The 142,226-nt window shown below is 50.1% G+C and overlaps 2 protein-coding genes across 3 annotated transcripts; one reads left to right on the forward strand and one right to left on the reverse strand.

Annotated features, from left to right (window-relative positions):
- Positions 1–4,656: 4,656 nt before the first annotated feature.
- On the forward strand, positions 4,657–48,735 carry KIAA0930 (KIAA0930 ortholog). Of its 2 annotated transcripts, XM_061124349.1 has the most exons (10): positions 4,657–4,779; positions 33,254–33,405; positions 35,952–36,077; positions 36,181–36,258; positions 36,530–36,631; positions 37,883–38,023; positions 38,505–38,699; positions 41,316–41,478; positions 42,426–42,584; positions 42,989–48,735. In XM_061124349.1, the coding sequence occupies exons 1-10, from the start codon at positions 4,716–4,718 to the stop codon at positions 43,027–43,029; spliced, it is 1,221 nt and encodes a 406-aa protein (XP_060980332.1). In that variant the 5' UTR covers positions 4,657–4,715; the 3' UTR covers positions 43,030–48,735. The 2 variants fall into 2 exon arrangements, with proteins under 2 accessions (XP_060980332.1, XP_060980333.1); XM_061124350.1 differs by lacking the exons at positions 4,657–4,779; positions 33,254–33,405 and adding an exon at positions 33,619–33,705.
- A 1,615-nt stretch (positions 48,736–50,350) lies between these two features.
- On the reverse strand, positions 50,351–70,051 carry NUP50 (nucleoporin 50). Its single transcript, XM_061124348.1, has 8 exons — positions 69,743–70,051; positions 65,936–66,014; positions 64,125–64,208; positions 61,099–61,285; positions 59,416–60,069; positions 56,285–56,366; positions 54,733–54,851; positions 50,351–53,872 (listed from the first exon to the last, which is right to left on the reverse strand). Exons 2-8 carry the CDS (start codon positions 66,002–66,004, stop codon positions 53,670–53,672), a joined length of 1,398 nt encoding a protein of 465 aa, XP_060980331.1. The 5' UTR covers positions 66,005–66,014; positions 69,743–70,051; the 3' UTR covers positions 50,351–53,669.
- Between the last annotated feature and the right edge of the window lie 72,175 nt (positions 70,052–142,226).

Consider the following 142,226-nt stretch of genomic DNA (forward strand, 5'->3'; position numbering starts at 1 on the left):
TTCCCAACACTGACAGGCTCTTTGAATAAGATCAGCCCCAAATATTGAGAGAGCAAAACATGAACCACCAATGCTATTGTCCCTTGTATACACAAGGATGGTGTTCAGGTCTGCGGGGCACAGATGTCAGGGAACGAAGCAACTGACCTGTGAAAGCAGACCGCCTGTGGTTGATTTTCCTCTGCACTTTGCCTGATTGCTGCTCTAATGTTTGCAAAATAAACCTTGGGGAAAGAAGGGCTTGAGCCTTCATCTCAGGTTTGCCCACTGCATTGGTTTTCTGTGGCTAACAACAAACTGCAGGTTAGAAATAAGACTGGGGGCGGTGGGGAGGAGACGGGTTAAAATCAAGGTGCAGGGAAGGCTGTGCTCTTTTCTGGAGTCTCTGGCAGAGAACCTGTCTCCTGGCCTTTTCCAGCTTTTAGAAGCTGCCTGCATCTGTTGACTCATGGTCCCTTCCTTAACCTTCAAGATCAGCAGCACCGCATTCATCTGATCACTTTCCTGTTGTCACCTCTGTGACTACAGCCAGGAAACCTCCAATTTTAAGAACATTTGTGGGGACTTCTCTGGTGGTCCAGTGGCTAAGACTCTTAATGCAGGAGACCTGGGCTCAATCCCTGATCAGGGAACTAGAGAGATCTCGCTGCAACTAAGAGTTCAATTGCCACAACTAAAAGGTCCCATCTGCCACAACTAAGACCCAGCACAGCCAAATAAATGAACAAGAATATATATATATATATATATAAAAGAATGTGTGTGATTGCATTGGGTAAACATGGGTAATTCAGGATACTTTCTCCATCTCAAGATCCTTAACCTAATCATATTTGGGAAGGGTCTCTTACCATGTAGGGCTTCCTTATAGCTCAGTTGGTAAAGAATCTGCCTGCAATGCAGGAGACCCCAGTTCGATTCCTGGGTCGGGAAGATCCGATGGAGAGGGGATAAGCTACTCACTCCAGTATTCTTCGGCTTCCCTTGTGGCTCAGCTGGTAAAGAATCCGCCTGCAATGCAGGAGACCTGGGTTTGATCCCTGGGTTGGGAAGATCCCCCGGAGAAGGGAAAGGCTACCCACTCCAGTATTCTGGCCTGGAGAATTCCATGGACTAGTCCATGGGGTCGCAAAGAGTTGGACACAACTGAGCAACTTTCACTTCACTCCACTTTTACAATGTAAGGTAATATATATTCACAAATTCCAGGGATTGGGGTTGGGCATCTTTGGGGACCACTGTTCTGCCTACATATTCTTTTTCCCCTTCAGTGGTCTCTCTAAAAATACATTCAATTCTTTGCAGGAAAGAACATTTTCATTGTCATGGGAAATACGGGTACACCAGAATTCTTTCAAGGACTTTAAATCTTTCTATCTTTAATTCTATTTTACATTCTGCACATATACAGAAAAGTGCATAACTCATCAAGTTACAGTCTGAGTTTTATAAACAGACCGCACCAACGTAACCAGCATCCACACCAAGAAGCAGGACACGCCCTGGGACCCCAGAAACCCGGTTCATGCCTGCTGCAAGTCCAGGGTATTAGTCAACATTTGTTGACATTAAAAAATTTCCTATGTGGGCAATACTTGGAGTATGATTGAATAAAAAGGAAAGAACCCAAGGGCTGTTCATTTCTTCACTCGATGAATATTTTCTGGCACCTCTCCTGGGCTGGATGCCAGGGAAAATGGGATGAGCTCATTGGACGAGGGTCGTATGGCACAGAAGCAATAGAGGCAATTGTATGTGTGTGTGTGGTGGGGGGTGAGGGGGTGGGAAGGGAGTTTGAGAAAGAGATAAAAATACAAACGCATTGGCCGGGCCTAAACAGAAGCCTTCCCATAGAATGTAGGCCCTGAAGGTGATCACACAGAGGAGAAGAAAGGATTTCCAGCAAAGGGGTGTCAGCGGGGCAGGTGGGGTCAGGTGGAGTTAGGGGAAACAAAGAAAGAGATGACCATTGGACTTGCCAGTCTGTGAGCCCTTGCTCAGTCATTCCCGTGTCCCATTTCATTTTCTTTTTTAAAAATTTTCTCATAAACATTTTATTTATTATTTTGGCTGCATGGGGTCTTGGTTGTGGTGCTCAGGGGGCTTCTCTTGTTGCAGAACACGGGCCCTAGAACATGGGATCAGTATTTGAGACACGTGGGCGTAGTTGCCCTGTGGCATGTGAGATCTTAGGCCCCCCATTTCCCATTTTACCAGCCCCAAATCCCAGCAGTCTGGACTCAGAACCAGAACCATAGCCCTCAGGCCAGTGTCGTCCTTTCAAAGATGGGGAAGCAGCCCCAGGGGAGAAGATACACACACACACACACACACACACACACACACACACACACACACACACACACAGAGCAGATCACTGGCTTCATCAATTCTCTTCCTCCACACGCCTCTACAGAGCCTCCCGAACCCCACCCTCCTCATGCCTGGCGTGGGCACACAGGGGTCAGACCCCCACCCTGCCACGGGGTGCTCAGGGTGGCACAAACCAGCCTTGAGGCCTGAAGCAGGATCCAGACCATCCACTTCCTCCAGTGCTGTTCCCGCACCCCGAGGTCCCTCACTGCCTCCTCCACCCGCGGCTTCCCAGCAAGCCTCTCAGTCATTCTTCATGTGCTCAGTTCACGGGGCATCTACTTCGTGGTGGGCCGCGTTCCAGGCACAGGGATACAATGGTGCAGAAGACAGGCCCCTCCCTCAGCGGGGACATCAGACAATAAACAGAACACAGAGCCTCTATAAGGTAGTGTCAGCAGAGGTAAGTGATGTGTGTGAAGAAAAATAAAGACCATCTTGGTGGTCTAGTGGCTGAGACTCTCAGCTCCCAATGCAGGGGACCTGGGTTCGATCCCTGGTCAGGGAACTAGATCCCACATGCCGCAAAGAAAGAGTTCAAATGCCCCAACGAAAGATACTGCAAGCTGCAACAAAGACTGAAGGTCCCACGTGCCGCAGCTAAGACCTGGGGGAGCCAAATAAATAAATAAGAAAAAATCCAAACAGGATAAAGGGCTTGAGGGGAGGGAAGGTGGTCTTTGAAGTTAGGTGGTTGGGGAGGCTCTTTGAGGAGGTGACACTGGGACCCAAATAAGATGAAGAAGCTTGAGTTGCAAGGGTAGGGGAGAACCTTGATGGGTGTGTGGACAGAGGCTGGTGTGATGGCAGGGGGACGTCCTCGGAGATTTAGTGAGTGGGATTTAGTGAGTGAGTTTCTCCCTCTCCATGTCCATCTCCCTGCTCCGCAGAAATGGGTCACCAGGGGTGAGGTCAAGGAAGGGCCTCTAGCTGCTTCCCTCCCAGATCTTCCTCTCTCAGTGTAGGCCAGCATAGGGATGGATGCCCACTGGACCTTGGCCTTTATCAGGATCACATGTCCAGCTGATCTCAACTCCCTGCCCCACCCAACTCCCTCAGTTCAGTTCAGTTCGGTTGCTCACTCGTGTCCGACTCTTTGCGACCCCATGGACTGCAGCACGCCAGGCCTCCCTATCCTTCACCAACTCCTGGAGTTCCCCCAAACTCATGTCCATTGAGTCGGTGATGCCATCCAGCCATCTCATCCTCTGTCCTCCCCTCTCCTCCGGCCCTCCATCTTTCCCAGCATCAGGGTCTTTTCCAACGAGTCAGCTCTCCCCGTCAGGTGGCCAAAGTACTGGAGCTTCAGCTTCAGCATCGGTCCTTCCAGTGAACGCCCAGGACTGGTCTCTTCTAGGATGGACTGGGTGGATCCCCTTGCAGTCCAAGGGACCCTCAAGTCTTCTCCAGCCCCCTTGTACCTAGTTAACACCCAGAGGGAGACCCCATCGCACCGCTGAGGAAGCAGGCGCGGAGCCTCTCAGCAGCCGGCACTGTGGCGGGCGGAGGCTGCGGCGGCGGCAGGAAGGGCTTTTCCACCGTCCCCCCCACCCCTCCCCGTGAGGCCTGTTTCTGGGGGAGGGGTGACCTCTTTCTGGGTTCTGAAGAGGAAGTTCCTAGCGGAAACCGGTCCTGAAAACAACTTGACTGAGGAGAGAAGGGTGACAACGGGGAGGGCAAGTGACAAACTCAGTCCCTCACGGGGCAGCGCGTAGTGGGTGGAGCCGGCCGGGTAGGTCCCCCGCAGCAGGTCACAGGCGGGTGATCCGGGGCGTGGCCTGAGGCGGGGGGCGTGATCTGGGCGAGTCAGGGGTGGGGCCTGGGCTCCAGGGGCGGGGCCTCGGTGTCAGGGGGCGGGGCCTGGAGGATGGTGGCAGGATCTGGGTGGCTGGGGTGTGGCCTGAGGGCGGGCAGGGGCGGTGCTGGGGGAGGGACTCGGGCGGCCTGGGGGCGGGGCCGGGCGGGGCCGGGCGTGGCCGGCGGCGGCCTGGAGGCGCGCAGGCGGTGTGTCAGCGACGCGGAGGTGCGCTGGTCTCGTCGGGCTCGGCGGGCGGCGACGGCGGCGGCGACGCGCACAAAGGCGGATTGTGGCTTCTCTGGTGCTGGCGGCGGGCGGCGCCGGGGCGGGGTCGGCGGGGCGCGCCCGGGGCCCCCGCGGGCACCGCGGCGCGGGCGATGAGTCGGGGCCCGGCATGGCCTCCGCGCGGCCGCCGGGCCGGGCCTGCGCCGCGGTGCCCGCGCCCGCGGGGCTCCGGGCCGGGCCGCCCGCCCTCCCCGCCGCCGTCGCCGTTTCCCCCGAGCCTGCGGGCGGCGCGGAGGCCGAGGAGCGCTCGTTGCAGCACATGCTGCGCGCAATAGCCGAGGAGCGCGGCCGCGTCAGCCTGCGCCGCGAGGTCTGCGGCCTCGGTGAGTGGGGCCGGGCGGGGGCGAGGCCGGGGCCGCGGCGGCGCCGGAGTGTCCGCGCGCGTCTCCGTCTCTGCGCTTGTCTCTGAGTCTCTGCGCGTCTGTCCCCGCGTGCGTCTCGGGGGGGCCCCCTGCGTGTCGTCCCCAGGTCCTCGCGTCCTGGTCGTTCCCGCGCCCCCGCGTCTCCGTCTCTGATTCTGGCCCACGGAGCGGTCCGGCACGCTCGCGTGCCTGCGTGTCTGACCCCCTCTGGCCGCCCATCCGGGGGTCGGCCCGTCTTTTCCCTCCCTCTCCTCTCCGTGGCTCCGCCGGACCTCTTCCGTCTCCGAGAAGCCGTCTCCGGGGCCTCCGTGCCGCAGCCAGCAGTGTAGACAGGGCAGGTCTCCGGCGCCCGAAGCCCTCCCCGGGGCCTCCGAGCGGCGGCCGGCAGTGTAGACAGGGCAGGTCCCCGGCGCCCAAGCCCTTCCCGGGGCTTCCGTGCCGCGGCCGGCAGTGTGGACAGGGAAGGTCCCGGGCGCCAGAAGCCCACCCCAGGGCCTCCGTGCGGCGGCCGACAGTGTAGACAGGGCAGGTTCCCGGCGCCCGAAGCCCTTCCCGGGGCCTCCGTGCGGCGGCCGGCAGTGTAGACAGGGCAGGTCCCCGGCGCCCAAAGCCCTTCCCGGGGCCTCCGTGCAGCGGCCGGCGGTGTGGACAGGGCAGGTACCCAGCGCCCGAAACCCTCCCCGGAGCTTCCATGCCGCGGCCGGCAGTGTGGACAGGGCAGGTCCCCGGCGCCCGAAGCCTTTGTCTCCCCGCGCGGCTCTGCGCCTTCGCTCTGACTGGGGACCTGTTGGACCGTGGGTCCCGAACCCACCCCTGGGCAGAGGGAGGGTGCGGTCGCCCCTCGGGCTGTGACTGTTCTCTGCGGAGGCCCCGAGTCCTAGATCGGCCGGTGAGTGGGGGCAGGGGTGTCCCGTATTGTCTACAGGGAGCCGGGGGTGGGGGGCTGCAGGCAGGGGTGGGGTCTCCCGGCGCGGCTGGGTGTGAGGTAATGGCTCCTGGTGGATCGTGTTCGGACTGAAGCGCGAGGAGCCCCCCACCCCCACCCCACCCCACCCCGTAGGGTGGGTTTTGCGGTTTTCTCTCAGCGAAGACCCCTCCCTTCCTCCTGCGGGAATGACTTCATTACCACGTTGTCACCCACCCCCACTCCCCAGTCTGGGCTGGGGATTTCTGAGGGGGCCACGGCAGCTTTTGGAGAAGGGGCTGTCCACCTTGGAGATTCTACGGCCCCGCCTTCATTCACCGTTGGGGAAACTGGGGCCCAAAGAACCGATGTATCCCCCACCCCCAACCCACCTGAGGTCTTAAGGCTTCCAGACCCCCTCAGCAGGCCACGCCCTGGAGGCCGGGATGAGGGCGGGGATCAATTTGCATCCTCCTTTTTGTGGGAGGCAGGCTGCCCTGGAATGAAGCTTTGCTCACAGGTGGGGGTGAGGGTAGTGGGGGTGAGGGTGAGGGTATCTACCACGCAGAGCTGGATGAAGACATAGGTTTCTGTGGTCTCTTCTGAAAAGGTGTCACTAGTGAGTTCTGAGTAGAAACGGAAGGATCCTCATTCCTCCATTCAGCAAACATTCGTTGAGCACCTACTCTGTGCCCGGCTGCATGCCCGCCCGGCAGGCTGCCTGTCACCTGGCACAGAGTGAAATGGAAGGGGTCTGAGTGCCCATCTGCTCCAGGCCCCTCCGCCCTGTTTGCTCAGCCGCTCCTGCACCCCTCCCCACTCCCCTGCCCACCCGTTCCTACGTCCTCTGAGCGTCCTCTGCCCTGTTAGACGGTCCCTGCCCCGAAGGGCCTGCAGCGCCGCCCCATAAGAACAGTAATCGTTTGCCCTGGCACCTAGTGTTCACTGAGCACTCAGTATGTGCCAGGCGCTTTGTGTAGGTGCCCTCCATCTGATCCTGACTCCCCTAGAGGAGTGTGATCTCTGTTTGACCGACGAGGAGCCTGAGGTCCAGAGAGGCAAGGGACGAGCCCAGGGACAGCCTGCGAGGAAGTCATACAGCTGGGGTTGACCGTGGTCAGGGCGACCCTGGCCCCTGCCCCCGCCCCCCGATAATCCCAACCGGGCCTCGTTGCACCTGCCGTTGTGCTGCATCTGGGGAGGAGGACCGCGTGTGCGAGGCCAGGGGCACTGGCTGATGGTCACACTTCTCACCTCTAGTTCCCCTTTACACACAAGGTCTCCCCATCCTACCACCCGCAGCCCCTCAGAACTCAGTCCCTGTGCTCCGGTGCTCTGCGCTTTTATCCCTGCTGTTTTCTGCTCCCGGGGCCACCTGCCCCGCACACTCACCAGCCCTATAGACAGCTGCAGGTCTGGCTTTGGTCCTCAGCGCTGATGCTGCCACCCAGGGGCCCTTCCTCCGCCCCTGTCCTGCTGCCTGGACGCTCCTTGTACCAGGCTCATGTCCAGTGGGTCATTGGACTGCTGTGGCTCTGTGATGCTGTCTCCTCAGTTAGCAGGCGACTCCTCCAGGGCCTTGCCCACATCTGGGTCCCCCCCCACCCCCAGTGCCCAGCATGTGGAGAGCAGGTGCCCGGTGCTCGTTCAGCAAATGAAGGAAAGGATTACTTTCTGGACTGGGGAGTGAAGGGCGTGGGTGGCAAGGAAGTTAGGATCTTCAACTTGTAGAAGGGCTCATGTTGCCCATCTGTTGCAGTTTTCAGATGAGAGGTGTGATGTTCAGAGAGGGGCAAGCTAAACAGTGACTTCATGCCCAAGCAGAGCTAGGACGGAACGACTGGCCTGAGCACCTTGGCGTGAGCCCCGAACGCCCTCCCCAAAGCACTTTGTTCATCCGGTTGCTCGCATCATCCTCTCATTTCCACTTGCAGCTGGGACAACCTGTTACAGTTATGAATTAACTTAAATCTCCCAGATTGTTGTTGACTCAACGCTTAGGCTGTTCAGAACCATGCCATGCCCTCTGAGGTTGTTTTGAAGGTATGCAGAGCCTCTGGGGGAGACCCTTGAACTTGGATGAGGTATTATTGTTTCTGAGTCAGTGTCTGTTTATGAGATGGGAGAAATTGACTACCCTCCCCACCCCCAGCCCCGCCCTGGTCACTCTTCACATCATTGCTTGGCTGCTATGATGAAAGGCACCTTGGAGACCCAAACCTGATTTCTGAATCTTGTCCACTGTATCCTCTGCAGCGGAAGCATTTTTCTGAACACTCGCTCTGTGCCAGATGGGGGGATCAGCTTGGATCCCTCCCACATGGGGCAAGGGACAGGTGAGTGGGGAAAGAGAGCCAGGTACTCAGGTGAACTCTGTGGAATCAGCCAGGCCTCTGGTCACTCTGAGCGGGGCTCTGGTCTTTTATCTGCAGGGAACTGCCGGTGCTTCCAGGGGACAGGTGAGCCAAGCTGGCGGTCAGGGTAGCTTGTGCAGGGACCAAGAATCTGAGCTGGGAAGAGTGAGGTGGTCCAGTGTGCAGGGACCAAGAATCTCTGAGCTGGGAAGAGTGAGGTGGTCCAGTGCCCAGATGTTGTGTGATGCTGACATCTGGACCAACGGTGGAGATAGCCTGATGCTTCCTCTCGGGGCTTGGGCCTTCTAATGGGCCCTGGATGTCAGCCCACGCACGCTGTGTGGACAGGCTCCCTTTAACATGGGCATCATGCCACTGGCATGTGGTCAAGTCATACGGACACAACCTGGGTGTGAGTTGTGGAGGGGTGCTGTGAGGGGAGGGGCCTCCTCACACTGCTTTTTTTTGGTGCCCTGCCTAGGCTGAGCATTATGTATTTTTTTAATCTATTTTATTTTATTGGCTTCTTTTTTTTTTTTTTAATGGCCGAAGCCAGCCTGTGGGATCTTAATTCCCCAGCCAGGAGTTGAACCCGCACCCTCGGCAGTGAAAGTGCAGAGTCCTAACCCCTGGACCATGAGGAAGTTCCCAGGGCTGAGCATTTTGGAGCTGCTTGTTCCTGGGCTCTCAGCACCGTTTTGGTGGCCTAGGGAGGTTTTATCTTTCTCTGGAGTGCTGCGCGACCAAACGGAGTCTTTCCCTTTCACCATGTCCTTTTATCCTCAAAATAATTCTCTTAAGGTTCAGGTAAGGTTCAGTTCAGTTCAGTTGCTCAGTCGTGTCCGACTCTTTGCGACCCCATGAATCTCAGCACGCCAGGCCTCCCTGTCCATCACAAACTCCCGGAGTTTACTCAAACTCATGCCCATCGAGTTGGTGATGCCATCCAGCCATCTCATCCTCTGTCGTCCCCTTCTCCTCCTGCCCCCAATCCCTCCCAGCATCAGGGTCTTTTCCAACGAGTCAACTCTTCGCGTGAGGTGGCCAAAGTATTGGAGTTTCAGCTTCAGCATCAGTCCTTGCAGTGAACACCCAGGACTTATGTCCTTTAGGATGGACTGATTGGATCTCCTTGCAGTCCAAGGGACTCTCAAGAGTCTTCTCCAACACCATAGTTCAAAAGCATCAATTCTTTGGCACTCAGCTTTCTTCACAGTCCAACTCTCACATCCATACATGACCACTGGAAAGACCATAGCCTTGACTAGACGGACCTTTGTTGGCAAAGTAATGTCTCTGCTTTGTAATATGCTGTCTAGGTTGGTCATAACTTTCCTTCCAAGGAGTACGCGTCTTTTAACTTCATGGTTGCAGTCACCATCTGCAGTGGGGATTATCAAACTCCTCTTTGTCCTGGTGGAGAAACACAGGTGCAGAGGTGAAGTAACGTGCCCCAGTCCCGTGATCAGTAAGCGGCAGAAGAATCTGCCTGAACCCCAGCTCTTAGCGGAGGTGAAGGCCCACACCTGTCCTTAGGTGCATGTGACCCGAGGTAGGCGTGCATAGCTGCCTGCCGCCTGGTGGCCTAGGGGCGGGCCCAGGTCGATGTGGGAGAGGTGGTGAGGGTCACAAAGAAGGTACCCCCCTCCGCTGATGGGGGCGGGGCGGGGCAGGGCCTCTGAGAGGGGGCCTGAGGCGGGCAGGACTTGCCAGGCCGGAGTGGGAATGCTTGAAGGGCGGCCGCGGGAGTTGAGGCCAGAGCTGCGTTTGGGGATCCGGATGCCTGGCTGGGACTCGGGTGTTCCTGGGGCTGGCCTCAGGCCACTCTGTGGGTGTTTGACTTGAGGACCAGCCGGCACTTAGAGAAGCTGTTAGTCCTGGGGGTGGGGACTCAGCCCGTCTGCCGTGTGCCAGCCCCGCTGGGCCTTCACTTCTGTCTCCTGTGGAGGCAGCTTCTGCTGTTACCCCACTTGACAGAGGAGGAAATCAGGCTTCAGAGAGGAAAGTGACTCCCCCAGGGTCACGCAGCTGGGAGCTAGCAGAGCTGGGGTTCTCGGGGTTCTAGCCAAGCCCAGTCAGGCGCCAGGAGCCATCCTGCAGAGAGTTGGTGGCATGGGGCTGTCAGAGGGCCCAGGGGGCAGTTGCCTTCCCGCGGGCCTCGCCTCTGCGCCAGACACCTGCACCCACCACCGCCCCGTCGGGAGGGTCCATGCACGCTCCGCTGGGTCTCTGTCTGGCTGGTGCTGTCGTGTCAGGCAGGGGATGTCCGTGGGAGGTGTGGCTGGAGGGGAAGACGGTGGGGCCTGTGCCTGCCACCCCTTGGGGCCTCTGTGTCCTCATCCGTGAAGTGGGGCCGGCAGGGTCTGGAGGGTCGAGGGAATCGTCTGGGAAAGGACGGGTGGCGTGGGGCCCCTAGGAGCTGCGGCAGGACCGGGCCCCACGCCGCCCCGGCACAGGCTGGCCCTCAGTGGCACAGACCTCTGGCTGTGGAGTTGGGACGGGACCTGAGCTCCGCAGTTGATGGCTTTGCCGTGGCCGTGGCTGGTTTCCCCGGGGGTCCCTGGGCGTCCCCCCACCAGCGCCAGGGTTGGCTGAGTGCGCGGGGAGGAAGTGTGGCCGTTGGAATGGGAGGGGGCCTCTCTCGGTTCCTGTGCCTATTTTTAAGGCCTGTGGGTTCCGGCCTCCACCGTTTCTGGAGCTGGAGTGGCCCCGGGCGGCTGCCGGTGGGTCCTCTGTCAAGGTCAGGACGCTGCATCCTTTCAGAGAACCCCGAAGATGCGGGCCTTCACTCTCTAAGGAGACTGAGGCTCAGGGCTGCAGAGATTCTTGGCAGAGCCAGAGGGCGGTCAGCTGTGTTGGCACCCACCGCTCTCCCCTGCCCGGGGCGGGAGTGCCTGCTCTGCCCCTGCCCCGAGGCCTCTCACGCAGTGCACCCCCTCCTTGAGGCACTGACTCCTTATTTACATCTGCCTCGATACCAGCCAAGCCACCAAGCCGCTGAAGAGAAGCCCCGGGTGGGACACTTGTTAAAAAAAAAAAAGCAAAAAACAGCCTCAGAAACCCCCAAACAAAAATTTTTTTTCCAATTAAAAAACATTACATGCACAATATAGAAACTGGGAAATATAAGAGAATGGAAAAAAAAAATCACTCATAGTTCCAGTTACACAGAGACATGTGGCATCACCGGCTCAGTGGACGTGAGTGTGAGCAAGCTCCGGGAGCTGGTGGTGGACAGGGCGGCCTGGCGTGCTGCAGGCCATGGGGTGGCAAAGAGTCGGACCCGACTGAGCGACTGAACTGAACTGGACTGACACTATTAACTGCAAAGTCTCCATTTTCAAGCTTTTTAAAGCCCCTTAACGGATGCTTGACATTCTACACATAAAGTTTCTTCATCATGCTTTCTCACTTAGAATTCCTAAAACCTGTTCCATGTTGTTCAGACTCGAAGCATTATTTAAATGACTGCAGGGTAGTTGAGTGGATGTGCCATAATTTACTTAATTGGTCTTGTCTTGTGGGAAACTTAGTTTGGATCCAGTTTTTCACTTCTATAAACAGCTTGCCAAAGCCTCTTCATCTGTGTGGAGCTTTCTGCAAGCGGAGGATTTCTTTATGCCTCCAACACGGGAGGCCGTTTCTTAGAGGTTGCTGCCTGACCCCCGAGGGCCGGCCTGAGGACATGCGTGGATAGGCAGGTAGCAGACAGACGTTTACCAAACTCACGGAGGACTTTCTGAATTGCTGGGGCCTAGCGCTTCTGGGGCAGATGGTAGTGGCAGGTGGGCAGAGGGTGACAGTTTGTGCTGTCCCTGCGTCCCGTCCAGCCCCTTCCCAGACCAGCCCAGACCCTCGCTGGGTCCCCAGCCCCCAGTGCCAACTGTCCTTGGCCATCTGACATGGTCTCCCCACCAGGGACCTGCCACTCAGCCTGGCCAGGCGTGGGCGGGGGTCAGCCCTTCCCCGCCCCCGCCCCGGGTCCCGGCTGGGCTGCACTGCATCCCAGTGGCTGCCACCCCTGACCACGTCTGCCGCTCACGCCCTGAAAGACTCCTCGAGGCAGCCAAGTCAGAGTGCAAGACCCTTTGTGACCTGGGCCCGCTTGCAGCTGCACCCCTGGCCGTGTGAGTCTCCTGGGGGCAGGGGGCTCCTCATGGGGAGCCTCACCTCTCACTTCCCGCCCTTTCCCGACCTCTCAGGGGTCGGCTGCCCCCTCCCCACCCTGTTCTTGGCACCGGTAGGGATGTCCGCCCCCAGGCCTGTGATGCAGTCTTCTGTGTGGCCTCCTCCCTCACCTCCCCTGCAGGGCCACTGGGCTGGCTCCAGGGCCCCTGTGCCAGCTCATGGCAGAGCAGGCTCAGGGCAGGGGGCTGGGGGCAGTGAGGGGGCGGGGTCGGCGGGGGGAGGGGTGTGCATGTATCTAGTGTATCTCGCAGTGGGGGAGGGGTCGGTGGCTTGGTGTCTGTTGAGTGAAGACAGCAGTCCTTCTTAGGAGGCAGCCCTTGTGTAGGGCAGTCAAGGTGTGGGGCGTCCTCCCCGGGCAGAGACAGAGCAGAGAAGGTTGAAGGGTTGAATGCTGTGTCAGTTTGGGGAGGTCCCCGCTGTTCTCCGATCCCCCGGAGGAGTAGGACTGCTTACTGCCCTGCGCCCACCTCAGGCAGACGTCGGCCTGCAGACCTGGAGCGCAGAGAGGGTCACTGAGGCCTCTCGGGGCAGGTTTCGGCCCCGGGTCAAGTCCAGGGGGCCCCGTGGGACTTGCTGCGGGAGGGCCCTTCCCCCGCCCAGCCCTCGGTTTCCTCTTGGGTAAAACAGGGAGGGGAGGTGGACTGGACCACTGTTGACAGCCCGTGGTTCTGGGACACTTGGTCACCAGTGCACAGGCCTCTAAAACTGAGCCACTGGCGGAAGCAGGCTGGTCCCCCCGTGCTTTGGGGCGCAGCGTGCCATTGTGGTTCAGGACGAGGGAAATGAGATTGGGAGAAGCAGTCGCAGGAGGAGCCATGCAGCCCACCCCAAGCTGGACGTAAGAACCGGGCTGCCCCACCACCCAGGGCTGCCGCTCCGAGCCCCCGAGCTCGGCCTGCAGGTCCGTCCTTCTGATCCCCGGCATGTGGAGGCTGGCGCTTCCTCGGGTGGTCCCCAAGGCTGTGCCCCTTCCCGGAGGTGGGGCCCTGGGTTTCAGGCTCCCCCCTGACCTGTGGAGGAGGGAGCTGCCCCCCGAGAGGGGCTGGTCAGCTCCTGGGAGTCCGAGGAGTCAGGGGGTCAGCCTTGATGACCGGAGAGGCTGTGCAGGGAGCGGGGGTCGTCCCAGCGGGGCTCTGTGTCAGGAGCCCCTCTCCAAGTCTGGGGAGGCCGCTTCCCTTCCCAGAGCAGCCACTGCTCCGTCACTGCAAGCCCAGCTCTGGGTCGTCCCCATAGCAGACCCCTGGTGAAGGGGGTGTCACCCCTGCTGGTGGACGAAGGTGGTGGGGCTCAGAGAGGCCCTTGGTCAGGGTCCCAAGTAGTCTATGCGGGTTCTGCACCCAGGCCTCCTGGAGGCTGTGTCTGTGCCTGTCACACGTGGACATCCGTTTTTCCGAAGGCATTTGTGCCTTTTCTTCCCCGTGGCCCCACCCTGGTCTAGTATATGAAGAAGAACCCTGGCCGCTGCTTTTCACAGCGAAGGACCTCTTAGAAGAAGTGAGAGTGAAGGAGGGAAATGAAAGAGGAGGACGGCCTGGGAGGGGGCATTCCTGGGGAGGAAGCCGGGGCTGAGGGCTGGCTGGAATTGCACAAGGCCGCCCATCCCCCGGACCCTGGGAAGGAGGAGAAATGAGAGGAGCCGCCCCTGGGGGAGGGGGAGGGGGAGGTGTGTTTGGGGGGGACTCTGTGGGCGACATTGAAGGTAGAACATCTGAAGCGCCCGTGTCTGTTGACTCTGCCCAGGGCCTGGAAGGGGGAGGCGGGCAGGCCTCCAGTCCTAGCTTCCCCCAGTGGGTCATCAGCTTTGCATCCTGACACGTTGGAAGCGCTTAGTCAACCTCAGCCTGCACCCTGAAGCCTGCAGGAGCGGCTGCTGGGGCGTGGCCGTGAGCAGGGCAGGCCTTCTGCTGGGCTCCCTGGGTGGGCTGGCCCAGCTGAGCCGGGTCCCCAGCCCCGAGCCTGGTTTGTGGGCGGGGGTGGGCTCCCACGTGGCCTGGGGTTGCTGGGTGGCACCACTGCTGGGTGGCACAGGTGTGAGCCTCTTGCAGGGCTGGCCTGGGCTTCTGGGATCCCGCCATGTGCCTCGTGCTGTGTGATGCGGCGGGACGGGGGCGGGAGGAGGCAGGATGGTGACCAGGGCAGGTCCCAGGTGACCTCCAGCCGGGCGGGCGGGCGGGAGCTGGGGTGTGCCGGGCCACAGCCCATGTCTGGGCTGGGCACCGTGCGTGGGTGTCCACGGAAGGTCACTCAAGAGAACGGCCCCTCCTTGTCCTGGAGGCCAGTTCATGTGCTGGACAAAGCAGTGAGTCGGGAGTTGGCTTAAGGCCACCTCGGTGCTGGTGACGTGGGGTTTGAACGGGGAGCTACAGTTTTGGCCCGATGAGCGCGCAGGCAGGCTCGAAGCCATTTGGGAGCGGTTAGTGGGGAGCGAGCTGGCCGCAGTCCCCTGACGGTGGCTGCAGGACTGCGGGGTTTGCACGCACTGCTGTTTGGGAGAATCCAGAGGAGTGCTTTTGGGAACTGTGGGGGCCGTGGGAACTCGAGTCCCCCCCGTGAAAGTGACCTTGAGGTCAGGCCTGGGTTTCTCCTCACTGCACCCGGGCCTCAGGCGATGCCCAGCACGGGGCAGGTCCGGGTGGGGGCCGAACCCGACCTGGAGCTGGCCAGTGGGGATCGGGGCCTCCCTGGGGGAGGCCCGGGGGTGTAGGAGCCCTTGGAGGATTTCTCAGCACTGCACACCCTGTGGGAAGGGACGGTGGCCTTGGGCTGGGTTTCAAAGCCGACGTGGTGGTGTCGTGGTGTCCGAGTGAGCCAGAAGCCGGAGTGTGTCACAGCCACACGGCCGCTGGCTCAGCGTGGCTGACTCCCTGTCCGGGCCCTGCCCTGTGCTGGGGGCTCAGCCACTCTGCCAGCGAGCTGCCTGCTCGCGGTGCGGGGACACACACGGGTGTCAGTGTGACGCGGTCCTACCCAGGGCCGAGCGCACGGCTGAGCGCTGGGCTGTGGTGGCCCTGCGCCTGCCAGCAGGGTGACCTCAGACAGGGGAGTCACACCCGCAGCCTCCACCTCCTCCTCAGCGGAGTGAAGACACCAACAGGGGCTTTAACTGAGTGTTAGTAGCTGAACCGGCCAAGACACATACGCTCTGAGCTTCTGATGACTTTCCAACGCCTCCAGTGTACACGCATATGTAGGATGCTCCCGTCACCTGCCTGGTGAAAACCTGATACTGAAGCCGCAGCTGAGCCCAGAGCCAGCACTTGCTGCTGGCGGCTGCCCGTCTCTCCTCACCGTCTCCTTTTGCACAACATCTGGGTAGAAATCCGGCTCTGACTTCCGCTCCTCGTCTTCTGGGGTCCATTCCTCAGCATGCTAAGTTTTCCCCCTTGTTTTGTTTGTATTTTTTTTTCATTGGTGTGGGGGCATTTGTTATATCTTTCTTTTGTATGTGATTTGCAATGATGTGCTTGCCCAGCTAAGCCTTGAATTGCACTTTAAAAATAAATACTTGTAACAGTGAAAACATTTTTTGATCTTTTGAAGATCACGTGCAGTAAAATGGCTTATGTGGGTCAGGGGAGGTACATGGTGGGGGATGCAGATGGTAGGGACAGGCCCCCCGGAGGTGATGGCGAGCTGACCTGCATAAGCCAGGTTGGACTGGGCTCCAGAAGACACTCCATGGTGAGGGGAGCGGTGGCCTGGGCATGCGTAGGGTGTTCAGTCAGGGAAGAAGGTGCGGGGGGCGGCTGGAGCATGGGGGACCACACCACCCTCTGGAAGGGGTTCTCTGGACGGCCTGGCTCCTCTCGGGAGGGCGGCTGGACTTTCCCTGGGGAAGCGAGGAGCCAGGCAGGGGATGGCTCTCCTAGTAAGGCCCCTGAGCATCGCTGAAACCCCGAGCTTCCCTCGGGCTGCAGCAGAGGACCGGCCGGCCCGTGGGGTGGCTCACGTGGGGCCCGTCTGACCAGCTCTCCATCCAAGTGCCTCATCGGGGCAGCCCCGGCCTCCCAGCCCCGGGCCTCCCGGGGCAGCTGCTTTGTCTTCTCTGCCCCGGGGGAGGGAGCACGGAGAGCCATGCGTTGATGAAAGGCCTATTGAGGGGCCACAGAAGCCTATTCATGCTGCCCTGGCTGCCGGGGGCAGACGCAGCCCAGGGCTGCCCTGGACTCTCCCCAAAGAGGCCAGTTGACCCCCCAGCCTTTGGGAGGGGCCGGGCTGAGCTGGGGCCGCCCCCGAGCCAGGCAGCTCTCAGGAGGCCTCATGCGGGGCCCTTGGGCAGGCTGGACCCCCGGCATCCACAGGCGCGGGTCACACCTCCGCCCCTTCCTCCTCTCCACAACAGGGAGGCTCCATCTCAGACCCTTCGGGGCCCCCAGTCCTCTGAGGATCAGCACAGAGCCCCACCCTGCCAGCGGTCGTGTGAGGTCACGTCCTCCCCAGCCCTGGCTCCCACCGGCCTCCCGGCCCTTGGCCCCTTCCCCTGTCCCATCCTCTCTCCAGGAGGGCCTTGAATGCTGTTCCCCACCCCTGAACCTCCCCTCCTCAGGGCGCGCTCCCTGACGCCCTGGCCGGGTGCAGCTCTGCGGTGCAGGCTCGGGGAGCTCAGCCTGCCCTCCCCACCCTCCCGACACCGCTGTCCTGAAAGCGACGGGCGTCCCTTCACGGGAGCGCCGAGGAGCTCCAGGGCCGTGGTCCTGTGTCTCAGTGCGGAGGAGAATTCAGAGTGCAGAGTGGCTGATAAGAACGGGTTTACTGGGATAGGACACTTGTGAGGCTTGCGAGCGGGTGGGTGAGAAATGCCAGACCCTGAGAACGCAGTGGGCTACACCTGCCTGTGAAGTGTCAGTCCCTCAGTCTGTCCGACTCTCTGCGACCCCCTGGACTGTAACCCGCCAGGCTCCTCTGTCCATGGGATCCTCCAGGCAGGAACACTGGAGTGGACTGCCATTCCCTTCTCCGGGGGATCTTCCTGACCCAGGGACTGAACCCAGGTCTCCCGCATTGCAGGCGGATTCTTTACCATCTGAACCACTAGGGAAGCCCCACAGTTCTGTCATCAAAGGAGAAAGTGGGGAGGGGGAGAAGACCTTCTATGTCTTTCTTGCGTAAACGTCATGCTTCCATTACCAGCTCCTCCTCCAGGCTGAGCAGGGGAGTTTCCTTGTCCCTACATGGTCAAGCCAGGTCCACAAATGGTCGTTTTTCACGTGTGCGGAGAGCATGTCCTTGGGATCCTTAACTCACTGAGCTCATCGGACAGGATGTAGGTCTCGCGCCACCTCTGTTTCATTGTTCTGGGTCTTGTCGCGTGCTTCTGCCGCGTGGTTTGGTTGCTAGGCAAGCCTGCTTGGTTCTGTGGTTAAGCGAGCGTGCTTTCTCAAGTAATGATTAACTTCCAGAGGTCTCCCATATTTTTTCTACTTACAGTCAGTCCCGTACTGGGACTGACTGTTTAATCACCTATTTTGTCCCTTCATTCTGTCCCTATGATTGCCCCCTCCGGGTGTTTTATCCTTTATGCTTAAAAGGGGGTGAGGGTGACGGTCCTTCAGTCATTAGCTACTTCCTGCTGAGATGGGACAGAGGCCTGCCTGGGGAAGGAGCAAACAGCTGACTTGCTGTCCCGTCTCTGCTGGGAGAACTGCTGGTCGGCGTCATTCTGGTTAGCATCATCCTTCTCGCTCTCTCAGAAGTTAAGCATTGGAGAATGAGCCTACAAAAAGATGTATATAAGAAGAAATACAGCAATAAACATCAGAAAAGTCATTAAAAAATATTATAATCATGATTTTGAAGATCCAAACCATTTTTTAACCCCGATAGTTTCCAAATCTGGAAGGGGGTCACTTAAGGCCTCAATTTGTTTTTACTTAGGCCCAGAATCTCAGTGTTTTATATTTCAGAGTCTGTTGAGTGTTTTATTTCAGTTATAGGCTTAATCTGTTCCTTTTTTTTTTTTTCTCCTGTTAATAACATTTGGTGATGAGGGTAGCTTTCTTGCCCCTTGAGAGCGTGACCCCTAATTTAGTAAACAAGTAAGTTCCTTTTGTTGAAGAAATAGGACAATCAGGCACACACAGAAAGCAGTGTAGAAACAACCGGCATTGCTGTTACAGAAAAGGGGTCCCAGGAAAGTGTGCCCTGTCTCTCCTCAGACTCCCGTTTCATGTTTCCTACAGCTGTTCAGGTTTTCTCTCATTTGGGTTGAAACCGAGGAGGCTGTGCCAGTGTGTATGAGAAATTCTGTCAAGTGGCCCCCATTTCTGTGACCACCGAGGCTCAGCCTCCGTTACACAGATGTGATCTCTGGGTGGAGCCACTTCTGGCTTTGGGCCCCGTCCGTCTTCTGACTGTGAAACTGCCGATGACCGAGGCATTCCCTCTGTCAATGCCCTGCCGACCCCTGGTCAGGGAACTAGGTCCCCTGAGCCGCAACTAAAGATGCCATTGCCACAGCGAGGACCGGAGACCCCGCGGGCTGCAGCTGAGACCTGCCACAGCCACATAAATAAATATGTTTTTAAAAAGCCACTTATATCTCCCTTTGCCTTTCCATTCTGTTTGATTTTATTCTGCATCATATGAAACTTACTTGTTAAGAAAATTAACCCTCATTTACGAGCTCCGGTGATTTTTCCAGCGTGGTGTTTGTCTTGCCTTTATTTATGGTGTGTAGGACTTTTTGTTTTCTATAGAAATTTTTTATGTAGTTTGACTTGTCTATCATTTTTTAAAATTCTTCTTTTTTTTTTTACTATCATCCTTTTCTTTGGCAGCCTTTGTGTTCTACTTACAAGGGCTTTTCTCTTTCCAAGAGAATCAAAAAGACTCATGCATGGTTTATTTCATTTTCTTATGATTTCACTTTTAGCATCAGAAGTGTTTCTATTTCCAAAATTGGTTTTTGCCTGAGCAGGGGCCCAGCCTCATTCTCTTTCCTCAGCTGGCCAGTCTTTCCAAGGCCATCTGTTGAAGAACCAGCTTTATCCTACTGACTAAAAGGACAAATCTTTATGTGAACTAAATTACCGTGTGTTTTCATTCCGGTTTTGTGCTTTCTCTTCTGTTCTGTTGATCATTCTAATTGTGCACCAGCACCACCTTGCTTTCCTTAATCACTCAGTTCATCTCCTTCATTTAATTAGCCAATATTTATTGCTTCCTACAAGTCAAATACTGTTCTAGGAGCTGAGTGTACAGCAGTGAACAAAACAAGGAGGGGAGGTGCTCCGTTAAGACCAGATCGGTCCTAGTAAGGCAGGTGCTGGCACTCGAGGGCCCCAGGCCAGCTCCGGCCTGCTGCCCGTTGTTGTGAGGGAACTTCTTGGCACGTCGCCGTGCCCATTTCTTTATGTAGTGCCGTGGGTGATCTTGTAGTTGAGACAGGACCATATGGTGTGCAGAGCCTAAACTATTTTCTGTCTGGACCTTAATAGAAAAAGGTTACTGGGCTGCTGTGCTTGGGAAGGACTGAAAGCAAAGGAAACAGGTAAAATAGATATGATGCTATACAGTAGGAGTACAGGTGGTTCGGGAAGGCCTCCCTGAGAAGGTAGGCGTTTGAGTAAAGAGCTAAGGGAGGGACTTCCTTGCTGGTCCAGTGGCTAAGACTCCACGCTCCCAATGCCCTCCCTGGTCAGGGAACTAGATCCCACACGCCACAACTGAGTTAGCCTGCTGAGATTAAAAGGTCATTTGAAAAGACCCTGATGCTGGGAAAGACTGAAGGCGGGAGGAGAAGGGGACAACAGAGGATGAGATGGTTGGGTGGCATCACCGACTCAATGGACATGAGTTTGGGTAAACTCCGGGAGTTGGTGATGGACAGGGAGGCCTGGTGTGCTGCAGTCCATGGGGTCGCAAAGGGTTGGACACGACTGAGCGACTGAACTGAACTGAACTGACAAGCCTCGAAGATCCTGCATGCTGCAAGTAAGAACCGGGGAGGCGAGGAAGGAAGCCTCGAGGAGGATTTTGAGCAGGAAAGTGACAAGAACTGTTTCAAGTCTGGGGACCATTTAGGAAGCTGGGACAGCCACACAGGCAGGAGACGGTGGTGCTTGGCCCTGGCTGGAAGAGTGGTTTGTGGGAAGCAGTTGGATTCCGGATACATTTAAAGATAGGATCAGTGAAATGATGCAGAGATGAAGTCAGAGAGTTCTGGAGGAAAACAAAAGACAAACCCACCAAACAATGGTAGAATTGAACAACTCTGTCAGTTAACATGTCTGTCCCAGTAAGAGAGGACTGAAAAGTTTCTGTTGGAATCAGCGTCTGGTGAGACAATAGCTAGAGCTGTTTGGGGGTTAAGAGAGGGTTCGGGGTTTTTCTTTAACTTGGGTAATTCTTGAGTATTTTTTGGGGGGGTTATCTTTTGGTTAGAAGTGAAGAAACTTATCCATGGTAGCTTAGAAAGGGAAAATAAATCTGAAAAAGAATATATTATGTATAGGTATTGGAGAAGGAAAAGGCAACCCACTCCAGTACTCCTGCCTGGAAAATTCCATGGATGAAGGAACCTGGCAGGCTATAGTCCATGGGGTCGCAAAGAGTCAGACACGACTGAATGACTTCATTGTCTTTCTTTCTATAGTTCCTTTTGGAGAAGGAAATGGCAACCCACTCCAGTGTTCTTGTCTGGAGAATCCCATGGACAGAGAGGCCTGGTGGGCTACAGTCTATGGGGTCGCAAAGAGTCGGACACGACTAAGCAACTAACGCACACAAACGTATATGGGTATCTGAATTACATGTATTTATATAACTGAGTCACTTTACTGTGGACCTGAAATGCTATGTTATAAATCAGCTATCTTCAGTAGGGACTTCCCTGGTGGTCCAGTGACTGAGACTCTGCCCTCCCGATGCAGGGGGCCCCGGGTTCCATGCCTGGTCAGAGAACTAGATCCCAGGTGTCCCGACTAAAAGTTCACATGCCACAACTAAGATCCCATGCAACCAAATAAGGGCTGGCGCTAGTGGTAAAGAACCTGCCTGCCAGTGCAGGAGACATAGAGATGCTAGTTTGATCCCTGAGTCAGGAAGGTGCCCTGGAGGAGGGCATGGCAACCCACTCCAGTATTCTTCCCTAGAGAATCCCACTGACAGAGGAGCCAGGCGGGCTACAGTCCATAGGGTTGCAAAGAGTTGGACATGACTCAAGTGATTTAGCATGCATGCACACAGCCAGATAAATATTAAAAATAAAAGAACACTATACTTCAATTTAAGAAAGTAAAAATAGAAATTTATTGGCTAACAATCTGTAGAATATTGAATTCTAAGCCTCTGGAAGACTAGGAAAGCCCAACACTAAGAACTTGAGTGGATCTCCTCTCTCTCTCTCTGCGATCCCTCGTCTCTGGCTGTTTCCTCTCTCTCAAGTCCGCCTTCTCCATGTGGCAGGACAGCATTGTATGATTTGGGTTGATGGTGACATAAAGGTTTAGTTCTCCTAGTATGTTTCCATATCTGATAGGATTCATGGCTCCACGTCACTTTTTCTGCATTTTCCTGGCTGTTCTTATTTTGAAACATTCTTCTTGGCATTTTCTCTTGGGTCATGTTAAATTAATAGATCAAACTAGGTAGAATTGCTGCCTCTGTGATTTGAATATTCTATTGTGATTATGTTTGTTCTGGTGGCCTATGATCAGTGATCTTCCATGTTAACACTGTAAAAAGATTGTGACTTACTGCAGACTCAGATGACGGTTAGCATTTATCTGAAATAAAGGATTTTTAAATGGAGGTATGTTTTCGCTTTCTCAGACATAATGCTATTGTGCACTTGCTAGCCTACAGAATAGTATACATGTAACTTTTAATTCACTGGGAAACCAAACAGTGTGTGATTCGCTTTATTGTGATATTTGCTTTTATTGCCTTGGTCTGGAACCAAACTCCCAACATCTCAAAGGTCTATCTGTAATAGTGTGTTGTGATGATACTGGACAGTTAGAACTGGAAATGGAACAACAGACTGGTTCTAATAGGAAAAGGAGTATGTCAAGGCTGTATATTGTCACCCTGCTTATTTAACTTATATGCAGAGTACATGAGAAACCCTGGGCTGGAGGAAGCACAAGCTGGAATCAAGATTGCCGGGAGAAATATCAATAACCTCAGATATGCAGATGACACCACCCTTATGGCAGAAAGTGAAGAGGAACTAAAGAGCCTCTTGATGAAAGTGAAAGAGGAGAGTGAAAAACCTGGCTTAAACCTCAACATTCAGAAAACTAAGATCATGGCATCTGGTCCCATCACTTCACGGGAAACAGATGGGGAAACAGTGGAAACAGTGGCTGACTTTATTTTTTTGGGCTCCAAAATCACTGCAGATTGTGACTGCAGCCATGAAATTAAAAGATGCTTACTCCTTGGAAGGAAAGTTATGACCAACCTAGACAGCATATTACAAAGCAGAGACATTATTTTGCCAACAAAGGTCCATCTAGTCAAGGCTATGGTTTTTCCAGTAGTCATGTATGTATGTGAGAGTTGGACTGTGAAGAAAGCTGAGCGCCGAAGAACTGATGCTTTTGAACTGTGGTGTTGGAGAAGACTCTTAAGAGTCCCCTGGACTGCAAGGAGATCTAACCATTCCATCCTAAAGGAGATCAGTCCTGGGTGTTCATTGGAAGGACTGACGCTGAAGCTGAAACTGCAATACTTTGGCCACCTGATGTGAAGAGTTGACTCATTGGAAAAGACCCTGATGCTGGGAAAGATTGAGGGCAGGAGGAGAGGGGAAGACAGAGGATGAGATGGTTGGATGGCATCACCGACTCAGTGGACATGAGTTTGAGTGAGCTCCAGGAGTTGGTGATGGACAGGGAGGCCTGGCGTGCTGTGGTTCATGGGGTCGCAAAGAGTCAGACACGACTGAGCAACTGAACTGTACTGATGTTACTTAGTCTGTCTCTAACTTTTTCTTTTTTAAATATTTATATATTGTCTGTACAGGGTCTTAGTTGCAGCACATGGGATCTTTGCTCTTCGTTTCAGCCTGCGGCATCTGCAGTTGTAGCGTGTGGAGTCTGCTAGTGCTCCCCTGACCAGGGATTGAACCTGGGCCTCCTGCATTGGGAGCTTGGAGTCTTAGCCACCGGACCACCAGGGAAATCCCCGTTTCTAGTTTTTTCTCGTTGAGATACATATCATGTTTAAGGAAGTATTTATTTATTCCTATTTTATAGGAATTTTTAAAAAATCAAGAATGGGTATTTAATCTTATTGAATGTTCTCCCAGTATCTGTGGATACGATCATGTGTTATTTCTCATTTGAACTATAACTTTATCATGAATATATAAATAGATTTCCTAATATTAGACCATTCTTGTATTTCTAAGTTAAATTCTTCTTGGCATACTTTTAACAGATGGCTGGATTCTGTTAAATATTTAAGATTTTTATGTTTATGTGGTGAGTTCAGTTAGCCCATAATTTTCTCTCTGTGTTGTTTTTTTGAGGGGGGGGGGGTCAAGGCTGTGCCTCCTTGTTAAAAAGAATTTGCAAGTTTCTCAGGCTCTGAAACCTTGTACGTAGCATTTGAGCTGTCTTTTCTTGAAGATCTGGTAGTGAGTGAGTGATAGTTGCTCAGTCATGCCCAACTCTTTGCAACCCCATGGACTGTCTCCTGCCAGGCTCCTCTGTCCATGGAATTCTCCAGTCAAGATTACTGGAGTGGGTTGCCATTTCCTTCTCCAGGGGATCTTCCCCACCCAGGGACCCTGCATTGCAGGAGAGTCTACCATCTGAGCCACCAGGAAAGCCTGTTTTAAGAGACATTTGTAAGTATGAAGACAGGTCAACTGAAAAAGTATCAGCGGGTACATGCTTGGCTTTATCTTATAATCTATAGACAATACATTAGAATATGTAGTGAATGCATACAACTTTTCCAAAGGAATACCCAAGACAGAAGTAGAAGATCTGGTAACATCTTTTCAAAAACGTCTCTTGACTCCAGCGCGCTTGTTTAGGGAGTAGCTCTGGGGCAGTTTTCCTTATTGTAATACATGCCCATGATTTCTTTCTTTTTTGGGCTTGCCGTGCAGCTTGCAGGATCTTAGTTCCCCGACCAGGGATTGAACCTGTGCTTCCCTGCAGTGGAAGCGAGGAGTCCCAACCACTGGACCACCATGACCATCATTTTTAATGGCTGTAAACTGTTTTAAGTACGAAGTTACCATAGCTTGCTTCACCTATGTGGTTTACTGGTCTGGAGAAGGATTGGGGTTGTTTTCAAGGAATGCCTCCTAAAATCCAGTTCATGAATATTCCAAAGCTCTAGTTAGTGAGAGATAGTTCCAAGTTGTTAACAGTAGCAACAGCATGTTCATCCATTGAGTGTTGAGGAGGCGCCTGTTACCATTCTGAGCACGTGGGATTAGCTCCGATCTCCAGGGAGACTGTAGGACACAGCTCCTGGGGGCTCAGATGTGCAGTGGGAGGGTTTGGAAGCCTGAGTTGATTTCTTGGTTGCTCACCAGCGACCCTTCAGTGTCCTCATTATATAGTGGCTGGAAGACCCTAGGACCAGGGTCTTAAAGAGTAGGAGAGGCTGGGTTTGAGCCTCAGAAGCTCTTGAGCTACTGGATTCCCAGGCTTCTGTGGCCTTATCTTTAAACTGAAGCCTGAGGACTTTTTAAGCTCAGGTTATCCCACCTTATCAGTTAGAAGCAACAGTTAGAACTGGACATGGAACAACAGACTGGTACCAGATAGGAAAAGGAGTATGTCAAGGCTGTTTATTGTCACTCTGATTATTTAACTTGTATGCAGAGTACATCATGAGAAATGCTGGGCTGGATGAAGCACAAGCTGGAATCAAGATTTCCGGAAGAAATATCAATAACCTCAGATATGCAGATGACACCACCCTGGTGGCAAAAAGTGAAGAAAAATTAAAGAGCCTCTTGATGAAAGTGAAAGGGGGAAGAAAAAAAAAAAGAAAGTGAAAGGGGAGAGTGAAGAAGTTGGCTTAAAGCTCAGCATTCAGAAAATTAAGATCATGGCATCCAGCCCCACTACTTCATGGCAGATAGATGGGGAAACAGTGACAGACTTTATCTTTGGGGACTGCAAAATCACTGCAGATGGTGACTGCAGCCATGAAATTAAAAGACGCTTACTCTTTGGAAGGAAAATTATGACCGACCTAGACAGCATATTACAAAGCAGAGACATTATTTTGCCAACAAAGGTCCATCTAGTCAAGGCTATGATTTTTCCAGTAGTCATGTATAGATATGAGAGTTGGACTATAAAGAAAGCTGAGCACCGAAGAACTGATGCTTTTGAACTGTGGTGTTGGAGAAGACTCTTGAGAGTCCCTTGGACTGCAAGGCGATCCAACCAGTCCATCCTTAAGGAGATCAGTCTTGAATATTCGTTGGAAGGACTGATGTTGAAGCTGAAACTCCAATACTTTGACCACTTGATACGAAGAGCTGACTCATTGGAAAAGACCCTGATGCTGGGAAAGATTGAAGGTGGGAGGAAGGGGATGACAGAAGATGAGATGGTTGGATGGCATCACCGACTCAATGGACACAAGTTTGAGTAAACTATGGGAGTTGGTGATGGACAGGGAGGCCTGGTGTGCTGCAGCCCATGGGGTCACAAAGAGTCGGACACGACTGAGTGACTGAACTGAACTGATCCCACCTTATCAAGTTGCCATGGCGATCTGGAGAGGTCACAGGTGAAAGGACTTTATAAACTATAGTGTGTGCTAAGTCCCTTCAGTCGTTCCCAACTCTTTGCGACCCCATGGAGCCCGCCAGGCTCCTCTGTCCATGGCATTCTCCAGGCAGGAGTATTGGAGTGGTTTGCCATTCCCTCCTCCAGGGGATTTTCCTGACCCAGGGATCGAACCCTCATCTGTTACGTCTCCCGTGTTGGCAGGCGGGTTCTTTACCACTAGTGCCACCTGGAAGCCCCATAAACTGTAGAGCCCCATAAAGTGCAGGGCAAGCATGAGCCGTCGTCACTGTCAGTACTGTTGAGCTGTTGGCATGGTTACGTACCCCATTCAGTGTCCTGCAGAATGAAGTGGACAATCTGTGGCCAGGCGGCGGGAGAGCATGGAGCTGGGCCTGGGCAGCTCAGGTTCAGTCCTTGCACAGCGGCGTGCCCTCTTCCACGCGTCCCCAAAGCCACTAGCCTATAAAGGACTCTCCAGACCTGAAGTTCAAAGACGGTGACTTATGAAAGCAGGTCAGTTACTGCAGGCAGCGGGGGAGGCTGGATCCCATAGTCCCATTTGGAGCTGGCAGATTCCAGACTTTGTGATATGGCTCTTCCTCCTTATTCTCTGATTCTGTATTTATGGATTTAGCCACTCACCTAAATTTCCATCACCACACAGTCAGTACCGTGGGTGCCTTGTGGTTAACTGCAGATGTGTGCAAAGCCGTGGGAAACCCTGAGTCACCCAGGGTGCATGGTCACAGCTGAGGCTGAACAAGGCGACGCCTGCCTCCTTGTCTCAGCTCATCCTTTCTGCGGTCTCTTTGGTTGTTGTTCAGCCTCTCAGTCGTGGCTGCTTCTTTGCGACCCCGTGGATGCAGCATGCCAGGCTTCCCCGTCCTCCACTGTCTCCCGGAGTTTGCTCACACTCACGTCCATTGAGTTGGTGATGCCATCCGATCGTCTCATCCTCTGGGTCTATTTAGTGCCACGTACTTGCATGTTGTGCTTTTCGGTGGTGATTTTGCTATTTGAACTGGCCGTGGAACATGACGCTGAAGTATCTAGTCCTGAGCAAAAGAAAGCTGTGAAGGGCCTTATGGAGAACATACATGTTAGATAAGCTTCATCCAGGCACGAGTTAGCGTGCTGGTGGCCTGGAGATCAGTGTTAATGACCCAACTTATGGTGTTTTTAAACAGAAACACACATACCACAAGATAATGTATAGATCATTTGATGAAAACGCAACCAGAGGCTTGCAGGAGCCCAACCCCGTATTTCTGAAGGAGCAGCAGCTCCGTGTTTGCCAAGTCAGCGTCTGTGGCCACCTGATAGACGAGAGCTACCACCACGGTCACCGTGGATTAGGAGAGCAGGCGGGAGGACCCCAGCCCCGCGTGGGAGGCGCCTGAGGGCACGGAGCTGTCCGTGGTGCTGCTCCGCATCTGGGGCTGAGCGGATTCAGGGGCCGGACAGAGCCCTGGAGTTGAGGGAGCTCTGCTGCCCTGGTGGCTCCCGGGGCCTCTAACCTAGGGCATGTCTCGGTGGACAAGCCTTAGGACAGGATGCAGCGAGAAGGGGGCTCACCCGTGAGAGAAAGAGCCAGCGCTGATTCCACAGGCCACACGGGGGGCCAGCCACCCTGTGTCTGTCCTCATGGTTAGCACAGCGTGGGGTTCAGGGACACTGGCCAGTTGGGGAGTCGTCACCTTATCCGAGCAAGCCACGCTCTGGACAGATACGCAGGGCTGCAGTGCGGAGGCCCCACAGATTCACACGTGGCCAGAACTTTACAGCGTGCAGAGGACTTTCCGTATTGGCCCCCTCCCCACCCCCGACCTCACCACTGGTTCCGGGACAGTGGCAGGTTAGACCCCTCTGACAGAGGGACTCCCTGGGGTCCCCAGGGGTTCCAAGAACCGGCCACCTGGATGGGGAGGAGCAGAGAGCCAGGACCTGAGCTCAGGTCGTCTGGCTGCAAAGCCTAACACTGTACTGCGCCTCCCGAAGTCTGAGCCCTCACCCTGACCTTGACCTTCCTAGCTCCGGACTTGGACTGTCTCCCCTCCGTCCCTCTTCTCCCTCTGAAGACGGGGAGCCCCTTCTCCACCCCCTTCTCTCTCTCTAATGCACTCTGTGACACTAATCAGAAGTCATACATTCCTGGGCAAAAGTGGTGTCACCTTACTATTAAAAATATTAAAAGTGAAAAAAGTAAGAAGCAAGCGTATGTCCTGTGAGGCTCAGCAGCTCCTGCCGCTCAGGCGCACGTGTCTCCATCAGGCGTGTGTGTCCAGGGCCCCATGTGCAGGTGTGGTCGGTGTGTGTGTGGCCTGAATTTCTGCTCTTTCACCAGACGTTGTGTTACATGCCTGTCCACGTGTCTACTCGTCTTCACAGGCATCCTTTTAAAAGCGTGACGGCGATTTGGTTTAGTACATACAGCACAGTCTACCTAGATTAAATGTGAGTGATTACCGAATATTAGTTTCTTCTTTTTACTGTTATGCTGCTGCTATGTTATTTGCTATCATCAGTACATATGGAATGTCTTTGTGCATTATTTCCATTTTTTTCTTTTCCACAAGATAGAGTCACAGAAGAGGGAAGATGGTCGTTTGCCTTCCACAAAGGACACCGTGATTTTTGTTCTCTCACGACACACGAGAGCTCCCAGTTCAGTGTGATCTTGCCAGCTTTGGCTGTCATAGGTTTTTACCAACTCTACCGGAGTGTGGTGTATGTCAAATAAACTGTCCACGTCAAGTAAGCAGGTGGATGAGTCCTGACGGCTGTGAAGGCACCAGCATCAACACGCGGAACGTTTGGGGCGACCACCAGTCTGCTTTCTGTGCCTTTTCTGGAGCATCCTGTGAATGTGGTCTTTCAGGATGTAGCTTTTTTTTTTCTTGTATCTGACTTCTCTCGCTCAGTGTGATGGTTCTGAGATTCACCCTCCGCGCTGTGTCGGTCAGTAGCTTGTTCTCATTGCCGCTAATAGGCCGCTGAGTGGCTGTGTCACATTTCGGATGTGTCTTCCCCTGGTTTCCAGTTTGGGTTTATTCAGGAACAAAGCGTCTGTGACCGTGTGTGCACCAGTATCTGTGCAGACATGCGCTTTGTGTCTCTTGGGCAAGTACCTGAAAGTGGCTGAATCACTGGTAAACACATATTTAGCTTTACCAAATCTGCCGGTTTTCCTAAGTGATTGTTTTTTCTTTTCTTTCTTTCTGTTTTTGGCCGCGTTGGGTCTTCGTTGCCATGTGAGAGCTTCCCCTGGTGCGCCGGGCAGGGTTCCTCAGTCGTTGCAGGCGCAGGTTTCTCCTTGCAGAGCACGGGCTGCGGCTCGCGGGCTTGGCGGGGTCTTAGTTCCCGGGCCGGGACTGACCACGTGTCTCCTGCATTCACAGGCGGAATTTTAACCACTGGACCACCAGGGAAGTCCCCTGGTATTTTTATAAAAAGCAAATTTGCCTTCTTAGAAATGACAACTTGTTCTCTCAGTGTGATTTTTTTTTTCAATTGCTAGTGAGATTAATATTTACCCACATCTTGCCAAGGGGGTATGTTTCTTTTTTGGTAGTGACCTGTTTGGATATTTTACCCATTTATCTATTGGGGTCTTACACGCATTTTCTTTCTTGACTTGTTATGCTGTGAATTCTTTATATACAGACACTTATTTACTGTGACTTGCCCTGCCCTGGTGTTCATGTTCCCTTTGATTTCAGCTGTGCCTCTCTTGCGCACAAGGGGAATTTTGAGTGTTCAGGGTGGTGGGTGGGTCTTGACTTATGCGATTTCTCTTCTTGCTTTATACCGAGTGTTCCTGGTCTGGCCTCTGCCTGACTGTCCCACTGTCTGTCCTGCCTGCGTCTGGGTGTGGCGCCCACGGCCACTCTTGACAATGGTTCTGGCGTCTCACCAGTGAGAGGCGGGGTACGAGGGGCCCCCCGACAGAGTAGTTTTCTTCCTCCTGAGTTTGTCATCGGTCCTGAAATAGTTACACCGGTGATAACATCTGTGTGATGTCCCAGCCCGTTGCTCCTTTTGGAGGTTAGCACTGGGTCTCCCCACCCGCACCTGCGGGGCAGGCAGGGGCTGCAGGTGCACGGGCAGACAGGTGGGGAGGGGAGGGCCCTGTCTGGGTGCCCAGGTGCCTTCTCAGCAGGCCTGGCTGGTGCACCCGCCCGTGGAGTCACCGCTTTGAGCCCTGGGCGAGCTGAGCCAGGGGAGCCTCGGCCCTTGTGTTGTGTGTGGTGGTGGGGCCTCTTGGAAGGTTTTTCTAGGGTCAGGGCCCTGTGACTGAAAGAAAAGGACATGTTCCCACCCTGTGTCCTGCGTGGGGCACCCAGGCCTCGGGTGGACGGCGGCTGGGCCGCATCCGTGCTGTGGGCACCTGGGCAAGGCACCCACCTCCTGGAGCTCGTCTCCTGTTGGGACAATCCATTTATTCATGCAGCATTTATTGAGTGCCTGTTGTGTGACCTAGATGGTCATCCGGGCAGGTCCCTCCTTTTGGGAGGCGTTTGTGCGGTGGGGGACAGTCGTGAAACCCCAGATGTACTGATGGCAGTAAAACACGGTGAGGAGGAAGGGGAGCGCCTCCAGCACGTGTAATGTGGGGCCTGGAGTGGCTCCCTGAAGACGGGAGAGCCATCTGAGTCGCAGCAGGAATGGCAGGAAGGAGCTGCCTGTGCAAAGGCCCCGGGGCAGAGGGGCGGCATCCCCTGGAGGCCAGCAGGGCTGGTGAGCGGCAAGGGGAGGGGCTGTCACGGGGAGTTTTCTCAGAACTTTGGCTTTCATTCTGAATTCCACGGGAAGATTTTAAGGGGGATAGGAGACGACTTTAAATACAGACCCTGTAGCTGTGGTGTGGGGGGCGGACAGGGGGTGGGAGTGGACGGGGCAGTGGACGCATCCAGGGGAGCTGCCCCTGTCCCCCACCCTGGGAGGGGAAGAACCTGGGTGTGGTGCCCGTCAGGCTCTCTGAAGGCCGTGTGGCTGCCGGGAGTTGCCGGGAGAAGCATCCTGGCGGCGGGCCGGTGGTTCGGGAGCGGCCCGTCAAGGATGGGGGCACCGGCAGAGGGTGACCTTCGGGCTGGACCCCAGGAGCCCCTGTGTCAGGAGGGAACACGGGCAGGCAGTGTGCTGCTGCCTCCTTCAGTAACAGGGCCGGGTGGGCTGTGAAGAAAGCGATCTCTCGGCGTTTACAGCAGTGAAGTGGGACCCCTTGTGCGGACCTGCTGGGCCAGGTCTGGCGGCACCTGGAACCCTGGAGACCACGTTGGCACGTATCTTGTGCCGCTTCCAGCACTCCACTCCTGCACGCAGCCCCCCATCCCCCCACCCCCAAACCCAAGGACCCCTCCCTCGTCAGATCCCGGGGCTGTCAGCTGCCTGCTGAGCGCTTTGCATTCATTATCGGGGTCCATCACATTGTATTTTCTGAGAGCCTGAGTGTGTGTACGTGCGCGCGCGCGCGCGCGTGTGTGTGTGTGTGTGTGTGTGTGCATGGTCTGACAGGTCTGAGGACTCAGCAGTTTCTAGCTCTGGGATCTTGGGCCCCTTTTTTGACTCCTGAGAATCAGTTTCTTTTCTTGTGAAACCAGGCAGCGGCAGTAACAGGCTGTGGGCAAAGTTCAGTGAGACGGTCTGCAGGGCTCTGCCTGGGGCTCAATGTGGCAAATGCAGGAAGAACCGTGGCCGCCCACCTGGTACCGTGGGCACCACCAGGCTCCTTCTGCTTGCAGAGTAAAGAGATCGCCCCGGGGGTATAGCGCTTGAGCCTGACGCGGATGGTGAACTTGACTCACTGCGGCAGGTGGTGGGGTTTGGAGCCCAGACCCACTGCGTGTGGAGACCACAGCGGCTGCCGTAGGCCCCCCGAGGGACCAGGAAGCGGTGGGCGCAGGCAGTCTTGGAGCATTGAGTCTAGAAGGACTTCTGCTGGGCTGGGGGCTCAGAAGGAGCTGAGAGTCAACTGCCCCGGGAGCGTTCTTGTTTTCTTAGGAAGAACGTGGCCCCCGGCGTGATTTTGTGCAAGGGGGCTGTGGGGGGCTGTGGGCTGTGAGGGGCCGCTGCCTGTTGTCACCGTGGCAGGAAGTCTGTCAGTCCGGGGGCCTCTCCTGGCCTTTGCCCCTGAAGCTGACCAGTGACCTTTGTCTTGATCAGGCTCGCCGGCCTGGGCCCCTTGACTCATCAGACCCCGCTCTGTTTTCCTTCCGTGGGAACCAGCCAGGGTGTGGGCCTGGGTGGGCTGTGGACCGCGTGGGCGCAGAGGGCGGGAGCCTGTGTCGGAGAACTGATGTAAACAGGCCCAGGGTGTCCAGTCCTCCAGGGCCTGAGCGCTGAGCACCGCCCACCCCCCGGAGGAGCGGGTGTGGGTGCAGGCCAGGGGATCTGACCACCTGTGAGGACACGGGCAGCCCCGTATCCACCCCGAGGGTCCCGTCTCACGCGTTCCAGAAGACAAGTGTGAGGACTTGGTCACGGTGATGAAGTCGCTTTGGGAGAAGAGGGAAAGAAACCAGCAACAGTTTAGTATCTCGGGTTTCTAAGCAATAGCTCTGCAGCACATCTTGTGGCTTCATCAGGTCTGTCCAGACGCCCACCTTTTTTAGGTCCCGCGGGCCAGCCACGTCCGCGCTGTCAGTGTGCGTTCACCCCCAGGAAGCTGGGGATCTGAGAGGTCCCCGGGCTGGCCCGCTGTCATACAGCCAAGTGCAGAGCTGGAGTGGAAACCCTCAGCCTTCCTACCAGAGCCTGTGGGCTTTTTTCCTCCTTGCGTGAGAAAGAGGACCATAACGATCTAGGTATCAGGAAGAAATATTATCCGTAGTAAGAAGCAGAGTCAGCTCAGCGTGCTGGAAGGCTGCCTGCCTCCTGCCTGCAGCTGAGCCTGGCTGGCAGAGGGGCAGCTGGCCCTTTAAGTCGGGTTCCCGGGGTGGGGGTGGGGAGGGAGGTGCTGGCTGGATGGATCTCCCCTCCTGAGCCCTCGGGGCTCCCCGCCAGACTGTCTGCCCGCGCCTTCCCTCCGAGCTGGGCTTCCCTTCCCCACGAGATGCTGCTGATTCATCCTCGGGCTGGAGTCCCCAGTGGTGCGGGGCTCCAGGCCGCGCCGCTGGGTGGAGGGCTCGGGACCTCCGCGGGTGCCCCGTGGGGGCTGGGGCGTTAGGGGAAGGGGGCTCCGCACGTCGCAGAGGTCTGCAGGGGGCAGGGAAGGGGGGCCAGGGCTCGACCCAGGCCCCTCACAGGTGCACCCCCCCTCTGGCTTCCCTGCGCAGGGTGTTTCAAGGACGACCGCATCGTCTTCTGGACCTGGATGTTCTCCACCTACTTCATGGAGAAGTGGGCCCCGCGCCAGGACGACATGCTCTTCTACGTGCGCCGGAAGCTGGCGTTCGCGGGCAGCGAGGGCGCCCTGGACGGGCGGAAGGTGAGCGCCCCGCGGGCCACCCCCTCCCTGGGGTCTGCAGGCTTGTGGGGGGGCCTGCAGCCCCCCTCGTGCATGCTGAGAGGGGAATGCGGTGTTCATTCAGCGCCCGCCGGGTGTCAGGAGCTGGGTGGGGGCAGTCACTCAGGTGTCCGGTGCTGGGGGTGCTGGGATGCGCGGGCCTCATGTGGATATTATTACCGAGCTTCCCCACGACCCCGGAAGGCAGCGATGAGTCTCGCTACAGTGCCTTGGAGGAGACATGTCCAGAGGCTGGGTGGTCTGGCTGGCATCTCATCCTTAGTAAGTAAATGGTAGAGCGAAGACGTTGACCCCGGAGGCTGGGTCCAGCCTGGCCGTGGGCAGGTGACCCGGCTTGGTGATGGTGGTAATGGTGGTGATGCCTGCCAACCCCCGAGCCCTCACCTCACCCACGACACGGGGCTCAGCCTCTTGCCTCTCCATCTCCCATGTCTTCCCAGCAACTGGACAGGGCAGGGGTTATCATCGCCTTTTTACAGAAGAGACGGAAGGCTCACAGGTGACATGAGTCACCTCCGGTGTTTAACCCACTAAGTTTCAGTGTCAACAAGTTAATAGAACAAGCTTTGCATGTCTTTCAGAAGCTTTATTGTTTTGTAAAATGTTGAAACTACCTGTATGCCAAACATGCAAAGGTGTTGTTTTCATTTAAACACAAAAACGCTGCGGGCAGTGGAGACAGGTCTTTGTAGCGTACCTGCCCCAGCGCTTGTGACCCCGGGCTGGGGCTTGGTGGCCGGGGCTTGTGACTTCCCTGCCCTGTACCTGCTCTTTGAGTCTGATCGTACAGGATGGGTTTTCTGCAAACAGACAGGCCTGGTGCCTGCTGCAAAGGAGACATAGTGACCTGCGTGCCTGCAGCCAAATGGCTGGTCCGGTCGGGCTGTGTGACAGGCGGGAAGACCCGGGGGTGGGCCAGGGTGCTCTGTGACCATCTGGAGTGTGCAGCGGCTGGCCATGTGACCGGGTTGTCACTGGGGCCGGTGGACGCTGGGACCCAGAAGTGCATCATGTGGAGCCAACACGGTGTGGGTCACTATTGTGACCAGAGGGAGGGGCGTGGTCAGCGGAGGCCACCGGAGTGAGGCGGGCCTGGAAGGAAGGGAAGGGATGGTCCCGGTGGAGGGGCCAGTGGCCGAGCGGTGGGCCTGATCGTCTGCTGAGGTTTACGTTGCAGATGCCATGTGTTCGTGTGTGTGTGTGCAAAATCTTGGTGGTGGTTTGCAGGCAGTGTGTTGAGACCAGAGGACTGAGTCCACGTGAGATGCGGTCGTGCCTTGAATGTTGGTGCCTGGAGGGGCCCCGGTTCTGGTCAGGGAGGGTTTTCTTAGCCGATCTGGCCTTGACTGCGCCAGTGGGCAGGCGGGGCTGAGAAGGGGTCAGCTCTGCAGGTTCCCCGAGCCGCCAGGCAGGGAGGTGAAAGGAAGCGGCAAGTGCTGGCTCGCTCTCGGGGAGAGAACCCTGGACTCGGGCTTGAGCGGTTTCAGAGCTGGAGGCCTGAGGCTGTGTGTGAGGGCCTCTGAAGGCTGGGGGGGTGGGCAGCGGTGAGGTCAGTGAGGGGAGCCTGAGTTTGGGAGCGTGTGGCCGTCTAGCTGTGTGCGTGCTGGAACGTTCCATTGCACCCCTGCCCTGAGCCCTCTGCAGGCCCTTCTCTCCCGGCACTGGGAGCACGAGATGACTCAGCCTTGGCCGGGTCCTCAGGGAGCACGCGGCCACCCCGCTGCCCCCTGGCCCCGCATAGCCAGTGGCACGTGGAGCGGTTGGTGCTGTGATGGTGGGAGGAATGGGGTGCTGGGGGCCCACAGAGGCAGCGGCGCCTGGCCGCAATGTCCGTCAGAGCGAGGAGATGACGGTGGACAGAGGACATTTGCGGGGAGGGGCCAGCCAGCACACGCACGACAGGCCCCGCCGGGGTGGGTCTGCGGTGTCTGGAAGGCAGCAGGCGGGCCGCGCGCAGGGCAGACCCCACGGGTCTGGAGGTGCGAGGTGGCCGGGGCGGGGGAGGAGGGAGACCACACAGGGGTTTCCGGGCGGCCTCCCTGCCCGCCTCTGCTCGGAAGAGCGGAAAGGAAAGCCCCTGGCCGGCGTGCCGTGGGCGCTGTTGCAGGGCCTGCGCACTGCGGGCTCGCTGCGGCAAGCCCGGCCGCCTCCCGCCCCCTCCTCATCCGGGCCACGGAGCTGGCACCCGGTTGCCGTGGCAACCCGAGGGCCTCTTGAGCGCTCAGCCGGTGCAGAGGGTGGCTGGCTGGACGGGTGGACGGGTCGCCTGTGGGCTGGGCCAGGATGCTGGGATCTCCCCGCCCTGCTGCGGGGCCCAAGGGACGAACTCGGTGGGAGGCTGGCTTCTTGATGAACCCAGGGTGTGGGGGGGTCGGGTGGCCAGAGAACCCAGGAGGGAGATTGGAGCCCACGCCTGCGTGGGAGGGGCCAGGGAGGAGACGATGCCCCCACTCGGGGGCGGGGAGGGCAGTGAGGGCCGGGACTCACCTCTGCCTTGGGCCTCGCAGCTGGTGGAGGCCGAGCCGGAGGTAGAGGTGGAGGTGTACCGGCGGGACTCCAAGAAGCTCCCGGGCCTCGGAGACCCCGACATCGACTGGGAGGAGAGCGTCTGCCTGAACCTCATCCTGCAGAAGGTACGGGGCGCCCAGGGCAGGGCTGCCGGCGGTGGGGGCGGGGTGCTCGAAAGGCCCCGGGGAACAGCGAACCCCCGCACTCCCTGTCCCGCGTCCCTTCCAGCTGGACTACATGGTGACCTGTGCTGTGTGCACGCGGGCCGACGGCGGCGACATCCACATCCACAGGAAGAGGTCCCAGGTGAGCCCTCGGGGGCCCAGGGCTCATGGGGGCGAGTACCCCTCCCGCTGCCCGGCCCGAGGGGAGGCTGACTCCAGAATTTCCCTGCAGCCCCAGGGGCCTGTGGAGCCCCCCAAACCAGGTCCTCCCTCCCAACGGCTCCTTCCCCAGCAGCTCCTGTGACCCTGTGACCCGTGCCTTACAACACACCCCACCCCAGTGCATGGCTCCAGGCCCGGGTGTGGGGCACGGTGGGGTCTCACTTGGCCCCCTCCAATCTGCTTTCTTCCAGCAAGTGTTTGCGTCCCCCAGTAAGCACCCCATGGACAGCAAAGGGGAGGAATCCAAGATCAGCTACCCCAACATCTTCTTCATGATCGACAGCTTCGAGGAGGTGGGGGCCCTGTCTCGGTCTGGCTGCCTGAATCAGGGGATGTGATACCCCCAGCCCCTGGCCCCACCCCCCAGGCCTCACACACCTTCAGGAAGGAGGCGGGGGCAGGGCTGGGCTCCCACTCTCCCTGTTTCCTTGACTCAGGGCAAATGAGTTCACCAGGCTCCAGCCTCAGTGTTCTCATCTGTAAAATGGGCGTCCGGGTTGAAAGATCAGAGAGCTCACGCGTGGGAGGAGGCGTCATCAAGTCCTGCAGAGTACCGCCCGGGCAGGAGGGACGGTTATTACCACCCTTGAACCCTAAATAAGGCCTCCACACCTTGGGGTCCTAGGATGTCCACGATGGGTGGGGCTCCAAAAGTTACAAAACTGGGGCCCCGGGCAGCTCACTCGACTGGGAAATGCACGGTGCTGAGAAGCCAGCTGCGCCCCCTGGCGACCCTGCCAGCTCCTGTCCAGCCACCCTCCTGTTGAGGTCTGGGCCGAGGAGCTGTTCTCCCCATCACCCGCAGCGAGGGCCCGGGGTGGGGGGGGGGCGGTGCCCTGGAGGACTCAGGAAGGATGGGGCGTGGGTTGCAGGTCACTTCGCTTCTCGGTTTGGTTGGCGTCTTGAGCATCTCAGGTGAGGGGGCTGAGCGCCCTCTTCAGGCTCACACTGCTGGTCCGCCGCAGAGCTGAGATTGAAGCCGGAGTCCGGGCGACCTCAGAGCTCAGCCTGCACAGGACCCCCACCCCCGCCCCGTGCGCAGTGACTCTCGGGGGCGGCTGTCCAGTCCCCCGCAGGCCATCGCCCCCCGCAGGCAGGCAGTCTGTCCGTGCGGCTTCTGAGCTGGTGCCCACACACAGGCCGTGACGGCGGGGGCAGGGCTGGGGCGGGGGCGCTGCGCACCCGTAGCCGGCAGCCCCCGTGAACTGTGCGACTTCCTGGCGTCCCTCCAGTGGACGCTGGGGTGGGGCGCACCCTCTTCCGGTCCCGGAGTCACTTTAGATCTCAGCCCCTTGTAGACGCTGCCCCTGCCCGCGGGTGGGCTGCCCCGTTGCTGTGAGGGCCCCATTGAGTGGTGGCAGGCCTGGGGGCCTTGGGCGAAAACCTTTCCATCTGTGGCTCAGCGTTCTCACCTGTAAAGGGGGAGTTTCCAAGCAGCCCTCCCCGAGTCAAGGAGTGGGGCGGGGGCCTGGGAGCCGGCCGTGCTGGGGTGGGGGCAGCCGACCGATGCCATCCCCGCGTCCGCCTCGCGCCCCCCGCCCCAGGTGTTCAGTGACATGACCGTGGGGGAAGGGGAGATGGTCTGCGTGGAGCTGGTGGCCAGTGACAAGACCAACACGTTCCAGGGGGTCATCTTCCAGGGCTCCATCCGCTACGAGGCGCTCAAAAAGGTGTACGACAACCGCGTGAGTGCGGGGTGGGCCGGGCCCAGGGGTCGAGCACCCCACAACCCCCCTCTGTTCTCGCCCAGCTCCTGCAGCGCCCCCAACGCCCCTTCTAGGCGGCTGGGGCCTGGGTCACGTGGTGATCGTTCCAGGGAAACCCTCCTGGGATTGGTCAGGGCCTGACCGATGGGCCGAGGGGAGGGGAGTCCAGGTGGACGGGCGCCCTCCTGCCGCTGAGCACCGCCCCAGGTGTCCTCTCTCTGGACCCTGGGGCAAGGGACGGGGCGTGGTCTTCGGGCTGAGAGGGCATCAGACAGGGAAGCAAGGGTCCCGGCACCGCCCCGCCTTGTGGGCGAGCCCGGGTCAGCTGGGGCTGGGTCTCTCCGGAGGGGGGCCGTTGGCCCTCGGGCTTCTTGAGGGAGGGTCCCCCTGGCTGCTGGAGCCCCCGGGAGTGGGCACCCCCGCCTGCCTGACTCCGCATCCCCCACCCGCCTGCCCCCAGGTGAGCGTGGCAGCCCGCATGGCCCAGAAGATGTCGTTCGGCTTCTACAAGTACAGCAACATGGAGTTTGTGCGCATGAAGGGGCCCCAGGGCAAGGGCCACGCCGAGATGGCGGTCAGCCGTGTGTCCACTGGTGACACGTCCCCCTGTGGGACGGAAGAGGACTCTAGCCCGGCCTCGCCCATGCATGAGCGGGTAAGGCTACACTGCTCGGGGAGGGCCTCGCCCCTCCCTGAGGCCCGCCTCCCCATCCTTCCCGCCCCCGCCCCCGGGCGAGGTAGGTGTCATGGTCCCCACCCCTCTGGGGAGCAGGCCGAGGTTCAGAGAGGGCAGGTGACTGGCCCGGGGTCACACAGCAGGTTAGTACCTGGGGCCCGAGCGGCGGGGTCCCACCGCCCACCTTGGTGGCCCTGCTGGGCGAGGGTGAGCACCCGAGCAGCTTTCCCCGGGGGCAAGATGGGGATGACGACCAGCCAGCCGCCCATCCTGCTCCAGGAGGGTCGGCTGGGGCCCCCGGCTCATCTCTGCCGGGGCCGCTTGCCAACCAGGCTCTGGGCACCGGAACTGCTGACGGCCACCGCAGCTGTGGACGCGTTTGGGCCTTCCTGTCTGCAGACCTGGGCAGCGCCAGGCCTGCCGGGTTCCTTGTGCTGCCCTCTGCCGTGTGGCTCACGTGACAGCACTGGGCCTCTGAGCCCTTTCTAGGCCGCTGTCCTTCCCCGGGGCCGGGAAGCTGAGCTCAGTGGCAGCCTTATTCCCAGAGCCTCTGGGGTTGTGGGTGGGCGGCAGGGCTCAGGCAGGAGAAAATACCCAGCCCATCGGCTGCTTTGCCCCCATTGGGGGCTCCAGAGGAGACCGGGGGTCTTGAAGGAGGAGCGCGCCCTGCCAGGCGTCTCCAGGAGGGGCTGCGGGGTGAGCCGCGGTCCCGGCGCTGCTGTCCGCGTGAGCTGGGGCAGGTCTCTCCTCTCTGAGCCTCAGTTTGCTTGCCCAGAAATGGGGTGAACACACCCGCCTCCTGAGGTATTGGGGACTCAGGAGCCAGGGCATCAGGGGCCCTGCCGGGGGTGGGGCCGGCCGGGGCATCTGCCTGGAGAAGCGGCCCCGAGCGTGTCGGTCCCGCGTCCCCGCTGGTGCGCCCGAGGTCAGGGATCTGTAGGATCACCCTCAGCACACACAGCTCCAGGGAGTCAGGTGGTGGTTTTCTTTCTCTTGTTATGTTTTTCTTTTTTTTCCACTTTGAGTTTCCTGCAGTGAATGTGTTTTGTAAGCAGAGCAGAAACAACAAACACTCTCTTTCTGTGATGATGGGTGAGAATTCTGGGCAGAGGCCTCTGTTGTCTTGGGGACAGAGGTGGCTCATCTCTGCGATAAGGAGCCTGACTCCCCCTCGGTCCTCAGGTGCCCACTGAGGCTAACGACCGTGTGCGTGACAGTCCTCGTGAAGATGTGGCCTGGGCCTGGGCCTGGGCTGGACAAACCTGGGTGCCACTTCTGGCCGCGTGTTTGCCCAGTGACCACAGAGGGGTTACTGGACCAGCCCGGGCCTTCATCTTTCCGTCTGTCAAAGGGGGTGCTGGTCTTTCTCTCCAGGGTGGCCGTGGGGGGTGAAAGAGACAGTGCCTGGGAAAGCCCCTGGCCCGCAGCAGCAGGGGGAGCCTAGGGTCAAGGGGAAGGGCCTGCCAGGGTCACGCGGCTGTCAGCGGCAAAAGCCCTGACCTCCCGGGTCTGCCCGGGGCCCCCCGCCTCTGTGCTCGCCCCCCCTTTCCCAGAGGGGTCGTTTGTAACCAGCGCGTGACAAATGCAGACTCTGTGTGTATTGTGGTTTCTGGTGTTTTGTTTTTTTATCTTCTAAAAACCTTCCCCGGCTTGTGGGAGGACCGTCTGGAGCCCAGCGGCCGCCGGGACTGGTGGACGTCGGAGCCGTGACGAGGAGGCTGACGGGGCTCCCGAAGTCTCAGTCCCAGCTCGCCTGGTTCCTCAGATTCTTGTTTGCGTGGGGAGGAGGGAGGAGATGGGCCACGTTCCCTCTGCCTGGAACGCCCTTCCCCCCCTTCTTCACCTAGCTAACTCCTACTCGTCCTTCAAGACCCAGCTCAAGCGGCGTCTCCTCCGGGAAGCCTTTCGTGATTTCCCAGGCTGTTGATTCCTTTTGCCTCTGTGCTCCCCTGTATCCTCTGCTTCCTTTTTTTTTTTTTTTTTTTTCCTGTCTTTAATAACCAACATTTGGTCTGTGGTTGTCAACTTTTGGGTCTCTCGCCCCACCCTGGCAGACTGTGAGCTCCTTGAGGGCAGGGACCCAGGTCATGTGCTTCCCTGAGTGGGTGTGAAGAATGGTTGGTGATGGGCAGTGTGGTTAGAAGAGGAGAGGAGGAGATGGAGGGGTGGACCGCTTGACCACTGCACTTCTGTGGAAGGACGCTGGGGGAGAGGGGACAGGAGAAGAAATTAGAGGGAGAAGACCTGGGGTGCAGCCCTAGCATGGCCACCGTCCGCTGGGTGACCCTGGCCCTGCCAGGGTGACTGTCCCGCCCCAGCCGGCTCTCACGTCGAGGGTGATCGGGACTATTCGGTGGATTCGGTGCCTGGAGGGTGCTCGACCCGTGTCAGCAGCCAGGCTTGCTCTGTGCCCCAATGACCCCTGCCCGGCGGTTGAGGCCCCAGGAGGGCAGCAGGGTTCTTCCCGGGGCGGAGCTGGTGGCCAGCGCCCGCTGAGCCCCAGGCCGGCAGCGCTCTGCAGGCGGGAGATGGGTGGGCACCGGGCCCCCCTACCAGGTTGGCGGACCACCCTGGTGACACGCTTCTTGTTCCCAGGTGACCTCCTTCAGCACACCCCCCACCCCCGAGCGGAACAACCGGCCTGCCTTCTTCTCCCCATCCCTCAAGAGGAAGGGGCCCCGGAACCGGATCGCGGAGATGAAGAAGTCTCACTCGGCCAACGACAGCGAGGAGTTCTTCCGGGAGGACGACGGGGGAGGTGACCCTGCTCCCCAATTCCCCCCACCCCCGCGGAGCCTCCTCACTCCCTTCTGCACATTCAGAGAGCCAGGGGGCCGTGTGCCAGCCCGTCCTGGGCGGGGGTGGAGCTCTGGACAGACAGACAGCAGACGGCCACCGAGGGGAGCCCCCAGCCGTGGGCGCAGTGTGGCGGGCAGTTGGCACCTGATTTCAGGGGCTCAGAGGGGAGGGCTCTGGTGCATGCACGCATGTGCTGCGTCCCCTTCTTCTGCGAGGTGCCCTGCGGCCCTGCCGCCCCCAGCGGGGTGTCCCTCGGGGCTCGCCTGCCCTCCGCCCCGAGCCCGGGGGCCCGTCTGTCCGGTGGCCTCCGGGTGTCTCCGCGGTCCTTGATCTCACCCACTCAGTCCTCAGGGCCTCCCTGCTCCCCTCTCCGCTCCACGTGGGCCCCACCGTGGGAGCGGTACCACGGGAGGGCGGGGCCATGTTTATCAGAGGAGCAGCGGGAAGTTGTTCGAGGAGCTTAGAGGGTCCTGATTGGCAGGACCGAGGCAGAGGGCCTGCTGGATGAGACCCTGGCCAGGGCCGGAGACCCTAGCCCCAGCCTTGACCTGCTCTCAAGTGGGCTTGGGCAGTGCTGCCCTCCTGGGCTCTCCAGACCAGCGGGAAGGCGTCCACAGCGCCCACCTGCCTCCCCGGGCAGCCCACTGGCTGGGTGATGGTGCTGGGTCATTCCAGCTGTACCCCCGCGCCCCTCCAGGGAGAGGACCGGAGCGGGGCAGCCACAGGGCCTGGCACAGCGACGGGCCAGGGCCCCCAGGGGAGGCGCTCCAGGACTGGGGTGGGATCAGGCGGGACGGCAGAAGGGGGCTGGGCGTCATGGGCCAGGGAGGGGTCACCTGGGTGGGCGGTGTCCTCCCCGCGTCCCCCGCATCGTGGCCCGGGCCTGACCTGCCTTCTCCGCTGCAGCCGACCTGCACAATGCCACCAACCTGAGGTCTCGCTCCCTGTCGGGCACGGGGCGCTCCCTGGTCGGGTCCTGGCTGAAGCTGAACAGAGCAGACGGGAACTTCCTTCTCTATGCACACCTAACCTACGTCACTTTGCCGCTGCATCGGATTTTAACAGGTGACTCTGACTTTGGGGTGGGACCCCTGGGGGAACCACGGGCCCCTAAACAGTGCTCCTGTGGGCAGTGCTTGGGCGCCCACGTCGCCCCTCGGGGAGGGCTTCAGACCCTCGGCACGCGCCTGCTGCTCGAGGGGCAGGCGGAGTTCGTGCTGACGGGCCCGCGGGGCCGTGACTCCAGAGTCAGCCTGCCCGCGTGAGCCCCAAGCCCCGAGCCCTTGCCCGCGTTGCCCCGTTCCTGTCCGGAGGGAGGGTGAGCCCAGCACCGCAGGTCCCCCAGGGCTGGAAGAGCGCCTTGGGGGCGTCCCTCACAAACGGAGCACCGGGAAGGTCCCCGTGCTCCCTCTGCGAGCCCACAGGGTCACCCCTCCCTGTCTCCTCCACGCCCCCTCCTGCCGCCCTAGACATCCTGGAAGTTCGGCAGAAGCCCATCCTGATGACCTAGCCGAGTGCGGAGCCCGCGCGGAGCCCCCCAGCCCTGCCCAGTCCTGGGAGTGCTGCCAAGTGCCTACCTGCCCACCGCCACTGGGGTCTTCCGGGACCACCCAGCGCCGGAGCCGGAGCCAGGCGGGGCCGCCCGACTCCCGGGGCCAGGGCCGACTCCAGGAACACCAGCCCAAACTGAAGTGCCTCTTCCTCGTCCCTGCTGGCCCTGCTCCGGCCCCCGCGCCCGCCCACCCACCACCCTCAGCCTGTCTCTGGGGGAACCCTCTGCACCCCGAGGAGCAGACTCGCCAGGAGGCCGTAGGAGTGAGGGAGCAGCCGGTGGCCAGCCCGCGGACCCGCCCTCACCTCACAGCAGACAGCAGGGAGACCGCCTGGCTGGAGCCACGCCACGTGTCTAGTGCTCAAGGAAAACCGGTTTAAGATGTGGTGACCCTGACCGGATGAGCCGGATGAGTTAGTCCTTATCGTCTGTCCTCCCTAGCTTGCCCCGCGGTCGTCTTTAGATGGGTTTCCACAGGGAGCATGGCCGTCTGCTGGCTCTGCCCTGGGCTGGGAATACCTCACCCCGCACCCGGCTCCAGACCGGCCCTTGTCCCGCCAGAATGGCCTTTGCTTCCAGCCAAAGAGCATCACCCACATACACACACCTCCAACCTGGAGACGGCCCGTATGCACCTCGGCTGCCGTGACCGGCAGGATTGGGGTCCTGAGGGCAGGAGGGGAGGGGTCGTACCGACAGGAGAAGGGTGGGGTCTCCTGCCGGAAGGGTGGATGGTGCGCCGTGGGGTCGACGTCCTCCCAGGAAGGTTCCAGGCCGAGCCTCCGTCCTCTGGGGCCAGGGCAGGGGCTGGGGCGGCTTGTCTTCCCTGCTTCCCTGGAGCTCGTGTTTCCTTTGACTGGGTGTGCGGGTCCCACCTCTCAGGCCAGTCACTGAGGCAAAGAGGCACTGGCTTTCCAGCTGGTCAGGCCTCCTTCCAGCTCGGACGGAAGGTTTCCACCTGCGGGGATGCGCCGTGCTCCTCTCAGAACCACGAGCCTCCCCGGGAGCGGAAACACCGCTCCTGCCGTTCCCCACGGGGTGAGCCGTCAGCGGGGTCTCTGCTGCTCTCTGCGCGTCCTCAGGGGTATCTGAAGGGTCCCTGGGGTGCGGGTGGCGATCCCCCTGGGGGAGGAGGGGGGAAGGAGGAGGGGTTCGCGCTCCAAGGGTTTGCTTCGAGCTCCGGGAAACAGGGGGACTCCTTTGGGGCTTCTCTAGATTTTGTATGCTGTTATTAAAAGCGAGCTACTGCATTTCATTCTGCCTCAGTTTGCCCACCTGTGAATGGGGCTGATACCACCTACCTCACTGAAGTCTCCAGGGTTCCAGCGCACGACCAGGTCAGGGTGAGATGGCCAGTCATTCCGCATAGCTCAGCTCAGGTGTCGGGTCATAGGAATGCTTTTCTGCCCCCCTGCCCCCGCCCACCCCAACCCCATCACCTAGGCCAAGACGGGGAGCAGAGGGGTCAGGGCGAACATTCTCGCCTTCTCTGACAGTGCCCGGCTCACCCACATTTGGCCGCATCTCAGCTCCTTGCATGATTTGACGATCTGACGTCCCAAAGCTGCGTCTTCCAGCCCCAGAGCGCTGGAGTAGAGCTTCAGGGAGCCGGGAGCCGGGCCCAGGGTCCTGAGACGGGGGTTGAGTGTTCCTGGGCGCCTCTCCTTCCTGGTCTTCTGGGGTCTGAAGGCTCTCGGCCCAGACCTTGGGAGAAATGCAGTCCTGACGCATCTCCCGGGGAAGGATGAGGTCGTTCAGCACATGTGCAAGTGCAGGGCCCTCTCCGTTGTCAACAGCGAGGACCCCGAGGAGGGGCCTCCCGCTGGGGCCAGGAGCCATGCCTCGTAGGGTAACTGAGGGCCAACTGCAGGAAGGTTGTGTGCGTGCTGGAGTTAGCGATCACACCTCACTCGTAAAGCACATGAACAGACGCACAGCATGGTTTGGCTGTTTCATATCCAGCGTTGAGATAGTCCCTGGCATACGCAGGCACTGTGCTAGACATGTAGATACCATCATCACCCCCACCTTAGAGATGAGGAGGCAGCCACAGAGAGGTTAGGTGAACTGCCCGAGACCGAACAGCGAGAAGACGAGCACAGCCCAGGCGCCCGGCCCCCGTGGACACTGAGCCGCGACCCCCTGCCGCCCCAGGACGGACACAGGAGCCGAGCTTTCTCAGTCTTAAACCCTCCCCGGGGTACTTCTGACACTTGATCCAAACACGCGTAGAGGCGTTTGGTCACTAGGCAGTAAGCCGTTACTCTGAGTTTTGCTTTTTTCAGTCCCAAAGGACATCAGTAACAGAGTCACAGAAAGGCCCGTGACAGCTGGAACCGGCCGCCAACATCCCCGGGCGTCTCGGTGTTGCCACACCTCACTTCCTATAAGGTCATCTTTCATTTTCCAGGAACATGCCTGACTTACGTAACATGGAGGCGGCCAGAGCATGTGGACATCTCTTAAATGGGAACTGGAATTCAAGTCCGGGGTTCCCTTGAAGAAACCTGTAACCTCTAGGCTTTCTAAGGACGTTATGTCTTGGTCCTGCAGTCAGACCAGGCCGCTGTCTCTGCATCTCCCAGCACCTGAGGGTTCAGGCAGCGTTTAGTCTCCATTCTAATGTCTGACAGAAGGAATTTTCAGTTGTCTGCGAAAACAGCTGAGGCTTCTTACTTCAAACGGATATTATTTAAAACAAATATCATTTAAAACACTAGGTAACAGAGAAGTTGTCCAAGAGAAGCAAAGTATTCTATAGCCAGTCAACTTGGAGATAGCATGGGTTTTCTGGTGAGTCAGAGCCTTGCTAACATTTGGGCTTTTCAAGGACTGTGAGCAAAGCATCAGAAATCAACTAGGTTTCTACCAAAGATGCTAATGACAGAAAGGCATGTTCCTGATGTGATTTTTTCTCCTCCAAAGACTCTAGCTAGAATCAAACCAGGATCTGTTTTTGCTATTTTAATCACATAAACGAGTCAGTAAACATTTTTGAAGAATGATGTGAAAACATCATTATTTTTTTCTGTTAAATGACATTCCAGAGGAAGTCCCTAAGTAGTTAGTATTGTCTAATGACTGACATTTGAAAAACATTTGACATTATCATAATACAGGCATTTTAAATTGCTGCCCAAATTTTTAAGATTTACAGATAAAACTGTCAACTTTTTAATACACCTTGGTAACAGGTTCCACTCTGAGAATTCTGTTCAGTTTTCCAGTGTAGCTGGAATTTAGTTTCAAAAGCCAAGTGTCTTTTGACAGTACATGGATTATTCCTGTTCAGGCCTTTTCTCTCCTGAGTATCAGAAAGCAGAGCTGTTTCTCTTTGAAAGGTATCCGCCCTAGTGGGACAGACTCCAGCAGGGATGCTATGCTAGCCCCAGAGCTGGAGTGAAGTGGCTTCCGGGGGCATCAGTTGTCCTTCGGGCAGGGCTCCTCTCCGGCCAGAGTCCCGCCCCATCCTCTTGGGAGCTGGGTGCCGGGGGCACCGTGGCTTCTTGCCCTTGTCCTTGCTCACGGGCTGACTGGGCGCTGACGTGGCCCCTGGATGGAAAGGAGCCCTGGTCCCTTCCTTCGTCTGAGCCCCGGGGAGAGACAGCCCCGGAGGACCCCTGGGGCACCACGCAGAAGCCAAATCACTTGAGCACCGAGTGGCCTGGGGCTGGGTTAAGAGTCCACAGCGGGTAGAGCCTCCAAAGTGGAGGCAGCCGGCCTTTTGGAGGCGTTTGTGTTTACAGTTTTCTACCCTACCCGAGGCAGGCGGGCATCTTTGCGGCAGCGGCTCCAGCCCTGAGCTCAGCAGATCAAAACCCACAGCGATGCTCCAGCTCCGCTGTGGGTATCCAGTCTGTCGTTTCCCCACTTCCTGAAGGTTGGGTGATTTAGGTGTAAATAGTAATCTTTTATGGTCTCCAAATGAATTCTATGTGTGACGATATGTAAACCTGCAAAGAAAATCTGTGGAGGTTTTTCACGACTTTGAGGCTCAAATAAAATGATTTCTACAAAATATATTTTAGCAGAAACACCATGACGGCATATTTTGACTGTATTAGGATCTGTCGGTGGTATTTCCATAAGCACTGTCAATGGCTTCGGGATTAACCATCTTCCACATACAATAGGAATAATTTCTAAGCAGTAATTGTGGTTGGCTGTTAGCTGTGCTTTATGACTTTGCATTTCTTCTGAAAGTTGATTTGCATGTTGGGTATTATTTATTTCTTCTCTATTGAATCTGTACCGTTATTTTTTTTCTCTAATGGGTGTTTCGGATTAAATATGGATACTACTGCAATGTGTTAACTTGCTGATTGAATCTTAATTTTTTCCCCCAGAGATGTCTTAACCTCTGTAGCTTTCATACAAGTTACTCTATTGAATGACAAGAAGGCATGCCCTGGCTTTGGCGGGCCTGGGAGTTAGCCGGGAGGTCTGGAGGCCAGCAGGTGGAATGTCCTCAGATGCTGTATTTGCAGAATGAAATCATAGATATGCTGCAGGTTCGGCTTTCGGCCCCTATACAGCAGAATATAGTCTTTCAGCTATACCATAAAATTCCCCAAGCTTTTGCTAGAGAACTTCTTAAAAGGCCCTCAGAGAAGTGGGAAAAAGACTGGAATAAAAGTCATGAGTCTCAAGTTCAAGTGCTGGCAGGTTCCCAACAAGCTACTGGTCTTACGGAAGATGGTTTTTGGCTCTGTTGCCTCCTAGCCTGTAGCTGTCAGGTCGACACTGAGAACGTTCACAGCCCCCGCAGGCCAACTCCGCCAGCAGGGTCTGCAGAAGGAAACCGCTCAGGCGGTGGGCTGTTTCCATGGGTAGGTGATCTCCGATGTCATCAGGTGATGGGCAGAAGGCCCAAGACACCACAGAAAGTTACAACAAAAGGTGGGGTGTGTGGGGGGGGTGGGGTCGGGAGGAACACATACAATCAAGAAATGGGATCATCACTTCAAATGACATCTCGCAGAAGGTCATTGCATTAGAAACACGAGCCAGGATCCTCAGAACTGGCATCACCAAGGGCAGCCTGTACCTAGGAAGATGTGCAGATGGTGCTTGAGGAGGCGGCAGTTTAGTAGGTAAGAGGTGACTTCCTTTTCATCCAGTCAACCCCCTTTTCTTGTTGACTTTCTTGAGAAAGTCTGTACCCTGGAAGCTGGTAGCTGCATCCGTCCTAACTGCCTGCTCTCGAAGGCTACCTCTCTCCGTTCTCACGCTGACGTAGACGCACTTTAGGAACCACTGTCATGCCCTGGCTTAGAAAAAGAAAGTTGACTGGAAGGGAAAACCTTGAGGAATTTTCTACCGGGAGGAGGGGTAAAGAGGAATTTTCTACCGGGAGGAGGGGTAAATGTATAATAATCCATACAGTACCATGGTTCATTGTATATATACACGTTGAATGTGTGAACACGCTGTACTCTGCACTCGATTGTTAAAATGACAGGATGGTTGGAAAACTTGTATGAGGAAGGAAAGTATGTGTTTTGGGGATGATCAGACAAAAGATGTCTTTTCCTTTGATTACTGATTCATTCAGTTCTCTCCTGACTTGGCCTCCACGTAAGCCAACAGGCTTATTAACAAGACATTTCTTTCCTGTTTGTGGCTTAAGGAACCTGACTTTAATAAAACAATTAGACTGCTCCATTTGAAACATCATGGTTTTTAGTAAACTAGCGATATTTTTAAAATTAATTTTTATTGGAGTATACTTGCTTTATGGTGTTGTATTTCTGCTGTAAAGAGAATCAGTTGACACGTGCACATATCTACTCTTCATAGATTTCCTTTCCCATTTAGGTCTCCACCCATCATTGTAGGGTTCCCTGTGCTAAACAGTAGGTTCTCGTTAGTTACCTATTTTATACATTGATTATATTTTCAATAAACCACTTTGTTAAAAAATATTTTAGACAGTTTCAGAAACCCTTGAAGCTTAGTCCTTTAACGGGCACACACATACCTTCAAGTCACACTGTGCAGGGAGCCCCACGTGGCTGTTCCATCAACAAGCTCCATCTTGGGGTTTTCTGACCTGTGAAGAACCGCCACCTACCTTCGCAGACGCAGTGAGCTGGACTGAGACATGTACAAAGGCTGGTGTAGTTCCAGGCAACTATGAGGATCACTGTGCCAAAAGGGCATTTTATAGGTTATCTTGAAACAGTCATACAGGAACACAGATGTAGTCCACTGGTCCTCAAATTTGATGTGAGTCTGAAACAGCTGTGAAAATCCAGACGGCTGGTGATAAAATATTCTGGAATTATTGCTAACAGTTGTGATGGGCGTACAGTTCGGTGCATAGACGAAAAACAGCTGGACTGTACACGTTAAAAAGAATTCTCTAACTATGTGAACGACACGTGCCTCTGCTTCGGCAGGTGCAGGGTGGGTCCCTGAGCGTGATTCTGTCAGGGACCTGGGTGTTGCTGCCGTGGCTCCTGGGCCCACCCTGCAAAACCACTGCTCCAGCCCAGCCATTCAGCTGAGCGCCTCAAACGGCCAGCGTGGCTGCAACGCACTCTTCCTCTTTAGAGTACCTGCACCCTCAGCATCTTCAGTAGTTTCCATGAGATGTTGCCAGCTCAAGAAAAATATTTTGATGGATAACTTAGTCTTTGTAATAGTTTTCTTTACCAGAGACACCTCTTATAAATAAACCAAGTGAATAACTCAGGAATGTTTTAAAAATATGAACCTTACTCTAAATTACAGTTTACTGTGTTAATGCCTTAGTAGTGATTTCCTAAATCACCAAAAACAAGGTTACATAGACTCAAAATACATTTTTTTCCTTGATCATTTTGACCCTTAAGTTTCACAATGTTCTCCTGGACACAGATTCCCAAATCCACTTACTTTCTGGAAGAAACCTCACCAAACTCGTTTCTTTGGAAAGTCCACCCAGGAGCCCATGTCTGGAAGGTTTGCTGCAAGCACTGAACAAGGGAATATGTTAAAAGCTTCTAGCACAATGCTTCTCACAATAGCCAATGAAAGGTCCGTTATTCCCAGTCTAACCTGTAAAAACAGGAATCCAACAGAAAATCCTAAATGGCCTGGAATGGGTCTCATCCAGCACAAGTGATCCCAGGCACCTAGGGATCCAATGACAGGTGGGTCTGGGTCTCTCACCTCCCAGCCAACCCTCCTGCTAGGGGGTCTTCCAGGCATACTTCACATGGCTCCTCCCGCTCCGGCGGGCTGGACGTGCCCTAACACCAGGTGCAGCAGAGGAACATAAAGTGTCAAACACTGATTCTGTTTACTTTCTGTTTATTCACATTTCATGGATTGATACACTTGCTCAAAGGGATCATTCAAAAACTAATACACACCGAGATTACATTGTCTGACAATTCAAGTATTTTAGCTTTAGAAAACAGTTTCCTATGTAAAATAGAAAGCAAACAATTGATTCATTTGATATGCTAACAAGTTTCCCGTCTCAGCTACAACTGGGCCTGCCACACCAGCCACACACACGCACACACACACGTCTGCCACACCAGCGACACACAGAGGCCTTGTGCTCAGAGCACCACACGGGAAGGAGTTGTGACAGGTCCCTCCCTGTCTTCTACTGGTGCTACAGGACAAAGCGGTTTGTACTCAGAGACCTCACTTCCAGAATGAGGATGACTACCAGGGGTTTGGGAGTGAGTCGCTTAGTTTGTAAAAATGCACTGCACTTTCATTTGGATTGTTCGGAACTGTTCTGAAACAGAATAACTGACAAATGCTCAGAAACAATTTGTCAGGCAATTCGCTGACCTTTAAAACTAAACTAAAAAAGCCTTCTCTAAACTTTTAACAGTAAGGTAGAATGTTAGTTTTTTTCCCTCTACCCCAGAACAGGTAGATATTTTTTGGCATGCAGCATATCAAAAATATGATTTAGAATTCAAACTGTAAAACAATAATCCTTTTTAAAGAAAACCAGTCCATAAACAGACCTGTTCTTTCATGAAAAACACAATCTAAAGTTTGAAAACTGGACACACATTTTCAGCCTGTAATCTAATAATGAAAACAGCATAATACTCTATTTTTTTTGCTTAATGGGAATGCTCAAAAGGAAGAGATGAACACACAGCAGTTAAAAAAAGGCCATTGGGATATTCAGTATTTGTCAAGATACAACACAATCTGATTTAAAGATATATACACCCTTTAGGCCACATTTATGACACTCACTCTATAGATTCTCAAACCAAAGATAAAAACTTCATCCACATTCAACATTTTAAAGCCTAATTTCTAATAACTTGTTAAAAAATAAATCTAACTAAACCCAAGGGGTAGAATTGAGCTGTTAAACAGTGGGGACAAAAAGGCAAGCCCTCCAGGGGCCCAGGCGCCCCTCCCCCAGTAACACACATGGACTTAAGATTTTACAGTGAAATCAACATACACTTATTAGGCTCTTTTACACTCAGACATAATTAAAGTGGAGACCGGCAAGTTCCTAAAGTACAAGAGTGATTTTAAGACAATACCACATTTTGACTTACGGTATACATACCACATGTCTCCCTTGTAATTTCCACTTTAACAGTACAGTCTTAGCAAGAATTTGCTGGGAATGTTAGAAAAAAAGAAAGCCACGCACACCCAGTAATTTAAAAAGACAAACTTTTTAGGATGGTGGTGGGGAAGAGTTAATCCAATCATGACTTTCATGCCATTTTTGGTGAACATTCCACATCACATGCAAAGGCAAACAAAATAATGCACCAGAGTTCCTATAGATAAAGAAGTCTGTGAGCCTGACTTTCTGGTGGGACAAGGAGCATGTGTGGCTAAGCTAGGACATGCTGATGAGGTTTGTTCCCCTAATTTCCTCGTCCTTGTAACAGCTGGATAAACCTAGTGTGAACAGGGCAGGGCCAGTATTAAGTTATCAACCACTTGTTAACTAAAACTCATCTACAACGAACACTCATGAACATTCTCATTTCTAAAAAGTAAAAGAAATAACAATTGCCACTTCCTCCCCAGGCCTCATGATACAGCTGATTTCAATCACATTCCCTAATAGTGCATGTTATCTACCCAAAGTCACACATGGGGCCAAAGTCTCCCCACGGAATCAGAAAGGTGAGAATGCAGTAGTACAAGAATTTCATGATCAGTGTTGGCCCAACTACTTTACCTCAAGTATTAAAGAGAAATGTATCATAAAATGGTTTCCCTGCTCCCTTTACATCTAAAAATTGTAGTTTTTTTTTTTTTATAAAAGCAACTGTACTATCTACAGTAATTTTGACTATCTTTTTTTAAAGTCAGAAGACATTATGTTCTGAAGAACAGAATATACAAGTGTGAGCCCTCAGGCACAGACCCTGAGCCTATCTGGTACCAGCATTAAATGACTCATGAGGAATGAAAGTGGACATTTAGAACATTAAACCTGACATCTAGTTCGTGTGACCAGAGTCGTCAAAGAACGCTAGTGCTAGTTACCCAAAAGCTATGGAGAAGTAACATGGCTACCTTGGGTGCAACCATGGCTCCATTCCACAGGGACATACGGAACATCTTACCCTTAAAAAGTAAATGGAAATTTCAGTATCAAATGTAGAATACACTGGTGTCTAAAAGTTAAAGGCAACGTTTACACACACAACTTCCTCTTCCATTACCTTATTGCATGTTTCCTGCTTAGTTCACATGGCTCATGTGTAATAAAAGCTCCTATGACTTAAGTTTAGAGTTTAGATCCATAGGATTCATCACGGTACAATTAACTAAGAGCATATTCTTTCCCTTTTGTTGTACGGTTTAACCCTTTTTTCTATAAGCGTTGTGACCACTGTCTGTGGTCTACAAACTACCAAATTTGTGCTTTTAAACCTCTTTCCTGGCAACCCCCCATCCCTTTTGTCTCTAGGGGGATACAGAAGTAAGAGCACCTCAAGAAGGAACCTACAAAACCAAAGAACAAGCTATTCATTCCCTCTTAAAATGAAAGAGCAGCTCTGGAATCCTAGAAGAGCAGCCTGTGGGGTTAAAGGCCAGCGTCCACACGGAAACAGCTGAGGACCCACTGCCGAAGGCAAGCATCCCAGCTGTAAAGTAACGTGGTAAAACAAAGCACAGAGGAACATCTCTGCCCCAGCGCGGCAGCACGGCTCACCCAGACACCAGTCAGCCAAGCCTGCCAGAAGGCCCCTCAGGCAAGCTCCCCTCGGACGCACGGCCGTGAAGCTGTGCAGATGGTGGCAGCAGACCCCAAGCCCTGGATCAGAAAAGCCTTTGGGAAATCTAATCGATACCCTGATTTCAGTCCATTAAGAAATCACTTGTGGTTAGTTTAATAAATGAACGTTAAAAATCTTGCAAAATTTTTCTTTCAAACGTATTGTACACATTAGACAGTTCTTAAGAAGGGAGAATGCAGTTTCTTAACACTTATCATTAAAGGTTTTATTGGCCTTTTAATATTAATCTTCCTCACAAAAGTTTTAAGTTATCTCTAAGTCCTAGAAGGTCAAAGTAAGAGGAGAAGAAAACTGACTAAGCTCGGGGCGCTGGGGGAAGCAGCGGCTTGGCGACAGCTACTCAGCCGGGCATGCTCAGGCATCCTTCTTCTCCAGCAGAATTTTGTGCAGCTCATCCGCGTCCTCGCTTGTTTTCACCCGAATCAACATGGGAACTGGGGTGGCGGCGTTCTTTTCATCAATGGGCGGGTTTGGAACGCAGACGATGAGCACGTTGTTCTTCCCTGTGCGGGTGCAAGGCATGCTGGGTGCAATCAGGATGTTGAGCAGTATGTTGCCTGCATTTAAACAAAGGGGAAAAGTGCATCAAAATAAATTATTTTCCATGAAACTACACCTTTAATAGGCTAAACATTAAACACTGATGCAACACGTACTTAACGGAGCCAAAGGAATGTCACAAAAAGGGCCTGGTTCCCTGACAGACTCCCTGACAGTACGGGGTCCCTGAGAGAGGACCGTGGGGCCTCTGGCAGCATGTGGACTTGGCCCCACTGAGGAAGCCTTCTCCCCAAAGAGTGGTCCAGCTGAGAAACGGCTCTGTCACAGGGGCCAGCACACTCACGGCCAAGAGTGAGAACGCTGTGACTGCACCGCAGGTCAGCCGAGCCCACAGGAAAGGCGCTTCACAGGAGTCTGTTTCAGGGACACAGTCTGGTGTCGCCTGGCACCCACGATCACTTCCCCCCAGAACCCCCACCCAGGCACTACCCCCTCCTTTCAGAGGACTGTTGATGGTAAAGCTGGAGGGTGGACAACAACGAGTTAATGATTCTTTGCTACATAAAAAGGATTCCTTTACAAGGTTAACTCCCCTTGAGAGTCAACTAAACCATCCAACTCACCTAGTTTCTTAGTCACATTTCTGGCACAAAGGAAAATGAAACATTTCGTTACCTCCTCGCAGGAGCTTTTTAATACAACGAGGTTTTCTTATGCACTATTACCCCAGCATTCAACTAAATCTGTAAGTACTGAATCAGTACAGGATGAATTTGGCCTGAACAATCTCTATTCTATTCCAAAAAACACGTCAACATACTTGAAAATCTCGAAGACTAAAATCAGCAAAGTAGAGAGCTTTAATGTACTATGTAATCATGATTATTTTGTGCCACCTGAAGAAAAAGGTACTCACCTAAATTGGTGTCTGCCCGCACTAACAACTGCGTCTTCTGATTCGCTGTAGGTTTTAAATGCAGAGTGCCCACACCCTTCTCTTTAAATTCATTTTCTTTCTTGTAAAACAGTTTACACCTAAGGAGAAAAAGAATCAGTATGCTCAGTGACATGTCATGAAAGCCACACGATTCTCCAACAGGCCCTGCTCATGCTTGTGTGGAAGCCAGTCAGTAAGTACAGCAGAGGGAGCTTGGAAGAGTCTTCTGTTGACCCAAATCAGGTCTGCCTTACACAAGGCAGGTAAGAGAATCTGATTAGACAGTCTACAGTCTCTCCTTCCTTCTAACTATTACACAGCAGGCCTGATACAATTCTTTACAATGGTTTCTGAAACTATCCTTTCTCGGGTCAGTCAAAAATCACTGCCAAGCACCTTACACCTCCCTGATGTATCATTGGTCCTGAGCTCAAGAGCTGCTCCTGGTGCTTAAAGAACAGGAACATACAGGACAAACACTCTGCCCCTCACCCTCACCTTTTTCCTATTTCTTATTTTTGAATTTTCTTTAGGACTCTTTCATCTCTGTAGGTTATTAATAAACAAGTCAAAACTACTGTGTTCCTTTGATTCACTATGGTTAGAAAAAAATCTTGGGTTAGAGTCTCTGTGGTCCAGTGGTTAGGACTTGGCACTTTCACTGCTGGGGCCAGAGTTCAATCCCTGGTCAGGAAATTAAGATCCCACAAGCCTTGAGGAGTGGGGGGGGAAAAAAAAAAAAATCAGCAAAAAAATCTCATTCAAAACAAGCAAAACATCCCCTAAGTCAGGGTCATTCCCTTACACCATCTGTGTAACTACATTTTAAAACAGGCAAAAAGAATTGGTCTCTTTTTAAAAGTTCTCAAAAATAAACATTTGAAATACCACGGGATTTGGTGATTTATACTATGAAAATTGCTGACTTACTAAGTCTGAAATTTTTGTATTAGAAAAACACATCCAAGGGAAGCTTTAAGGGCACAAATGTTTTTCAGTAAAATCTTTGTTAAAAAGCACAAATTTCATTTAACTGAGAACTAAAAATTTCCCTTCAGCCTTTTTCTGAAAGCAGCAACTCTCATTAAACAAAATCCACCCACATGCCAAACCAGTTTGCATCCCAGGGGGAAGACAGAGTAAAGTAAAGCCAAATCTAGAATCACTGACTTAGATGACTATCTTTGTAGGGAAATGAGGGGAAAAAAGGAAGGAGAAAAAGGGAGAGAACGATGAGGTAAGAGATGAGGACAAGAAAAGAGTTTCTAAAGCATATGAAAAGCAGAAAGAGCTAAACTAACATGAAAGAGCAAGCTTCGCCCAGCAGGAAATTTTTACATCATATTATTTTTAAATAAACAGGCCCAGAATTCTTCCTTGTCCCAATTCTGGGAGCAGGCACAGCCTGACCCCAGGAGGGGTGCCCGGTAAACTCTGCAGGGACGATGTTGCCCATGGGCTCCAGCCAGAGGCCTGTTTCCACGTCTCTGAAAATAAATTCATCAAGTGGGTTGCCGTGACCACTACTTACTTTTTGGAGTAAAAAGCATCGTCTTCTTTCACTTCAGTAACTACTACTTTCGGTGGCTCATCATTCTCTTCTTCATCTCCACCTTTTGTAAAAACACCACCAATGAGATTCAGAACAAGAGCCTAAAAATGCGATAAAAGAAGTTTGCCCCCCTGCCCCTCACCTGAACCTAAAAATTACATGTAAGCTGATACAGAAACTGAAAGCACAATCTAACTGTGTCGGGGGGTCAAGGTGAGGAGGTACTTGGTGGATTTTTGTAGAAAGTCTTAGAACAAAAGTGTCCATGCTTGTATGCAGAGTGCAGGCAAAGTTACACAGAAAAAGTCAACACTCAGGTGCCCGGTTATACTCAGGTTGCCCACGAAAAGAAAAATCTCACACAGGCTTCTAGCACATGAAATTTCACCCCCAAATATTCCTGTAACCATTTCTGCATCATGCCAAAGAACGAAGGAACGCAATGGCCAAAGACAGAGAAAATAAGCATTTTACAGGGCACGTTGTCAGAGAAATGAGTCCCAAGCCAAGTGTAAGTAACTGAAGCTGTGTCTGCATCACCACGCATCTGGGCATGCTGGTACAGGGGGTGCCCTCCCGGTCTGAGCCCAAAGCACTATCCTTGACCCCAATGCCCCAATCATAAGGGAGAGTAAAGTCACTGGTGGACACAAATTACGATCCCCTTAAAGAGAAAGCAACTGTATAAAACTCAGTGATGAGCAACTAAGAAAAAGAATTTTGCTGCTCAAACAATTCAGGTCACAAGATTTAAATTTTAAGATGGTATGCCTGAGTTAGGCCCTGGGCATTTTGTTATTTTAACAAGTTCTCCAAGTCTTTTCGTGCATAACATGTGATAACCACAGGGTGAGGAATAAGTGCTTTATGGAGGGGTGCCCTGCTGAGATGGAGACTATTTCAATTCAGCATCCTTTCTACAAACAGCAGAGTGCCTGTGACTGTGACACACTGTCTGTCTTATTTAAGACAGACAAAGGGAAGCTCTTTATTCTCTGCTTTGCCCTGGAGGGCTCTTGCCTGAGGATACAGCTGAAGGCAGGGCAAAGCAACAGAAGGAGGTTTCCCTCCAGGAAGAAAAACAGTACTTATGGCCCCCTGGCAACTGCAGTTTTCTTTCTCAAAAATCAATATGCTAATACCTGGGGAATGCACTTTTAACTGCTTTTAAGCCTCTATACAGACACTACTTGTTCATGACCACCATGGGGTGAAGAGGGATAATGACACAACCCCTATTTGGAGATGTTCAAGCTGGATTTAGAAAAGGCAGAGGAACCAGAGATCAAATTGCCAAGATCAGTTGGATCATCGAAAAAGCAAGAGAGTTCCAGAAAAACATCTACTCCTGCTTTATTGACTACGCCAAAGCCTTTGACTGTGTGGATCACAACAAACTGTGGAAAATTCTTAAAAGAGATGGGAATACCAGACCACTTGACCTACCTCCTGAGAAATCTGGATGCAGGTCAAGAAGCAAGAGTTAGAACTGGACATGGAACAACAGACTGGTCCCAAACCGGGAAAGGAGAATGTCAAGGCTGTATATTGTCACTCTGCTTATTTAAGTTATATGCAGAGTACATCATGAGAAATGGACTGGATGATGCACAAGCTGGAATCAAGATTGCCGGGAGAAATATCAATAAACTCAATACGCAGGTGACACCACCCTTATGGCAGAAAGCGAAGAATTAAAGAGCCTCTTGATGAAAAGTGAAAGAGGAGAGCGAAAAAGTTGGCTTAAAGCTCAACATTCAGAAAACTAAGATCATGGCATCCAGTCCCATCACTTCATGGCAAATAGATGGGGAAACAGTGAAAATAGTGACAGACTTTATTTTCTTGGGCTCCAAAATCACTGCAGATGGTGACTGCAGTCATAAAATTAAAAGACACATACTCCTTGGAAGAAAAGTTATGACCAACTCAGACAGCATATTAAAAAGCAGAGACATTACTTTGCCAGCAAAGGTCCGTCTAGTTAAAGCTATGGTTTTTCCAGCGGTCATGTATGGACGTGAGAGTTGGACTATAAATAAAGCTGAGCGCCAAAGAACTGATGCTTTTGAACTGTGGTGTTGGCGAAGACTCTTTAGAGTCCCTTGGACTGCAAGGCGATCCAACCAGTCCAGGCTAAAGGAAATCAGTCCCGAATATTCATTGGAAGGACTGATGCTGAAGCTGAAACTCCAATACTTTGGCCACCTGATGGGAAGAACTGATTCATCTGAAAAGACCCTGATGCTGGGAAAGATTGAAGGTGGGAGGAGAAGGGGACGACAGAGGATGAATTGGTTGAATGGCATCACCGACTCAATGAAACGGAGTTTGAGTAAACTCCAGCAGTTGGTGATGGACAGGGAAGCCTGCCTGGCGTGCTGCAGTCCGTGGGGTTGCAAAGAGTCGGATGCAACTGAACTGACCGAAGAACAATGGAGAGAGTGGAGGGGCTGGGATGACGGCCTGGTTTGGGGCACTAACAAGACAGACCACGAACACTTGTAGAAAGGCGGCTGCGACCCAGACGTGTCAGTTTGTCCCACAAGGTTATGACGTCTGTTGTTGCTATTGTCCTTCAGTCACCAAATCACATCCAGCCCTTTGCCGCCTCACAGACTGAAGCACACCAGGCCTTCCTGTCCCTCGCCATCTCCTGGAGTTCGTCAAAGTTCCTGTCTATGAAGTCCACCTATTTTATTTATAGTAATGTTTTGCTATGTGAATTTATAAGCAAATCTCTTAAAACAATTCAGTGAACATCCATGATGAGTTTTTTTCAATAAAATAAATTTTCAAAAAATCTTGTTTTTTTTCTTAATGTAAAGGCATGTATTTGATGGGTTTTCAAAGTTCCTGTGCCAGATGTTTTTCTATTATTTTTATATTCATAATCCTTATAATAATCCTATAAAATAGGTCTTACTCCATTTTATGAATAAGCAATCAGAGAAATTAACCAGCTCTACCCAGGATCACACATGCATCTAGGCACTAATGGAGTCTGGACATGAATCCAGACCCATCTTACTCACAAGACTACACCCTTCCCACTAAACACAAAACTCACATGAACCTAAAACAGACCTCAAGCACTGAACTGTGTTTACCTTTGCATTCGTTGCCGCCACTTTCTGCTTGGCTCTCCGATGTTTTAGTGGAAAATGGTGAAGAAACTGGTTTACTCTGGGTAGTATCTTTGCCAAATAAACTGGAATTTCCAGAAGAAAATGAAAATCCAGTCAAGGGGCCCGAATTTAAGGAGCCCAAAACAGAACTATCAATTTTCTTGCCAAAATTAAACGAGGCACTTGTGGCTCCTAGTGATGGGTCCTTGCTCTTTTCAGACACAGTTTCCACCTTCTGTTCAGACGTATCCTCCGTTTTGTTGACATGAAACAAAAATGGTGACTCTGGTTGTAATTTTGTTGAACCAAATAGAGAAGGAGGCTGTGCGTCAACTGATATTTTGCTGGCTTCACTTTCAGAATCACTGTTGCCGCTGCTCCCGTGCTGCTGTTCGATGCTTGCCAAGTACTTCTCGTAGTCTTTGAAGATCGGTGTGAGGTCGCAGAGCGGGTTTGTGTCCACGTGCTTCACGATCCAATCCCGCACAGAGCGGTTTAAGGCTGCCAGCTGCTTGTGATAGGCATTCCCATGGCGGGCAGCACCAGAGGAGGGAGGCTGCTGACTGTCACCGGTAGTTTTAGGAGTTGCAATCTTTTTATCGACCAAGGAGGTAGGGCCGTTTATAGCAGTAGATCCTATAGGAAATTACATGTTTAAGAATTTATTCAGAAGCTGATTTAATTAAGCCATTCAGATTTTCGTACTGCTCTGCCTTCACATTTTCTTTTATCGTATCCCATTTTTGTTACAGTTCAAGATGCGTACATATAGTATTCAAAAACTAGTTATTACAAAAATCAAATCAAACATTTTACATGTATACATGAATGTGTGTGTGTATATATATATATACACATTTTTTTTTCACATGCTTGCATTAAACCTGTCATTTTAAAATAATCTTTTCCTTCAAAAGGATGCCCATTTCACCTAAAACTGTCAAAATAGTTAGTATAAAACTTAACCCCCAAGATTGTAGGAACATATATTAATGCAGTTAAAATCTTAACAGGAAGTGCTTATTTTAATCACACTAAACACTGCCTAATTTAAATGAAACAGTATACACTCTTAGAATAATTTGCTAAGTATGATTCAATGAGTCAGGATCACTTCCAAGAATCAAAGATTTTAACCCGCAAGTCCATTCTCTGTTGCTAATTCCAAGATTCTTGAGTAATTTCCTCAAAGCAGGATGAGTCAACATGTCCTGGGCAAACTAAACCACGCCTGGGAATGTAGGTGCATGACACAGAGGAAATTCTTGGTACATTATAATGAATGAGGTGGAGGGATGGGAGGCCTTCACCTAGGGTCCACTAAGCTTCTTTTTCTCTTTTGATCCTTACGTCAATTCTGAGGTCATATTCATTTCACAGCTGAAGGAAGATTTGGAAGCTCAAAGGTTAAGGAACTTTACCAAGGTCACACAGAACTGGTAGGTAACTGGCAGAACTGAGAACAGAACCCAGGCTCTTTTGGCCTGAACTCTGCTCACTCTGTAATTAGCCAAAAGCTCCCTAATTTCCGTCCCTTTCATCATTACCATGTTCTTGCTCCTACAGCCGCAGAACCCAGAGAAAAGCTCTTCCCCCCAAAAACTGCAAAGTTAGTTTTTATAGATTATCCTTCCACAGTAAGACGGGGAAGAAGTGCCTACTCACCGAAGGTGGCCTTGGTCTCAGTTGCTGCCCTTGTGCTGGAGAAGGAAGGGGCACTAGTTATGCTGTTTCCGTTCGACAGTCCTTCCAGAGGCTTCCCTCCAGCACCATTACCAAATCCAGAAAACCCTCCTCCTCCAGAAGATGCAACCAAACCTTTAAATCCTTTAAAGGCCCCTCCACCATCAGACTGAAAAATAAGGAAAGAGCACACACTAGATAACTCTTTTTGTTTCCAAATAAGCAAGCAAATGGCAGTATTCTCTTGGCTAAATAGTACCCACAACCCTCATGCAACCAGCATGAAAGGAACTGCCAGAACAAGCAGAGACAACATGGATTTTACTCATGATCAGAGATTTGCAATCTGAAACTGCCTTCCTATAACAGGAAGGATAGATGGAATCAGAATGAAATACTTTTTTAAAACCTATGTATGATATAAAAGGTTAAAAAAACTAATTCAAATAAATTAATGGACTCACCAGCAGCTACAGAACTATAAATAAAACATTCTCAACACAACCAAACCCCAAATGAAAGACTTTTCACATACTATTCAAAGACCAAGTGCCTAAGGAAGTTATAGAAACATCAAGTTAGGGTCACTCAAAGTATTTTACCCATTACTTACAATTTCCTAGGAACTTCTGGAGCTTTCAACCTGTGTTCAAGGCACAGAACGTTGATGCTTTGGGAATGTCTGGCCCGCTTCATGAAATCCGAAAGCTGCTCTCTGCACTGAGGCCTGCACCGCTTCTGCCTCTTCACTGTCACGCGCACACAACAGCTGGCCTGCCCCTCCTCGAGCCTATCTTCCCAGGCATCTTGTCCTCGTCACAAGTTCCCGCTCTCAGGCCTCTTGCCAGGAGCCCCCATGGCTTCGACCTCCTGGACGGGAAACTTACCAGAGCTGCACCCATCTCCCGACTCCTGTTCTGAGTGGCCAACCAGAATACCCAGCGGTCTCCTAGAGAACTCCATGTGGATGTACCACAGGCCCTGAAATACTTCTCCTAAGACAAAACCAATAACTTCCGCATGAAGTCCCTTCCCCCCTATATCTTCTCCACGAAAGAGCTATCAACTATTACTTGGCTCAAGGCCTACATCCTACCAGTCACCAGTCTTAAGAATGACACTAGGCCAGAAAAGAACTCAGAATAAAGAAAAACTGAACAAAGCCACCACAGAACATGCAGCCAAGTAAATTTATTCCAAGGATGCCACCCAGACTGTTCAAACAAGCCTCTCCTGCCTGACAAGAGACGTCCAGGTCACCAAGACAGGACTCACGGGTCTGGGGTGTATTCGAGGGATGAAGAGCTGTTAAACATGGAGTGACTGCTGACTATGGAGACGTGACGTCAGTTCAGGAATTATAACTCATGTTTTATCTTTTTGAACACAAGAATGAAACATTTTGCCAGGAAACAGCTATGACAAACCTAGACAGCATATTAAAAAACAGAGACATTACTTTGCCAACAAAGGTATGTCTAGTCCAAGCTATGGTTTTTCCAGTAGTCATGTATGGATGTGAGAGTTGGACCATAAAGAAGGCTGAGTGCAGAAGAATTGATGCTTCTGAACTGTGGTGTTAGAGAAGACTCTTGACAGTCCCTTAAACTGCAAGGAGATCAAACCAGTCAACCGTAAAGGAAATCAATTCTGAATATTCATTAGAAGGTCTGTTGCTGAAGTTGAAGCTCTAATACTCTGGCCACCTGATACAAAGACCCTGATGCTGGGAAAGATTGAAGGCAGGAGGAGAAGGACGAGATGGTTGGATGGCATCACCGACTCAATGGACATAAGTTTGAGCAAGCTCTGGAAGATGGGGGAAGGACAGGGAAGTCTGGTATGTTGCAGTCCATGGGATCGCAGAGTCGGACACAACTGAGCAACTGAACAACAAACACTAGAAGGAACACCAAAATGGGAAATGCTTCTATTATTCTCAAACGTATTACCCCACCTACACCTCAATCCTAGGAAACAGGTAAGACTTTGAGAATATCTTACATTTTCCTGTCTTATCCCAACACCCACTTCCCTTGTTTTCCAATTACTATATTCATTTTTCCACTTCATACTATAATACAACTTGAATTTGTCTACATCTACCTCTTATTTCCCCAACTGGATAAGCTCCCTTTAAGGTACAGATGTCACATTTATTATCTTTTATATCTCCCATGGTCTTCACCAAGGGTATGCAAAAGTGAACTAGGCATTTTAAAAAGCATTTATTAAGAACTCAATCAAAAAACGGACAAAAGGTCTAAACAGACATCGCCCCAAAGAAGATATACAGATGATCAACAGGCATGTAAAAAAATGTTCAACATCGCTAATTATTACAGAAACACAAATCAAAACTACAGCGAGGTATCACTTCACACAGGTCAGAATGGCTACCATCAAAAAGTCTACAATTAATAAATGCTGGAGAAGACATGGAGAAAAACGTGCCTTCCTACACTGCTGGCAGGAATGTAAATGGGTACAGCCACTAAAGGAGAAAAGTATGAATGTTCCTTTAAAAAAGAAAAAAAACAAAACAAAACCAAACAGAACTACCATACAATTTAGTGATCCCACTCCTGGGCATTTATCCTGACAAAATTATAATTCAAAGATACATGCACCCCAAAATTCACTGCAGCACTATTTACAATAGTCAACACATGGAAGCAACCAAAATGTCCACTGACAGATGAACGGATAAAGATGATGATGTGCTGTGTGCTCTGTCTTGCTGACTCTTTGTGACCCCATGGACTGTAGCCCATCAGGCTCCCCTGTCCATGGAATTCTCCAGGCAAGAATACTGGAGTGGGTTGCCATTTCCTTCTCCAATGATAAACCATTATATATTTTTAAAAGGCATTCTTGATAGATTTACATAAAAGATATTTTTTTTTTAAAAAGCACTTATTGATCTGATTGCTCCCAGAGGTGGAAATACTCTACAACTCAGAAATCAAATTAGTGTTTAGAACCAGAAGCTGTAAGGAAACACTCACTTCAAATCCAACATTTCTACGCTTTGCTTTCTTTATGGCTCTATTCTTCAAGACCTCCTCACTGGCCACCGAAAATGTTCCCACCTGCAGGAGTATACAAATTAAAGAGCAATAAGAAAAGGGCAAAAAGGTAAAATGCTGAATTTCTAAAAAGCTAGACCAAGACAAACTGATCAATAACGTCTGGGTTCTAAGTACTGTTAATACTGATAACACGAATTATGGAGAGCATATATTAAACTAAAGTTTATGTCTCTTATCTGTCTTATGAATTTCATTGCTAGTCAGGTGAATCAGAAATGTTTCAGAAACTACAAATCCAGACTTTGAACCACAATTCAGAGAGAAGAGTGTATACATCAACTTTCTAAGAAGACTAAGACCATCAAAACCTTGGCACAAAACTGTTCATGATCAATTCTTTAAATATTTCAAATATATTCAAAGACATTACCCAGATGCCAAAGCTAGCATCTTACTACTATAGTTTTCAAAAACTAAGTTCATAATACACATTATTTTAAAGAACAGCTCTGCCCATTTGCCCATGATCCAGAAGACCTCTGAGGGACCTGGGACTCTAAGTGACCTGTTGGAAATTTGCCAAAAATGTTTGGCTTTACTTTACCCTTTCTTTTACCTTGGAGAAATGGCATAGAATACTTGCTGTAAAAAGTTCTCTTCTATACTTATTTCAGATAATGTTAAACTGTGGAATCTCTGTACCCACAGAAAGGATCATCTGACTACGCCTGACTCAAATGTAATGTCCTTCCACACACGTTTCATTAGAATCTATATCCAAATGCAAGTTCTTTCATTTCTGAAATATTTTAATGTCAGAACAAATCATTATGTGGTAGGCCCAGAATGTGACTGTAGCCTAAAACATGGAAAAAACTGAGTTACCAAAGACATGCTTAAAAAGTACCAAGTCAGTCAGAGTTGTTCAAAACACTTCTTTATAAGCCCATACTTGTGATTTTGGTTTCCTTAAAAATATTAGTACACATATTTATAAAGGAAAAATATTAGTACTAGAAAATAGATTGAGAAAGAAAGAAAACAGCAATCGAAGAATCATCTTGGAAATGCTTTTGCAAACTATTTAAAATATATATGTGTATTTTTTAACTTAGCACACTTCTTTTAACTTGAAAGGCTAACTTGGTTCAGGCTTGCTCAGTGAACTGGCCTGGGAGTATCAAACTGCTGATGAGGCATTTCAGAAATGCAGCTGTGTTTTATTCTTTTTAAGAGAAAAATTAAAAGGTTTCCTCAGGGAAGACCATTTTTATTTTCTTAGGAAAGAAACCAGGCCATCTAAATTCTATTCCTGTTAACCCAGCTGGGGGTGGAGAGTATCTCAGATCTTCAATATGAAATAAAACAGGACTCTTAGAAGCAGTACACTAAGGGAGGCAAACTCAATCTTCTAAAATCTAAAACTGCTGAGTATGGCAAACTAAGACAGTGCTGGTAAAACACTTTTCAAGTTTAGTTTATAACTAGATCATTTGCGCAGCCTTCAATCTGGACTAAAACCATGGGCTGAGCGTGCTCAATGAAATGCTATATGAAATTCAGGAGGAAGAGGATTCTACAAAGGAGTATTGAAGGAACAGTTGCTAATCAAAAAGCACACCCATCAATTTCTATACTTAGCATAGATCATAAGAAACCGTATCATTTCCAGTTCAGGATGCTCTGAAAAAGGCCTTTTATTTTTACCACAGTCTTCACGAGGAATCACAAAACAAATTTAAATTTGGAAGTAGCAGGAACTCATTCTTAGGGAAAGCACTTTTTACCTCTTCTGCTTCGTCTTCTTGATCCCAATTCCTATCTGTCAATTCCTTCTCGGCGATTCTTTTGGCCATTTTTTTGAACCTAAAAGTAAAAAGATTAGAAGTAGTAAGCTTTTGTTGTTGTTAAGTCGCTCAGTAGTGTCCAACTCTTTGCAACCTCTTGGACAATAGCCTGCCAGGTTCCTCTGTCCATGGGATTTCCCAGAAAAGAATACAGGAGAGGGTTGCCATTTCCTTCTCTAGAGGAACCCAACCTAGGGTCAAACGTCAAACCCATGTCTCCTGCACTGGCAAGCAGGTTCTTTACCAATGAGCCACCAAGGCAGCCAGTAATAAGTCTGCTTTTCCAAAACATGATTTAACTCTTACAACGAATTTTAAAAATTTACTTTAGCATGAAATGAGATAAAAACATCCCTGATACCAGTGGGCACTTCTTTAATGAGAACGGTATACCACTGTTAGGCTCCCAGTGTCACAAATCCAACAAAAATTACAGGAGAAGGCAGCGAGGTCTTCTAAGACACAGTGAAAAACAATAAAACAACTCCATTTGGAAAAAAAATGCTAATGAAACACTGATTTTTTAAAAATCAGAAATCTACAGAACTGCCTAATAATCAACAAATGCTCAATTAACTCCATGCAAATTACATTTATACACAGCCTGGCTATAGGCAAGACATTTTTAATATTTAAAATTCTCTTAAGGATATTTAGTAAAGTTTGACCTTAGTTAAGAATGTGAACGAGGCATTACATTCACAAGATGGTCTCTGACTTCAAGGGTTCATCTTGCAAGCTTTCAAGTTTACGATGGCGGGAAAGCAACACTCGTTAAGTAGACACCTTCCTTAGATTTTGACTTTTTCTCAGGCCAGCAATATGAGGTATGATATTCTCCTGTGATCCTGGGCAGTGGCAACAAGCCACAGCTCCCAGCCAGCCAGCCAAGCCACCACAATCAAGGATACACTTACAACCATTCTGTACCCATATAACTAATCTGGTTTTCATTTTCCGTATAGTATTCAAAAAATTATATGAGATACCCAACACTACTATAAAACAGTCTTTGTGTCAGTTGATTCTGCCCAACTGTAGGCTAATGTCTGAGCACTTTTAAGATAGGCTGGGCTATGATCTTCAGTAGGTTTGACGTACTAAATGCATTTTCGACTTACAGTATTTTCAACTTATCATGGGTTTATTGTGACATAATCCCAACATACATTGATGAAGATAGTTCAAAATATGATTAACATGAATGTTAACATTCTTGGAATTCTTAATTCTTCAAAAACAAGCCATCAGCAGCAGAAACCAACATAACATTGTAAAGTAATTGGCATCCAATTAAAAAATAAATTTAAAACTAACAAAAAAAATCGCAAAAAAAGAAAAAGACGCCATCAGCTCAACTTCTATTCAAGGCTTGTTATTTAGTCGCTAAGCTGTGTCTGACTCCATGTATTCATCCCTTAAAATTTCCAATTTATTTTCTGACCCTAAGATGTGTATCTGTTGCTATTAAAAACAGAAACAATCAATGGAAAGCGCCACTGTGACCGCTGTGCTTGGCTCTTCCCTAACTTACCAATTAAACAGGCTGCACATCTCCTTACCTTGCCCAGACCAATTACCCTGGAACACTAGCCAGGGTTCCTGAAAACCAGCCTAGCTTCCTTCCTAGTCCTTCCCCACTCTTATTTGCCCTCAAGACCACAACCCACCAGAGAAGTTTCTAGAAGCTCATGGTCATTAAGACACAAACTTATACATCACTCACCGGGCACAGTAAGATCTGTAAAATAAAATTCAAAGCCAGCATTCCAAAGTCCTCCAAAATCCTATCCCCTGGTAGGATAATCCCATAGCAATTTTCAGCTTTTAATAAGCTTCTAATAATCTCTGAATTTTTCTTTGACCAAGTGCTTTTTTCTGATTACAGAATAAATGGCTTTAAAGCCCCCCCCCAAAAAAAGAAGAAAAAAGAAAAAATAAAGTCCCAGATTCTAAAACATACATGAGAATTAACATAATTTTGTCATTACTTGCAAATCTTTCTTAATGCCTTCGTCCCAAACACTTGGTCAAGTTTTGCTATTAATCTTGTCATTCAGAAAACAAACAAGGTACCCTTCCGCATAAATTCTTAGTAAACTTGAACTGTTCAGAGGCCAGGCCTCTGTGTGGCTTCTTTTGGGCCATTTTCCCATTCAGTAACTAACACCTCCACCAGAGGGCAGAAGAGAGGAAAAACTTAAACAGTCATTTTTTTGCTATTAACTTAATAACCTAACTAGTTATTAACAGGCAAAAAGGAGTGGAGCTGAAAGTGCAAAAACTTTATTAAGTGTTAAAATTGTAACACCTAACCCACAGCCACTACTAAAGACAACTGGCATAGTCAAATAACCTAAATTAATATACCAATTCACTTCCTATCCACATTTATCCAATCTCCATTTTTATCAAATCAATGAATAATCAGAGGGCAGGTATCTTTGTTTCACTCATTCAGGTACCTCAAAACCCGCCCCCCTCCACATGATAGATGGTCTAGAATCAGAGATCTGAGACACTGCAAGTTTGAGAAAAATACTACAAAATGCTAGCATCCAGTTTTGCCATGTTGTTGTTGAAGACCTTGGGCAAATTATTTCATTTTTGTGCCTCAATTTATTTACTTCACAACAGGGAAGTGCTGTGAAATTTAAATGAGATAAACAAAAACTTAGCTTAGAACAGTGCCTGCAACAGAGGAAGGACTCAATATATCTTATCAAAGAGAAAAGTTCTGTCAGAAACAAAGGCTTTCCCTCCCTAACTTAAAGGCTGTAGTGGAGAAAAACAAAATTAACTTGAATTATGAATCGGGCTCTAAATAATACTTTACCAAATCCATATTTTATTTCAAAGCATGGTACTTCAGACAGTAACATTTCTTTGAAAAAGGAAAAAAGTGCCGGTAAAGTACTTAGAACAAAGTCTGGTACCTAGTCTTTAAGTGTTAAGAACTAAGAACGTAAAAAAAAAGGTGGGCTTGTGGTTTAGAAGGCACCAAATCATGAAATGATTACGAGGTATGAAGCATACCTTGAGATAGGAAAATCGAAAACTTTCGGTAATTGGGGGAAACTTTATTTGTGCCGGATACAGGGAATTCTGTGATCTCTGCCACCTGGGGCTGCCTCGACCTTGGGGTGTAACTTCAGTCCACGTCGGTTTACTCCAAGACGGAAACAGATTGGAACATACTTGACAGCGTGGTCCCCCGAGGAAAAACGGAACATGGGGCCGGCCCTCGGAGACTGAAACGCTCGAGGAAAACGAAATCCTCGAACATTGCTTCTTAATCGAACAGAGTCAAGTGATCAGTGGGCTGTGGCTGCAGTACCGGAGGAGGGTAGTGGAGGGAGCGGAGAGAGACGAGTACCGCGAGGAACCGCGAGGAAATACACCGAGGACGCCTCGCCAGGACGGCCCCTTCCCTCTCCGGCTCCCGCCTCCGCCGGGGCCGCAGGGGCCCCGCGCCCGGGCCCAGCCTTCCCCAAGTCGGACACCGCAGCCCCGACAGGCCGGCCCCGAGCCCGGCCTCACAAACACCCCGCCGGGTTGCGTCGCGGCTGACACCGCGCCCCACCCTCCTCCGCTCCCTCAAGCGCCCCGTCCCCAGCCGGCGCCCCGCACCCCGCTCCACCCTCCTCGGGCTCCCCGTTTCAGGCCCGGGTCCAGCACCCGGGGCCCGGCTTCCTTCTTTACCCGGCGCCCGCCCCTTCCGTGCCGCCCAGTCAGCCCGCCCCTCACCTCTCCGGTGGCTGCGGCGGCCCTCGCTGGGATGTGAGCGCGGCGAAGCCGGGGTGCGCAGCGGAGACTAGGTGCGAGGTCGCGGCCGCGGCACTCGGGTCTGAAGCGGCGCGCGGTCGTTTCTGCTGTGCTGAGAGCCTCGAAGGATTCGGTGATCGGCAACCCCTGAGTCTCAAACACCATGTCCTTCGGGGGGGGGGGGGGTCTCGTTTCTCTGCGTTGAGCAGTGAGGGGAGGTAAGCCGTCCGTTCAGCAGGAGACGGCTAAGAGAACAGCGCCCCACACACCTAAGGCCGCCATTTTGTAACTCGAATCGAGCCTTCACGACCAATTCGAAAAAAAAAGGGAGGAAAGAAACGCCCGCGTCCAGCTACTGCGCAAGCGCGCCGGAGCCTCGGTTGGCAGCACCACCCACGGCGGCGGCCGGGCCTCCCGCTGCGCATGCGCCTAACTGCTTTGAAAAAACTGTCGACGTAGGCGCGTCTCTCGTTTCACGCATGCGCGCGCAAGCGCACGTCCCATGCTCTGGCTCCGGCGGAAGTCGGCGCCGGGGGGCGGGGCTTATGCGAGTCGGCCGCGTGTGGGACGCCGTCCGCCTAGGAGGCGGTCGTGCGCGGTTGGCTGCTGGTTGTGGGCGCGGCCGGGGTTCCGGAGGCCGGTGGGAGAGCGGAGTCTGTAGGGGAGCGTGGCGGGCGCTCGTGGTGTCGGGATCTGGTGCTGGAGGGCGGAGAAGGGAGCGGTCGTGACCTCCGGAGGCTTGAGTGAACTCGGGTAGCGTCACGTCAGGAGCTCAGTACCTCAGCCGTGGAAGAGAGCTGCCCCGTGGGCCGGCCACTTGGCTGCGACGCGCCGGCCGCGGATGCTCGGAAGGTCTTGGACTCACGGAACCCGGGAGGGAAGGTCGCGGGCGTGGATGAGAGAAGCGGACCGCCCACTGTTCCGTGGCCAGCTGTATTTCCTTTCCGCGGTGCGTGCCATAGAGGCGAAGTCACTTGCCATTTTGCACATATAGTCGGTATCAACGAAGATGAACTCTGCAAACGCGTTTTTTAAACTGTGGGACGAATACGAATGTCCAGGGTCAGGATGTGTATTCGTGTGCTTTTGCTTGAGTACTGCAGCATAGCATCTCAAGATAACCACGTACAGTAATGAAGTGAAAGTCGCTCAGTCGTGTCCAACTCTTTGCGACCCCTTGGACGGTACAGTCCATGGAACTCTACAGGCTAGAATACTGGAGTGTGTAGCCTTTCCCTTCTCCAGCAGATCTTCCCGACCCAGGAATCGAAATGGGGTCTCCTGCATTGCAGGCGGATTCTTTACCAGCAGACCCAATAAACGGCAGCGCACCAGGCTCCTGCGTCCCTGGGATTCTTCAGGCAAGAATACTGGAGTGGGTTGCCATTACCGTCTCCAGACAGAGCTATGAGAGAATGAGTAAAGCTGTACAAAGCAATTTAAACGCTCCTTGCCTTACAGTTAATAGGTCGCTGTGGGAATTAGATCCGTTACTAATTAGCAAAAATTGCTTCAGAAAAGGAACGTTCTTAGAGCAACGGTTCTTAACCTTTTTTTTTTTTTTCCTCCAGGCAGGGTTTATGATTATACTTGTGTGAAATGCCGGCTTCCTTGGTAGCTCAGCTGGTAAAGAATCTGCTTGCAATGCGGGAGACCTCAGTTGGATTCGCAGGTCGGGAAGATCCCCTGGAGAAGGGATAGGCTACCCACTCCAGTATTTTTGGGCTTTCCTGATGACTCAGCTGGTAAAGAATCTGCCTGTAATGCGGGAGACCAAGGTTCCATCCCTTGGTTGGGAAGATTCCCTGGAGAAGGGAAGGGCTACCCACTCTAGTATTCTGGCCTGGAGAATTCCATGGACTGGGGAATCGCAGAGAGTTGGACACAAAATGTGTGAAATGAAAATATCTCCTGCGTTTTTAATAAACAGGAACTGTAAGAAACGAAGTGAAAGAGGAAACAGGATTGGTTCCAGATGGCTGAGGTGCATATGAAAGGAGTGAATTCAGTGATACCTGGTCTTTGATGTTCAGACTGCCTGATTCCTTTGTTGCAAACTTGTGTATAGCCTGACTTTCCCTTCTGCCTCTTTGGAGCAGTTTTCTCAGAGCTACTGAGATGCTGTCTTCTGGGCTGGGAGTCCAAAATATTCCCACCAAATAAAATAACTCTCTGCTTTCAGGGTGTGGCTATATTTTTTTAGTCCACACTTGAAAGTGCAAAGAAAGTTTGCGTACATTCATGCAGAATCAGAAGGGTGGGAACATTCTTGGTGGCCAGTGAGGAAGTCTTGAAGAATAGAGCCATAAAGAAAGCAAAGCTGTAGAAATGTTGGGTTTGAATTGAAGTGTTTTCTTATAGTTTCTGGTACTAAACACTAATATGATTTCTGAGTTGTAGAGTATTTCCACCTCTGGGAGCAATCAGATCAATAAATGCTTTAAAAAAAATTATCCTTTTATGTAATCTATCAGGAATGCTGTTTAAATGTATGTATACAGTAAGTTCTTGGTTGGTTATCTCTTGTATATAGTAGTGTGTATATGTTAAGCACAAACTCCTAACTTATGCCCCCACTCCACATTTCCCCTTCCTAACCCTTGTTTGTTTCCTGTGTCTGTGAGTCTATTTCTGTTTCTGTTTGTATCATTTTTGTAGATTCCATATATCAACAATATCATATTTGTTTTTAGTTGGCTTACCTCAGTATGATCATTTGTAGGTCCATCCATGTTGCTGCACATGGCATTATTTCATTTCCTTTTTATGGCTGAGTAATAATCCATGGTGTGTGTGTGTGTGTACACCACATCTTTATCCGTGTCTTCCCTAGTGGCTCAGAGGTAAAGAATCCACCTGCAATGCAGGAGATGTGGGTTCTATCCTTGGGTTGGAAAGATCCCCTAGAGAAGGAAATGGCAACCCACTCCAGTATACTTGTCTGGAAAAATCCCATGAACAGAGGAGCCTGGCAGGGTACAGTCCATAAGGTTGCAAAGAGTTGGACATTGAGCTTGCAAGAACATCATGTAGGGAACCAATTTGCATATAATTTTAGGATGTTTATGAACCATCCCTAAAAGCCTATTCATGGACTGGTGTGTAAAGACTGCTTATCTAGATACAAGGATTACACGTTCAGTTCAGTTCAGTTCAGTTGCTCAGTCATGTCCAACTCTGTGACCCCATGGACTGCAGCACACCAGGCCTCCCTGTCCCATCACCAACTACCGGAGTTTGCTCAGACTCACGTCCATTGAGTTGGTGATGCCATCCAACCATCTCATCCTCTGTCATCCCCTTCTCCTCCCGCCTTCAATCTTTCCCAGCATCAGGGGCTTTTCCAGGTGAGTCAGTTCTTAACATCAGGTGGCCAAAGTATTAGAGTTTCAGCTTCAGCATCAGTCCTTCCAATGAATATTCAGGACTGATTTCCTTAGTATGGACTGGTTGGATCTCCTTGCTGTCCAAGGGACTCTCAGGAGTCTTCAACACCACAGTTCAAAAACATCAATTCCTTGGCGCTCAGCTTTCTTTATAGTCCAGCTCTCACATCCATACATGACTGCTGGAAAGACCATAGCTTTGACTACACGGACATTTGTTGGCAAAGTAATGTCTCTGCTTTTTAATATGCTGTCTGGGTTGGTCATAACTTTCCTTCCAAGGAGCAAGCGTCTTTTAATTTCATGGCTGCAGTCAGCACCTGCAGTGATTTTGGAGTCCAAAAACAAAGTCTGTCACTGTTTACCCATCTATTTGCCATGAAGTGATGGGACCACATGTCATGATTTTAGTTTTCTGAATATTGAGTTTTAAGCCAATTTTTTTCAGTCTCCTCTTTCACTTTCATCAAGAGGCTCTTTAGTTCTTCACTTTCTGCCATTAGTGTGGTGTCATCTGCATATCTGAGGTTATTGATATTTCTCCTGGCAATCTTGATTCCAACTTGTTCTTCATCCAGTCCAGCATTTCTCATGATGTACTCTGCATATAAGTTAAATAAGCAAAGTGAGAATATACAGTCTTGACATACTCCTTTCCCTATTTGGAACCAGTCTGTTGTTCCATATCCAGTTCTAACTGTTGCTTCTTGACATGCATACAGATTTCTCAAGAGTCAGGTGGTCTGGTATTCCCATCTCTTGAAGAATTTTCCACAGTTTGTTGTGATCCCCACAGTCAAAGGCTTTGGCATAGTCAGTAAAGCAGAGGTAGATGTTTTTATGGAACTCTTGCTTTTTCAGTGATCCAATGGATGTTGACAATTTGATCTCTGGTTCCTCTGCCTTTCCTAAATCCAGCTTGAACATGTGAAATTTCATGATTCACATACTGTTGAAGCCTGGCTTGGAGAATTTTGAGCATTACTTTGCTAGCGTGTGAGATGAGTGCAATTGTGTGGTAGTTTGAACATTCTTTGGCATTGCCTTTCTTTGGGATTGGAATGAAAACTGACCTTTTCCAGTCCTGTGGCCACTGCTGAGTTTTCCAAATTTGCTGGCATATTGAGTGCAGCACTTTCACAGCATCATCTTTTAGGATTTGAAATAGCTCAACTGGAATTTCATCACCTCCTTTAGCTTTATTCGTAGTGATGCTTCCTAAGGCTCACCTGACTTCACATTTCAGGATGTCTATCTCTAGGTGAGTGATCACACCATCGTGATTATCTGGTTTGTGAAGATCTTTTTGTACAGTTCTTCTGTGTATCCTTGCCACCTCTTCTTAATATCTTCTGCTTCTGTTAGGTCCATACCGTTTCTGTCCTTTATTGCGCCCATCTTTGCATGAAATGTTCCCATGCTATTTCTAATTTTCTTGAAGAGATCTCTAGTCTTTCCCATTCTATTGTTTTCCTCTATTTCTTTGCATTGATCACTGAGGAAGGCGTTCTTATCTCTCCTTGCTATTCTCTGAAACTCTGCATTCAAATGGGTATATCTTTCCTTTTCTCCTTTGCCTTTAGCTTCTCTTCTTTTCACAGCTATTTGTAAGGCCTCCTCAGACAACCATTTTGCCTTTTTGCATTTCTTTTTCTTGGGGATGGTCTTAATCCCTGCCTCCTGTACAGTGTCATGAACCTCCGTCCATAGTTTTTCAGGCACTCTGTCTATCAGATCTAGTTCCTTAAATCTACTTGTCACTTCCACTTTATAATGGTAAGGGGTTTGATTTAGGTCATACCTGATTGGTCTAGTGGTTTTCCCTATTTTCTTCAATTCAAGTCTGAATTTGGCAATAAGGAGTTCATGATCTGAGCCACAGTCAGCTTCCAGTCTTGGCATTTGCTGACTGTATAGAGCGTCTCCATCTTTGGCTACAAAGAATATAATCAATCTGATTTCAGTATTGACCATCTGGTGACGTCCACATGTAGAGTCTTCTCTTGTGTTGTTGGAAAAGGGTGTTTGCTATGACCAGTGCGTTCTCTTGGCAAAACTACTAGCCTTTGCCCTGCTTCATTTTGTATTCCAAGGCAAAATTTGCTGTTACTCCAGGTTTTTTTTGACTTCCTACTTTTGCATTCCAGTCTCCTATAATGAAAAGGACACCTTTTGGGGCTTAATTCTAGAAGGTCTTATAGGTCTTCATAGAACTGTTCAACTTCAGCTTCTTCAGCATTACTGGTCGGGGCATAGACTTGGATTTTCGTGATACTGAATGATTTGCCTTGGAAGCGAACAGATCATTCTGTTGTTTTTGAAATTGCATCCAAGTACTGCATTTTGGACTATTGTTGACTTTGATGGCTACTCCATTTCTTCTAAAGGATTCTTGCCCACAGTAGTAGATATGATGGTCATCTGAGTTAAATTCACCCATTCCAGTTCATTTTAGTTAGCTGATTCCTAAAATGTCAATGTTCACTCTTGACCACTTCTAATTTGCCTTGATTCATGGACCTAACATTCCAGGTTCCTATGCAATACTGCTCTTTACAGCATCGGACTTTACTCCCATCACCAGTCACACCCACGACTGGATGTTGTTTTTGCTTTGGCTTCATCTCTTCATTCTTTCTGGAGTTATTTTTCCCCTGATCTCCAGTAGCATATTGGGCACCTACTGACCTGGGGAGTTCTTGCAGTGTCCTATCTTTTTGCCTTATCATACTGTTCATGGGGTTCTGAAGGCAAGAATACTGAAATTGTTTGCCATTCCCTTCTCCAGCAGACCATATTTTGTCAGAACTCTCCACCATGACCCATCTGTCTTGGGTGGCCCTACACAGCATGGCTCATAGTTTTATTGAGTTAGACAAGGCTGTGCTCCATGTGATCAGATTGGTTAGTTTTCTGCAATTGTGGTTTTCAGTCTGCCCTCTGATGGAGAAGGATAAGAGGCTTATGGAAGCTTCCTGATGGGAGAGACTGACTGAGGGGGAAAGGTCTTGTTCTGATGGGCGGGGTCATGCTCAGTAAATCTTTAATCTAATTTTCTGTTGATGGGTGGAGCTGTGTACCCTCCCTGTTGTTTACCTGGGTTAAACTCTGGTGGAGGTAATGAAGATCATGGCGACCTCCGTCAAAAGGTCCCAGGCAGGCACTGCCACACTCAGTGCCCCTGACCTCGCAGCAGGCCACCACCGACCCACGCCTCCCCCGGAGACTCCTGGCCCGCCCCGGGCCTGTCTGGGTCAGTCTCTTGCGGGGTCACTGCCCCTTTCTCCTGGGTCCTGGTGCACGAGGTTCTGTTTGTGCCTTCAAAGAGTCTATTTCCCCAGTCCTGTGTGAGTTCTGGCAGCTCCATGGTGGGGTTAATGGAGACCTCCTCGAAGAGGGCTTATGCCTTACCCAGGTCTGCTGCACCCAGCACCCCTGCCCCTGAGGCAGGCCACTGCTGACCCGTACCTCCACAGGAGACACTCAAACACAGTTCTGTTTCGATCTCCAGAGGTGTGCTCTTTAAGTGTTTTTATGAACAAAAAGAGAACTTATAATACAGACCCTTTAGGATGCTACATGGCTAGGCAAAGCCATCCAGTTGGTTAGCGGCAGAGCTAGGGCCATAGCCCAGGTCTCCTTTCCAGCCCAGCATGCCTTTTCACCTGTCCTTTCAGCAGTCACTGAACACCTACTGCCAGAAATGCCACAGATACTACAAGTGGCTCTTCATCTCTTCCAGCTGTCTCAGGTAAGCTTCCCTGCTCATCATAGCTGCCGCTGCTGCTGCTGCTAAGTCGCTTCACTCATGTCTGACTATGCGACCCCATAGACGGCAGCCCAGCAGGCTCCCCTGTCCCTGGGATTCTCCAGGCAAGAACACTGGAGTGGGTTGCCATTTCCTTCTCCAGTGCATGAAAAGAAAAGGAAAAGTGAAGTTGCTGAGTCGTGTCTGACTCTTAGTGACCCCGTGGGCTGCAGCCCACCAGGCTCCTCCGTCCATGGGATTCTCCAGGCTCATCATAGTGGCTCTTCTAAATCCTTATCACTTAAACCTCTAGCCACATGTTTTCCTATTCAGCCTTCCTATCTCCAGCCTCCCCTCCTGCCTAACCATCCTCAGCACGTAATATGCACACAACAATAAGTGAGTGTGTGTATATTACCAAGTGAGTGAACCCTTCTTTTTCTTCATTGAGAGAAACATCATACTGGAGATTTCTGGGTCCTTTCTGACTATTAGCTTGTGAATTTTCCTGTTTGATTCTGTCTGTGAAGCTCATTCATTCCAAACTTTCTAGTGCCTTAGAAATTGAATGGTAATTTTCTTCACATGAAAGTATAATTACTAGTCAACTTGCTGTATGTAATATTTTCATCCTTACCATATAGAGGCTCCAGCTTAGGTAGTACTCTGCTTTCTTGCAGTCAGCACTGAAATGTGGCTAGTTAAAGTCACAACTTTTATTCTTGCTGTAATCCCAGTGTTTATCTTGTAAGGCTAAGCAAACTGGTACATTTACTTCTTAATTACACATTCTAGTATGAGGTAATTGACGCCTTTTAATGCAAATAACAAAGATTCATGCATATAATAGCGCGACAGTGCTTTAGCTGACTTGCACATTACCACGGTGGATTTGAGTGCTTAGTAGAATGACAGCTTTAAACGGGCTGTGATTCCGGAGGAGACTGGAGACAGTCTGTATGCAACCCCTACCTTCACTGAATCTGGATATATCCATTTGTCTCTCATTTTATAAAACAGTCTTCCAAAAGCATTAGCTAGTTTTTTTTCTGGAATCTACCTCTCAAAAATCTCTTTGCATTTGCTTAACCTCTGAGAATTTTTGTGGTTGCCAGGTTAGATCACTTTCATCTTTATGTTAAGTAAATAAGTAACCAGATACATTGGTTTACCTTTACCTAATTCAAAATGAGTTCATGGCAATGTAGTCATGCATTATTTTCTGCTGCTTAAGTTCCATGGTGGAAAGCAGCATTGAGTCAGCTTTGCCACCGTGATCAAGTTGTAAATGTCTCAGATAATTCAAGCCTAGAAAATTGCAAGATAATATCTGTTGATTTCAGGCTGTGTTCTGGCCTCTGTTTTAGGTTGAAAACCTTGAGATTAGAATCATTGTCTGGACTCACCAGAAAACATTCAACAACAGGAAGCAAACAGGACCAAACACACCGTGCTCCTAAGAGTAAGGAATTGTAAAAAGAAGCATCTGTCGATCATCAGCCCGGCAGAGGGGCTGCTGGCAGGCAGAGGTATTGCTGAAGACCCCAACCAATAGAAACGGGCCCCTGCTTTATGCCTGAAGTGACCTCTTTGAATCCAGAAATGCATTTGCACCTTCCTCCTTGTTTTGGATCATTCGTTGACTAGTATCTGTGCTCTGTCCTGGACTATCTTTTTACCTCAAGAATAGGAAAAAAAAAAAGGACAGATGGGCAGATAGCATCAGTCAGTTCAGTCGCTCAGTCGTGTCCGACTCTGCGACCCCATGGACTGCAGCACACCAGGTCTCCCTGTCCATCACCAACTTACTCAAATTCATGTCCATTGAGTCGGTGATGCCATCCAACCATCTCATCCTCTGTCGTCACCTTCTCCTCCCGGCTTCAATCTTTCCCAGCATCAGGGTCTTTTCTAGTGAGTCAGTTCTTCTCATCAGGTGGCCAAAGTAGATAGCATGGGATGCTGAAAAGAATGTCATGTACCACTTTTCTCATCCTGCCCTTCAGTTCTTCATGAGTTTGGTGTTGAATACTGATAAAATGATCCTGGTTGGTCAAGAGAAGATACGTAGTAAACGCAGCAGAATGAAGAATTTGACGTTATGACCACCAGACCACAGAGCGTGGAATCCTTAAATAGTTGTGCCACCAGAATTCACAGAGTTCTTGGAAGATTCACTTTTCCCCAGACCTGATCTGAGAGCCAGAAGTCTGGTGGGTGATGCGTGTACGTAGGCACCAAGAGTCTTGTTTTTTCCCAAGATTCTTCTTTCCCAAATTTGATCCTAGTGGAAAGTCCACTTCCTGTAGTTGTTGGGCGGGCAATGGTTATCCAGCCCAGCGAGGGAACGAAGATGAATCAAACAGTAAATATGGTGATTAAGAGCAAGTTTGGGGTTAACTGTCCTGAGTTTGATTGTTAGATGTGGTGTTTACCAGGTGAATAAGCTGTTGAACTCTGAGCTCAGTTTCCTCATCTGTTCCGTTCAGTCGCTCGGTCGTGTCTGACTCTTTGCGACCCCATGGACTACAACACGCCAGGCCTCCCTGTCCATCACTGACTCCCGGAGCTTGCTCAAAATCATGTCCATCACGTCAGTGATGCCATCCAACCATCTCATCCTTTGTTGTCCCCCTCTCCTCCTGCCTTCAGTCTTTCCCAGCATCAGGGTCTTTTCTAATGAGCCAGTTCTTCGCATCAGGTGTCCACAGTATTGGTTTCAGCTTTAGCATCAGTCCTTCCAATGAATATTCAGGACTGATTTCCTTTAGGATTGACTGGTTTGATCTTGCAGTCCAAGGGATGCATCTTCATCTCTAACCTGAAGGTAATAGTACCTTCATGGACCTGTGAGCTTTAAAGGAGAACGTTTGATATAAAGCACACAGTAAGGGCTCAGTAAATGGATTCTTATTAAGACAATAGCTTCTGTTTTTAAGTCTTTTGGAGGTTTTCCTTCTCAACCACCATGAAAGAACTTTATTTTTTTTCTGATAGGATTCTTGTCTTAAAAGATTTTGTTTACTATTGTAGATTGTATTTGTGAAATGTTAATTCAGTTTGCCTTTACTAATCAAAAATGTAACCAGTGCAGAGGTTTCTGCCTCCTCAGCACAACTAACATCATCTCACTGGGTTCTTGTTGTTTCAGCTAAAAACAAAGAACTGCGCTTTTATGGCTGGAGCAATTTTATGGTGAGTTAGATTTATGATTTCTAGTGGGCTCTTTGAAACGTTGCTTAAGGGTCAGAAATCCCTGTTCCTTTTCATAGGTTCTAGACTAGATCTTTCTCAGTTTCAGCACAGTTGATTCAAAACAAAAAATTAATGTTAAACTGAATTCAACTGGATTTTCTCCAGACTGAGCAATGCCCGACTGACTTTGTCCTGGAGGCTGTAGCCCACTGACTTGTGTTTTCATATTTCAGGCTTCAGTGCAAAAGAAAACCTAATGGTTAAATTTTCTAGAGCTGTTATTTTTTTCTTGAGGTTTTACAGTCTCAAAAAGCAGAAACAATATGTAGTAGGTTAAGAAAAAACTGTTGTGCTACTATGCATTATATAAAGTAGCATGCTGTTAGCTTTTTTTCTGGGAGCAAAATTAGCTGATGAAAATTAAATAGTAAACCCATCAAGAGACCTCATGGGGCCATTATGACAGATGCAAATTATAATGTTCCGAGGAGCAAGAAACACCACAAGCAGAAGTGATGAAGAAAATATCCACAGCACTGGGGCTAAATGCCCTCCAAGCAAGAGTGGATCTTGTTAAGTGGAGAGGAAGTGGGGTGGTGATGAAACTGTGAGCAGAGCACTTGTTCAGTTCTTAAGTCCTGTCCAACTCTTCTGTGACCCCATGGACTGTAGCCCACCAGGCTCCTCCGTCCATGGGATTTCCCAGGCAAGAACACTGGAGCGGGCTGCCGTTTCCTCCTCCAGGGGATCTTCCCGACCCAGGGATCGAGTCATGGCTCCACACTGCGAGTGGATTCTTTACCACTGAGCCACCGGGGAAGCCGAGCAGAGCACACAGAGGCGTAAGAAAGCGATTAAGGTTTCTGGTCTCAGAGAAGAAAGAATGGAAACAAGACAAGAGCAGATGTCTTTGAAGAGATCTGACTTGTTCTATTCCCCTCCAAGTCTAAGGAACACGACCCTTGTCTCCTCGGTTGCTTGTGCCTACAAGTGGTTAACAGTTTTCAAGGGCTGCTGTGAGTGGGCACCATTCTAGATGACAGAGTACAGTGACTGGACTGCCCTTAAGGATGCGTAGGACTAACCTAACAGGAACATTATCTGTGAGATGTGCCCACATGTGCCCGCACAAGATGTGCCCTTAACTGGCCCACACTCCTCGTGCGCGTGGCTCTGTCCTTGCTGCTCCGTGTTGACCCACTTCCTGCTTCACGCATCGACCCCTCGCCTGCTTCCTGTTGAGTCTGGCCCTCTCTAACTCTTAGCCCTCTTCCTGCCTGTCCACCCCTTCCCTGCCTCCCCTACCTCCCTTGCCGAATACTTTTTCTCCAGGTTTGTGACTTTAACGAACCCTTTCAGCAAGGAAGAGGAGAGTAGACATGGGTACGCATTTAGCAATGTCCAAGTGCCCAAACACGACATGACTATCATATGGTCTTAGGTTGCATTAGTTGCATATGACATTTAAAACCAGGGAGGTGGTCCTACTCTGAGAAATTGAGGCCATGGTTGGAGGAGGTCCAAGGTGGGGGGCAGCACAGGGGGGCTCTGGAGACAGGCTCTGTGACCTTGAGTCAGATACGTGACTTCTCTGTTGTGTTGGGGTAGGGGGGCCATAGCTGGCGTGTTAGACTAAGAATGTGCAGATGAGGACCAACTGAATGCGAAGACACAAGCCTCCCACGTGGGGGTCAGCAGTGAGCTTCCTCAGCATCCCAGCTCCCACTCTGGGAAGGTGAAAACACTGGGTTGTTTTGACTGAAGGCACGGTTTCAATACACTCACACAAAGGAAGCCAGGTCACTAGATTTACTACTTCTAGGTCCCGGAAATGGGGTTGGGGAGCATGATGAGTGAGTAGGGAAAGGGCAGCCCCCCCTCCCCTCCACCCCCACCATCCCAGGTCACAGTGAACAACATGTAGACAACAGGATTTATCAGTTCAGTTCAGTCGCTCAGTCGTGTCCGGCTCTTTGTGACCCCATGGGCTGCAGCACGCCAGGCTTCCCTGTCCATCACCAACTCCCGGGGCTTACTCAAACTCATGTCCGTTGAGTCGGTGATGCCATCCAACCATCTCACCCTCTGTCGTCCCCTTCTCCTCCAGCCTCCAATCTTTCCCAGGACCTATAAGGTTGCTTATGACTTTGCAGGCTCGACTCTAAGTGGTTATTTTAAAAGGTGCCCCCCAGGAAAAGCAAAGCAGGAATTTGGGGCGGACATCCTGAGCTCAGGCCCTTATCTAACTGTCCAGACTCTGGGTGTGAGCGGGGTGCTCACACCCACCACTGAAGCGTGCGAGCCTAGAGTCTGTGCTCTGCAAGCAGAGAGGCCACGGCCGTGAGAGGCTCGCGCACCGTGATGAAGAGGAGCCCCGCCAGCCGCAGCCAGAGAAAAGCCAGCACGGCAACAAGAACCCAGCACAGCTAAAAATAAAAAGAATGAACTTTAGGAAATTACAAAGTGGGCGACAAGGCTACTCACCTACCTCACGAGCTTGTGGAAGATTTAACTGAAGTAATAGCGTTGAGGTGCTTAGACCAGGTCCTGGCATGTCTGTACACAATACAAATTGGTTATAATTCATCAACCCTGGGAATCATTCTTTAGGGAAGCCTACAGACAAAATGCAGCAGGTTTAGGGGGTGTAACTGTAAAGGCAAGCAAACAAACCACGTCCTCTAAGTGAGGGCTGAAGGGATCAGGAATGTTGAGGCTAGAAAAGAGACAATTCAGATGATGGAAAAGCTTTTCACTTGTTTGGAGAAAGTGTGTATCATGTTTATTTTTTATATTCTGTTTGGCTCCTAAGAAAGGATCTTGCAATAGTTCTAAAGGAAATGAGGCAGGCACTGGGAGTTGAGAAACTGTAGTTTCATAATCAGAAAGATCAGAGTCTATCACCTGCTAACTGTATGACCTTGGAGGTTTACACAATTTTTTTGAACTTCAGTTTATATATCTGTAAAATGGAAATAATAATAATGCTTTCTACTGATGTTTTGAATGAAAGAGGTGATGGGATGGTTCATGGTAAGGCAGAAAGGTTTTGTTAGGTGAATTTATGGTCCAAGATCTGACCTTCAACTTTACAGGTCTAAACTTTTATTAACTTGCCCAGGATGATTTTGGTGACAGATTGACTCTAATATATCTCTTTCAGGGTTATAGTAGGTTGAGCAGGGCCCACAAAAGTTAAGTCCATGTTTGAACGCCTGAAACCTGTGAATGTGATCTTATTTGGAAAAAAGGTCTTTACAGATGTAATTAAAGACTTTGAGATATACTCCTGGACTTTAAGGGTGGGCCGAAAATGCCATGACAGGTGTCTTTATCAGATGGAGGAAGAGAGGATGGAGGAATGGAATGGAGTGATGCAGTTACAGGCTGAGGAACACCCAGAGCGAACAGGTGCTGGAGAGGCAGGAAGGATCCTCCCCTAGAGGCTTTGGAGGGAGCATGACCTTACTGCAGTCTGGATTTCTGGCCTCCACAATTTATTCTGCAAGAGAATAAATTTCTCTCATTGTAAGTCTCCCTTCTTGTGATAATTTGTTATATCAGTCTCAGGAAACTAATACAGTCACTGGATAAAGTCTCCTTGATTAGAGAAAGCTAGTCGACGTAAAAAATAAATTTAAGAAAACAATTCATTAAAAGAAATGTTGTTAGTGACAAAAGCCAGATAAGCTGGCTTTGGAGAAGAAACTTTTGCCCTGTGAATTCACCCACATCCAGGTGAAGAGGTGAGGGCCCTGGAGGATATAGTCATCCTGGTTCCTACAGTAATGAGTTGTTCTGAGGGGCAGGGGTGCTCCTGGTGGCTCAGACGGTAAAGAATCCACCTGCAGTGTTGGAGACCCCGGTTCGATCCCTGGGTTGGGAAGATCCCCTGGAGAAGGGAAAGGCTACCCATTCCAGTATTCTTGCCTGGAGAACCCCATGGACACAGGAGCCTGGTGGGGTGGCAAAGAGTTGGACTCGACTCAGCAACTAACACACAACATGCTATCACCACACTCATGGAGCTTCACCAGCACATCATCAAATATGATTTCTTAATAAAGGGATCTGAGACGTGATATAGAGTTATTCAGATTGATTATATTCTTTGCAGCTAAAGATGAGAAGATCTATACAGTCAGCAAAAATGAAACCGGGAGCTGACCATGGCTCAGATTATAAACTCCTCATTGCAAAATTCAGGTTTAAATTGAAGAAAGTAGGGAAAACCACTAGACCATTCAGGTATGACCTAAATCAAATCCCAGTGGAGGTGATGAATAGATTCAAGGGATTAGATCTGATAGAGTGCCTGAAGAATTATGGATGAAGTTTTGTAACATTGTATAGGAGGCAGTGATCAAAACCATCCCAAAGAAAAAGAAATACAAGAAGGCAAAATGGTTGTCTGAGGAGGCCTTACAAATAGCTGTGACAAGAAGGGAAGCAAAAGGCAAAGGAGAAAAAGAAAGATATACCCAACTGAATGCAGAGTTCCAGAGAATAGCAAGGAGAGATGAGGAGTCCTTCTTAAATGAACAATGCAAAGAAATAGAGGAAAATAATAGAATGGGAAAGACTAGAGATCTCTTCAAGAAAATTAGAGATACCAAGGGAATATTTCATGCAAGGATGGGCTCGATAAAGGACAGAAATGGTATGGACCTAACAGAAGCAGAAGATATTAAGAAAAGGTGGCAAGAATACACAGAAGAGCAAAACAAAAAAGATCTTAATGGCCTGGATAACCATGGTGGTGTGATCACTCGTTTAGAACCAGACATCCTGGAGCGTGAAGTCAAGTGATCCTTAGGAAGCACCACTATGAACAAAACTAGTGGAAGTGATGGAATTCTAGTTGAGCTATTTCAAATCCTAAAAGATGATGCTGTGAAAGTGCTGCAGTCAATATGCCAGCAAATTTGGAAAAGTCAGCAGTGGCCACAGGACTGGAAAAGGTCAGTTTTCATTCCAATCCCACAGAAAGGCAATACCAAAGAATGCTCCTTTCTTGCCTCTTCTGGTTTCTGGTGGTCCCGGCATTCCTGAGCTGTGACCTCATCACTCCTGTCTCTGCCTCTGTCCTCACGTGGCCTCTGTGTGTCTGCTCCCTGCCTTCTCTCCGCTCCTGTAAGGACACTCATTTGTGATGGCTTTTAGGACCCATGCAGGTAGTCTATCTGGATTATCTTCATCTCCAAATCCTTAATTTAGTCACATTTGCAAAGACCTCTTTTCTAGATAAAGAAAGTGAAAGTCGCTCAGTCATGTCCAGCTCTTTGCGGACTGTACAGTCCATGGAATTCTTCAGGCCAGAATACTGGAATGGGTTGCTTTTCCCTTCTCCAGGAGATCTTCCCAATCCAGGGATCGAAGCCAGGTTTCCTGCATTGCAGGCGGATTCTTTACCAACTGAACTATCAGGTTTCTAGATGAAGTAACACTGAAAAATTCCAGAGGATAAGACTTAGTATCTTTGGGTGGTCATTATTCAGCTGGGCCCAAGAGATAGAATGTATTCCCATTATACTTTTGTTTGTTTTTCTTTTGTGCTTATATTTTCAAATGAATCAATATTTAAAGATATAAAAATATACAGAGAACAATGTTCTATTTTTAAAAAATGTAAATACTGAAAGCCACAAAATGTCTTTCAGTCCATGTTTTCCCCTGTTTCTTACCTTCCCTTCTTATCCAAATTCTCCTTTATTCTTTCAAATCTCATCTCACCTAGTAAGTCTCTAATAAGTCTTTCCTGAGAGCTCTAGCTTTTGCTGGACATGTCTTCAGAATCCCACAGAACTATCATTTTTTATTTTTTAAATTTTTTTGGCCTTGCTGCTCAGCATGTGGGATCTTAGTTCCCTGACCAGGGATCGAACCTGTGACCTCTTCAGTGGAACCCCAGAGTCTTAACCACTGGACCACCAGGAAAGGCCCACCATAGCACATCATGCTTTTTTTGTCATCTTCCTCTGCATGGTCTGGCATTTAAAGTGCAAGTTTGTGCATATATGAACATGAATGTGTGATCTTCCCACATACAAATAAAATTCTGGAACATTGGTTTCCAACTCTGTGGTCTTCTGTTCTCCAGAGGTCTTAAAGGTGTGGTAATGTGTTTAGCACAGTTTCACACAGTCAGGGGTATAGCTAGAGATGTGAAAATGAAGGAGACATGGTCCCTATTTACAGGGGATTCAGAAGAAGGAGGGAGATATAGTCACATAACCACAGAAATTTCAATACATTTATGTAAGTGCTATGAGAGAGACACACTCGGCGTGTCTGTGTACCTAGGAGGAGGCACTTCACAACTGTTATGTTTCAAAAGTTTATCACTCGTCACATATCTGCCCCCCAATATCTTCACAGTTAAGATGTCAAATTTTCCTCTTAAGTTGAGATTTTATCAACTTAATATGGTGATTCTAGATGTTGCCTGCTGATCAGAGTTGATATATTGTCTTTGATTTTTAGAAATGAGGAATTTGTAAGTTGATAAATGTAACTTGGCAGGTGAAATCTTTCAAAACCTAGGAGTCCATTGCAGGGGGGATGAACAAATGACATACAAGGAGTCACCTTTCTCGTGGGCAGTGTCTTAAACATACGTGTATTGTACATACGATAGCTGTTCATTACAGGCGAACGGTACTCTTTGCCCCGCTCCCTGAATTCAGATGTTGAAGTCCTGGCCCCCATTGCTCAGAACGCGGCCGCGCTGGAGATGGGGTCTTTGTCGTTGTTCAGTGGCTCAGCCGTGTCCGACTCTGTGCGACCACCGTGGACTGTAGCCCCCCAGGCTCCTCTGTCCCTGGGATTTCCCAGACAAGAGTACTGGAGTGGGTTGCTACTTCCTTCTCCAGGGGGTCTTCCCGACCCAGGGATCGAGCCCAGGTCTCTGGTGCCTCCTGCATTGGCAGCTGGATTCTCTAACAACAGCGCCACCTGGGAACCTCCCGTCTGCTCAGGCTGCCGTAAGAAAGCAAGCTGAGTGACTTCAATGACAGACATCTGTTTTCTCATATTCCAGAGGTTTGGAGTCCCAGATGAAACTCTAGCGGGGTCAGTTCTCTTTCAGGCTGGCATTATAGATGGCTGCTTTCTCACGAAGTCCTCACACGGCATTTCCTTGGTGTGTGGTGTGCGAGGAGAGAGGGAGAGAAAGGAAGAAAGAGATCGCTCTCTGGTATCTCTTAAAGCATTAAAGCAGTGGTCCCCAGTTTTTTTTGGCACCAGGGACCGGTTTTCTGGAAGACAGTTTTTCCATGGACAAAGGGATGATTCGAGTGCATTACATTTACTGTGCACTTTATTATTATTACGTTGTGATATATAATGAAGTAATTACAAACTCACCATAATGCAGAATCAGTGGGAGCCCTGAGCTTGTTTTCCTGCAACTAGATGGTCCCATCTGGGGGTGATGGGGAGACAGTGGCCACTGCTCCCCAGTGCTAGCATCACCTCCTCAGCTCCACCTGAGATCATTAGGCATTACATTCTTGAAAGGAGCACTCAACCTAGATCAACTTGCACGCTCAATACACAGAAGGATTTTTGCTCCTATGAGAATCTAATGCTGCCGCTGACCTAATAGGAGGCGGAGCTCAGACAGTAATGTGAGCAGTGAGGAGGGGCTGTAAACACTGATGAAGTTTGCTCGCTTCCTCACCTGGGCTCCTTCTGTGTGGCCGGGTTCCTAACAGGTCCATGGTCTGGGGGTTAGGAATCCTTGCCTCACAGGACACTAATCCTATCAGATCAAGGCCCCACTCTTATTTCATTTAACCTTAATTACTTCTGTATAGGGCTTCTTAGGTGGCTCAGATGGTAAGCTGTCTGCCTGCAGTGTGGGAGACCCAGGCTTGATCCCTGGGTCGGGAAGATCCCCTGGAGAAAGAAATGGCAACCCACTCCAGTATTCTTGCCTGGAGAATTCCATGGACAGAGGAGCCTGGTAGGCTACAGTCCATGGGGTTGCAAAGAGTCGGACACGACTGAGTGACTTCACTTTCACTTCTGTATAAGCCTATCTCCAAGTACAGTCACCTTGGGGTTTATGGCTTCAACAAGACATGTGAATCTGGGGCTTGGGGGCACAATTCAGTCCACAACATGTGGCCCATCCAGGCTTAAAGTAATTTGAGAATAAAAGGCTCAAAAGATGGTTAGTGAACACGAGTCTTTGTCTAGATACGATCTGTAGACAGTTCTATTTTAATAAAAAGAATATTTTGAATAAAACGTGGATATAGGATATTGAACACAAGTGGAATGAGATAATCTGAAGTTGTGTGTGTACGTTATTATGTGCAGAATACTTGCACTGCGCTGTATTAGGCAAGGATACTACAATCCTTGGAACCTTTCCCAGAAGAACATGTTGCGTTTCAGATATCTGCAATAGCAATAAGCCACCCAATCTATGATTTCACTTAATTATTTCTATCATTGCTTTGTACTTTAGGTTCTTTTCTTGCCAGCAAACCTCACATTTGGCATAGGCTTCCAAATGCAAAATAAAATTTTAATATTCATGATTGGATAACTTTCATAGGAAAAGAGCATCTCAGAGAGAGTTCTTAAGACAGAACCTAAAGGTGGGTAGGGTTTCCCAGGTGGCGCTAGTGGTAAAGAACCCACCTGCCAGTGCAGGAGACGTAAGAGACATGGGTTCAATCCCTGGGTCGGGAAGATCCTCTAGAGAAGGAAATGGCAACCCACTCCAGTATTCTTGCCTGGAGCATCCCATGGACAGAAGAGACTGGCGGGCTGCAGTCCATGGGGTCACAAAGAGTCGGATACAACTGAAGGGATTTGGCACAAAAGTGGATAAACTACTAGTTGAAGTTCCACATTACAGAGAATGATGATATTCTGATTATCATGTCACTTTTGAGGTTTTTTTAAAATGAAGAATAATCAGAATACTTTTATTTGTTTTAATTGCTCTGTGTGGTGTGTGGCATCTTAGCTCCCCAACCAGGGATCAAACCAGCACCCCCTGCATTGGAAGGCAGAGTCTTCACCACTGGACCACCAGGGAAGTCCCACTTTTGAGTTCTTTTACAGTAAGAAAGCAACATGGTGAGAGAGGGATCATGGAGAGATGAGCAGTTAAAGGAACTAAATACGACACATAAAGCCTTGTACTGAGAATTGTGAGAACTTAATAGTGAGACAAACTAGGTTGCAGTCTACACAGATTCTGCACAGATTCTGCGTGGAGATAAAATCCGGACAGCTGTATAGTTTGATGACTATGATTTTCAGATGAAATATATACCTGGGTATGGCTTCCCAGGGTGGCTCCATCCCTGGGTTGGGAAGATGCCCTGGAGGAGGAAATGGCAACCCACTCCAGTATTCTTGCCTGGGAAATCCCACGGACAGAGAAGCTGGTGAGTTGTAGTCCACGATGTCACAAAGAGTTGGACACGGCTGAGTGACTGAGCACACACATACACGCAAATATCTGGGTGAAATATAATGTAAGTATACTGGAGACATGGTGCATATGATTTTCACAAGAAAAAACTGAAGAGGGTGTCAGAGGTCGATGTGATAGTTACAACTTTCTCTGAGCCCTCCCATACAGTACCAGGTGATGAAGTTCATTCAAGGATAATTCTGGCTGGAGAAATGAATATACTCATTGTACATTAAAAATACGAACCTTTATACTGCACCCTAGAAGCCACTTCTAGAATAATGTTGATACCCAGGGGGAAATCTCACATATTTCTACTTCACACATTTCTCACTTCTAGAATAGTGGACTAAGGGCTTCCAAAAATCAACTCTTTTTTAAATTTTTAAGAAATATTTATTTATTTGGCTGCATCACTTCTTAGCTGTGGCACGTGGGCTATCTAGTTGCAGCACATGAGCTTAGTTGCTCTGTGGAATGTGTGATCTAAGTTCATGGATCGAACCCATGTATCCCCCATTGCAAGGTGACTCTTAACCACTGGACCACTAGGGAAATCCTCAGAAACCAACTCTTTTATAAAAGCAGCTAGACTAAAGTACATGACGCAAAAAAACAACAGGATTGAAGGCAGAAAAAGACAATTCAACAATAAAGGTTGAAGACTTAGATATCCCACTTTCAATAGTGGATGAGTAGGCAGATGATCACCAAGAAAATAGATGACGTAAACAACCCTTTAAACCAACTGAAACTAACAGACATCTGTAGAACATTCCACTCAACCAAAACAGAGGGCACATTCTACTCAGTCGCACGTGGAACGTTCCCAGCACATATGTTAGGCCATAAAATAAGCCGCACAAAGTTGAAATGATTGAAATCACATAAAGTATGTTCTCCAACCACAGTGGAATGAAATAAGAAATCAATAACAGATGGAAATTTGGGGGATTAAAAAATATGAAATTTAAACATCACACTCATAAACAATGAATAGACAAAGATAATTGCACAAGAAATTGGAAAATACTTATGAGATGAATGAAAATGAAGCCACAATATACCAGAACTTAAGAAAAACAGCAAATGCAAACTTAGAAGGAAATCTCTATTACAAAGAAGAAAGATCTTAAAAACATCTTATGGAAATCACATTTAAAGTTCCTGAAGTTATACCACTCTAATTTTTTTCTTTGGATGCGTCGGATCTTAGTTGCAGCCCATGAGATCCTCTGTCTTCTTTGGGGCCAGGGAGCTCTTAATTGCAACATGTGGGATCTAATTCCCTGACCAGGGATCGAACCTGCACCCCCTAAATTGGGAGCTTGGAGTCCTAGACACTGGACTACCAGGGAAGTCTCACCCTTGGGTTTTAAATGAAGTTGGTTTTTGTCTGGTTTGCAGCCTCAGTGGTTTTAGAAGTCTGTTCCATTCATTTGGGTGATGAGGCCCTTGCATATACTAACTGTATTGTTCTCTCTGCTACAGGAATATCCATGTGAGCTTCTCCGACACATAGTTAGCACTCGGCTGGGGGACGTGGGGGCCCAGGGGCAGCTTCCAGCCACCGCGAGTGTCTCACCTGAAGTCTCTTTCTTCCTGCCCCTCATCCGCTGGGGAGTGGGGCTCCCTCCTCTTCGGCTTTGCGACTGGCCTGAGTGTGGCTGCGACCTGGATGTGTGAGATTGACAGCAGCAAAGGCCTGGAAAGCTCGGGGTGGGGACAGCTTTTGCTCATTCAGCTCCTTGTGGAGCTGACTTAGGCGTCTTCCACTCCTTGCCCTGAGGGCTTCCCAGGTGGCTTAGTGGTAAAGAATCCGTCTGCCAATGCAGGACATGCAGGAGATGTGAGTTTGATCCCTGGGTTGAGAAGATCCCTTGGAGGAGGAAATAGCAGCCCACTCCAGTATTCTTGCCTGGGAAATCTCGTGGACCAAGGAGCCTGGCGGGCTACAGTCCACGGGGTCGCAAAGAGTCAGACACAACCGAGCAACTGAGCATGCACGCTTCTCCTTGTCCCCACCCAAGCCTCTTACACGTGTAACTTGAACCACGGGTGTTTGTTTCCTCAGCAACTGCCTGAGCGCCTGGAACCTAATGTTGGAGGAGCATTGGATATATTTGAACCAGCCCTGTGACCTGGGTCAACTCATTATTTTATATCCCTGGGCTTCCTTCCATCATCTTTTCTGCCAAGTAGAGACCTACCTTGAACTGGATGCTCTCCTCAAGGTGACTTTAACTCCAAAGTTCTCATCTTCAACATGTGAATGTCACATACTAATAGCTTCATCAACAACTCTTTCCATCCCCCCACCCCAAAGACAGCTGTCAGCACAGCCCAGGGTTTGGGGAGATGAATCTAGTCTTACAAGACACAAATCATTTCTCCCATTTTCATTTCTTTCATATCTAAGATGATAATGATTGTTAGCATTTAATGATTTGTTGACCTGAAGGAGGTACCCAAGACTACTTTCAGGTTCAAAATTCTCTAGAAGGATTTGCAAATTTAGAAAGCTTTTATACTGATGGTCACATTAATTACCGTGAAAAGACACAGATCAGCATCAGCAGAGTTAAGAGGTCCAGAGGGCAGAGTCCAGAGGGGCCCTGGTGTGGGACTCCCAGCTGCCCTCTCTCATGGAGTCCTGTGGGCAGAGCTCCATTCCCCCAGGAGTGAAGATGGAGAGAAGAGGGTGAATTTGATGTATATTTAATCTGATTTGAGGATGTGTGCGTGTTAAGTTGCTTTAGTTGTGTCTGACTCTTTGTGACCCTATGGACCCCAGCCCACCAGGCTCCTTTGTCCATGGGGATTCTCCAGGCGAGAATACTGGAGTGGGTTGCCATGTCCTCCTCCAGGGGATCTTCCCAACCCGGGGACTGAACCCCCTTCTCCTGCAGCTCCTGCATTGGCAGGCCGATTCTTTACCACTAGCGCCACCTGGGCAGCCCTATAAGAATTGGCTAAACGTGAGCATTGATCAAATTTTAGGGGTCACGTGACAGGAGAGTCAAGGATGACTCCCAGTTTTCCTGCTTATGAGAGAGGGAATGTTGGAGGGGGCCTGGGTCTGGGGCAGGAAGGGGAAGGATGGAGACAGTGAGTTCAGTTTTGAATATATTGGTATGAGGTAACTGTGATATGCCCGTGTGGGTCTGAAGTTCACAGAAGAGGTTGGAACTGAGACTCATAAGTGTTCAAAGAATTAACAAAGCCTTGTGAGTGGATGAAATTGCCTGGAGGTGGAATTTAGAGTGGGAAGGCACGTTCTTGAGGAGTTCCATGGTATTAAAAATCACTAGAAGATGGAGAGCCAGCCTGGAGACTGAGGACACTCAGCCAGAAATACAGGAAGAAAACTAGGGGAATATGTCAGTGTTTCAAGAGAGAGGGGATGGTTAGGGGTGTTGACTGTGCTGAAAGGCTAAGTAAAATGAAGATGGTATTAATACAATGCCCATTGGATCTAGCAAAATCACTGGTCATTGTTGGCCCTGCAGTCAGCCGTTTTGGAGAAAGGAAGGTTGAGCAGAAGCCCTCTGGATGGTCTGAGAAATGAGGAGCAGACACATTGTGGACTGCTTGACAGAGGCTGGGCTGAGAACAGAAAGTCAGAGATCAGGAGAGAACTGAACCGGGTAACAGGGCGGAGGGGTGGTTGTTAAAATGTTTATCTTTAAAAGTAGAGGGGCTCTGAGCATGTTCAAGTACAGAGTGGAAGGATCTAAGAAGAGGCTGAAAACAAAGAAAGAGTGACAATGTTAGAATGTGGTTCTTGAGAAGGAGCGCCTGAAGCCAGGGCGAAAGGGGAGGCTTAACCCAGGAGAGCAGGAGGGAGGGAGCAGAGGATGGTTGCAGGCATGGGAGGGTCCGAGTGGTCACAGTCCCCTCCCTAATGCCACGGGAGGTGCCCCTTTTCTGCTCAGTTCAACTCCACAAACACTCTTTGAAATGCTGGCTTGTGCCAGACACAAGGTTACTAGCTGGTGATGGGAGAGCGAATCTGAGGCTCTCACGGGGTCAGTGAGAAGTGGGGGAGACAGGTGACCATGATCAGAGGTGACGTTTAGGGAGCAGGGACCAGGCTTGTTAACTGAGATCGTAGCACTTAGATCTCACGACAGCTCAGGGAGTGAACAGTGGTGTGACTCTGTCCTAACAGATGAAGGATGGGAAGCCCAGAGAAATTAAATGACTCATCCTCAGTTAAAAGAAACTGTGGGACTGAAATGAAAACCCAGAAAACTCCCCCTAGACTCTGTGCTCCTCGTGACAACATCACATGCTGGCTCTTGTCCCTAAACCACGTTGCAGGAGAGCAACTGACCAAGATTCCGGGCACCCGGCTATTTCTGGTTTTCCAGGGCAATCCTGGTTTAATGTCATCCTCATCTTTTCCGCAAAGGCAATTCATTAACTTTCCTTCTGGCATCTCTTCAGATGGCACGTTCGTACTCAGCGATCATAATCCAGCCTGTTAACCCACTGCTGCTTCTGCAAAGCTGGTCTCTGTATGTATTAATCCTTGTTTTTTTTTTTTTTTTTTAATTATAGCTCTTTTCTACATCCCAAACTGGGGCACACAGGACTTATTTTAATTTAGGAATCCGTGTGGGAATCTTACAAAATGATCACGTGGGTGGGTGGCGGGTAGGGCTTCTCTGGTGGCTCAGTGGTAAAAAAAAATCCACCTGCCAATGCTGGAGACATGGGTTTGATCCCTGGTCCAGGAAGATCCCTCATGCCACAGAGCAAATAAGCCCGTGTGCCACAACACCTGAGCCCGTGCTCTAGACATGAGTATGGAGCCCGCGCACTGTACCTACTAAAGCCCGTGTGCCCCAGAGCCTGTGCTCGGCAACAAGAGAAGCCACCGCAGTGAGAAGCACGCACGCTGCAACAAGGACCCAGCACGGCTCAAATTAATAAATAAAAATTTATTTAAAAAAAAAAAAGGCTCACAGAGATGATATGAGACTCTAATCTGCAGCCCAAACTCTGCCCTGAACGCCAGCTCCGTATACCCAGTGGCTTACCCAGCATCTCTGGATGTCACCTTTCAAAGCCTGAACCTTCAAAGTCTGATTTCTCCCTTGGACACCACGTCCCTGTCCGCTGCCCCCTGCAGTCTCCCTGTCATTAACCCTCAGTTAATGGTATCTCTGTAACTCCACTCTCCGTCTCAATTTATTTTTTATTTTTTAAATTGTATTGAAGTATAGTTGATTTACAACGTTGTGTTACTTTCTGCTGTATGGCAAAATGACTCAGTTAGACGTATATATATTCTTTTCTGTTATGGCTTTTCACCTGCGGTTCCCTGTGCCTTACAGAAGCTTGCTGTTTATCCATCCTACATGTAGGACTCTGCATCTGCTAATCCAAACTCCCTGTTCTTCCCTCCCCTGTACCCCCCTCCTTTGGCAATGCCAAGTCTGCTCTCTATGTCTGTGAGCCTGTGTCTCTTTCATAGATAGGTTCATTTGTGTTGTATTTCAGATTCCATATATATAAGTGATATCATATGGTATTTGTCTGTCTCTTTTAAAATAGATTTTGCTTTATTTTGTATTTATTTTATATATATATATATAATTTTTTTGTTTTTTGGTCATGCCATGTGGTGTGCAAGATCTTAGTTCCCAGACCAGGGATTGAACCCGTGCCTCCTGCATTGGGAGCATGGAGTCTTAACCACTGGACCACCAGGGAAGTCCCGGTACATAATTTCAACATGACTTAATCCTGGGGTGTTAACTTTGATCACTTGGTTTAGGTGGTAGCTTCACATTTCCACTCTGAATTTACTGTTTTCCTCTTCCAGTGTTCTTCTTTGGGACAGAGTCAAGTTCATCCTCAGGGGGCAGGACAGGCAATGAAGTGCCACTTCTTTGTGGGGAGAGTATCTTACATGTTGTTTGGAATTCTTCTGAGAGGAAGATTTGTCTCTTCTCCTTTTATGTGTTCAGTTGTTTATTCACATCATTGTGCACTCACATGGATTTTATCCTTTTGTTATAATCCCGTTCAGTCACTCAGTCATGTCCGACTCTTTGCGACCCCATGGACTGCAGCACACCAGGCTTCCCTGTCCATCACCAACTCATGGAGCTTGCTCAAACCCGTGTCCATGGAGTCGGTGATGCCATCCAACCATCTCATCCTCTGTCATCCCCTTCTCCTCCTGCCTTCAATCTTTCCCAGCATCAGGGTCTTTTTCTAATGAGTTAGCTCTTCACATCAGGTGGCCAGAGTATCGGAGCTTCAGCTTCAGCATCAGTTCTTCCAATGACTAATAATCCAACATCACACCTTTCTTTTGTTTCACTTGTCCCATTTTCCCCCTAGCACTTCCTTTCTTTCTGACAAGTTTATGCTCCAAGTTTATCTTGTATTTTCCCTGCCCAAGCCCTAGAGTCAAACATATCTCCATATTGTAACATTTTACAAACACCTTAGCATACTTTTTAAAAAATAATTTCTTGATAGTTTTGAACAAATAGAACACCAACCTGAATTGTATTGAATGTTTAAGTATGAAAGAGTGGAGAGTAACACATAGATTGTGTTGATGGGGTTTTTATCCTTATGAAAAAAGAGAATTATCTGTTTATATTAATATGTATTGTTATTCACTTAAGTTCAGTTCAGTCGCTCAGTCGTGTCTGACTCTTTGCGACCCCATGAATCGCAGCACCCCAGGCCTCCCTGTCCATCACCAACTCCTGGAGTCTACCCAAACCCATGTCCATCAAGTAGGTGATGCCATCCAGCCATCTCATCCTCTGTCATCTCCTTCTCCTCCTGCCCCCAATCCTTCCCAGCATTAGGGTCTTTTCCAATGAGTCAACTCTTCGCATGAGGTGGCCAAAGTATTGGAGTTTCAGCTTCAACACCAGTCCTTCCAGTGAACACCCAGGACTGATCTCCTTTAGGATGGACTGGTTGGATCTCCTTGCAGTCCAAGAGACTCTCAAGAGTCTTCTCCAACACCACAGTTCAAAAGCATTTACCTTATCTTAAATATAATATTTAAATAACAGAAGCTGTTTCCTGCTTGGGTATGTGGAAGTATATTCTGAGGTATACTGTCCCTTAGCGCAGGTTTGCTAACTTTGATTTTCAAAAGCGTTTGGTGCTTTTAAGACCTTTTGGGCTTTTAATACCGAAGACCACAGTTCAACTCTGATATTCTGAAGTACGGACTCCTAAAAAAGTCCAGACTAGAATTCACCGAGAATCCTGAACGTGAGTCAGCTTCTTTAATTAAATTAGGGAAACCAGCTACCATCTCTTCCCTATTCTATCACCTCTGGAACCTCTTCCTTGCTCCTCAACTTCCTCTATTTTCCATCTTTATTTCTGTGTATATTGTATCCCGTGTAATTTCTTTAGGTCTGTCAGCCAGTTCACTAGTTATTTCTCTACCTCTGTCTAGCCAGATGTTTAACATGTTGATGTTTTTCATTTCAAGTTCTATGCTTTTTATTTCTATAAGCTTTCATTGTTTCTTTTTTAAATCTGCCTGGTCTTTTTCTGCAGAGTTTCTCATTTTGTATTCAGATGTTCCATTTTCTCTTTAAATATGTTGGATAGATTTACTTTCTGTTGTGTATCTGATGACTTTCAAAATCTGGAGCCTTTGCTAGTCTGCTTTATATTGCATTTGCTCACTCACTCATGGAGACACATCTTTGTGTGTGTGTGTGTGTGTGTGTGTGTGTGTGTGTGTTGACCAAAAGTTACGATCCTGGAAACAGTGTCAGTGGGAATTATTTGAGGACATGCTTGAGGGTGAAGATTTTAGTTTGATTCTGTCAGGCTCCTGGGACCACTTTGGATCAAATTCTCAGTTTAAGGCTTTTCTGCACCTGAGTGTGTGCTAAGTCGCTTCAGTCATAGCCCGCCAGGCTCCTCTGTCCATGGGATTCTCCAGGCAAGAATCCTGGAGTGGGTTGTCGTGTCCTCCTCCAGGGGATCTTCCCAACCCAGGGATTGAACCCACATCTCTTACATCTCCTGCATTGGCAGGCGGGTTCTTTACCCCTAGTGCCACCTAGGAAGGTGGTGTTAACAGAAGTCACGTACATGCGTGAAGACCAGTTTGCAGCTACGAGTTTCCAGGGCTGCTGTTTCCCCCTGCACCCAGAGTTGAAACGGAGACAGACTCATTTCCTCACTGACCCCTTTCAGGGCAGGCTCATCCTACCTCACCCTTGCAGTGGTCTCCGATGCAAACGCCCACCTGCATGCCTCTGAGACTTGTCTTCTACAGCTGAAGCTCTTGTTTCCCTATGGTTGACAGAGGATGCCTCTGGGCTGGTTCTCCTTCCAGCATCCCTGCTCCTGTTTTGCTTTTGGCATTGAGAACTTCCTTTTCTTTTTCACAAGCTCGGTCATGCATTTAAGAGGACACTGTTTACATTTAATCTAGAACGTTAGAATTTTTCGTGGGAGAGCGTCAGTATGACTTTTTGCTGAACCAGAAGCCTCTTGCAGAGCTCCTCCATCCTCTAAGTTGCAAGGGGATACGTGCTTCTCTTTCCTCATGCTTGAGCCTTCTTTTATGACAATGGTGGCCCCAGTGGTAAAGAATCTGCCTGCCACTGCAGGAGACGCAATGGACACAGGTTTGATCCCTGGGTCAGGAAGATCCCCTGGAGGAGAACTTGGCAACCCATTCCAGTATTACTGTCTGGAAAATTCCATGGAAAGAGGAGCTTGGTGGGCTACAGTCCCTGGGGTCACAAAGGGTCAGACACGATTTAGCGACTGAGCAGACACATTACGACTACACCTCTCACTCCAACGAACAGCTGTTCACTTTCATACAATTTCACATGGAGGAAACAGAGGGGGAAAAAAAGGAATGAAGTTCTGTCTCCTCCTCCTTTGCCAACTTAGAATATAAACACTCCAAGAGTGGGCACTCCCTTAGCAATGCTTTGTATAGTAAGTAGCTGCTCTTTTTTAAAAAAATATTATTTTTACTTATTTACTTAGCTGTGCTGGGAATTCGCAGTATGCAGGATCTAGTTCTCTGATCAGGAATCAAACCTGGGCCTCCTGCACTGAGAATGTGGAGTCTTAGCCACTGGCCACCAGGGAAGTCCTGAGTAATTGCTCTTAATCATGAACTCTCATGTGTTTCCACAGATCTGTATGACGAACTGGCTAGTTACTACCTTTAGATCGGCTTTAGATAGCTGAGTGCTGAAGAACAGATGCTTTTGAACTGTGGTGTTGGAGAAGACTCTGGAGAGTCCCTGGGACTGCAAGGAGATCAAACCAGTCCATCCTAAAGAAAATCAGTCCTGTCTACGGCCATGCCACCCTGAACGCGCCCGATCTCGTCTGATCTCGGAAGCTAAGCAGGGTCGGGCCTGGTTAGTACTTGGATGGGAGAAAATCAGTCCTGGATATTCATTGGAAGGACTGATGCTGAAGCTGAAGCTCCAGTCCTTTGGCCACCTCACGTGAAGAGCTGACTCACTGGAAAAGACCCTGATGCTGGTAAAGATTGAAGGCGGGAGGGGAAGGGGACGACAGAGGATGAGATGATTGGATGTCATCACTAATTCAATGGACATAAGTTTCAGCAAACTCTGGGAGACAGTGAAGGACAGGGAAGCCTGGTGTGCTGCGGTCCATGGGGATGCAAAGAGTCAGACACGACTTGGCAACTGAACAGCAACAGGATGGGTTTGGAGCTGAGCTGGCTATTTAAGGTCACCCCTGATTGACTCTGTATATTAAAAGGCATGCTTCGGTTGAATAGCATAAGAAATTTTGCTTAAAGTGGGATACTTTTGGTATTGTGCAGCTATATGTAGATTTAACCAGCACAAGGTAACTAGGGGAAGCCTCTGGTATTATCTTAGTGGGCAAAGCAATGACTCTTTCACAATTATATATTTGCATGTATGAAAGTTGCTCAGTCATGTCCAACTCTTTGTGACCCCATGGACTGTATGGTCCATGGAATTGTGTGTGTGAAAGTCGCTCAGTCATGTCCAACTCTTTGTGACCCCATGGACTATATAGTCCATGGAATTCTCCAGGCCAGAATACTGGAGTGGGTAGGTGTTCCCTTCTCCAGGAGATCTTCCCAACCCAGGTCTCCCGCATTGCAGGCAGATTCTTTACTGAGCCACCAGGGAAGCCCCAATTTATATATTTAACAGTCAGCAAATGTCCATCATCCAGAGAAGCGACAGGTAAAGCCATATTTCCTGGCCTCTGAGAAGCTGCCTTTGCCTGCTGCCTTTCAGCCCGAATGGGTGGATACCCACGTCAGGCTCACAGGTCCGGCAGGAAGATGCTTCTACTAAAGTCTGGTCTAGCAGAAGGATGACAGAGTGGTTGACATGCTTCATTATCCTAGGAGAACAGCTACTCATCACTCCTCTTATTTCTGGCAATAGTTACCTCCCCTGGTTCCTTTCAGCAGTAAGGGAATGCTCCCAGAGCGGAAGGCGACGCCGCAGCTTTGGACACTTCTCTGCATCATTTTTCTGGAAAGCACTGCCAGTATTTAGTTTGCTCCTGTCACCCAGAGCAGGGATACTCATCTAAAGTGAGCAAGGGCGTGTTTCTCCCCAAGCCTTCCTTCCTTGTGCCTCGGAGACTATGGGGAAGCCCAAAGGGTCCCATGGGCAACAGATCCCAGAATTATTTAGGAAATAAGGACTGGAGATGAAGTAAATGCTTTCCAAAGCTTTGCAACTCTCTCTCGCCAACCTACAAAGGACCGTTGGAGAGCTTCAAAATGAGGAAGTATAAGATAATAAAGACTGAGATCAGACTGAGGGGGAGCAGTCACAGTGAATGATCATCTTTCATCTTTGGAATCCTTTAAAGCTGTACATTGCCCTGGTCAGCACCAAAGATTCCAAGGAAAAGGTGCCCAGTGGTCAGTTGTGTTAAGAATCTCTAAAAATGGAGGCTATGCTTTGAGTTTAAAAAACTGTTGAACAGAATGATGATCTTTGTGTTATTTCATGAAATCTGAGACCTCTTAGACCTCCTTGCAAGCAGAGCTGTCTACACAATAACAAGTTCATCAGTGGAGCCGGGAGTCAGATGGAGCTTAGGCTGTTTGTTACTTTCCACTAGTCCGAGCTAGGCTCATTCATCAAGCAGCTCCTTTGTGTGCCCCTGGTCCTGAGTTGTCATTTCTCCCTCCCTCCCCACCAGTGTGTCTGCGTGGTGAAAGCACCCTGGAGCTGCCTTTTCACCGGGCAGCCCTTGCAGTCTTAATTAACGCGCCCACGTCTGTCAGGAAGCACCGTGTCCCGTGACATGTGGTAACATTGATATGGATCGCAGTCTAATTTCAAGCCGCTAAATGTCAGGAGAGCAGAGGCCACCCCGTCTTTGGACCTGGACTTTGAAGGCAGGTCTCGTTGCTAGGCTCCTCATCCCCTCCACCGGCTCCCACGGAGCCGCAGCTGGAAGAAGTCTTCGCACACCAGGGCAGCTTCCTTTCACGTCCCTGGACAATGGGTGAAAGCAGCTATTGTCAGCAGCTCCCAAGGTAGCCGTTCTTCCTGGGCAGAAATAAGAGGATGAATCATTTGAACAGGATCTTGAAATAAGAGTAAATATCATCAAATATGGAAAGGGGTATTTTCAGGGGGTTCCACCCCTGGCTACGAAGAATCGTTAAGGCAGACCAACTTTCCTACCATGAGCTATCATTTAAGAGCCAGATAAATTACCAAAGACACCTGTTTGAAGGCATTGGTGAGTAACCAAGGCAACCAGGATGTGGCCATTTCTGCCTTCGGGGCTTTGATGCTCCAAGACATGGAGCCAGAAGCAGAGCAGAAGCGCCGCCCAGGGTTCCTGGCAGTCTCAAGGTGCTGGGGACACAATGAAGTCCACTGCCACAAAGCAGTGAGGACACTGGTGGAACACTGCGAGTGGAGACACGCTTTACAATCCCAGTTGATCACCTGGTGGTGGTTTGGTCAGCAAGTTGTGTCCGACTCTTGAGAGTCCTTGAACTGTAGCTTGCCGGGCTCCTCTGTCCATGGGATTCTCCAGCAAGTATACTGGAGTAGGTTGCCATTTCCTTCTCCAGGGGATCTTTCCGACTCAGGAATCAAACCCAGGTCTCCTGCATTGCAGGCAGATTCTTTACCGACTGAGTTACGAGGGAAGCCCCAGTTTATCACTTAATTCACAATAAATAAGAAATAAAACTGTTTAATAAAGTGCTTGCTCAGCAGACCATGCCTTCCCCTCCTTTGACAGACAAACCTGCTCCTCATCAGAAAGTTCTTGCTGAGTGTGAAATCAGATTCTCAGGGGGGTGGAGTTGCATGTTTCCGGTCGGAGGCAGTCAGCCTAACTCGAGGGCTGGTCGCTTTGTGATGGGCAGCTTGAACCCTGGAGCAGGCACCCTGTCCCTGGACAGTACCAGAGAGGCACTGTTTTTGTTTGTTTGTTCTTTTTTTTAACTGTAAGAGCAGGCACAAAGTCTATTATTAGAGATATAGCATGCAAAAAGAAGGAGAAACAGTTTATTTTTAATATTTATTTTTATTTCAGTATTTGGCTACACTGGGTCTTAGTTGTAGCATGTGGGGTCTTCGATCGTCACTGCAGCATGTTTCCTGACCAGAGACTGAAGCCAGGCCCCCTGCACTGGGAGCTTGGAGACCTAGCCACTGACCACTAGGGAAGCCCCCAAGTAGGCACTATTGATTCGACTCTTTGGTCTCCCCTTTCCTCTCTTTCCTATGATCACCATTCTTTTAGTTTGCACAGAATTCCTTCAATCAGGGTAAAATATGATTAATTTGGTTTCTGCTCACTGGCTTACACTCACGTTCCAGTCCTGGGGTGTGCTGGAGCCAGTTCCTACTGGCTTGGGAGAACTGACTATGCTTGCCTCTTCCCAACTCTGCAGCCAGTTTTGTTGAGTCAATAGCTCGAACTGGCTGTGGTGGAGCATTTCCACCATGGAAGCTGTAAATCCTACACGTCAGGACTTCTTCCCAGAGAGCCCGTTGTTAAACACTGACCAGCACACCACTGCCCAGACCTCTTCATCCGAGTCTGGGGCGTATTCCAAACTCTTGGGTCTCACATTTCTAGAAATTCTCTGATTACTCCTGCAAATCATTCACATTGTCATCATCCAAGAGTTCAAGTACATCTCTGAACCAGTGAACCAGTGAAGTTGCTCAGTTGTGTCCGACTCTTTGTGATCCCATGGATTATAGCCTACCAGGCTCCTCCATCCATGGAATTTTCCAGGCAAGAGTACTGGAGTGGGTTGCCGTTTCCTTCTTCAATCTCTGAAAGCAGCCTCATTCCTCTTATCTCTAGATTCCAGAGGGGAATATTTCACTTTTGCCCCAAATACTAGAGAAGGAAACCCACCCGCATTATTCTTGCCTGGGAAATTCCATGGACAGAGGAGCCTGGTGGGCTACAGTTCATAGGGTTGCAAAGAGTTGGACATGACTTAGCGACTAAGCAATGACAACCACCAGCAGAAGGCTGGACTGTGAAGAGCCGTGAAGAGCAGCCTAAGATGAGTGACAAGGAGAACTAAGCTTGAACGCTGTTGTACTGCCCCGTGAATGGTGGCTACTGAGGCCTGCCTGGGCGCACACTCGTCTGCCACCCAGACTGTCATTTCATCCAAGAGCCACCTCATTCCACCACCTGGGGAAACGATCTCCCAGAATTACTGATGAGTCTCGAGGACTCTCAGAATGCCACTACACTTCAGTCCATTGCATACTTCTCTTTCCACACCTGTCTTCCAATTAGTCAATGTTTGGGGGGGCCCTTGAATCCCAGGAGATAGATAGTCTTAGAAACAGACCCTCAGGTCTGTTATGCCAAAACTAAGTCACGTCAACCATCCAGAGGACAGAAAGTCCGTGGTCATGGAATGACAACTTAATGGTTGATGAGAAGAATTCATGGTTTTATTGTGTTTATTTATACACAAGCATCTCAGGTGATTGTTGTTATTAATATACATCCAAAGTCTATTTCTTATAACCTGAGATTTTCCCGTTAAGCCCTATAATGACTGTACCCTGAGCAAGTAAGCTTTTGTTTTGCTTTGTTTTGCCTCAGAGTGTAGCCTAAAGTACAGTTCTGATTGCCCTGTAAATAGCATCTTCCTTGAGTAATTATCTCAGTAACCGCAGGTGGTTGTGGTTGATCGCAAAAATTTCCCTTGTGAGACAGAGTCTGTCCATGCTTCCCATTAAGTCATGGAGACCAAACCTAAGAGTGAGGTTGCATACTTATTCAATATTTACTCAGGGTGAGTTCACAGCAGCAAAGAGAGCTGAGAAAAATAAACAGCCATCAGCGCAGAAGAACCTCATTAAATCAGCTGATGGGAGCTGGTAGCTTCTCACATTTACTGTGACATGATGGTGTATAACTCAGGATTCTCCTAGAAGGCCTCCAGAAAACAGACTTAAAAAAAAAAACGAAGACGCAGAGCTTAAATATTCAAATTTGTTGTTGTTCAGTCTCTCAGTCATGTCCGACTCTTTGCAACCCCATGAACTGCGGCACATCAGGGTTCCCTGTTCTTCACCAGCTCCCAGAGCTTGCTCAAACTCAAGTCCATTGAGTTGGTGATGCCATCCAACCATCTCATCCTCTGTTGTCCCCTTCTCCTCCTACCTTCGGTCTTTCCCAGCATCAGGGTCTTTTCTAATGAGTCTGCTCTTCACAGTAAATATTCATATACTTTCTTTTAAAATAATATCTACCTGTGCAGCCCTTTAAGCTTTTCCAAAGATTCTTCATCTGTGTTATTTTATTGAAATTCTTATAACAACACTGTGAGGGGGTGAGGTGTGCAAACTATGTCATACCTCTCTCTTCTCACAGCTGCAGAAGGGGACACTGAGGTTCCAAGAATAATGATGCTGGCCAAAGTGACCCAGCAGTGGAATCACAGTAATTCAGGTTCAAGATTCTCGGCTGGGCATCTATTGTGCTGACCACAGGCTCACGGCCATTTGTTTTGAAGGTGAAACGTACTTAACTATAGGGGGATGTTTACTTTTGATTAAGATGTTTAAGTGGACTTCTCTGGTGGCTCAGACGGTAAAGAATTTGCATGCAATGCAGAAGACTTGGGTTCAATCTCTGGGTTGGAAAGATCCCCTGGAGGAGGAAATGGAAACCCACTCCAGTATTCTTGCCTGGAGAATCCCATGGACAGAGAGGAGCCTGGCGGACTATAGTCTATAGTCCATGGGGTCGCAGAGAGACGACACGACAGAGTGACTAACAGTTTCACTTTCAGAAGTAGCAAAAAGAGGTGTGGTTGGAATTCGGGTCCTGATACTGAGGCTAGTGTTGGCGCCGGTCTCCACAGTGGCTCTGCTGGACCCGCCCCTGGAATTCATCCTCTGTCCGGGCCCCGCCCACTCTGGCCACGTGACTCACTTCAACCAATACAGCGCGCACAGGGGATGCTGCGCCAATTCTGGGGCTAAGGCTTCCTTAACGGTGTTTTTGCACTTTGTGGAGCCCTGAGCTGCCGTGGTAAAGGTCCAGTTACCTGGAGAGATCACATGAAGAGGTTACACTGAGAGGGAGAAGGCCTGAGGCTACACGGGGAGAGAAGGAGAGACAGATGGACAGAGAGCGGAGAGGCAGGGAGCCCCTGCGGAGCCCTCTCCATCATTCCAGTTGTCCCAGCCTTGGGACAGGGCTTGCTGACCCAGAGCCTCAGTTCTGAATGACCTGAAGCTCATGATACACAAATTCCCACTCGACGAGTGTCTTTTCTGCAGAAAGGTAATATATTCCTCCGGGTTGTCATGATTTCTTTTCTGTTTTGATAAATTGGTGCAGCCACTATTAAACGTTGAGTTTTATTTATGTTTGGCTGTGCTGGGCCTTTGTTGCTGCGAGAACGTTTCTCTAGTTGCGGCGCGCAGGCTTCTCGTTGTGGTGGCTTCTCTTGTTGCGGAGCACAGGTTCTAGGGTGCATGGGGCTTCAGAAGCTGCAGCTTCCCGGCTCTAGAGCCCAGGCTCAGGAGCTATGGTACACGGGCTTAGTTGCCCCGCGGAGTGTGGGATCTTCCTGGATCAGAGATCGAACCCGTGTCTCCCGCCTTGGCAGGTGGATTCTTCACCACCGAACCACCAGGGAAGCCCTGTCACTATTTCTCAAGTAGCTCTATTGGTAATCAAGGGTCAGTTGTGGACATGTAGGGAATGACTGTGGCCTCTCTCCTCAAGTTTATATTCTCACCAGGAATATTTAAAAGTGACAGTAGGAGTTAGACAACAGTCTCAGTTGAACAACGATAGACGGTAACAGCACAAGCTGAGTCCCAGGACAAGACATGATGAACTCATCAATGGCAGGTCACAATGCAGAGAACAAGGAAGTGACTTTGGGCTGAGCTTGTTTGAGGAAGCTTCACCCAGAAGAGGACAATTTTTAAAAATTTTTGGTCACACCATTCAGCATGCTGGATCTTAGTTTCCTGACCATGGTTCGAACCCGTGCCCCCTGCACGGGTGTGGATCTTAACTACTGGACCACCAGGGAAGTTCCAAGAGGATGTGACCTTGCCGCCCTGTCACCAGTGGTAACAGCGTGCCAGACTCTCAGTGCAGCAACCAGGCCACTGGTCAGCAGGCTGAGGTCCCTTAAGCTCGACAGCCGAACTGATACCGTTATGGTGGGAATCAGTGTCCAGAGTGATTTATACTTTCCATCCCCCAGACCAATTGCTTTGTATTTCTTAGCATTACCTGATGAATCTGTGTGCTAATTAGTAGCTGTTACTTCATTCTCAGCAGCTTAGCCTGCTGCCAGAAATTCTGACGGAGCTAAAAATGAAAGATTGCCAAGAGACACTAATTACATCTCAAGGGACAGGCCCAAGATATTTAGATTATCTTTTCTCCTCCTTTATTGCCTTCCCCTGGTGAGTAAGTTTGCTCTAATCACTTTTGAAGGGAGCAAGTTACATTACAACTCCAGCACCTTGGGGTTTGTACGTGTAAGGGCTAAGAGGAGGATTCGATTCTTTAGCAGAGTGGTTGGCAGTCTTTGAAATGAGGTGTGTCCAGGCCATTTGCTGGCTGCACATTTGCACAAAGGATAAAATAGGGCAGATGGTGGGATGAGACATCACTTTGCCAACAATAGTTCGTCTAGTCAAAGCAATAGTTTTTCCAGTACTTATGTATGGATGTGAGAGCTGGACCAGAAAGAAGGCTGGGCACCAAAGAATTGATGCTTTCGAACCGTGGTGTTGGAGAAGACTGTTGAGAGTTCCTTGGACTGCAAGGAGATCAAACCTGTCAATCCTAAAGGAGATCTACTCTGAATATTCATTGGAAGGACTGATGCTGAAGCTGAAACTCCAATACTTTGGCCACCTGATGCAAAGAGCTGACTCATTTGAAAAGACCCTGATGCTGGGAAAGATTGAAGGCAGGAGGAGAAGGGGACGACAGTGGATGAGACAGTTGGATGGCATCACTGACTTGATGAACGTGAATTTGAGCAAACTCCGGGAGACAGTGAAGGACAGGGAAGACTGGTGTGCTGCAGTCCATGGGGTGGCAAAGAGTCAGGCATGACTGAGCGACTGAACGACAGGATGAGTACTTACTTTGCAGCTCCTGATTCAGGGCGTGGACTCTTGTAATCTGAAATGAAGGGATTAAGGCGGGCAACAGTACAGGAGGTCGTAAGAACCCGGACATGACTGAGCGACTAAACCACCACCAAGGTGATAGAAACAATTCATGTCCAGCAAAACCTCGGAAGGCGCTGCCTTTGGTGCATGGCGAGCCAGCTTCTCTACCAGGACCCCAGGGTGTCGGTATCCATGAACTTCCCACCGTACATGTGGTCGCATTTAACATTCAAGTTGATAGTTAAGGATTAAAGACCTTGGGTGTGTCGCCTTCAAAATAACGCACTACATGAGAGTTAAGTTTTATCTGGGGAAAAATGAGGATGGCAGCCCAGGAGACAGCACCTCAGATAGCTCTAAGATGCTGCTCCAAAGAGGCTGGAGGAAAGACAGTGTACATGTGATTTTAATGAAGGGGGTTACATTCAGTTGAGTACACATTTTTTGCAGAAAGTTTCTGCTAGTGTCATGAAGCTTCTGCGAGGCACTAGAAACAGTCATTACCATGAAGGATTTTAGTGCTTTTCTAGATATGAAGAGATATAAGAACCGGGCTCATAAAATCAGTTCCTGAGAATATCTAACTATCTGAAGACCTGTCCTGCCAGTTTTTCCCTGAGCTTGAATACCTCATTTCTGCTATTCACCCTAAACTCCTTTCAGAGGGTATTGAGGGTCAGCAGCTGCAGTAGCACATGACTTAATCCCTGTAGAGACAGATTTGTGCTCAGCTGCTCAGTTATGTCGGACTCTGTGACCCCATAGACTGTAGCCTGCCAGGCTCCTCTGTCTACAGGATTTTTCAGGCAAGAATATTGGAGTGGGTTGCCATTTCCTTCTCCAGGGAAGCCTGTACTATGTGGTTCCTTCCAAATAAAGCAAAAGCTCAAGGACTGCCCTGGATCTCCAAATATCCAGAGTGACTGTCCGTCCTCCCCAGCTGGCCCATCTGACAAGTACTGAAGGGCAGGACTTAGGTTACATGGTGTAACCTTCTAGGGTCTGAAGGGTTTGCCACTTAAACTATTATTACATCTGGGACCCAGCGAAAAACTGAACACTGATATCTGGTGTATGATTAATTGCCCAACAAACCTTATTTGAGCACCACGATACTTAAGTAATTGGAGAAGGAAATGGCAACCCACTACAGTACTCTTGCCTGGAGAATCCCAGGGATGGGGGAGCCTGGTGGGCTGCCGTCGCACAGAGTCGGACAGGACTGAAGCGACTTAGCAGCAGCAGCAGCAGCATACTTAAGTAGCTATTCAGTAACTGACATTTTGCTGTTGAGAACTGAATACAGGAAAGGCTTATTCCTGCCCTCCAGGAACTTCCTGTCAAAGGCATGAATAAGAACAAAGAGCCTCCAGAACAGCTACTAAGCTAAGTCCTGTGTGAGTCTTTGAGACCCCATGGACTGCAGCATGCTAGGCTTCCCTGTCTTTCACAATCTCCTGGAGATTGCTCAAATGCATATCCATTAAGTTGGTGGTGCTATCTAATTATCTCATCCTCATTAGGGTCTTTTCCGTCTTTTCCAATGATTCAGCTCTTCGTATCAGGTAGCCTAAGTTTTGGAACTTCAGCTTCAACATCAGTCCTTCCAATGAGTACACAGGGTTGATTTCCTTTAGGTTTGACTGAGTTGATCTCCTTGCTGTTCAAGGGACTCTCAAGAGTCTTCTCCAGCACCACAATTTGAAAGCATCAATTGTTTGGTGCTCAGCCTTCTTTATGGTCCGACTCTCACACCAACTCTCACATGACTGCTGGAAAGACCATAGCTTTGACTATGGTCTTTGTCGGCAAAGTGATGTCTAGGTTGTAAATACACTGTGTAGGTTTGTCATAACCTTCCTTCTAAGAAGCAAGCGTCTTCTAGTTTTATGGCTTCAGTCACCATGCTGAGTGATTTTGGAGCCCCAGAAGAGAAAATCTGTCACTGCCCACTGAATCGGTGGGCCCTGATCCAGCAAAACTGGAGTTCTTATAAGAACAGGGGACACAGAAGGGAGGGGCGCACAGAGAGGAGGCCGTGGGGAGGCAGCGTTTCTTCCCGGCTCGGTGAACTTTCCCCAGCATCTCTGTGGAGCCTGGCATCGAGAACACACCACCAAGTACCCCAGGAAATGCCCATACTCACCTGTGGGTAGGGAAGGCCTGGGAACTGAAGTCAGTATGCTGGAGGACGAGGTATGGTTTAAACTCTGTGTATCAATAAGCAGAATATATGGAATATTAGGAGATTAGAGTTGATAGAAGTTTTAGAAGTTGATGTGTTTTAGAAGTGTAATTATCTCATCATGTGGATTATGTCTTTGGTCCAGAAGTACTCAATAATTTGTCAAAATGCATAGAACAGGTTAATGAGAGGAATGTGTGTATGTGTGTGTGTGTGTATGATATTAAGCTACACCATAAAATATGTTGAGGCAATTTTTTCATTTTTGGTCACACCACTCAGCTTGCAGGATCTTACTTCTTTGACCGGGGATTGAACCTGGGCCCACGGCAATGGAAGCCCGAGTCCTAAGCACTGGACCAGCAGAGAATTCCCATGTTGAGACAATTTTTGAACAGTAGCCTATTTAAAAAGATATACATACACACACATATAATCAGGAATTTGATAAAATGGTAAGATTTCATCAACAACCACCTGACGTTCAGCAACCATTCATTAACGGTTTGCTCCATGCCTGGCACTGCTCTGGGCGTTGTGAGTGCGGTGGAGACTGAGGCAGAGAGGGCGCCTGTCTTCATGAAACTTTTGTTCTAGGCAGAGCAGGGAGACAGCCAACAAATAAATACAGAATGGACAGGCTGTAGTGATAAGTGCTGTAGCGGTTATAAGACTTGGTCAGCTCTTGGCTACTTCATTCACTGGACAAATATTTATTGAGCTCTGACTATATGCCAGGTACTGCCCTGGGCCTTGGTGACCTGGTGGAGACGGGACAGAACAGCTCCCTGACCTCGTGGGGATGCGGCAAACCCACGAGTAGGTGTAACAGCTGCAGATGACCAGCTGCTGCGAAGGAAGGAAGTGGGGTGATTATCTTGGAGCAATAGAAGGAGTGGCTTGGAAAGGGTGGATGGAGGGGTGGACAACTTAGATACTTCTCAGAGCAAGGGCGGCGTGTGCTGTCTTAGCTCCCGGACCAGGGATCCGAGCCACATCCAGGGTTCTTAACCACTGGACCACCAGGGATGCCCCCGGCTCCTCTGCTTTTAACCCTCACTGGCTGGTGGCAGATAGGCAGAACTTCAAGCCTCTTTTCTGGTTGGTGGGTGCTCCCTGGGGCCCCTGCCTCGCCACAGAAGGCTTTGTGAAGACAGTCTCTGAGTATTTGATGGCCTCCCAGGCTGACCACAGTGGTTCCTGAGCAACGGTTCTAACACATACTCAGCCCATGGAAGAGGTGTGCGCTATTTACTCCACGGTGCCAAGTAGGCCCCGGGGGGCTAATTGCCTTCATTGTATAAATCCACGCTTAGAGAAGGTGGGCGCTCGCCGATTATTCACTCAGCCGGCTGAAATGCTTCTCTGTGGCTGTTACTGTCAATGGTGAAAATCACACACACCACTTTGTAAAGTAGGCGATTTTTTTTTCACCTGATAGATCATAATAGCTCTCCAGAGTTGTTAAGGCCTAAGCAGTCCATTGAGAGCTTGTGGAGCTGGTGGCAGGGTGGTAGGGGGAAGTCGGGGAGTGAGAAAGGGCGTCTCATCTTTTCACTCCTTCCAGAGAGCCGGCACAAGACAAACTGGCAGGCATTTTTTTTTTTTTTTTTTAATTTTGGCTGTGCTGCATGGCCGGTGGGATCTTAATTCTCCAACCAGGGATCGAACCTGCGCTCCCTGTATTGAGAGCCTGGAATCTTAGCCACTGGACCACCAGGAAAGTCTTCTTTTTTGGGGGGGGCACTTTGGTGGCAAGCACTTTTACTGGCACTCCAGTCTTAACTCCGTCTGCACTTCAGGGGCTGGTAAATATCACTGGACCCTTTTCTGCATTTCCACGCACAGCTCTCCGGCTGGCGCCTGACTCCCGCTCTTTCTCAGTAAACCCTTTGTAGTGTGTGTCGAGAGCAGGAAGGGCCGTACATCGTTGAGGCCTGCAGCCAGTTCCCTCTGCTTTGAGGTCCAACGCAAGACCCATCTCTGTGAAATACCCTCATCCTCAAGGCTCCGCTTTCCTCTGAATCCTGGATGCTGACGGTGCCAACAGTGGAGACAAGGATGATGGTTGTGACAAGGATGACGACAGCCAGCACCCGCTGGGCCCTCTGTGAGAGCCTGGATCCACTGAGCCCTAAATCCCCTGTCCGTGCTAGTCAACGTAATAGTAACACAACAGCGCACCAAGCCGCGTAATGTTGTTCCCGTTAATTAGACCAGGAGGCAGGACAGGCTAAGTGACCGCCCTGGCCACACGGCCACCCAGACAGAGTGAGAATTTCCAACCAGGCCACAGGCCTTAGAAATTCAGTTTTGAACCCTGCCGGCAGGCTGCGTCGCTGAGGTCACGGGTCCTGGTCTTGCCCTTGTTCTTCTGCTGGGATTATCAGCTAACCGGCTCCACTACCGTGCCTCCTTCACTTCTCAAAGCCGAGTCATCTTAGTCTTTGTAGTCCCGAGGTGTACGCAGTAAGTGCTCAATTATCATCAGTCAGCTGGCCAAGACTCTGCTGGGCAGATGGTGAAAGGCTTTCATTTCACAGAAGCAGGCCCTGGGCTGGCCCTTTCATCCTAAGGGGGAACACCGTGGCCCTGACCCAGGCCCCAGGGGTGTCAGAAATCCAGAGATGCCTGGTTGAGGGGGGACAGAGAGAAGGGACACTCCCAGGGGAGCATGGGCAGGAGGGGCTGGTCCTGGGAGGAGAACTCTGGGGGTGGGGAAGAGGCGAGACCCAGTCTGCAAGGTCCGGTAGGGAGCTGCAGGGCTGGCGGGACCCCTGCAGAGACCAGTCCGGTCTGGGTCAGCTGGCCGGGCTGTTAGCCTGACTTGTCCTCGGGTGTCAGCAGCCTGGAGGGCAGGAGGAGCCCTGGGAGCAGGAGACCAGGTAAGGTGGCTCGAGGAGGCAGCCAGGCCGCCCACCCAGCTTTTGAAAGCAGTAGGCCGCACCTAGTAGGACGCAGGGGTGCTTTGGAGCTCCGGTCTTAGGGCAGAGCCCAGGCAATGGCTCCGACTCCCAGGTGGACTACAGGAGGCGGAGAGGGGCCCTGGCCCCCGGATGATGGGCTGTGGGAGGCAGGTCAGCCACAGTGCCTGGCACAACGAAGTAGGTGCTTGGGGCTTGCTGAATGAATGCACGAATGAATGGGTCAGAGCCGCGCTCTTCTGCACGAAGCAGTTCCACGCTGTCGTCCTGAACGTGGGGGCGGGAAAGGAAGGACTGTGTCACATGACTCAGCTGGTGGCCTACAGCGGACCTGGGGGTCCACAAGGGTCTTTCTCAAAGGGTGACCTATGGGCCGACCGCCCTGGAATGTGGGAGGGGCCCAGGAATCTGCTGTAGCAAAGTCTGTAGGTGATTCTTGTATGGAAGACGGGGCCTGATGATTAAGAGGAAAAGCAAAACAGAGAATGAAGTGTTCCTGTGAACTCAGAGCAAAACAACGGCTTCGGTCTAAGATGGCTCAGGGTGACTGAGTAACGCGACGCTCTTTTTAAAAAAATACTTATTTGGCTGCCTTGGGTCTTACTTGCAGCACCTGGGAGGTTTGGTTGTGGCACACAGACTCTCTAGTTGGGGCAAAAAGGCTCAGTAGTTGGGGTGCAAGGTCTTAGTTGCTCCATGGGATGTGGGATCTTAGGTCCCTGACCAGAACCCATGGCCCCTTCATTGGAAGGCAGGTTCTTAACCACTGGACCACCAGGGAAGTGCCAAACCTTGCTTTTTTGGTTTTTTTTTAAGTAAACAATTGTATATGTTAAAGAAGTAGAGCTCCATGTCTTGATATGTATATGAGCAGTGAAATCATTATTACAGTCAAGCTAATTAACATATCCACCCATCTCATAACACATTTAGCAGTTTTTGTAGCAAAGGCACCTGGAGTCTACTGTCTTAGCAGATTTCCAGTATATCATTCAGTGTGGTTAACTATAGTCACCATGCTATACGTCAGACCTCAAGAACACTAACACATTAGCTATATCAACGAACACATTTCAACAGCATCAGCTGGACAATTAATGTCAACGAACTCTGAAAACAAATTTTTATGAGGCCATATTTGTACAAGTGTGTTTTTTAAAAAAATTTTTATTAGAGTATAGTTGATTTTACAATGTTGTGTTGGTTTCAGGTGTAGAGCAAAGTGAATCAGTTATAAGTATACATGTAGCCACTTTAATTTTTTTGGAGAGTAGGACTGACATATATACACCAAGGTGTGTGAAATAGACAGCTAGCAGGAAGCTGTTGTATAGGTCAGGGAGCCCAGCTTGATGGCCTGGGGTGGGGTGGTGGGGCGTGGGGTGGGAGGGAGGCTCGAGGGGGCGGAGACCGTGTAGACATAGAGCTAATTCCCTTTGTTGTACAGCATAAACTAACACAACGATGTAAAGCCATTATGCATCTATAAAAAATAAATTTAAAAAGATTCTTTTCCGTGTAGGTCATCAGCTAGTTGTCCATGTTTAATTCTTTAAAGAACGGCTACGCCTAACTCTCTTTCTCCCTTCTCAGTAAAATGCATAGATTAAATGTAAGTTCCTATCTTTTGTCACCTCTCACCTCCTTGGTGACAGTTCTGTGGCCACCTCCACCCGCCGGGCCCCTCATCTGAGCACTTCTCTCTGTGTCCAGAACTCCAGTCGCCTTGAACCGAGTCAGTTTCGTCCTTCCCGGCGTCCCAAAACTCTGGCTCATACTTCTCTCTGTCACTAGATGGCGCACGAGAGTAAATTTTTTTTTTTTTTTTTTTCTTCCCCCTGGAGAGAAAGACCTTGTTTGTATCCTTCTCTTTGGGGTGGACAGTCCCCATGCCAGGAGTGGGGGGGTTGCTCTGCAGTGTCCCCTGTCTAGGGTCATGCTGACCAGAAAGTTGACAATATTTTTGAGCATCTAATGTCTTTAGCTGGAGAAGCCATCACGGGGTGGCTGGCAGATGGCCTGGAGGGAACTCTTGAGAGTCACAATATGCACAGCGGAATCAAAAGTCAGGGGCATCCATGCACCCCCTGGCTTTGGCTTTTAGCCCAGACGGCCTCAGTGGGTGGACCTGGTGGGAGCTGGGGCGGGGGGGCGGTGGGTGAGCAGGAGAGCTGCTTGGGGGTGGGGGGAAGAGGAGGGTAGGTGGGTAAAGGTAGACAGCCTCCATTTGTCTCCTCTGGCGCCTAAACTGAATACTTAAGCCTGGGGTCTTAAATAACTGACATGTGTTTCTCACGTCTGCTCGTGTGAGATCAGGGTGTGAGCAGGGCTGGGTTCTCCTCCTGGCTTGAAGACAGCCGCCTTCTTGCTGTATCCCATCATGGCATCTGTCTGCAAGCCAAGAATGAAGTCTGTCCTTCCACCCTCCCTCTCTCCCTTCCTTCCTCTCCCTCCTTTCGTTCCTCTCTTCAGTCTCTCCAAACTCAGCAGAGTATATACGTTAAATATATGTGCAGTTAATATGTCCAGATTGGGATCTATATCAATTATATTTCAAAAAGCTGTTAAAAACTGTATTTTTGACATTTTTTGTTTGCTCTGCTTTCTCTTCTCTTGCACTTGTGGCTTTATACATTTTTAAAATAATTACCATTTCGAGGTATGATTTATGTACAGTAACCTGCGCCTGTTTAAATGATAGGATTTGATGAGTTTTGATAGATGTCTGCACTTGTGAAGCTGCTACTGCACCAAAGAGGCAGAACATTTCTACCCAGATGTCCTGGTCCCTCTCTCTCCTCTCTGCCCTTCACTCTCCAGGCTGCCTTCTGTCACTAAAAAATTTGTTTGCATTTTTTAGAGTTGCATGCAAACAGGTTCTTAGAAGTTAAACACACACCCAAGTGCCTACCTAGTAAACTACAACAAGAGCTCTTTTGTGTCCGGGTTCTTCCACTCAGCAGGATGATTTTGAGATTCATTCATGATTTTGTATCGGTAATCTTTTTACATCTGAGTGTGATTCCGGTGTATGGACATACCATGATTTGATTATCCTTTTGCCCATTGGTGGACCCTTAGGTCGTTTTCAGTTTGGGGCTATAAGGCCACTCTAAACGTTCGTGTGCAAGTCTGTGTGAACAGACGCTTCCATTTCTCTCAGGTTAGTGCCTAGATTTGAAAGTCCTGGGTGGTTTGGGGTGTGTGTTTAACAAGATACTGCCGAGCAGCTCTGTCCTACACTCCCACCAGCCATGTGTGAGTGATTGACTTCTGCTACATTCTCTCCAACTTGTGGTGTTGGATCTTACATTTAAATAAACATTTTAGTCATTCTCACGTATGGATGGCATCACGGACTCAATGGACATGAATCTGAGGGAACTCCAGGAGACAGTGAGGGATAGGGAAGCCTGGCTTGCTGCAGCCCATGTTATCGTTCAGAGTCGGACGTGACTTAGCAACTGAACAATAACCACAAATGTGTGTGTAGCGGTATGATTACTACTGTGATCTAAATTTGCATTTCTCTGATGACTAATGTTGTTGAGCGTCTTTTCCTGTGTCTATTCATACATGTTCTCTTGTGAAGTCGTGAGCTTTTTCCTGATCCCTTTAATTGGTTGTACCGTTTTTCCCCCTTAAATTCCCATGACGAGGTACAAGCGAAAGGGTTACACTAGACGAGAACTGTCTCAGAGGCAGGAAGCGGTTCCTATCACCTGTGTGTGTCTTGCTTTGCCCTGTACAACCATCCTGTAGGAGTTCTATGAGGTTGTTTTCAGCTGTGTGACGGTGTCCCCAGCTCCCAAGACTCCACACTGCTCAGGAAGCGTGGGAAAGCCTGACCCTTCACTCTCCCAACTGAATAGACACACTAAGAAAATCGCTCTCTCTCCGCTGAGGTGAGCGTGAACATTAGCCAAAGCCATTCCGAGCTCCCTACATCTCTGGAGCCAGCTGGGAAGAGAAGAGGAACGTATCTGGAAGACAAATGACACGTAAAGATCTGAAAGGAGATGGAGGAATGGACAAAGAAGACGTGGTTTACACACAATATATACATGGTGGAATATTACTCAGCCATGAAAATGAAATCATGCCATTTGCAGCAACGTAGATGGATCTAGAGATTATCATACTAAGTGAAGTAAGTCAGACAGAGACCAATATCACACGGTGTTGCTTATGTGTGGAATCTAAAAAAATAAATGGTACAAATGAACCTATTTTTAAAAGCAGAAATAGAGTCACAGATGTAGAAAACGAGTTTATGGTTGCCAGGGGATTGGGGGGAGACATAAACTGGGACCCTGGGATTGACATGCACAGTACTACACATAAACAGAAACGAATGAGGGCCTACCGCAAGGCACACGGGACTCCGCTCGGTCCTCTGTAATGACCTATGTGAGAAGGGAGCCTAAAAGAGGGCATATGAGTCTGACCAATTCACCCTTCTCTACAGCAGAAGCTAACACAACATGGTAAATCAACTACACGCCAATACATTAAAAAAAAAGAAGATCCAAAAGGAAATGCCCATGGCCTATTTGTTCTTAACTTCACAAGATCTAAGCATTGATCATGTTAGTATTTGAGGGTCCTGTGATGGTGATGCTACAGGGCCCTGCCCCACGGGGCCCTGCTTACAACCTGAACTTTATGATTAATAATTTTTCAAAACATTTTCATGAAGCTGATCCAGCTACAGTAAAAACCACTATTATTCAACATCGTGGCAAAGTGCTGTTTTTGCTACAGATGAATAACTGAAGACTGCTCCTTTTTGGGCTAAAGCCCTTTCTTCCAGTTTAACTTTTTATTTTTATTCAAACCTTTTTTCTTTTTTATACAGTTTTAAAAGGTTATTCCATTTACAGTTATTACAAAATATTGGCTGCATTCACCATGTTGCACAATATGTTCCTATAGCCTATCTTACACCCAATAGTTTGTGTCTCCCGCCCCCCTATCCCTATGTAGCCCCTCCCCTTCATATTGGTATCCACTAGCTTGTTCTGTATATCTGTGAGTCTGCTGCTTTTTGTTCCATTTACTAGTTTGTTGTGTTTTTTAAAATTCCACATGTAAGTGATATTGTACAGTATTTTTCCCTCTCTGTCTGACTTATTTCACCTAGCATAATTCCCTCTGAGTCTATCCACGTTGCTGCAAATGGCAAAATTTCATTCTTTTTTAATGGCTGAGTAACACTCCATTGTGTGTATATACCACATATTCTTTATCCATTCATCTGTCAACAGACATCTAGGTTGCTTCTACATCTCAGCAGTTATAAATAATGCTGCTGTGAACACTCAATGGGGTGTGTGTGTCTTTACAAATTAGTGTTTTCATTTCTTTCAGATATATACCCAGGAGTGGACTTGCTGGGTCATACGGCAATTCTATTTTTAGTGCTTTAGAAACCTTCGTATGGTTTTCCACAGTAGCCGCACCAACTTCCGTTCCCAACACAGTGTATGAGGGCTCCCTTTTCTCCAGGTTCCCCCAACGCTTGTTATGTGTGTTCCTTTTAACAATAGCCATTCTGACAGGTGTGAGGTGATACCTCCTTGTAGATTTGATTTGCGTTTCCCTGCTGATCAGTGATGCTGAGCATCTGTTCATGAGCCTATTGGTCATTTGCATTTCTCCTTTGGAAAAATATCCATTCCGTTCTTCTGCCCATTTTTAAGATCACTTTTTAAAAAAATCTAGTGACTCATTCCCGGTTGCGCGGGGTCTGTGTTGCCCACGCGGGCTTTCCCTGGTTGCGCTGAGTGGGGGCTGCTCTTGCTTGCAGTGCTCCGGCCGCCCACTGTGCTGGCTTCTCTTCTTGCGGAGCACAGAAGCCAGGTTCTGGGACTCAGGAGTTGTGGCACGCGGGCTTTCGTTGCGCCCCAGCGTGTGGAATCTTCCTGAACCAGGGATCAAACCTGTGTCCCCTGCACGGGTCGGTGGATCCACAGGCAAGTCTCAGGTGGTTTGTGTTTTTGAGGTTGAGTTATATGAGCTGTTTCCATATGTTAATGACAACCCCTTATCTTCATATTATTTGCAAATATTTTCTCCCGTCCAGTCGGTTGTCTTTTTGGCTTGCTGATGGCTTCTTTTGCTGTGGAAAAGATTTTAAGTTTACTTAGCTACCCCAGTTTAACATTTTATGTGGAAACTGTTCTAAAGCAGAAGATATGCTTCTTCTCATTCTTTTTTTTTTTAAAAAAATTGTGATAAAATACACATAATCTCAGATTTAGCATTTTAACCATTTGTAAGTGTACAATTCAGTCCATTCACATTGCTGTTCAACCATCCCCACCATCTGTCTCCGGAACTTTTTCATTTTTCCAAAACTCTGTCCCACCCCTGGTACCCAGCATTCTACTTTCCATTGCTATAAATTTGAGGGACCTCATGTAAATGGGAGCATATAGTGTGTTTGTCTTTAGTGGGCGGCTTATTTCACCAAGCATATGGTCTCAAAGTTCATCCTTGTTGTAGCGTGCATCAAAATTCCCTTCCTTTTAGAAGCCACATTTTCTTTATTCATTCATCTGATGAACACGTGGGTTGTTTCCACCTTTGGTGATGGTGAATAATACTGCTATGAACACAGGCTTACAAATAACTAAGTCCTGCTTTCAGTTCTTTTGCGTGTATGTTCATAAGTAGAATTACTGCATCATGTGGTAACTCTTTGCTTAATTTTTTGAGGAATCACCATACTGTTTTCCATATTGGCTCAGCCATTTGATATTCCCGTACTTTCTTTCATTCTTAAACAGAGCGTCCTGGGTAGGATCTGGTCAGCATCCTGGAGTCCTGATCATGCATCTTCTTGAAAAGGCTGAGTAAGCAGGGACTCTCTCCCCCAGACTCAGCTCAGGCACCTCTTCTGTCGAGTGTTTCCTATTCCATTGCCCTCTGCTCATCTCGGATCTCCATCATAACTGTCTGTCTGTAAGTCTGTCTCCCCAGCTTGGGGCCAGGCCAGTTGGAGTCTCTTCATGAGGCTCCGTTGTAGGACTCCCAAGGATTTTTTTTAAACAATAAGGCCCCTATCTCTCTTGTTGTCATTTACAAGTTAAAGAACTTTAAAATTAGAAGGGGGACTTCCCTGGTGAGCCAGGGATTAAGAATCCACCTGTCAATGCAGAGGACACGGGGTTGATCCCTGGCCTGGGAAGTTCCCACATGCCCAGCGACAACTAAGCTGTGTTCACAACCACTGAAACCCGGGCACCCTAGAGCCCATGCTCAAGACAAGTCACGGCGATGAGATGCCCACGTACCGCAGCAGGGAAAAGCCCCTGCGGCCACGAAGACCCCGCACAGCCAAAACGAAAATAAATAAGTAAATCTAAAAAAATTAGAAGGAATCTTAGAAATAAATTTTAATACACTCCCCCCTTCTGTTGATCGGGGAACTGAGGCCAGAGCAGCTAAGCGGCCTGCCAGGGCACCACTCAGCGAGCTTCGGGCTGGCATCTTCGCCGTTCCTCCCAATCCTGCCCTCTTTGGTCGCTGTCACCAGCTGGTTTGAGTGGCTTCTCTCCGTACGAATCCCATGGACAGAGGAGCCTGGCGGGCTACGGTCCATGGGGTCGCAAAGAGTCGGACACGACAGAAGTGACTTGGCAGGCCCTCTTTCCTTACAATGCGCTGTGAGAACGGATCCCTGTTGCTCCTCCAGCCCTGCTCCCCCAGCTTCCCCTTTGCCTCTGGGCCCTTGCATGCCTGCTCTTTGGAAGGGTCATCCACCAGCTTCTTGCTTGCCTGATGAGGCACCTCGGGAGAGCTTCTCAGGGCCGACCCCTAGGCCAGACCCCTGCCGCGGAAGGGAGACAGCTAGTTTGGTCAGCGTCACTGTGCAGTGAGGGGCTGGACACACGGCCCCAGAGCCTTGTCAGCATCTGATCTGCCACCCGATTCCAGTTTAGGGGACACACACTGGGCCAGACCTACGCCTGCCCTGGTGGGGAGACAGACTTACAGACAGACAGTTATGATGGAGACCAGAGATGAGCAGAGGGCAGTGGAATAGGAAACTCTCGATGGAAAGGAGATGCCTGAGCTGAATCTGGGGGTGCAGGCAGGAGCCACCCGGAGGAGAGAGTTCCTTTTCCAGTGATCCATCTTGCTCTAGGTCTCAACACCTGTGAGAAAGATGAAATGCCTGGCTCCTAGCTCTTCTAGCTCAGTGCACAGCCTCCACCACTCGGAGGACCAGTTAGCTGGTCGCTGGCACCTGGGATTCTGCGAAGATGCTCAGCAGCGTCTCTCAGGGTGGATCTTGACGTTTGTCCATATTCATGGTGTGAGTGGTGATGGTGGGTGGGTAGTGCCTGTTTCATGTTGTTCACAAGAAAGAAGAGCTCACTACCACCACTAGCGTAAATGCCTCCCCTTCTGCCATAACGCGGATCTCTGAGAACAGCGAGTGGGAGAAAGTGGAGCTGCAGAAAGAGCAGGACTGGCCTGGAGAATAGTGACCCACAGCACAGTCCTAAGCATGTCAAGGGGCCCTGCGGGTTTAGGGAGAACAAGGCCCCTTCACATCGCTTGGGGTGGTTGCCAGCACCAGGCAGAGCCACGGATGGGGCTGAGCGCTCATTGAAAGATTCTGTTCTTAAAGACTGTGTGTGTGCGCTCAGGTGTGTCCAACTCTCTGTGACCCCATGGACTGTACCCCCCCCCCCCCCAGGCTCCTCTGTCCATGGGATTCTCCAGCAAGAATACTGGAGTGGGTTGACATTCCTCCAGGGGATCTTCACGACCCAGGGATGGAACTTAAGTCTCTTGCCTCCTCATCTTGCTTTGGCAGGCAGGTTCTTTACCACTAGCGCCACCTGGACTGTGCTTTGCTTAAAGGCATAAACAAAGACTTAGAATTTACCGAGCAGGAGAATCTTGGTTCCAAAACAAGAAGTGAACGTTCAAGTATTAGAACACATGCATCGTGTGCGTGTGTGTGTGTGTGTGTGTGTATAAAGTCACTAAAGAGCTTGGGGCAGGGTAGATGGACATTTTCTTTGGATCAAATAATGAAGGATCATGGATGGTTCCTCAGTGAGACTATTATTCATGGCTCGTTGTGAATAAATGTTTACAATTTTCTTTTCAGAGTTTGGATCCAGTCATTCTGAGAAAATCCTTTTGTCATCGCACAAAGCTTGGGATTAAAGACTCCATCCGCGGATTATTTTCTGCATATGGCTGGACCGGATTATGGTGCCAGAGGGGGTGAGCCAAGTAAACAACACTTTCTCCAGGATGTGGCTCCGATGAGGGGGTGTGTGCTGAGGCTGCTGCGTGTTGGTCCACGGGGCCTGGACCACTGGTTTTGCTCTGATCTCTGGTGCTTAGCAGAGAGAGCAGATGGCTTTTCAAATCCTTCTCCTGCTCCCATTCTCACTACTAAGCTTCAAATAGTCTTAATCCCTATAATTGGATTAAGGCAACCTGGGATTTCTAGAGGCCCTAGGTGCCTACCAGAAGCAAAAGTAAATCCTCTGTAGAGGAATACATCATTTTAGCCCTCAAATTATTTCTATAATTTTTCATACAGAACGATCGAGTCTGACACTCAATCAAAAATAACACGGCATCAAGGAAGGAAGACCATATGATCAAATCCCAAGAGAAACAATAAGCAATAGAAACAGCTTCACAAAGATTCCAGGTAATGGAAAGAACAGACAGAAAGTTTAAAAATAACCATGTTTTGAATGTGTTTGAAGACTTAAGAGAAATGAATGTTAGATCACTAGAAACTGTAAGAAAGAATAAAATTGAAATTCTGGTTCAGACAACAACCCCAATTCTCTATCTATATAGTAACTGAGATTAAAAATGAAAGGGTTTAACAGCAGGATGGACATTGCCAAAGAGAGATTTGGTGAACTGAAAAATAGGTCATACCCAGAATAAAGGATGGAGAGTCAAAAGAATGGGATATACATAACAAAAAGAAATTCTACTGCAGGAAGAAAAGCACATCCAGAAATATAAGAAAAATGCAGAACGCTGAGGATTTCTCAAAGAGAAGTAACAACTGACTTCTCTACAGACAGAATGGAAACCAGAAGCCCACAGGATTGATATCTAAGGTGCTACAAGATAATAAGTGTCAGTCTAAACCAATATCTTTGAATATAACCTTCAAGAATGATGGTAAAATAAAGATGCTTTCAAACATACAGAAACTGAGATAATTTGTCAGCAGAAAATATTAAAGAAAATACGAAAAGGTGAGACTTGAAAAAGAACAGTGATGCTGATGAACCTGTGGTGATGCTGAAAAGGAAAAAAGGCATGAATCCCCAGTGTCGGGAATGAAAACGGGGATCGTAGAGGCTATGATGAACAAAGTGCCAATAAATGTGAGCATGTAGAAGAAAAATTCCTAGAAATATACAGTTTATCAAAATTGACAGAGGAAGAAATAGAAAATATGAATAATCCTTTAAACAATTTGCAATTCAAGTCCTCTGGGTAAAGAAAATATTATGCTCAGAAAGCTTTCATAACCAAATATAAGAAGAAATAAAGTCAATATTTCACTGATATCTTTCTGAGGGTTGTCACACCCAGTCTGAATGATTCAGTAGTGATTAGAATTAAGTTCATGTTTCTTAGTTTGGTGTACAAAGCTTAAGATTTGACTTCTGTTTACTTTTTTTTTTAAGTGCTTTTTTTTTTACTTTTTAAAAAATTTTTAATTAACTTAAAAAAATTTTCTTTTTACTTTTTTTTTTACTTTTTACTTTTTTTAACGTGCTTCTTGTTTTATTTACTTTAAAATATTTAGTCACTTATTTTTATTTTATTTTATTTATTTATTTTTTACTCACTTATTTTTAGTATTTATTCATTTGACTGTGTCCTGTGGGATCTTTCATTGCAGTGCACTGACCCTCTAGTTGTCGTGTGTAGGCTCAGTTGCTCTGCAGCATGTGGGATTTTCCCGGACCTGGGATCAAACCTGTGACCCTGCATTGGCAGATGGATTCTTTACCGCTGAGCCACCATGGAAGCCCCTGGACTTTAGCCTTAATGTGGCGGGGTAGGTTGTGTTCTGTAAATAAACTTCAGGCAAACCAGGTAAGAAAGATTTGTACATCTGGGCTGAACCCTCCACACCTGCGGACAGGTGACATGAGCCGCGTGGGCCATCTGAAATCGTCTGGGAGGCACATCACAGGAAGGAACACTCAGGTTAAAATAATGCGAATCTTTATCTTATTTAACCCAGCACTTCCAAAATATTATCCAGTCAATGTGTAATCCGCACAGAAATGATGAAGGAGATACTTTACATTCTCTCTGTCATGCTTGCTGAGTCCTGCAATGCGGCAGTGATTGGCAACAAAGGCGTCTCGGACCCAGCTGCTACTAGGTGGGAATAGAGAACACAGAAGTGAAAGTCCACGCACGGTCGGGGGCGTCCAGCCCCAGGCCAAACACCGGCGCCACCTGTCCCCAGGGAGCCAGCGTCACGAGCCTTGTGGGCGACTCGGAGGCGTGGCTGGGCGCGTGGGCAGTGCTGCAGGCCCCCCTTGGACCTGGGGACCGAGGTCCCTGAGTTCTTGTCTTGTTTACTCAACCAGCACTTGCTGAGCACTACTGATGCAAAACACTCCGTGCTCCAGACTCGCGTGTCAGCGGTCCTTCCTTGTTAGATGCTGAGTCTCTAGTTTTGTCTCTTCCACTCTCCTGTCGATGCTATGATGGTCCTATATGTAGCTTCCTTTCTGTATTCTTTTTAAACCGAAGCATAGTTGACTTATAGTGTTGTGCTAATTACTGTTGTACAGTAAAGTGACTCACATTTATATATATATATATATATATATATACACACACACACACACACAGTTTTTTATATTCTTTTACATTACGGTTTATCACAGAATAATAAATATGGTTCCTTGTGCTATACAGAAGGATCTTGCTGTCTACTCCTACACGTGATAGTTTAGACCTGCTGATCCCAAACTCCCCGTCCGTTTCTCTACTCTCCCCCTCCCCCTTGGCAACCATTAGCCTGTTCTCTGTCTGTGCGTCTGCTTCGGTTTCATCGACATGTTCATTTGTGTGTATTTCAGATTCCACATGTATGTGGTATCATGTATTTGTCTTCCTCTTTCTGACTTCCCTTAATACGGTCATCTCTAGGCCCACCCATGTTATCGCGAATAGCATCATGCCATTCTTTTTTATGGCTGAGTGGTATTCTACTTGAGGATCAAAATGAGTAAATATATCTAAAGTGCCAGAACGTACCTGGGGCATAGTAAGTGCTTTAAAATACCAATTAATATGTCTCAGTCAAATTAACAGCATCTCCTTAGAGACAGACTCTGCTCTAGGTGGGGAGGGGGTGCACGCATCAGGGAACCAACCACCTCCCGGGGCCTGAGGGTCGCTGTGGGAACCGGCTTGAGCCAGCTCATCTTGGCTGCTCCTCCTCACTGTCCTCCCTGGAGGTGGGCCCTTCCCGGTGCCCTCCTCTTCCTGAACTGCTCCACAGCTGCCCAGGTGCCCTGGCCGGAAGGCTCCCAACACCGCCCCCCCCCTTACCTGCTCCCTGGCCGGTCTGCCCCCAGCTCTGTGACAATATGGTGTCCTTCACCTCTCTCCATCCTTCCCTCCCATTGTTAGTGTCTTAGTATAAGGACCTCAGCATCTGTAAGGATCCTGTTAAAGGTGTGTCTACTCAAAGCTATGATTTTTTCAGTAGTCATGTATGGATGTGAGAACGACCATAAAGAAGGCTAAATGCCGCAGAATTGATGCTTGCAAACTGTGGTGCTGGAGAAGACTCCTGAGAGTCCCTTGGACGGCAAGGAGATCAAGCCAGTCATTCCTAAAGGAGATCCACCCTGAATATTCATTGCAAGGACTGAGGCTGAAGCTGAAGCTCCAAAACTTTGGACCCCCTGATTTGAAGAACCAACTCATCGAAAAAGACCCTGATCCTGGGAAAGACTGAAGGTTGGAGGAGAACGGGGCAGAGGAAGAGATAGTTAGATAGCATCACCAACTTAATGGACATGAATTTGAGCAAACTCCGGGAGACAGTGAAGGACAGAAGAGCCTAGTGTGCTGCAGCCCATGGGGTTGCGAAGAGTGGGACACAGCTTAGTGACTGAACAACAACAAATCTGTAAGGACCCCACTGTGTGTAAGGTCTCCATCGTCTGCAAGGACCCCATCAAGCCTTGCCTAGGCTAGTTCAGCAGCCTCCCAGCTGGTCTGATCACCCCATCCCTCTGCCAGTCCTTGTTCTGGAAGAAACTTTCTTAACCACAAATTCTCTCTGTCTGCAGGAGAAACAACAGCCCCACTCTCGTCTGCAAGGTGCGGGCAGCCCTCCACGTGGCTCCTCTGCCCATCCTGCCCTGGCCGTGGCCGTGCCTGCCTGCCTGCCCTTGGGGAGGGAGGACCAAGGCACTAAGGTGTTCTCAGGGGGGCTGAGTGCCTCGGTCAGCTCTGCGCATCACAAGACCCTCAAACTCGGGGGCTCAAATCAGCTGCTCCTTTGTCCTATGGCTCAGCAGGGTGGTTCCATTCTTGGGGTCTTTTCACGCGTCGGCAGAAAGCCCCGGGAGCATGCAGTTTTGCTGGCTCTGTCTGTCTCTCCCCCACCCCTTGGGCCTAGACTGGACCCCTGGGCCAACTCCCCCCCCACCCTCCTGCTCTCCACGTGCTTAGCCTGGGCAGGCTGGCCCTGGCTTCCTCCTGGGAGTGACACTCCCTCCCTGTCTGATTCTTTGCAAAGTGGTTATTGAAAATTTTAGAGGCAGATACCATGGGAGCCTGTGAGTCAATTCTTAGAACAGGACGTGATCATCTCTTCTGGGAAGAAGTGTTTGCAGCCACTGCTGATTCCTGACTGAGTCACAGGTGCCTTTATCAGAGGTGGGAGAGCACGGCTTAGGTGCCCGTGAGCTGGGTGAGTGTGTCTGCTTCTTAACCTTCACCATCCACAGCTCCGTGCTCACTGCACCCTTTGGATGAGCCAGTGGGCTGGGAAGGAAGCTTGGAGCCAACGTGACTAATAATTTCTAAATTCTCTAGGTGGCAATTATAGGGAATAAAGAGAAAGGTGTAATTTCAAAACTTTCTAACAGCATTGCTCTGGGTATCTCTGGTTATCTTCTTAACTCATTTTAAGAGCTCTAACTGTGTGCCAGGCAGGGCTGGGTTCTTTAGAAACATGATTTTATTTACTTCTACACAGCCTTGTGAGATGGACATGATTATTCACTCTGGGGCTCAGAGAGGTCATGTGATTTGTCCAAAATCACACAGCTAGAATCAGTTAAGTCTAGATGGGAGCTCACGTCCAACTCCAAAGCCAGGTCCTTCGACCTCCATACATTCCGTAACTGAATGCCCTTTGTCTTCCACCTGGAGCTGGGAAGAATCCGTCTATTTTCTGAGAATAGAGAATGTCAGGGAGTCAGTTCACAGGACTGGGTGCTTGCCATGGGATCTGTCTGGCTATAGGCACTGGAGAGAAGGCTCTCAGGACAGGCAATGCCCTCCAGAAGCTGATGTTAGACTCGGGGAAAGGAGATACATACTTGGACAAAGAAGATACCTGCAGATGCTGCTCTGTGCCTAAAGAAAAGGGAAGTAAGTCTTGGCACAGAGCATTCCTGAGTGGGTCAGCGGCCTGGGGAAAGGCCTCTGAAGGATGGATGTGTGAGCGGGGGTCTGAGTAACAACCTGGAGACAGCCAGGCGGCGGAAGGGCAGTGTTGCCAGCAGGAGAAAGTGTGCAAAACGGCCCCTCCCTGTCCGCTCCCCTCCCGCCTCCCTGCTGTTCCTCCCCAACCTGTGTGCCCGTTCCTCTGGCCCAGGCCTGCACTGTCCCAGCATTTCCCATCATTGCACACACACCATTGCCCATCCTAAAGCCCAAACCCGTGGACCCTCCTGGACTCCTCCTTGCCCCTCATCCCTGAAACAGAATCCACTGTGTCCTGTGGGTTCTGGCTCCGCCTGGTTCCTGACTCCCCCCGTCCTCCTCTCCCCAACTCCCTGCTGGCATCTTTGTCCAAACCACCGCCTCTTACCTGGGCCTGCCAGCCTGGGTCTTGGGCTCGGGCTGTGCCCTCCCAAGGTCCTCTTCGAAGCATGAACATGGTCCTATCACCCCTGCTGGACACCCTCCCGTTCTTTTCTCTAACTTAGGAGAAGGTCCGAGTCCTACCTGTGCCCGTGTTGCCAGGCTCAGCCCACCCCGCTGTTGTCCTCATCAACAAGCTTTCACGTCTCTGTGGTCCGACTGCGCCTCAAACAGGCCCCGCTGCCCCCTCCCTCGGGCCTTGGAGCTGGCTGAGCCCCCACCCCTCCCGCGTGCCCTTCCTCCTGGCCTTCCCTCTGGTCCTCAGCTTTTGTCTTGAAAGCTGCTCCCCAGGAGGCTTCCTTGCTCCCAAGTGAAACTCCCCCCAGAATGCAAGCGTGGGCTCTCTCTCTTTCCTGATGTTGGTTGGTTTGTTATCAGGACCCCCAGCTCCCCATTAAACCCTAGGCCCCACGAGAGCGGGACCCCAGCCGGCATAATTCTCTAACACATCCTGGCATTTATGCGTTAGTAGCTTAGCCATGTCTGCCAGGCTCCTCTGCCCATGGGATTCTCCAGGCAAGAAGACTGGAGTGGGTTGCCACTTCCTCCTCCAGGGGATCTTCCTGACCGAGGGACTGAACCCATGTCTCTTATCTCTCCTGCACTGGTAGGTGGGTTCTTTACCGCTAGCACCACCTGGGCAGCCCTCTGTCTGTATATCACTCAGCCACAAAAACAGGATGAAATCTTGTCATTTGTGACAGCAGGGGTGGACCCAGAGGGCATGATGGTGAGTGGGATAAGACAGAGAGAGAAGTGCTGTGTGATTTCCATTATGTGTGCAAGCTAACAGCAAAACATGTGAGCAAGGATTACAAAACAAACAGACTCATGGATAGGACAAACAAGTGGCTGCCAGACAGAAGGACGGAAGGGGGTATGAAAAGGGGACAAAAAGGGGAACCACGTGAGGTAACAAATGCTAGGTAGCTGAGTCTCGTGATCACGTCACCATGTTTATTTATATGAAACCATCGGGGTGTCCACCTTAAATATACATAGTTTTTGCAATTAAAGCTCAGTGAAGCTGAAAAAAGATTCTGAGCTGGTGAATCACACAGACCTGGCTGAATCTTGGCTTCCGTTCTCACCAGTGGTGTGACCTTGGGACAGCCACCATCGCAAGACTCAGTTTCCTAAGCTGAAAAGCAGGGGCAACAGTCACCACCTTACAGGGTGACTTACAGGTGGTTACAGGGATCGCGTGTACGACTGCGTGTAAAGAGCTTTGCACAGTCCTTAACACGCAGTAAGTTCTTCTATAGGACGGCTGCTGTTCTTTCATTATGCTTGTTATGACGGGGAGGAGGACGATCAGGGTCTGGAAATACTTGGCTCGTATTTTTAATGCACGCCCACAATGTGTTACGTATCTTGTTCTCTTTCTCACTTTCTCACCTACCCTGATGTTCGTTTCCGTCCACCCGTGAATACATCTCATCTGGCTGCTTTCCAGATGCGGAGTCATCCCCAGGATGTGCGTCCACTGTGCCCCCTCCCAGCCTCGGGTGGCCTTGACCCTGTGAGAACTCCGAAGACACGTGTCCTCTGAGGGGACTGGCTGCATCTCAGGCTAATACTTCTTTAACCTGAGACTCGGAGGTGTGAACTTTCCTTGGGGGTAGGTGGTGCAGCCCACCTCCCCCAGCACTGCCTGAAACCTTCTGTGTTCATTCTGTCCAACCCGTGGCCTTTTCCAGTTTCTGCCCCTGTAAAGGTGTGAAGTGAACACTCTGTTATTGTAGTCTTTTTGATTACCAAGGCTTTTGAGCATCTTTTCCTCGCCTTGTTGACGGCTTGGGTTTCCTCTTCTGGAAATCCACGCTGTTTTCTGCAGGGTGGTTGTCTTGCTGAGCTCTACATCTTTTTCAATGGACTAAATTATTCTTTTGATTTTGTCCTTTTCTTCTTATGTTTGGCATCTGGATATTGTCTTCAGTCTCAAAAACATTCCACAAGCCATGAAAGCTCACAGGTCTTTTGGAATGGTGCTGTTATTGCTGCTAGGATATTTTTAACAGGCAACATTTATTGAGCACTTATAAGGTGTTGTTCTATGTGCTCATATCATTCAGCCCTCAAGGCTCCACGATGAGGTAGGTGCTCTTAACTATTACCTCTTATAATTGTTATCATTCCCCCTGCACCACTTTCCAGATGTGGCACGAGGCACAGTTCCTCACCAAGGCCGCCATGGTGAGCAGAGTGAAGCCCCCGCCCAAGGGTGTCCTCACCTTAACCCCTAGACTTGTGCATACGCTGCTTTCCATAGCAAAAGGGATTTTGCAGGCATGATTCAGTTAAGCATCTTGAGATGGAGAGATGATCTCCATCTCCATGGAGAGATGTGCTGAGAGAGACAGAGAGGGAGAGAAGGGAAGATTGGAAGATAGACAATTCTACGATTCTGGCTTTAAGAACAGCAAGAGTGGACTTCCCTGGTGGTCCAGTGGCTAAGACTCCGGGCTCCTAATTCTGCGGGACTCAGTTTGATCTCTGGTCAGGGAACTAGATCCCATATGCTGCAACTAAAGATCCTGCATGCGGTAACCAAGACCCAGCGCCGTCAAATCAATCAATAAATACAAACAGAAAAGAATCTGCCTGCAATGCTGGAGACCCGGGTTCGATCCCAGGGTCAGGAAAATCCTCTGGAGAAGGGAAGGGCTACTCACTCCAGTATTCTTGCCTGGAAAACTCCATGGACAGAGGAGCCTGACAGGCTATAGTACATGGGGTTGCAGAGAGTCGGACATGACTGAGTGACTAACACTTTCACTTTGTTCATAGTAAAAAGAACAGGAAGGGGCCATAAAGCAAGGAGTGCACTTGGCTTCTTCCAGATGCTGGGGAAAGGAAGGGGAAAGATTCTCCCGGAGAGCTTCTGAAGGAGTACAGACCTGCTCACACCTTGATTTGGGGACTTGAGACCTGGCTGGGCCTGTGATGTTGAGAAGGTGCCTCCAGGTGTGACTCGGGGCTCTGGGCACAGGCCACAGGGGTTGAGAGCCACTCACCAGGGACATCCCACTGATTCAAGATCTTCAGAAGCTGTTGTCATCGAGACCACAGCCACAACTGGCTCAGTGGAAAAATAGGGTATATTTTACCAAAAACAACTTTGAAGCAGCCCGTTAGCTGAAATGCGTCTACAATAAGTCCTCTGCTTACAAAAATGTGTTCGTAAGTCCAGTTTATTTGTAAGCTAAGCAAAGTTAGGTACCCAACTAATGCAATCGGCTACATAGTACTGTACTGTACTATGGTTTATAATACTTTTCACACAAATAATAATGCATTAAAAGCAAACACAAAAAATAAAGCATTTTGAATCTTACAGTCCAGTATCTTGAAAAGATACAGGAATCCAGTACAACAGTTGGCACACAGGGGCTGGCATCAAGTGAACAGGCAAGAAGAGTTACTGACGGGAGGAGGGAGAAGAGGTGGGAGATGGTGGAGCTGAAGGATCCTCAGCAATAGGAGACGCTGTTTCCCGCCCGCCTGACACTGATGCACAGGTTCTGGTTCCTGGCTGGAACCCAGATGCACGGTCGTATCTCTGAAAATTCACAACTTGAAGGTTTGTATGTAGGGGACTTACTGTATTCCACACATTGGGGGTTTTACACGCACGGGGACATCAAGGGTGCATTCCTTCATTCTTTCACTCATTCTGTGCCTACTGTGTACGGGCTGTGGCTGGCCGGGAAACTCTGCCCTCCCCGAGTGTTCAGTCCAGAAGGGAGACAGACAGGGTCACACACACCAACGTGGATTACAAGCTGACAAAGGGGCGGAGGAACCATGTGGGGTTAGAGATGAGAGTCTGCTGGAGTGCCTGGATATTCAAGTCGTCCCCTGCCCGTGATGGTGCCAGGCACATAGTAGGGCCTCCAGGACCACTTGTAACAAAGCTGGCAGTGGGTTGGCAGCAGGGATGTGCCCCCCATAGGCTAGACCCTGGGGCCCTAAGCTGGGGGGACGGGGGCATCAGTCTTTTGACGCTCATCTCCACCACTTAGTAACTCACCACTTGTGTGTCTTTACCTCTCAGCCTCAGCCTCTTCATCCACAAAACGGGGACGATCACAGAGCCCACCCCGCCCCTCCTCCGCAGGATTGTTGTAAGGATTCACTGGGAAAAAACAATTAACCATAGAAAGCCGCTTGTAGCACTCTCGAGTGGAGGGAGAGACAAGGCCTGAACCAAGCTGGGCAAAATGAAGGAGGTTTGCAGAGGCCTGAGTTGGGGGGTGGAGCGCCTGGGGTGCATGTCTGGGCGTCCTCGTCCTCGGTGTTTGGGGAAGGTCTTCTGAAGTGTGACATCAGCCGCAGTGTTCTCTTCCAAGGCCCTCCTGGGTCTTCAATAAGATCCTTCTGGCTGCAGTGGACGGGACCAGATTGGACACGGGGAGGGCAGGAAGGAGGGCGGCATGTACTGGGGGAGGGGCGGCCGTGGGGGGTGGGGGCAGGCGGATCCCAGGGTCCTTTAGGGCTCGGTGGAGCTGTGCAGGGGGTGGGAGGGGGTTTGTCACGATGACTCTGGCGTGAGTAACTGGGTGGGTGGCACTCCTTTTAACTGAGGTGGGAAGAGTAGGGGAGGAGGGAGCAGAAGTGATGGGCAGAAAACACGGAGCTTTTCGGGCAGTCTTGGAGGCAATCCACAAAGAATAGAAATAAGAGACAATGGAGGGGAAGCTGTGGAGCTTCTGGGGTTCATGACTCAGGGGGTGTGTCCTCAACCCCCACAAATGTGAGGGGCAGGGTGGGAGGGGGGAGGGGTTCCAGCCCTTATTCCAGAAGGACTGTGATAGCATCAAGGAGAACCTGTGAGGTTGCTGTTTGCGACTCCATGGGCTGTAGCCTACCAGGCTCCTCCATCCCTGGAATTTTCCAGGCAAGAGTACTGGAGTGGGTTGCCATTTCCTTCTCCAGGAAAGTCTTCCCAACCCAGGGATCAAACCCAGGTCTCCCGCATTGCAGGCGGACGCTTTACCGTCTGAGCCACCCGGGAAGCATCAGGGAGAAGAACACCTAACTGAGACTCTGTCCTGAGGCCACTGGAGGAAAGAGCAGGGTTGTGGTCAGGGAGAAGAGCTGGGAGGGGGGCAGGGAGAGCTGTGTGTTTCTGATGGCCTCGTGCGTTGCTAAGGAACCACTCAGCTCTGCGGAAGGTTCTAGAACTGTCCTGGTGGAAACTGGACCAAACTACTGCCTAGAGGCTCCCTTTCCTGAGCGCTATAGAGGTTCTCCTGGAAACCTGGGCAGTCCACATGGCTTCATCCCTCGTCCCCATGGAACCCCACAACTCCTATCCAGGGCAGATTTTTCTTCTCTGGCTCCTCTCTGCCACTTCAAGGACACTGACCAGACTTACGCCCCCGACACCGGGAGGCGCTGCCAAGAGGGACCTTTTACAGCTGCTGCTGCCACCTGTCCCTGCAAAACCCGCCAAAGAGCGCCTTCCCCAGGGGGCGGGCGGGGGGCGGCCACCATCTCAGAGGCTGGGCACTGAGGCCCACCCTGCCCCCACCAGCTGGACAGGGTGGGGCTTCTGGATCCGCGTCTTCAGGAGGCTCTGTGCTTCGTCCTCCTGCCTTCCCTCCTCCCTCCTCCCTTCCCTCCTCCCTCCTCTTCCCCTTCCCTCCCCCTTCCTCCAGCTCACTCCTCCTCCTTGCACCCTCCACACTCACTCTGACCCTGCTGACCATCTGCCTGGAGGGCAGGCCCCCAGCTCTCCTTCTGACCACTGTGACTGGGGCTCGGCCCCACCCCCCAACCCTCTCCCTCCCTCCGACCTGCCCTCTTCCCTGAAATCCTCTTGCCCCGCTGCCCCCCTGGATGCTGCCCCGGTTCTCCAGGCTACGATCAGGCAGAGACCAGGTCAGCGCCACGTTCTCGGGGACCGGAAGGGCTCTTGGCACATAGTGCTTGCTCAGTCAACACAGGCGGCTGCACGAATCTCTACAAACAGCCGACAAACCTGGAGCGACTAGGTGATGAATCCAAAGCCACGTGGTTTATATCAGACGTGGTAGAACCAAGCTGTCTCTCTAGAAAGACAGAAAAAAAATTTAGCAGGGAGAGAGAAGACAAGGGAATGTATAAGCCCCTGAAATCAAAGCGGTATTTGTGGAAACGTTTGGTTTGCCTGGGGGTTGAGAAATGAGTTACAAAACTCTGTGCACTGTGTCAACATCTTCCATCATGACGTCTGCCGGGGATCCTGGACACGAGGAGTGAGGAACTCAGGAGGCGCCTACTACAGTTGCTCACTCGGAGATTTCATCTCTTCCTCAGCGGGCGTGCAGGGCCATCGCATTAAGATCTGTTGCCTGGAAAAACTGCTGTCCTCGAGAAGATCAGAGCTGCTAAATTACATCCAAAATAAAAAATAAATGCTTAAAATAAAATAAATAAATGCTTAGAGTAGGAGCCAATGGAGGCGGGGGTGAGTTATGTGTGTGAGTCTTGAAGTTTGGGGGTGGGCATCGGTTTTGAAAGGTTAGGAACCCATCTTTGCTATTTCTGGTTCTAGAGGAGGTTCCAATAGTGAGGGAGCCCGTGGCGGGTCTCCTGAGGCCAGGGGTCCCTAGGGGTTGGCTTGGCCTCGAGCCTGCGTTGGGAGGCCTGGCTCCAGCCCTGTCCTCATGGGCTCCTGGAGGAGGAGCACGTGCCTGTCTTCAGCTGAAGTGGAGCCAGCCCAGGGAGTCGGGAGTAACCAGCCCCAGGCCGTGGGCAGGCTTTCTGCTGGCTTCTGAGCTGCCCACAGTGACTAAGAATGACGCTTGAAAATAGCAGCTGAAAATGTCACCACCCACCTCCCAACTTTCCAAGAAAAAAAAAAGGAATGTTGGCCCAGGGAACAGCCGTTTGTGAGAAAAACGAAGAAACAACAGTTTATTTGTGGTCAGAGGGAAGGCTCCCCAGAATGAGCAATCTCAGGCCTGTCTTTGTTCATTACCCACAGGCCCTCGGGTCCCGTGATGGGTGTCAGTGGCTGCAGCCTGGCCCATTCCACGTGGTAAGGCCTGTCCCTCCCACTCGAGGGCGGCATGAGTTCGTGGTGACGTGGCAGGTCGACTACGCGATGTAGGACATCCACATAGGTCCGACAGCCTCCGGTCCAGCCCCAGGCTGCCTTCCAGGGTGGATGTGTTTTGTGAAGGAGGAATAACGTGCCATCAGCCCCCACCTGTAAACCTCTTTATCACAACTGTCCTGTCCTTGACTGCAGACCTATCTGATGGGTGGGAAGTGTGGGCCACCACGTCACCCAGGGAGTGGTCCTTTGCCCACCTTCCCACCCCTGCCCCGACGGGAACCTCATGGTGCTCCCTGACCTTGGGTCTGAGGACAGCATCAAGTCCTCTCCTCATTGAGATGGAAGGGGCTCCTGCCAACCTCGGTCCTCCCCATGGGGCAGGACATGTGGGAATACAAAGCACCCCGGCCAGCACAGACCTTCCTTATAAACGGCCAAATAAAATATTGAACCATGAAGAAAGCTGAGCACCGAAGAGCTGATGCTTTCAAACAATGGTACTAGAGAAGACTCTTGAGAGTTCCTTGGACTGCAAGGAGATCAAACCAGTCCATCATAAAGGAAATCAGTCCTGAATATTCATTGGAAGGACTGATGCTGGAGTTAAGCTCCAATCCTTTGGCCACCTGATGTGAAGAATTGACTCATTGGAAAAGCCCCTGATTCTGGGAGGGATTGAGGGCAGGGGGAGAAGGGGATGACAGAGGATGAGATGGTTGGATGGCATCACTGACTCAATGCACATGAATCTGGGCAAATTCTAGGAGATAGCGAAGAACAGGGAAGCCTGGTGTGCTGCAGTCTGTAGGGTCACAAAGAGTCAGATATGACCTAGCGACTGAACAACAACAACAGAAGTACTGAAAAGTATAACTAAGTGACTCTGAGAACCCAGTGATCTCAGAGTTTCAAGAGGAGTCGGAGGGTATCTGGTCCACCCACTGTGGGGCAGGATTGTTAATGGATGCAGAGGTGTGGCTCTGAGCCCCGCCAGGTTCCCTGGTGCTACACCCCACAGCCTGACCTCCTTCCTGGAGAAAATCTGGAAGATTTGGGTTGTAAGACCTATTTTTTTCACCTTTAGCAAGCAGGGTCATTTTAAGATTCTGATCATTAGTAATAGACCTTTAAAACCAGCCAGACTATTAACTAGAACAAAGCCACAGGAGGCAGATAGAGCAGCGGGAGAAAACAGTGATGTGTGAAGGAGACAGGAGAGGAGGGGAGAGGGATGGAGCAGGCAGAGGTGGTGGAAGTGGACACGCACAGGATTTGGGGAGTGACCAGAACGCTGCCTCCAGTCACAATGAGGACTTTAACACTGGTGGTTGCTAATCTTAATTTAGCTATTACCGTGTGCCTGGCAGTCTCTAGAGCTTTCCTGGGTTCACGAGTTTAGTCTGATTGAAGACCACCCTGTGACCTCCACATCCACTGTGACCCCCATCTGGTTGATGAGGAAACTGATGCTCAGAGACATGAAATGAATTGTCCAGCATCATTCTGTCGGTAAGTGACTGGTGAGAATGTGTGTGAGACAGAGAAAAGGAGGTAGCCTAAATCCTTATCTCTTGGTTTCCAGAAACTTCTCCTCTAAAATTTCAGTCTCCACAATGTAGTTGATGGGAATATGAATGCCTCTCTTTAAAAAAAAAAAAAAAAAAGATTTCTTTATTTGGCTGTGCTTGATCTTGTTTTGACGCTCAGGATCTTTAGTTGCATGTGGGATCTGTCTAGGCCCCTGATCAGGGATTGAACCTGGGCCCCCTGCTCTGGGAGCTCAGAGACTTAGCCACTGGACCACCAGGGAAGTCCTGAATGTCTTTTTTGTGGATTTATTTGTTTGGTCAATAATAGACTCAGGATTTTCTTAGTCTGCTTTGACTATCACATTGAGAGGATAACAGGCAGGAAGGCCAGGGGTCTCCAAACGGAGGAAATACGCTGCAAGTGTCAGACATTTTTTATTTCTACCTTAAGCTACAGGAGGAAACAAACTACAAGTGTCAGATTTTTTTCCTTCTCCATACAAAATTAAAAGGAGGTTTCTCTATGGAAATGTCTTTCTTAAGCTATGTTAATGAAACTATGTATTTGATCTGGAATTTGCCTTTCTTCAAAATGGTTGCACCTAAGACTAACTTTTTTTCTTTTCTCAAACCTTGGGCTAATAATAGCTCAACAAACCAGTATTCCTATCAATTGTTTTATGGCTGGGGGATGACACACCTCTGTCATCCTTATCTCAAAAATGCATATTGTGGGAGAGGGGCCTGGTGAAACTCCATCAGCCTTGAGGTGTCCCCCTTATCTGATTAGTAGCTTTCTAACAGACATAAAACAGCTTGCTAAAACTAGCAAAAAGGGGCACGCTCCATCCCCCTTCTGATGTCTACTTCAGAAGCTTTCTGCCTCCTTTTTTATACTTTAATAAAATTCTGCTATACAAAAGCTCTTGCGTAATCAAACCTGGTCCCTGGTCCTGAAGTTAAATCTTCTTCAGAGATCACAAATCCGACACCGTTCACCGTAAGCTATCAACACCGCTGCACTTTGCCTCAGAGTCATGGTTGTCTTTACTGAGCCGTGGATTCCACGACTGTGTACGTCTCTGAAAGCTCATAGTGCCATTCCCTTAAGATCTGTGTGTTTCCTTGTGGGTTGATGCGTGCGTGCTAAGTCGTTTCAGTCGTGTCTGACTCTTTGTGACCCAGTGGATTGCAGCCTGCCAGGCGCCTCTGTCCATGGGATTCTCCAGGCAAGGATACTGGAGTGGGCTGCCATGCCCTCCTCCAGGGGATCCTCCCGACCGGGAACCAGCCCTGTGTCTCGTATGTCTCCGGCCTTGGCAGGTGGGTTCTTTACCCCTGGCACCACCTGGGAAGCCCTGTGTGTTGATCCTTGTATTTAAAAAATAAAGAAGAAAAACTCTGGGGGGCCCCTCCCGTCTATGTGAACGTGTCCCATTTGGAGAACCCAGTGCCCGCTTCACCGCCTGGTGTCAGCAGGAACCCCTCTGACATGGGCCCCAGGGGGCCTGCCCAGCTTCCCCTTTGCAGCCAGCGCCCATCCAGCTCCCACCCAGGTCTTTCAGAGGTAGGAGAGCCAGGGCTGCCAGAGGCCCGAGGGAGCAGCTTTATGGGTTTGGGGTAAGGGGGCGCCGTCAACGTCTCCCACTGTTTATAGGGCGCTATGTCTTCTGTGCTACGATTCACCCTTTCTCTGAAGTACGCCAGCTCCTTTAGAACACAACGCATGGTGTTAAAACGAGCTCTGCTTGTGCGAAGGGAAGGTGTTTACATTCCAGACCAGAAGCTGGCAACTTGGGGTCCTGGAATTTCCAAGTTGGAAGTTTGGGGGCCACTGAGATCCATTCCACCCCCAAACACACACCAGCGCATGCACACACACCAACCCCTGTTCTTGCGGCGGGGCCCATACAGAGCCTGCAGTATATCCAGTTGGTCTGTTCACGGTCGGGTCTTCTCTGGAGGGTAGGTGTGACTTGGGGGAATAAATAATGTAGATAATGTAATGGGATAATGTAGATGGGAAAGAAACTCAAGGTGCATAACTACACAGCATGACCGAGGAGGGACCCTGTCCCCAGAGGGGACCCCAGTGGGATCACCCTGTGTGGTCCCCTCTCCGTGGGGGTAGATGCGCCCTGGGCTTCTCCCCAGAATACGGCAAAGGAGCCCGTGTCCCTGCTGTGTTAGGACAGCCACTTGTCAAGGTGCTGGGATGGCCCTTGGTTGCACCCCCTTGCCTGAGACCCCCTCAGGCAGAAGCAGTGGGAGACCCTCCCCCACTGGCCTTGGGGAAACAGGTTGCCAAGCTGAGAGGGTCTGCAGGCGGACGCGTGGTAAGAGGGACAGAGGCCTCTGGGAGCTGAGAGCAGCCCCCGCTGACACCCAACAAGAAGACGGGACCCCAGTCCTACAACCGCAGAGCACTGAATGGGCCTGGAGGAGGACCCCGGCCTGGTGGGCAGCTGGGTAGCACCAGTGAGACCCAACTAGAGGGCCCTCGCCGCCACGGAGCCGGCTCCTCCCGCACAGAAGCTGTGAGATGATCAGCGAGAGCATCTCTGCCAAGTTTGTGGGATTCATCACCGAGGACTAGAAAGCGAAGACCAGCACGTCCTCCACGAGGGGCCTTGGTGTCCGTATTTGCCTCTATATAAGTCCCGGGAGGACACGGGAGGAGCTGGTTACCGACTGTGTGTGTGGTGGCGAGGCGAGGGGGCTGGTGGCTGGGAATCTCTGCTCTGCTTGACTGATTTCACACAAAAAAGTGAATATCGAAACCTTCAGCAAGACAGTGAACACACTGACAGTGATTGTGGCAGCCGACAGTGAAGGGGGCCAGGTTTGATGCCCCATGTGTGAAATCACTCATTTAACCTTTCACTCTCCTGTGAGGTTGGAGGCCATTATCAGCTGCACTGGACAGACGGGGACACTGAGGCCCGAACAACTCCCTATCCTCCTCGGGCTGAGAGAACCCCCGGCTCTCCGGGGCTGGGATCTGGGTCAGGTCGCTGGGCTCCAGGCCTGCGTCATGCTCTGCTTGGCCCCTGGCTTTTGTCCAGGTATCCCACACTGGGGAGGTGGGTGGAGGCCCCCTGCTAGGCTAGGGGGCTGGGGTGACACTATCAGAGCTTTGTGAACTCCACACTTCATAGCCTGTGGTTAACTTTCAACAATCAGACCGGAAGGACACGCCTTTGCATTCTGGATATTTCCATGCCATGACCTTTGTAATTCACATCTCTATACATTTGCATCCACCCCTGTCCCCTTCACCCATTCCTGAGTCGCCTTTGGTAAAAATTCCAGTGGAAAAATCTCCTTTGATTTAAAAAAAATTTTTGTTCTTTGAAAAGGACTGTATATTTCTAAACTCGTTGTTTTACGTGTATGAGTTAGATTTCGTCAGCAGATTCTTGGAGTTTCTGTATTTCATTATACTATTTTTGGAAGTCCATATGCAAGCATTGTTTCATAGGCACCATTTCCGATCTCAGTATGTTTTTCTTTGGTTAATAAAAGCCATAGTTTGTAAATCAGACATAAAAGATGGCATTTCCCTCAGCACCCGGGATGGTGCCATGGTGAAAATCCTGCAGCTTATGTCTTCCTTGATTTTTTTTCTTTTATTCCTTTGAATTTCCCTTAGGGAAAGCCCTCTAAATAGTTTCTTTAGGAGATAAGGAGACCTATGTTTCTGGGCTTCCCTGGTAGCTCAGCTGGTAAAGAATCTGCCTGCAATGCAGGAGACCCCGGTTCGATTCCTGGGTAGGAAGATTCCCTGGAGAAGGGATAGGCTACCCACTCCAGTATTCTTGGGCTTCGCTGGTAGCTCAATGGGTAAAGAATCCGCCTGTAATGCGGGAGGCATAGGTTCAATCCCTGAGTTGGAAAGATCCCCTGGAGAAGGGCATGGCAGGCCACTCCAGTACCCTTGGCCTGGAGAATCCCATGGACAGAAGAGCCTGGCGGGCTGCAGTTCATGGGGTCACAAAGAGCCGGACACAACTGAGCAGCTTTCATTTATGTTTCTGCGAGTTTTATTTTCACGTCCAGGTGCACCTGCAGAATCTCTCCACTGTATCTCCCAGCTGTGAAGTAGCATTCTCACATAGCCTTGACGCCCCCTCCCATCCCGGGGGTTTTAACTGTGCTCCTCTTCTCCCTCCTCTCCCCTCCCTCCCAGTGGAGCATCTTGGCAGAAAGGGCCGCAGAGCAGAGGCGTGGAGAGTTAAAGACACTGAACTTTCACTCCTGGGCTTGCACTGTCTTATTCACTCTGTGTCCTCGGGTAATTGCTAAACCTCTCTGGCGCTTGGCTTCCTACCGTCGCTGGGGTCATCTCTGCATCTGTGTAGTGTTGCTGGGACAGACGACCTCTTTGCATTTCATTTTTGGTTGTGCTGAGTCTTCACTGCTCCGCAAGGGCTTCCTCTGTTTGCAGAGAGAGGGGGCTGCTCTTTGTTGGGCACACAGGCTCCTCACTGCGGGGACTCCTCTCCTCGCTGGGCACGGGCTCTAGGGCGCACAGGCTCGGTATTTGTGATGCACGGGCTTAGCTGTCCTTTGGCATATGAGCTCTTCCCAGATCAGGGATCAAACCTGTGTCCCCTACACCAGTAGGCGGCTTCTCAACCGCTGAACCACCCTGAACCACCAGGGAAGACCACAGAGGACCTCTTTACATAAGATGGTTGTTGTCACGATTGTCGTGAATCTTCGATCAGCGCTTGGCACGCAGAGACCAGCCGCCGGGCAAGCCTCCTGCTGTGGATCGACTGCCAGGGTGCTCAAAGGCTCGTTGTGAGACAGTCTGCACAGCGGTGAACAGGCGGTCACGGCCAGGCCCACACCCGTCCACTAGGTTGCCTCCTGGTGGCCTCAGACAGCTTGGAGTCCTTCTTTCTTTGCTGATAAAATGTCTTTGTGCTTCTGCCAATGGCTAGAATCTCCTGCAGAAAAACCCAGGTGTTCAGGTGTTACAAGCTTCAGGTGACTGCCAAGGTGAACGTCCAAGGGCTTGCAAAGAAAACGCTATTGGTCCTTTCATGTCTTGATTATGTATTTACAATGCGGTGGAAATTTCAGGACTAGAGGAGGAAACGTCCCACACACACAATACTGCCACGTGTGTCTTTGTGAAAGGTTCTGGGAGCAGGTCAATCAATGAACCTGTCCAGACTCTCGGCTGGGTGGTACCTTCATCCATCTGAACATCGGTAGGTTGAGTGGTCCCCTGCTTCGCTGGGGCTCCCTTCTGGCGATAACCCGGACACACTAGGGTGTTCCCTGGGCCTTGAGAGTGTGTCCTGTGACCTGCCTCCCTGGTCACCCCAGACGGGTCCACGCAGTGACCTTTCACCCCAGTTACCCCCTTTCCCTCTGGATCTGGTCACCACTGGCCCTTTGCTCCACAGTCCTGCAGGGGGCCTGCAGCTGAGCAAGTGATGTGCGTGCTGGGCCTTAGAGGACAGAGGACAGAGAAAGGAAGAAGAGTGAACCTCCCAGGATGCTGGCGGCGGGAGGGGCGCTGTGTGTGCAGAGAGGCAGGGCCCCGCATGGCACGCTCGGTGCAGGACAGTGTCTGACCTCCCCACGAGGCTGGCAGCATCCCAGGCAGCGGCCGCCCCAGGCCCTTGGCAGCCTGATCACCTGAGCAGCTCCCACGGGTCACGTGTGTGCTCAGTTGCTCAGTCTTGTCTGACTCTTTGCCACCCTATGGACTGTGGGCCCGCCAGGTTCCTCTGTCCTTGGGACTTTTCAGGCAAAACCCTGTTTCCTCCGCCGGGGATCTTCCTGATCCAGGGACCGAACCAGCGTCTCCAGCATTGGCAGGTGGATTCTTTACCACTGCCAATTACCACTGCACAAAGATATTATATCTTATTATATCACTTCCTTTACCACCACTGAGCCAGCTGGGAAGTTCCCCTGTGGGTCACAGGAAGGCCTGAATGCCAGAGCCCCGCACACCCAGCTGCTGCTTGCTCAGAGCAGACGGGCTGGAGTCAGCGTGCTGTGTCCTCGCGCCTAACGCTGAGCAAGCATTCCCCACTGTCCTCTACTCTCCCTCCGCTCCCCCCCACCCCCACCTTGGGGAGCTGGCGAAGTACAGCCCCCTGGGGTGTTTTTATTCCCCTGGAAGCCAAGAGAACTAATGTGTGCTGTAGCGTGTGATCTTCATAAAACCCATAAC

The sequence above is a fragment of the Dama dama genome, chromosome 22, assembly GCF_033118175.1.
Source record: "Dama dama isolate Ldn47 chromosome 22, ASM3311817v1, whole genome shotgun sequence".
NCBI lineage: Eukaryota > Metazoa > Chordata > Mammalia > Artiodactyla > Cervidae > Dama > Dama dama.

Excerpts from the sequence above, each read along its gene's own strand:
- KIAA0930 (XM_061124349.1), top strand. The coding sequence starts at position 4,716 with ATGCTGCGCGCAATAGCCGAGGAGCGCGGCCGCGTCAGCCTGCGCCGC. Across the intron at positions 4,780-33,253 it reads CCGCGAGGTCTGCGGCCTCG|GGTGTTTCAAGGACGACCGC; the intron begins GTGAGTGGGGCC and ends TTCCCTGCGCAG. Across the intron at positions 38,700-41,315 it reads CCTCGCCCATGCATGAGCGG|GTGACCTCCTTCAGCACACC; the intron begins GTAAGGCTACAC and ends TCTTGTTCCCAG.
- NUP50 (XM_061124348.1), bottom strand. The coding sequence starts at position 66,004 with ATGGCCAAAAGAATCGCCGAGAAGGAATTGACAGATAGGAATTGGGAT. Across the intron at positions 61,286-64,124 it reads GTAGAAATGTTGGATTTGAA|TCTGATGGTGGAGGGGCCTT; the intron begins GTGAGTGTTTCC and ends CTTATTTTTCAG. Across the intron at positions 56,367-59,415 it reads TGGCGGCAACGAATGCAAAG|GTGGAGATGAAGAAGAGAAT; the intron begins GTAAACACAGTT and ends TTTTTACAAAAG.